We start from the raw sequence: 121896 nt of genomic DNA, 5'->3' as shown, positions 1-121896 counted from the left end.
ATCAAACCTTTCTTATGACTAAGAACTCATTTTATGATAGATTTTCCTTCACTGATCACCGATATCCACAATGTCATAAAAATGAAGAACATTACTTTAAATCCATTGCATAACGTGTATGATTTAGTTTTAATTTTCTAATTATCTTCCACAAAACACGCATGTTCTTATAAGCAACAAAAATTTAAAATCTCCTTAAGCCCGTTGGCGCACCGAAGAACAGAACGAGATCATGATATTCGGAAAGTAGAGGTAATTCTCCATAATGTAATATTTGACCGTTCCGAACTGTTTCGCTTAATTGTATACATTATTAAAAAATATTTTTGATCAAACCATCTTAGATACAACACGGTGCCACAGTGATTTTGTACTTTTCAAGTGACCAATTATAGGTTGTAGATCTCATCAAATGCAACCCAAAACAATGTATGAAAAATGTTATATACCCTCAAAATCTTGAAAATATTTTTCGGAACTTTCGGCATTAAAAAAAATTCTACTCGGTCATTTTTCAACCGATCTTAAATTTTGTTAATGTTCTTGAAAGAAGAAGAAATATTTTTTCCATCGGTATGCTATGCTATGTTCTTTTGTGAAAAATACTATGCGGTTTAGGGACAACAATATGAAAAGTACAATTATTTTGCGATTTTTCCATGAAAACTTTGAAAATTGAACAACATTCTTCTAAAAAAGCGCCTTTGTTTCAATAAAAATTTAGAGAGAACATTTAATTACGCATCCAACGACCTATTTATAATTAAAATCGGTTGAAGAATGGCAGTTATTATTTTTTTCCAGATTAGAAACTTGCTTGCACGAGCTCTTAAGGGGCTAGTGAAATATTGTCTCGCACTATAGGATTTTATAATTATGTCTTCGATTTTCCAACTTCAAGTTCAAAGTTCACACACATACATTTGAATGTATACGTAATCGAGTAAAAAATCTATTTTTGGAAAATTTTATGGTTTTCTATTTGGAAAAAAATAACTGCCATTTTTTGACCGATTTTGATTTCGTTGATGATGATGATGATTTTGATCCAATGACATGGGTGCAAAATTCTATGAATTTCTATTAAAACAAAGACGCTTCTTAATAAACATGTTGAGCAATTTTGATATTTTCAAACGCAAAAGAATGGATACGTTCATATTGTTTTCCCAAAACCGCATAGTACTTTTAACAAAAGAACATAACATAGCATACCTTTGGAAAGCTCAATTCTTCTAATTTCCAAAACACTTAGAGGAATTTTTTGCTATAAATCAAGATTTTGAGGATATATTAAATTGATCCAACGTGGTTTTGTGTTGTATTTGACCAAACCTACAACCTTTAAGAGATCACTCTAAAAGAACATTCAATTTTTTATTTTGTAGCATCGTGTAATCAATCGAAAAAGTCATAGTTGCACGCAAATTTAGCGAATACATTTCAATCGCATACCAGTTGTGCTAAAATCGAACCAAAATCAAAAGTGCAACATGCATTTGAAGTTAGCATAGAAACTGTGGTTTCAAATTATCAACAATTCCGGACATAGCTACGTTTAATTTGCTGTTAAAAAGTGTAGGAAAAATATAAAATATCAATATTTAAAACATAATTTGAGGTTTTTGATGTGTGGATAACCGTTTAACATAATTTAGTAGATACTTATTCCTTTTAAAGAATGCAAAGAAAAAAATCAAATCTTTGAAAATTTTGAATGAGAACCTCCCCTAACTTTCGAACTAACCCAGGTAGAGAAATGTGTCATGTAATTTGCCATTTTACATAATAGCGAAAGTCAATAGGTATACAAATAGAGATAACATACATAATGGCAGCCCTGCGTTTCGGTACACAAAGGATACATGCGAAGGATGCATAAATGCAACGGTGTGCGTCAGTATACATATACCTACAATGAATGAGCCGTTGAACAGAAGCAAGGGTCGATCGTTTTCCCGCCACTTCACCCCGGTATAAAAGTATCACACTTGGCCTTGATCTGCATCAGTTAGTGTCAGGACGTTCGGAAGGAAAACCATCACCAATCCTAATCTTACAAAAAATGGCTCGTACCAAGCAGACTGCTCGCAAGTCCACCGGAGGTAAAGCTCCTCGAAAGCAGTTGGCCACCAAGGCAGCTCGTAAGAGCGCCCCGTCGACTGGAGGAGTGAAGAAGCCTCATCGCTACCGGCCGGGAACGGTCGCTCTGCGTGAAATCCGTCGTTATCAAAAATCAACCGAGCTGCTGATCCGCAAGCTGCCATTCCAGCGTTTGGTGCGTGAAATCGCTCAGGACTTTAAAACGGATTTGCGCTTCCAGAGTGCCGCTGTTGCCGCCCTGCAGGAAGCCAGCGAGGCCTACCTAGTGGGACTGTTTGAGGATACCAATTTGTGTGCCATCCACGCCAAGCGCGTCACCATCATGCCGAAGGATATTCAGCTGGCCCGGCGCATCCGAGGAGAGCGTGCCTAAATTGAGTACGAAAAGCAACATTATATTTTTTCCGTTGTGCATACCAAAAGGTCCTTTTCAGGACCAGCCAATGTAATAAAGAGTTGATTGTTATTTTCCCCTTTATGTGAATGGAAAGTTTTATTTTCAATGTAGGTTGGCTGTGGTTGTCAAACGATATACATTTAATGCGTACACCTAACCCCTCTGCCCAACAGCTTAAACTGCGTGGTTTGGTTACTTCACCCCAAATAGAGAGTACAGAGTAAGCGTTTACACATGTCTCGTGTGCTATATATTGTTGTTTTATCGAGACAATCGAGTTAGAATCAAGTGATGTTGGTAACGAAGTAATTGCTGGACAGCGTTCCCTTGGGCCAACTATTATTACGCATTGCGACGAATCGCTTCTTCGAACGAATGTAATCTGTATTCTGAGTAACGACAGAAAAAAATCAAACGGAGGTCGGATACGATTGAACCACATTCGTTCGAAAAATCAATCTGTCGTAATGCTGATTAACACGGAAAGACGTTGAATGGAAATCCCAAGTATAAGAATAGTAATTATTCTCGTTTTGTAACGGAAAGTTTTTTTTTCGGTATTCATTCCACGCAAAATTTATTTCTAGTATTACAGAAGCGTCTTGAGATGTGTCTTTGTAAAATATCTAACAATTGTTGAGCTATGTCCCAGATTTATAGCTAAGAACTTCTAAAGGTGCGAGATGTTTTGGAACTCATATATCTATTGATTAATATGAATTGATGTGAGAGTGTCTTGACAATATTGATTCTAGGGCATTGAAATTGAAATGGAATTTTCCAATACACCAAGTTTCGTGTGTGCCTTTTATTTTCATGCTATTTTTCCTTAGTGTACCGTTTCATGGATTTTTAAGCGAAGAAAATAAAAATGTAGTAGGGTAACCAACCAATTTTGGACCTAGAGGAAGTAAAATTACGTTAACGTCAAAAAACATTTGCTTTCCTATGTTTTTTAATGCAATACATGCACGAGTCTGCTACAAAATTACTCTTCTAGAAAGAAAACTTTCAATGGATGTTTTATACATTGACATAAACTCGAAAATAACATTTCTTTACAGCATGAATTTTTCACATTTCCGACTATTCCACACTAATTTGGACAGTGTTCTAAGCATATTTTGGACACACTGAATGTGAATGAATATATTTTGGAAACAGTAAAGTTTATTCTACTAATCTGACCTACTGCTTCGTTCTCGTTGCAGTATATTTAATACATGGAAAAACAAGCAAATCAGTGACTGAAAATCAAAAATGGTACATTATTCTTTATATAAATATAAGGCTCACTGCATGAAGTATTTGTTTAGTTTAGTTAGTATATTTTTGGGAAAAAGAAAAACCTTCGATACAGTTTGGTTGCTGCAGATTTAACAAAGCAACTTTAAATGTTACATAATAGAGCTAACAATAATATATTTCATGTAACAATTCATCTGGGACAGTATTGTGGAGTAACCTTCTCAAGTGAATGATAAATCAAGGTTCAAAGTACGTCAGGAATCTTCTTGTACTAAATATTAATTTTGTCTACGAGGAGATTTCTTGTTATTCCTTCTAAGCTCAGATTTTCTTTGTTTCTCTTCCTGTACTTTCCGTTTTCTTCAGTTTTCGCCTTGTGGTATTCAAGTCTTCGGTGCAATGTTAAAACAGCAGGACTACGTCGCTTGAATCGTAATGTTCCTGTTCGTGTGAGTGATACAGGCGATTCTGGGAATTCAGCACGCAAGCACACTCTTTTTATCATTATTTAGCTGTGATGTATGTCGCTTAGATTTGTCAACATATAGCTCGTCGAATTCAACAAATTCGAACTGCAAATGTTCTTCAACATGGATTTCAGAGGTCTCCTCTTTGGTCATATTTTGGTCTTCAATGAAATGTTTCTCAATCGTTTGCTTTTCAACATCTATTGGTTTCAATATATTCAAATAATTTGACCAAAAAGAACAGGCGACCTAACGTTGCGAAATTTTTCACTTTTTGATTATTCTAACTCGATAAACATAGGGTAAAGTGCCTATTTTCACCATACTTGCCTCATTGATTCATTAATTTCTCGGCCTACAATCAATGGAATGCGTAAAAATTGACATCAACAGCTTTGCTTCGTTGTTAAGAACCCATATAATAACACAAATCGTCGCTGTTGTGCTATCTTATGACAAGCGCCATTTAGCACATTTCGAGAAAAACGATTTTTAAAGTTTGAGATTGAATATCTTGAAACTTATAAATGGTATAAACAATTCAAAGAAAACAAATGATGCTTCTATCTATTCTGCATCAATCTCTCAAATATTACGAAAATCGGTTAACTGCATTGCGAGTTTTCTTTAAAAATGTAAACAAAAGTCGGTCTCACACGTGTCATAGGTGTGTATTGATGACAAAATTTATATGGCGTGTCATAATCGTGCATGGAAAATTTTCGATAGAAAAAAATCATCAATTATTAACTTTTATTCATATCTTTATTTGGTCTATAAACAATCGGTGAGATGCATTTTGAAGGAAATGAGTCAGGGAATTTAGAAAAAATAGTTATTTTTGGTTACAGTGTTGCCAAATATGCTATATTTCCAGTTTAAAACTTAAATTGCATTTTTCTAAAAGTTCGTGTATTTTTGTTTTGAAAATGATTATGCCATTGTGTTTATCAGATAGTTTTACATATAAAAACATCTCATACATAAAGATAATTTGAGCGAATCCCCAGACACAGTCATTTGAAGCAAAAAATTAAAAATTTCTCAGCACGTTTCTCGCTATATCTCAGTAACCAAGCAGAATATCAAAATTCTGTAAACGCCACTTTGTAGAGATTTTTTGGACAGGTAATGTGGCATATCTAACTCAGTTTACCCCAAAATGGCGTTTGTCATAAGATAGCACAACAGCGACGAAATGCGCTGAAAACAGTGACATTCTCGTGTTTGAGCGCAACGAAAACTCGAATTGAGTGCCCCTATTGTTGCGCTACCATTTGACTCAATGCGTTGAACAAAGATGGCAGACACTGCTCTAACCAACGGCTTCAAATGGGTAGGGTTATAATAGAAACATGGCGAAATGGGCTCATCACCCTATAGCTGTCAGGAAAGAAAATATATTGATAGCATTTTTTAAGTCATATTGTGGACACCATTTATTTAAGATAAAACATTACGAAGGAACCTTTTCAAACAAGTAACATGCATAATAGCAAATCAGACAAACTAATTAAATCAATTTAAAATATTACAATTTTTTTTTCGAGAGTTGTCCTACTGGAGCTGTAGAGCTAGGTTCTCGGAAGGGCTCCCCGTCAGAATCACATACTACAATTTGCAGATGAGACAGGCAATGTCGCCCAATAAAACACTGCATTAGGCCAATTGTAGCGGGCCGTGATTCTGAATGTGATTCATTGTACGGTTCAGGTATGTGCGGGCGTAGGGACTCGCGATCGCGTGTATCATCGAAGGGCTCGAACATTTGTACGTTAACGTGCTCGATCGCGTGTGCGTTTGTATGTCGCGTGTGCGTTTGTATGTCGCGTGCGCGTTGGTATGTCGCGTGTGCTAACGTGTATGAACTTCGCGTGTATACATTCTATTTCATAACCGTGTGCCTTTCGCATATTCGCTTGTGTTCTAGAATGGTCGCGCGGACCGTGAATCTGATACTTAATTTTGATTTTTGGTGTACGGTTCAGATTCCAGAAGAAAGTGGGTTCTTACATATCTTATCATATCATTAGAATTCCCATTCATGTCGCCGTAGAACGCGTGGTCTAGTGGATATGAGCTTTATTTTTTTTTGATTGGTCCAACTGAATGTATGGACCTAAATTGCTAGAATGAAGGCTAAAGATTTCCGGACGTGACCGATTCATGATCGCGCGCGTTTGCGGGTTCGCGTTTGAGACCGCGTTTGTAACATCGTAAGTACTAAAACGTTCACACAATTGCCGGAGTGTTATCAAGTTTACGCGATCTCGGACATAGGTGTGCGTAGATGATCGCGAAGGGCTTAAGCGTTCGTATGTTGACGTGTTCGTCGCGTGTACTCGCGTGTATGTGACTTCGCGTGTATAAATTCGATTTTGAAACCCTGCGGCCATTCATATATTCGCGGACCGTCATTCTGATCTTTAGCTTTCGGTGTACGGATCACATTCTGACAGGGAGAGAGTTACCCCATATCACTAGAGTTTCCGGTCATGTCGCCATGGAACGTTTTGTCTAGTGGATATGGGAGTTATTTTTCAATTCTATTATTTTTTAATTAATTAACAAGGACTTAGATTGCTGGTACCGAGGATAGAGACTTCCGGACGATCCCGATTCATGATGGCGCGAGCGCGGGAGTTTGTAGGTAGACGCTTGAGATCGTGTTGCTAAGTTTATGAGTGCTGAGATTTTCATCTTATCACCGGGGTGTTATCGTGTTTGCGAGTTCGTGGGCGTAGGTTGCTTGGAAAATCGCGAGGGGTTCTAACGTTTGTGCGCTGACGTGATTTTGTAACGTGTGTTCTTGAATGGTCGCGCGAACCGTGAGTTTGATATTAAATTTTCAGTGCGCGGTTAGAATTCTGGCAGAGAGTGGGATCGTTTATATCGACAGGGTTCCCGGTCATGTCGCCATGAGACGTGTTGTCTAATAGGTATGGGCGTATTTTCTTAATTGGTCCAGCTGAAGGCATAGACCTAGTCTTCTAGGATCAAGGATAGACTTTCGGACGTGACCGATTCGTAATCACGTGCACGATGGCATTTTTGTAGGTTCCCGCTGAGACCGAGTGTTAAGACTTTCAGTATCACCATCTTTGTTGACCCAGCTGAAGGCGGGTGTATAATGGCAGTATAGGACTCGAAAAGAAGAAATAAAAGACAATATATGAGAGACGTAATAGATTAGATAGGTACAAGATACAGCTGAAGTTATGATCATCACATGAGACATACATTAGTACTTCAAACACTACTAATACTTTAATAGCCAATCACCACACATAGCACATCCTTTCTCAATTATCTATTTGTTAATGGTTGATTGTTGGTTATGAGCTGGTAAATAGAGGTATAGAACAGAAAAAAGGCTCATATCAGCCCTCCCGGCCTCCTCGACACACCACTATCGAGGCGTATTGTAATCAACATCTTGAAGCGGGCTTCTTATATAAATCAAATCCTCAGTAGTCATAATGTTTGGTGGATTATTAACATGAGAACTAATTAACCTCTAGTAGTAGAACTTGGTGCAAATACAAACTAAAAAGAGCGAAGGTCCTTATATTTAGATAACTCTATTGAATCTATTGTGGCTTGATGATGTTTACAATACCGTCAATCCCATCAACCTGCGAGAGGGAAATCAATTTAAAATATTAAAATTGTACTTAAATCCAATTTAAAAATGTATCACTTCCACCGGTTCCTCTTGGCTATCATTGAAATCTGAAACGTTTTCGATGATATTTTTTTTTAAACTGTGATTTCATTTACTTTTAAACAATTAGAAATTAACTAATGATATGACTAATGATAAACATAATAGACAACCCAAGGAATGTAATTTTTGCATCAAACCAAACAAATGCAGAGAAACATGGCAGTGCAGGAGGCAAATACATTAACTGGGTCCAAAATATTAAGGGATCAAGATTAGGTTGGTTACCCTACCAGCTGGTATTGAGAATTCAGAAAAAGGTGGAAGCAGCGTATCATTTTACAGGACTTATAAATTAATTAACAAAACCGTACCCTTCGCAGGACCGTTTGTTTAATAATTTCGAGCTGGCTTTGAAACTGTTATACGCCCGCTGTTATGTTTTTCGTTTTTACAATTAGGTCTTTAAATGAAGGATAACTTTCTTCTTTTATTACATGATTCGGTGGAGCTCAGTCCAATCTTATAAATGTAGTAATGTATGTGTACAATCCTTAAAACTTCAGAACGAATTTTAACTGATTTTCAAAGAAAATGTAAATACGTGCTTGTTTCGGCACAATGGTCTTTCTTGACAATGGTTAGCATGTTAAGGGTTTCAGCAAGAAAAAAAAAAAACACTATTTTTGTGATTTTTTTAGAACTTTGCGTCAAGCGAATTGATAAAAATTTATATGTATTATAATGTATCATTTCAATAACATTCGGTAATTTTTTCATGCAAATACATGGCCAAGCGACTCGGAGATGGAGCTTTTTGTAGAACGTCTCCGGAAAACACGATTTGCGGTGTTAACTGCCATTCAAAAACTACTTAAACGATTTATTTCAAATTTTGCATACACATTCTATGTAAGATATACCTAACCCCTACGTTGAGTTTTTGAGATATTTTTTCAGCTAAGGATGCCTAACCAGGCTAAGTTGTTTAGTTTTAGCAAAATCTCAAAATTCCTGCTAAATTTGAACTCTGGATCACTGTGCATTGATTCGTATCTCATGTAAGCAAAACATTTCAATTCAAGTTTCAATTTAATTTGAGCAAAAGCATTGATACACCGAGGAAAAATAATTATTGAAATCTATAAGAATCGCTTATGACTTTGCGCCACAAGTATCTCATATGAAAATTATAAGTTTGTCTTGTGGCTTAACGAGGAAAATGGCCATCAAATCACTTACGGATTTCATAAGAAATACTTATGAAGTTCCTTGGACATTCTTATGACCTTTATACGAATATGATTATATTAATCATCGCATTAAAATATAAATTTAAAAGAGAATTATTATGAGATTCGTGTATGTGATATATGCACCTGATAGGAAAAATAAATAGGAAAACATTTTTTATTCATTTCTACACATGTATTTTCTTAAATTAGATGAAAATAAACATAACCACACTTATATTTAGAAGGCTCCAGTTAAAAAAATCACCTGTTATGATGCTAGATGTTTCCTCGAAATTGGCTAAACTCCTACGGTTGAAACTTCTGCTATTTCACTACATTGAGATGCTGCAAAATAATAACATAAATAATTGAAGCAATAATCAATAAACAAAAAATAACTTACATTTATTTGCTACTAATTGGAAGCAGAGCACCAGACTAAAACTAAATCCAACAATGTTGTCAGTTGTCTGGCCTTATGGCATTTTCACAATAACACTTTTATAATAATCTTGAGACACGTGTATGAATTCTATAAGGCGCACTTATGAAATTCATATACATGCTTATGTAATGCATAAGCGTGTAATGGAATCAAAATTGTACAGGTTCATAAGTCGAGACTTATGAAATTCTTAAGTACTTTTTCTTCGGTGTAGGTTTTGAACTACAAGTACACAAAGTTCGGAAGGGATCGAATCGTAGCGATAAACAGAACACGATGAACAGATAGTCAACAAATCTGTGTCTGGCAAGCGTTCTGCGGATGTGGCCAAATGATTTAGATCTACTAAAACAAAATCCTTCCAACTTGTTTTTTTTGAGATCTCGCGATCAGCATTATATCGATTTATTTCAAGGGTGGTAAGATCCGGCCAGGTGATCTTGGAAGCCGTCTCTGCCCAGTTTCATAGCATCAGGGATGTTGGTGACCATTTATAATTAACGTAAAACTTTTCGGGAGGTACTACAAAATGTGACATGTCATATATACGGGGGAGGAGGAGTAAGCTAGAACGGGAGCGGGGAATACATAAATTTGTGACAATTTGTTACATGGTGAGAGGGAAGAGGGAGAGTCAACTTTGGACAATCAAAACATTCTAAACAAATGTAAACGAGAGGTGTAATATTGTAACTCTCGTGCGCCCTGCTTCATCTACCTCCTTGACAAAGGCACGCTTCATTCTCATACAACGTCGTGCAACTATGAAGGTCAGATTGCCATAAGTTAATTTTCTACAGAGGCGCGCGGTCGTGGGAGGGGGCTATAAAACTCTCTTAAGAAATGTTCCGAATTTTTTGAAAATATTATAATAAGTAATATTATAATTTTGAAGACATGTGTAATTCACGTTATATATATATATATATATATATATATATATATATATATATATATATATATATATATATATATATATATATATATATATATATATATATATATATATATATATATATATATATATATATATATATATATATATATATATATATATATATATATATATATATATATACATATATATATATATATATATATATATATATATATATATATATATATATATATATATATATATATATATATATATATATATATATATATATATATATATATATATATCGTTTTGCTTAAACTAGCCATGGAATCTTGGAATGAATCGATTAAATCAACAGAAGTCAGATACTTTAAAATACTACAAGTGAACAATTTAATTCCCTGTTTTTACTAAAAATTAAAATGTTTTATGACAAATGATTAATGCAGTAAGTAAAGGCATATATCGAACTGAAACTTGAACGAGGCTTCGATGTTTCGATATCAGCAGGTATTACATGGAAATAGTTAGTAAGAGAAGCGCAGTCTTCTATTCTTTTCACCTTCAACTTTCTTCTAAAACTATTCAACTTAACATAATATCTTGGAAAAATTTGTGGAATTTGATAGGCGTTGCTTATTTGGATAACATTTGATTTGACTTTATCGATAAAAAAAACTCTCAAGAGTGTAATCTGATAAATTGGCAATAAATCATGACGATACCTACTACCATAATTATTGGGTTATTTGTCCTAGCATATAAGCCATATTCTGAAGCTAAATGTTTCGTTTTTTGAGAAAAAAGAATGGCTTTTAAAACATCTGAGGAAATTCCGATGAATATTTAATAAAACTGAAAAATTTATATTAATAAATGCAGTTTAATATAAACGACAAACATTATATATTTAAATTTCTTATATCATGGAAAGTATGAGATACATAATTCTGCATTTAAGAATAATGATTTTGAAGAACGACCAACAACCAACCGATTTCCTGAACGCAACGTGGCAATAAATCGAAATAGTGAATTCCCGTATACCCAAAAATATTATTTAGTCAAAATTCGCTAAAAGGATGGGCGAAAAACTAGATAATTTATTAAGCTTTGAATCAAAAACTGTAAGGGAAGAGCTTGAACGGTTCTTGAGATATTCATGGTACCAATGACATGGTTTCGAGAAAAACGCTTGCAGATTGAAGTCGGTCCAGTTCAATGGTTTTATCCCCATCTATTATATTTCGTTTGAAATTTTCAGAGAATATTTTTGAAAAATTCCTCATTCATCAATATAGAACATTTGATATTTTCAAAATTTCTTCTTGGAGCTTCACTTTGAGTTCGACGATTCGATTTGCACGCTCAGTCCTATATGCCGCTTTGGAGCTTGATAACAACAGCTGTTAACCGAGATTGTTAAGATTTCTTGAGATGAAAAATCTATGGTCACGTATTCCTTCGTAAGGGAAGTGAAGCCGTTGGTCCCGGTCCATGCATTGGTGGGTCGATATCTATGGTCCAGATGGAGAAGTCACCTTTCTGACGTCGTTGATAGGCACTCAGTGCGAACACAGGTCGACGGAAAATAAAAATGGAAAAAGTAGCTAAAATAACTGTTTTGGTATCGAAATCTCTACCAAAAATCTAACTGATAATAAAGGCTTACCGAAACAAGTATTTGAGCTGCTAGACCGCTCCCCACCCACGGATGAAAAATGTATAATGTGTAATATGATATTATGCTTTATCATTTTATTTACTAGTATCGGGAACCTTAGGGTCCCCAGGATTTTGATTTTTTGGGAATCCTGTGCATGACAGAACTGCATGTCAATAAATTTTTGTGGCATGAAGAACCATACTACTATACATCTGTTTATACATGTTCAATGATGGGAGCAGAGTTGCAAATTTTCAATAGGTTATTTTGAACTTGAAGGAGGAACAAATATTAAATCAAGCCCTACTATGTGTAATTCGTATTTCTTCGTTTGCATCATTCATTTGATTTTCATTGACCCTGTGAATATCTCTCTGCTGAGGTAGGGGAACCGGGGGCAAGTCCGACACCATGGGTAAGCCCGACACCCCACGACTTTTCCCAGATATCAAAATCCAAATCATACAATAATAACAGGATATCATTAGCACGATTATTTTGAGCATTTCGAGACACATAGATGTCATATACATTCAATCAACGTCACAAAATAAACAAAACATGCGAAAGGAAAGTTGATGCGCACTTGGATGTTATTTTTAGTTGAAAAATTTTATAGTGCTAACAGCACAAAAGCTTTGGAAATCACCAGTATTTTTGCCGCACATTCTAATCTGCTCTCCATATCATTATTTATCTGCGTTGAGGATAAGTTTGAATACTCCGACACTGTTTATTGGGCATTTAACAAAAATGTGCACTGTTGGGGTAAGACCGACAGTTTTAGGAGGGGTAAGATCGACACGCTGTTTAGATGGTTGAGTTCATTTTTGATTCAATGCGAACGACCGGGAGTTGTTTATGGTATTCAATTACACTATCATAACATCATGTTAATATTTGAAATACACGGAAACTCTGGTATTTGCATTTATTCCTTGTCAGTATAGTCTAAAAAAAAATTAAAAATCTGATTGAGCGCGATTCATAGTTTTATTATAAAACAAAAAAAGGATAAGCTAATATGAGATTCTAAAATGATATTGAAGAACAATTTCCATCGACTGCCGATTGTTGATCAACAGAGTTCCGAAAAATCATAACATGAACCGGATAGCTTACTACAAAAGCGTATGTTACTTTTAAGTGAATGAATCCTAGTAACAGAGGATATATTCTTTTTGCAGAACGGATCTTACTCCTTAGAATGGCTTCATAAGCGACAATAAAGCTTGAAAAGATTAAGGAGGAAAATGTTTACCATAATACAAACCAAGTGTTGAACATTATTTATTCCCACCACACATTCGTATGCTCTTCCTCTTGCTACGCGTCGAAATTCCAGAAACCATGCATTTGCATCACACATACTCACATACACACAATTACACTTTATCACACATACACAACATATTTTTAATGAAAAAAATGGACAAAAAGAGAGCTAACAACGATGTCGCTCTTGCCACTTCGGGGTGTCGTTTTTAAAATTTAAAATGATATTTTTCTCGATTTTTTGGTAACCAATAATTTTAAATGAATCCAATTTTTTGAAACGCTGAAAAAATATATCTTGTTAAGAACCATCTAAACAAGGATTATGCACAGAATATACAATTTTTGGAGCTTTGTGGTATTTTAGACAAATGATTGCGCTTAAGGTGTCGGACTTGCCCCCGGTCCCCCTATTGACTAGGTTTTTCAAGCATAACTACTCTGAACATATTTATTACTGTTCATGTAAGCTTGAAAACGCAAAACATGTCAACATTTAACCTAAACTGGCCTCTACACAGCAGATGACATCTGTGGTCGGTGAATAAAAAAGCATCAATTTGAAATGAAAACGTACGGTTAAGTTATGAAAATTCCGCCAACTCGAAATTGAATGATTAAAGGAAGGCTTTAAATTTGAATCATGTTTGGGGTCAATTGAACTGAAAGCTGGCGTTTGAAAATGCAAAATTTGCATCACTGGATGGGAGCCCCTTAGTTCAATAGTACCCAGGGGCCCTGAGATGTCTTGGGACGGCCCTGGGTAAGCTGAAGCATTAAAAAGAATTGGTTTCGATTTCAATTCCCGAACACTCGCTCACTTTGGTGTCAAAAGAGGACAACATGCGATGCTTGATTTTGCGGTTAATCGTCATCGCGATTGCACCGTCTGATTCAAGTATTCTTTCAAATCGATAAATAAGTCCTCCTGATATTGATCAGAACAGATTGTGCTGACGATTGTAAGTAAATAGAAGCCTCGCTGCGGACAAACTCTTTGAAAAACATGTTTATAAGAGCATGTAGGGCAATGAGCCCATTTTTCACTGTTTCTATTATCACCCCACTCATTTGAAGTCTTTGGTTAGAGCAGCGTCTGCCATCTTTGCTCAACACATTGACTCAAATGGTAGTGCGATAATTGGAGCACTTGATTCGAATATTCGCTGCGCTCAAACAGAAATTTTTTACCATTTTAAGCCATTTTTGTTATTATTTTGGGCCTTAAGTATAAATCAATGAGTGGGGTGGGCGTAGCGTAGTTGGTAAATCGATTGCCTTGTATGCAGCGCACCTGGGTTCGAGTCCCCACCCCGCACATAGAGTTAGAAATTTTTCATAAGAGATTTTTCCAACCCGAAGAGGCGAATGACCTTAAGGTTTAAAACCTCTACAATCGAAATAAAAAAAAATAAAATAAAGCAATGACGCTGAATTAACAAAATTAATAATTAATGAAATAGTGTGGCGACCTCCCTAATAGGGTCAAAATAGGCACTGTACCTTATTGATTGTTACAAATGGATTGTGGTATTGATTAGATTGTTATGATTAGATATTGTTATTACAGTTAAGTTTCTGTACGATGAGGCGTTCATTTTCGACAAATTTGTTTTGTTATTTTTTGGTGTGTATGAATCATGGCGAAAGGGATCAAATCTCAACGAATTTGAAGGGATCAACCCATAGCATCTATTTCAGCAAACTTTAGCAAAAATATAGTTGAACAAGCTCAATCATAACGTGTTCATATACTTGACATTCTCCTGGGATACTGTATGTAAAAGTATAGTATGTTGTGGATGATTTTATCAATTTTATAAAAGTTTGTAAATTTAGAAAGTAAATCTTTGTCAGTTCTTGTGAGATTTTTATTTAAATTGGTAAAAATAGTTCAATTACGAAAATGAATCCAAAGTTCATCTTTATTCCTTTGACCTCCATGTGTAAACAAACACTGCATATTTAATAAATTGACTCTGTTTTAAAAACACAAAACTTACGCCCGTACAAATCCACAAATGCTCGATTGGCTTTAAATCGGGAGACTGGAAGGATGATATCGATTAAACATTTTACAGCAACCATTCTTTTGCAACCTTAGTAAGAATTCGAAAATCACAATTGTGACCTAAAACTTAAAACTGCCTGCCTCAAATAGTGAAATTGAGCATGTTTTTGACAAACAAAATATTAATGGTATCAACTGGTAATTTGACCCTCCGAAAGATACGAAGTGCACCACGATCAGTGATGCTAGCAAAATCGTCTTAGTTTCAGGCGGTCGCCTAATTGCAGATAATAACGCGTCATTCGGAGGGTTAAGCAGATGCTAATGATAGCAAACTATAAACACTCTGCTATATTTCTCCTTAGTGGAGTTGTGGTATTTTCGTTTAGACTTCATCTCATCAGAATCCGGTGCAGCGACAGAACGGAATCCGGAACTAGCTTAGTCCTGTCACTAAGTTATAAACAGAACAGAAAAACGAATTTGATCTGTTCTACATGTAAAGCACATCATCGATGGTGGATAGGATATGCTATTATAATCGTACCAGTTAAAAATCTGCAAATGTTCAGCTTAGGCGCATGAATATTCCAAAACAGCAAAACATTACCATGGTCTAAATTATTTATATATTTTGGCACAAAAATGTAAAACTGCACTAATTACACTTATAGTATGATTTTTTAATGAATTTCAAAACGTTTTTGTGTGGTGAAAATTAACACCGCTTCTCGCTATATTTTATCAAATATTCCAAAAAAAAGTTAAGTTTTGAGTTAGTCTCTATTGCATAAAACCGATGACGCGGGAAATGTTTTCCATGATTGTCAATGATTTGACTATTTCAGACAGAAGATCTGATGCACTTAACGTGCTAAGAAATATTGAATTGTAGACGCCTTTTTAGCATCGAATTGATTGTGGGCGTGGCTCAAGACTCTAAACAATTTAATCGACTAGCAGTGAGGTACCCTAAATCGTCGGCTCTGTTAGGGAATACTAGCAATTGCAATGCAAACGCGTAACCGAGCAGAATGTGCTACAGTGATTTTGACCATTTCAAGTGATCTAGTATAGGTTGTAGATCTCATCAAATGCTACATAAAATAATATTTGAGAACTATTATACATTTTAGCAATCTTGATTAGTAGCAAATAAAAGCATTTTCTTGGACCTTTGCCAAAAAAATTGCTACGTTACGTTCTCATTTTCAGTCGATTCGGTTTGATTTAGAGCCATGGTAGATAATTCCTACTTTAGAAAAAAATTTAATAGCTCTGCCATTTTTCGATCGATTTCGGTGATTATAATATCGTTGGACGCGAAAGTAAATGTTCTTTGTTAATAATGTCCCAAAATCGCACAATATATCTTACAAAACAGCATAATGTAGCATACCGTTGCAAAAGTTCTTTTGCAGAATTGTTAAAATCGGTTGAAAATTACGACGTGGCTATTTTTTTGTGCCGAAGATCCCAGAAAATGTTTTTTATCATTTAATATTTCGAGTTACTTCACTGCAATTGGAATCATGATTATCTAACATACATTGAATTTTTCTTTTACAGTTTGATGTTTTCGAACTTTCAACTTCACTACAATAGATCGCTTTTTCAAACAATGTGATTCGACCGAAACCGATTCTTATTTGATATTACTGTAATAAAGAATGCAAATCAGATTTGTATGAAACAAGTGGAGTCGAAGCGGAGCACTTTTCTCGTTACACAAGTTTTTTCTATTACTACAAGCAAATAGTCATCATTACTGCTGGTACTGTTACGATAATTTCATAACCGATGCGATTAACCCTCATATTGGAAACAATTTCAATTTTTTTCTTTATCAAAAATATCTGGTCGCCCTGAAAAGGGCGTTTTTGTACAAGAGCATTTCATTGGTGAGCGTTCGATTTATGCCTTCTTTTCGGTCTTCTTGGGCAACAGTACGGCTTGGATGTTCGGCAACACACCGCCCTGCGCAATGGTCACTCCGGAGAGCAGTTTGTTCAATTCCTCGTCGTTGCGAATGGCCAGCTGCAGATGACGTGGGATAATTCTGGTTTTCTTGTTGTCACGGGCAGCATTGCCTGCCAATTCCAACACTTCAGCAGCGAGGTATTCCATCACAGCTGCCAGATAGACGGGCGCTCCGGCTCCGACACGTTCAGCATAATTTCCTTTCCTCAGCAGACGGTGAATTCGACCCACGGGAAACTGCAGACCGGCGCGATTCGAGCGGGACTTTGCCTTTCCCTTAACTTTGCCTCCTTTACCACGTCCAGACATTTTCTGTGTTTGGTTTTCGATGTACGTAGCACTGAAATAAAGCGAATACTGATGCCATCTGCCCGGGAAGCCTTTCTTTATATACCCGCTTCGATGTGTATCGACCAACGAAGGGGTGGAGCCACGAAGAACACATATTGAGGAAAACGAAAAAAAGGACGAGCTTACATTGTGCTATAGTCAGGTATAAAAACTTAGCATGCTGTGGCTTACAATCAGTTCGTTTGTAGCATCCTAAAATCGTATACGTCAATCGATATGGCACCGAAAGCCAGTGGAAAGGCCGTTAAGAAATCTGGCAAGGCGCAGAAGAACATTGTGAAAGGTGACAAAAAGAAGCGGAAGCAACGCCGCAAGGAAAGTTATGCCATCTACATCTACAAGGTGCTAAAGCAGGTCCACCCGGACACCGGAGTTTCGTCGAAGGCCATGAGCATCATGAACAGTTTTGTTAATGACATTTTCGAACGCATTGCAAACGAGGCCTCCCGCCTGGCTCATTATAATAAGCGTTCGACGATAACGTCCCGTGAAATCCAAACCGCCGTCCGTTTGCTGCTGCCAGGAGAGTTGGCCAAACACGCCGTCTCGGAAGGCACAAAAGCCGTTACCAAGTACACCAGCTCCAAGTAAATTCTTCTGAACAAATCTGCCCAAATAAAAGGCCCTTTTCAGGGCCAATCAATTTATCGACAAAGAATTAAATTGAAGTTTTTTATTGCAAGCATCCGATATTGGCTTGCCATGAGCGTTGGATGGTAAGTGAGTCATTTTCACGTAGAATGGCAAAAAATATCATTTGTAGACAATGTAGTGTAGTGATTCAATTTACAATTGTTATAAGTTTGTTTGCCTTGATGATTTTTCTGTAATTTTGAATACGATATCTGGTCACACCTTTTATTAGAACGAGGAAATAATAAAAATTCTCAAAAGATAATCGGTGTTAAAGGTAGAACTCAAAATTTCTCAAAAATTCTGAAAGTAGCTTATCTTCAAAAGTGCAGTTCAGCCTTTTGTAATTACTAAATTATAATTAGTCAAGGTGTTTGCATTTCGACCTCGTCTCTTCAGAACCACGGCACTTAACCAATGTACCGGGGTGACGCGGAATGTACCGGTACACACTAAATGACTTCTATGTTACGATGCCCCGTAAGTGAAGTGGTTCTGATGAGACATTAAAATCGAACCTTATTTTCGGCTCGCAAGCGAATGCATAGCAAAATGCTACATTTCTCACCAGAAACAACGGTTTAACAACGTTTATATGCATGAAGGGTACAAAACCTAACCTAACCCGTTTGTATTTCGGGAAATTCCGATCGGTTGGCTCATGGCCTTGTTTGCAGCGAAAGCAGTTGACAGTTTTATTGCATTCTTCTAGGTTGTGTCCGTGACCAGAACAATTTTGATACCGAGAATCACTTTTGCTGCGAGCCTTTGTGTGTCCCTATAACAGGACGTGACAATCGGCTTCTTATTTGTCGCTTGAGGGCTCCGACCAGTGTTGCCGCTTTTATTATTGAAATGGTCATTCCGCGAAAATTCGAAATTGTTTGCGCATTTATTTTTTAAATCTGGAACACCGAGAATGGATAGCGATTTTTCAATATTTCATTATGTATGAAATGTGATATTATTCATGGTGCATGAATGAGTTTTTTTTGCGGCGCAGTGATGGAACAGTTTTGCAGAGCTGCGAGGTTGTCACTAGTAATTGAAGGAAATGCAGTCTAGAGAATATATTGATGTGGCATGTTGTTTATGTATATTTAAAAAAATCGTAGCGAATAGGACATTAAAATAATAAAGTCTGTAAAAATATTACGTAAGCGTACTTCTGCTATTGAATCTTTTCTGTCATTGTTTTCTATTCGCATCTGACTTCAGGCGGAATGCAACAAATCGCTTCACCAGGGTTTCCTTAAACCAAATACAAATTAAATACGCCAAGGTCTCATACAAAAGGGTAACCATTTTTGGCTCTCCGAAAACTAGATTTAATGAACCCTATGCATGGATTATGCTTGACAACCAACAAACACTGAAAAGTAATAAGAAATGGCAACACATTTGATAAATTCGATCAGAGCATGCCTTTCTTAAGTTTATTTTTTAATGACATTTGTTTATGTTTCTGTTCAGCAGTATGGTGCTAACAATGAAAAGTTTCAATTCTTAGTACCCAGTAGTGGTAAGTAAGGGTACGTTAGTCTTGAAGATGACAAGCAGCAGTATTTTCTCGTTTTGATGTCGCGAACTGACTTTTTGCGACTGCACAGAAATAATGAAAAAGCTTATCTCGCAAACGCATGAAGCGCTTCAAATGACTGTCATTCGAGCCAGCCCAAACACTGGAAACAGATGAAACACGAATGATCAACTACTGTTAGTTGAGATGATAATAATAAGCACCATCGTTTATTTTTTTGGGTGCAAATAATTCATATGGCGTTATGTCTATCCTTCGAATATCACAGACTGTTCATTCCAATACAGACATGAAGTCATTCGATCTTGAATCCACCATTTTTTAGATGATTGCCATTCGAAATCGTCAACATTGAGTTTTTATGTCGTTCAAATGACAAATCATATGCTATATCGCAACAATTTTCGTTCAGTGTAGGGTGGTTTCTTTAAATAATCTTTTCTCACTCAATATAATCTCTTCCGGTTAGATTACGATCCGATGTTGTCAGCCGAAACTTATGTGTATACTGAGATGGCAAGAGAAGCATAACCTACTCGTATTAATAAGGATGAAACGTAAATCAGTCGCCTGTTCGGCACTAAACAAAAAACCACCCAACGATGCCACAAGTGCAACACCGAAAGTATCAAAAATAATATCCTTCTAGTGTGCAATCTCCTCAACACCAAAAAACCGACACGTCGACGGAACATTTGCGTCAATTTCGAAAAATTATATATCCGTTGAAAAGACTACACTGGCCTGGTGTGAGAAGTGCAACAAGTTCACCTCCACTAATCAAAAGATCAGCCACACGATCTGCCGGAAATTCTATCGATTTACTGCGGCCTGAAGACGAACAAATAACTTGAGTATCTAAAGAACCCTCTGCCCAAGTGTCTAGCGATGGGGATTCGCAGAATGGTGCAAACGTAGGTAATGGGAGAATGTGTCGTTACGAGATGCACTGCTCTCCGGTAGATTGTCACTTTTTCCATCCGAGGTAAGATTCCTTGAACCTGAATATTGTCCCCACAAGTCCTACAATATTTTACGCTGTTATAGATTACCCCCACCGCCGTTCAACTCGAATGCGTCTAATTGAGGTCAGCAGAAATCATGGTTCCCGCTAGGCTTCTGAATGACGTTGGATGAGAAGCAGAATTTGGAAATTGGATAGTTGAAAACTGCTTCAGTATTTCCCTGGTGTCCGTGCAGGAAGCGGTTTGGTTTACACAGGATTGTAAGATTCCATGCGTTATGTTTTACACCAGTACCGCACTCAGGAACGAACAAGGAGAGAACAAGGAATGTTTGACTCAGTACGTAAATCCATTCGCAAATGATCTGTTACCGAACCAAACTCCAGTGAAATCCGAGGTGACAAATATTTTAAACCGTTGAGTAAAAGTTAAATCTTTCAGTCGACTTGGTGGCAATGGATGTTCAATTTGTTACTATGAATCGGGAGGAAAATGAAATCTGGTCCGATGGTAAAATGCCTACCGTAAAACCTCGTTACTTTAGTGTAAAGATGAAGGAGTATCCTTCGTCGATGATTATATCTCCACTCAGGAGCAGGTTGTCGATTAGCTGACAAAATTCTCCATAATTAAAACAATCGATCTGGATGCTAACTTTAGCAACAAGAGACTGACGACGCTGGAAAAGTCCTACCAAGAATACGCTATCTGGTGGAAAGTGGTGTCATGTTCGTCGGACATGGACTCAAGAACGATTTTCGCGTGATCAATTGTTCTGCAGGAGCAGATCGTTGACACGGTTTACCTGTTTCATGTCCCTTTCATCGCATGGTGTCGCTTCGCTTCTTGGCTTGGCAATTCCGATCAAGATCCAATCCCAGACACACGATTCCATTGAGGATGCCCGGACAGCGCTTTTGCTGTACAAGAATTATCTCAAACTGAATGCTAAGGATGAGTTTACTATGGCGCTGTCGAACCTGTACGAAACCGGCAAGAAGTTGCAGTGGAAACTGTCGGATTAACGACGGAGGACGATGTACCGTTCTGAGGAAAAGTGATATCAGTATTTTTCCTATCCTACAAGAGATTTGAATGTTTATTTGATGCTTGGGTTTGAGAAATAATGTAACAGGCAGAAAAAAGATTTGTAGGTTCAATAAAAAATTCAATTAAATTCAATAAATAAAATTATTGGTCGGGCGACAATAAATTTATTTTTTGAATTCAATAAAATTTGTTTCGATAAAAAAAATCGTTCCGCAAGGTCATAATTTGATGTTGGAACGGTCTATCCATGAGAATGATCATAGGAAGGGCAACCCTTTGATTTACACATGCACCCTTATTCTTGATAACGTCGTATTTGAAATTCGTTCGAAGGCATGTTTTCGAACGAGTTCGAAAATCCAATTATTAGTTTCGTTCGAGTCGCGCGATTCGATCGACTTGGCTCGAGAATGGTGTTACCAGATGAATCAAAACTCGAACATCGTAACTGACATACGTCAATACGAAAATGTTTTGGTGTGTGTTCAAATCGTTAAACTGTCATTTACAAAAGCAAAACAAACCGGAATTATAAGGATTTGCTCAAAGATTTTCGTATTAATTTATTTTGTATTATTGGTAACGATTGCATACTTCGGCCGTAAATTCATCAATTTTAATTCTTATTTGTAATTAGTGTGCCGTATTGTTTGTATCCGTAAGTACCGTAGGAATTAACGTCAGAATTTAACGTGTTATCTTGCTCCAGCTAGCGGAATAATTTTTATATGAAGTTGAAATTTGTCCTCCTGTACTCCTGTTAGTGATTCGGTCGATAAGTTCCGTGTACAGTTTCACTTGTCATAGCGGTTGTAGTTTTTATTCATTCAGTAAATAATTTGGTCAACAGTAATTCTAAAGCATATTTTATATTACAAATATCGTGTTCGTGGCAGAGATTTTACTACGAGATTGCATTGTATAATACGAGGTGGTGGTCCAATATTTATATCGCTTCCAGAGTCGCTTTGTGTCCGTGGCGGGAATCATATGTGAACCTTTGAGGTTTTTGCGAAAAGTGCAATTGAGCTGAACTTACTAATGCTAACTTCGTTTTTGGAACCAGAACAGTGCAACTGTTTTTTGTATGGATTTTACAATCATTGGAGAAAATTCAAAAACGAAATCTACAAAAGATTGCCAACTAGACATCGTGAATAACTTAGGTTAAAGAGAATTTAAATTCATCAACTTCGCCTTCTATTCAAAAGGACTTCCCGGTCAATTCAATAATGCGCAGGACAATTACTTGGTAAGTGATTCTATTGACACAAAGAATCCTTCCTGATCGGGACTTGCGCTTATGATGAGCAATCTCCAAATTGTAAAGTTAACATCAGTAAAAATGTCAACTTCGTACAATGTATTAAACTTTCTCGATTATTTGTTGGTATGATAATTCATATCATATTTCGTTCAATTTCTCTATAAGGAACAATTCATAAATTATGTAAAGCGTTTAGGGGGTGGGGGAGTAAGCTAGATCGTTACGTAACATGTTTTTACTGAACAAAAAAAAATTTTGAAGAATTTGTTACGTAATAGGGGAGGGGGATAGAGAAATTTGTGACAATTTGTTACATGGGGAGGGAGGAGTCAATTTTGGGCAATCTTCGCGTTACGTAATTTGTGAATGGTCCCTAAGTATGTTTGGCCGCACATAGTAATGTTTTTCAACAATAAGGGCTGATTTCTTCACCCTCGCTTTACTTTTAAACCAGGTTCACCAGTACGTTCAAACCTGGTTTAAGCGATAAGCGAGGGTGAAGAAATCGGCCCTAAATCCATCATAGTAAAGTTTACGCCGTTTAACATGTATACCATAAATTTATCTTATCAACAGTTTGCACAATTCGGGACAGCAGTTTAATCAAAGACAAATGAATTAATCGAGCCAAGTCAAGACTGATACTATCGTTTGAAAGAAACTAAAGAAGTAAAATGGAATCAGTGATGTTGGGATGTTTGGCCGAGGAAGAGGCGCCAATACGATTGATACGACGAAATTTAAGAAATAATTTGAAATTAATGGATCTTCCTGACCAGTTGTGAGTATACTGTAAACTTAAATACCAATAGCAATACAGTCATGGTTCGCTGGTTGAACCTATAGATTCTATGGGTTTTCTGTAACAACAAGCTTTTTAAATATTATCCATTAAATTTCTCAGCACGTAACTGATAATTTTCAATTTAATTTCAGATTTGTGAAGCATTTTCATTTATCTAAAAGCGCGTTTCAATACGTCCTTCGAGAAATTGAAAACGATTTCCCGTCTACTAGAAAAACTGGTCTCTCTCCAATGGAAAAATTAGCCGCAACTCTTCGGTTTTTAGCAGAGGGTAGCTATCAGCACGGAACTGGACAAGACTTCAACGTGGCTCTGTCGCAGTCAACATTCTCTAAAGTTCTTGCTGAAACGCTCTTAATAATGGAACGTAGACTCTGCCCAGCATGGATATCGCTTGAGATGACGGAAGAAGAGAAACGCCAAGCAAAAATATATTTCTATGAAAAATCTGAAATTCCAGGCATCATTATGTGCGTGGATGGAACACACGTAAAAATAATTCCCCCGGCGAAAGATAGAAACTTATATTACAATAGGAAAGGATATTATAGTTTAAACGCATTAGTCGTAAGTATGACGTAAAGTTGATAGAGAATTACAGTCGAGTGAGCAGCCAATATATGCAGAATTGTCCAATATTCTATTTAATTTTCTTTATGCATAGGGTCCCAGTTAAGCTCAGCCGGGAATGAACCGGAATTCCGGCTGGCTCCAGTTCGTGTTCCGACTACAGTGACACAACCGATTCTAGTCCAGATCGCTAATTGCAAACAGCAAGAAGACAACATTGAACTGATGCTAATTAAGCTATTTAAGTGTGTTTAAATAGTGATCCCCTTACGCACATAAGATTAGCTTTTCTAGGCAATACTCCCACGGTCGGCGGTGTAGAGTTCAAATTGCTTTTGAATAGACAACATAGAATATACTCGGTAGCCGGCTACCCCGAGTTTAAAAAGAACCAAAAACTAAACAAGATCTATTCTTTTTCGAGTGATCATGTACTCAAAGACTAGCTAAACAAATACCTAATAAACTATGCTTTACAGATCGCATCGCTAGCTTGGAGCGAATCCTAGACCTTACACCCATCCAAACTACCACTCCGCAACACCTATGGAAGAGCCTGATGAATCGTCTACCTTCCGTTAAGTAGGTAGATCCTCAACACTTTCCGTCTACCTTATCCTTTATCCTTGTCCATGAACGATGGAGATGAGGGCGGCCGGCAATGATGGCTATCATACTGTTGAGGTTTTAATATGGGTCGGATTGGTATGCATTCCTACATACCACTTCCAAAGCAACTCTTATTAGGAAATCAGCAGTCAAACATGATGAAGTTAGTGTGCAATCCGTCAAAATCATCATCACAACGCAACGCAACGCACGTGCTCTAGCGTCGACACGTTGCTCATCAAGTTCGTGTCTGAAACGCCATTGAATATAGGTGCAAGGTGTACTAAGAATGCAATAGACAATTCCACAATTTTATTGAACAAAACCTGCCATGGAATCATAGGTTGAAGAAACGAGAAAGGCACAATTGCATCACTAGGTGGATTAAAACTGTTTTTGTGAGAGAAATAACACAGTTATTAGAATACAACAAATCAACGCATGTATGTATATCAATACAAGCCCCACTCTTTTCCCAATTTCTCTCGACACTACTATTATGCTGTAGTAAAACATCATTAAAAAATTTGTGTTGACGTCGGTTTGAATATTGATTCTAATTCAAGAACAATCAACTTATTGTGGACCTTGTAATCATAATTTGTCACCCTATCTAATAAGATCAATAAGGAAACTTCAATATCTTATAAGAGAAACACCAAAACGATACATACAAATATTCTATTTGATTCCATCAAATTACACAAATAGGCCAAAACATCATTAAACAAATATTTATGTTCAAATACTCCTGCGCTGATATGCAATTTTCATTTTGCACTCTATTATCACAGTCATGTCACCTAGAGACTAGAAGAAAATTTCTTTTTAGTCACTAGGTGACGTGACCGTGAGAAAAGGGCCTCCTGATCTAATTAAAATTGCAGCATATGGCGACACCTTTCACATGAACGTAGATACATAATACTCTTCTACCAGCTAATGGCCTTTTCGGTTACACACAGCCATTCATATGGCCAACTGTAACGATTGGTTTACTGAAATAAGTTTCAGAGTATTTATACGTAACATTTCTAAACATCTAAGCAGCATCGATGAATTTTCGTTTCGTGGGTAATACAAAGTTGGAACACCTGAATGCTTAAGTATCATTAATGTAGGCCAATTGCATCTCAATGATTTGCTGTTTTAGTTGCAGCTTATCTTTTAATGATTTTTCAACAGCGGCATTGTGACGTCGTTGTTCTTCCAGTTCTGACTTTTTGAATTCATCGATGCTGCTTAAAGTTTTGTATATTCTTCTGACATTGTATCCGAAATCATCCATTCTGTTATTGATCGCTGTCAAAGTAGATACCACGGTTTGGTGGTGTTTTTTTTGTTCATTGATCTGTTCTTCGAGCAGATCGATCGCTGTTCTTTTGGATTTCTTGGGTTTTGGAAGACTCCGGATGACATCATCGTCCGAATCAGCGATGCGATTGTTCAAGTCGCTGATCACATCAAGTGTCTCGTTGCTCTGTCCAGATGCATCTATTGTGTGATCATCTTCCCGAAATTCGCATGACGGTGTACCAAACGAGATTGCATGCTGTACACCTTCAACAGTTGCTCGTAGTCCAGTCAAACAAACTGCTTGTTCTTCTAAGTCCGACAACTCAATCAGTTTGTTTGGTCCGCCGCCAGTAGCCCGCAACTCCTTGACATTGTGCGCGAGTTTTTTCTTAAGATTTGATTTGTAATCAAACCATACCTAAAATGTATAATTATGTAAAATAAATCGTTAGGTTAGGAAAAACCAATGATATTCTTAATTTGCATATAAAAATAGCAATCGATCCATCTTTCAGAAATTTTGTCAGGCGTTTAATTTTACATGTGCACTTATTTAGCAAAGTATCAAAAATGTGTACTGTTTTAATTATTGTTCCAGAAGAGAAGTATTTCGGTAGATTTAGGAATATCTGAACAATTTATGAGGTATCTCAGCGGAAGAAAGAATAGAAATATGAAAGCGATTATTTTGTTTCGAATGATGACAACATTTGAGAAACTGTCGCAAACATCGCACTTTTCCACAATAAACTTACCTTTTTCCAGCCTATTGAATCTTTAATAGGCGGTCCCATACTGTTTAACTCAGTCGCAAGAGTACTCCAGAAAGGAGCCACATTCCCTTTGGAGAATCCTTTTGCCACATCCGGCCTTGTCTCCAGAAGCGCTATCATTCGTGAGAACTGCCGTTTAGATGTGCTTTTCGTTTTTGCTGATTCCCTGTAAAATATAATACGATTAGTTCCTATATTAGATTTTTTTTATTTGTAAAAAACTACCCGAACGAAAATTTGTTACTTACATTTTAAATCCGCAACCAAACAATCTCGGATCCACATACGAGTGAAAACTCCGATCGAGCGTAATAGAAAATTACGTTGACGTTTGAATCGAGCGATGTTCGAAAAACGGATTCATTCGATCGAAACCGATAATGCAAATTGGTCGATTCGATCGTAATGATTCGAAACGTCGTAATCAAGAATAAGGGTGATGATGATTATACGCGCATGAATAATGAGTATTTACCAATAGCGTCTTTAATTAAAATAAACACAATTTGCTCGCATTTACTTTGAGGATAATGCGTCTCGTCCAGAACCAGCAGCGAGGCAAACCATCGATCTAACAGAGCATCCTCTGGCAGATGACCTCGAACTCCTTCTGTCACTTGTTGGAATTGATCAAGCCATTTTGTTGCGTATCAGGCATGGCAGCATGAATCATCGTTAGGTCTGTCAGGAATGTCCCCAGATAAAGGATAGATCCGTGGTTAATCAACATGTTTTGCTTCTGAAATACCTTCTGGAGATGCCGGTCGTTCTCGCCTACCGTGTCGGAAAACTTAGCAGTACCTTCCCGCATCAGCACTTCCCGTTATAATCCTCGGAAAATATCCGAGCCAATTCGGTGTATAGTCCAAGTTTTTCTCGAGGTAGCACGGCCCAGGTTTTCGACAGTCGATAGGCGGCATTCAATTGATGTCATGAGATGATTGCCTTTAAGGGGAAATTTTTCCAAGTCAATCCAAGTGGACATGAGAAGAGTTCGTTCCTAGTAAAAAATAGCTCGCTAGAATATAATTTCAGTTAAAATATAGTTAGTCCTCCTGCGATTTAAGCCGCAGTTCGATAAGCATATCACCCGGAAGGATTCCGCATTGAACCGGCTAACGATGACGAGTACTGATCTACACTGGTGCTTGTCCCTGTTAGCCGGATCACACGTATCAACCGCTTGAACAGTTCCATATCCATTTGGGTCTGCTGTTCGGTAAAGCACTTCACGGGAATATTGGAGTTCAGCAGATGCAAAGGTGGCCCCGGAAGGCAGGTTATAAACGTGCCAAATCTCCGGGGAATCCATCCAGCAATGGTAGAGCATATAGTTTGTTCCTGAAGCGGAGGTTTGAATTACTATTTTACACTCTGAGCTGTTCACTTTTGAACAAACAACCAAACTTGATAGAATCGATTACATCTTCCACCAGGAACAGAAGGCGTAACTCCGACAGCAGGGCGTTGGCATGCGCTACAGCAACCGTGGTCAGCTGCTGTACTTTCTCCTGCGATAGGGTCAAATCAAAGTCCAGGTATTCTTTGAACAGGTGTCCTTCGAAGGTCTTTTGTACGGCCTGAAGCACGTTCTTGTAGATTCGGAACGAAACGGTTCCGAACAGGACCAGCAGCAAAACGTACGAGAAAACGCTGATCAACGAAATTAGCGACATGACGAGCAGGGTTGTTGCCGAACACGATTGCGGATTCCTTAACATCACGTCAGTAGATCAGGGATTCCACTTTCGGGTGCAATTTCTCCGGCTTGAACCAAACATCCAAACGAAACTGCTTGAAAAAATTCTCCGCCTGTATACACTGCTAAGCAGGTTTACTGCAAGAAGCTTCTACCGGATTCGGTATTTCCTCCGATGGTTGTCTCACCGGGGTCACCGCTTTTGGAGTAACTGCTTTTGTTATGACAACCGGCGGCGGGGCCGCAACTGGTGCGGGATCGGGAGTAGCAACAGCCGCAGTCGCATCAGCAGCAACAGCAGAAGCAGCCACACCAGCTGATAGCGAGTCTTCGAACTGTGGCTCCACGAATTGGTCTTCTTTGTTGTGACTGGCGAAAGCACTGAATATATCTTCTTTTTCTACACTATCGGAAGTAGCAGCAGGAGCACCGGATAGCTCTTCAAGGTTTTGATTTTGTGTGGTTGTGCTTGAACGAACCAGGGCATACGAGTTCATGCTCATTTAAAAGTCATAAATTTTCAAACATAACAACAAACCAAAAGCTGTGTTGCTAGTTTGGCAATTTTTCATCAAAGTATGCTGTCATTCTGACAGTGTACCTTTATCGGTGTACCTGGGTTATAAAATGTGTCCTTGAAAAATCGTTAGAGCATTCCGTATTAACATATTTGTATTTGCTTAAACTGCACGCAATGAAAAATCTCACCGGCCAAAGTTTGCATTTCCTGCTCTAATTAGCTTTGTAAGTTTGACGATTCAGGAGTAATGCTCGATTTGAAACTGCGATACAAAATTTCCATAGCCTCAAAAAATTCAAACAGCTCATCGGTCACAAAATGATGATCTTAGTTGGTTGATTTGGCTTTTAGACTCAAGAAACGAGTATGATCTGATAGTAGAGAACTCATTTTTAAGCATCGATTCATGGAAATTTGACAAGTCGGACGCCTTCGAGCGGTTTTTCGGATAAGGTAGCCGGCGATGTGGTACAACGAATTTTGTTCCGCCAATTCCAAAGTTTGTTCCGCCTGCTCAATAACCAACTCGTAAGCGGATTCTATTATATCGTCATAATCTAGAGCGCATGCGTTGATTCGCGGGAACCAATTTCGATCCAGTTTTCTCTTTGGGATGACGTATCATCGACAATCATTTTCTCGCTATCGAGTCCAACTTCTGACCACATTTCACTTGGTTGACGCGATCTATTTCGATTGGTGAACTTCGCTCTTCGATTTGACATCAAATCCATCATCTCTAAAAGATATTCCTGATCATCGCTGACATACGAGGCATTAGGGATTGGTTGCATGAACTAGGATAGTGTAATAATTTTCAAATTTCTTGACAATTCAAGTGACGGAGGTCGTCGTTGTTTATATCGTAACCGTAACCAAAAAGAGACTTTCTAAACAGTCGTGTACAAAACGGGATGTAAGTATCACTGTGTGCCCACTACTAAAGAACTGATTGATTAACCTGATGATTGCTTTAGTGCACATCGCCATACCAGATTTCCACGGTTTCCATCGTCCTGCTTCTCCCACTTTGAGATCAGTTTCACCATGTGGTTCAAATGGTCAACAGTTTGTCGGCATTGTTCGTCACTATTCAAGCTTAGAACCTTCTCTTGTTTGCGGTTATTGATAATCTCAAACCATATCGCGAAATCTTCGATAAAACATGCTGTCGTGTATAATTCCGAACAGTTCGTTGTATCGGCTACCACTTTAAAGGTTGAAGATTTATTGCATTCTGGGCAGGTTGCAAAATTTTGTTGAATTACTCACCTTCATTCTGTCTACTGTTAATACATTTATTTTTATCGAAATTTACATCGTACACAGATAGCTTATGGCACATTCGAAGTTCATTTCCTTTTTCGTAGCCCACAAGTATCTTGAGGTAGTCACGATGTACAATATTAGATGTGAGCTTTTTTGGTTCACGTACCATTTCGGAACTATTAAAAACTCATTATTGATCTAGCCATTCACCGTATTTTTAAAAGCATGGACCGGATGTGGAATTATTTCAAGTTTGCGGGCAGCATCTATAGGGCGAGGAACTGATAGATTGGCCAGCAAATTCTCTTTGTTAAAGACCACGCCAAGATCTTTCTACATTCTCTGGTTTTCCGAACCGGAATCTGATGTGACAAAATGCACACGAAGACCTAGAGTCTCCGCTCTTGAATTAATTGAATATAATTGTTCGGGTAACGGAAGTTGCTCCGAAGCAAACAGGAGCAACAATTTTTGTTTTTTGCTCCGGTTTGCTACCCGAAGAAGAAAAAAGAGAAGAGCATGCAGGAACTAGATTCTAACTTCCATTTTTTCCTGGTACTGGAAAAAGCCTACTATATACTTCGTGTCTTTCGCTTCGGTGGTGGCAGCGAGTGTATCACCAATCGACAGTTTAATTGACTTATTTGATGTCTAGGACACCAACCTAGGGGCAGATCACACTAGAAATGTATAACAAATTTGCGTCAAATTAGAAAAAAATGCATTTAATTTCCATTTTTGTATCAACTTTGCACTCCCTCGCAGAAAAGACTATTTAACAATCATCCTACGCTGATTCACTTTGTTCGATGTTTTGTTGAATGTAGGGCTGTTTTTTGTAGGGTTTTGACGTCTTATACGCAATGCAAAATACATTGCACGCAACGCAAAATGCATTACGAATTTCTATTTTGATGGAAAGAAATGCATTTAATTTCGATGATTTTTAAAAATGCATCCCAAGTGATCTGCCCCTAGACAATAAAACAGTTGCGATAGACCACCCGATTTAACCTCAATCTCGCACTAACACAACCGGGCATGGATTAGTCAATGGACTTACCAACGGAAAAAAGGATGATTTTTTGGCAGCACTCCTGCGTTGGCAGGCTTGAAAGAAAGCACGATCACTTTTCCATACTTCCCCTCCGGATCCATCCATCGCGGACAGCCAGCACCGTAATCATCCAGCGGCCGAGGCATCTCGTACCCTGACGAAGAGACTGTCTGGACTAACGACTCGACTTGTTCACTGTAACCAGTCACACACAACGATGTGTAATTCTCTCGAGAAAGAACGAGCAGCAAAAACACAGTAACAATATTTTCATGCATGCACGATGGCGATTTTTCATTTTTTTCACTCACGTCGGCTCAATCCGAAAGCAGTGAAGGTTTTTTCACCTTTAAGCACTATTTACACCTATCCGATCCGATTTAGTGACGGTTCAGTACCGTGCACGAACACCAATATTCTTATTTCTTTTATACATTTAAATACGAGGATTCACACTTCGCCGCCACGACACCGTGTCGGACAAGTTTGAATGCTCTCATTTGATGTGTATAAAAGAATATTGATATCCATGCACGGTACTGAACCGTTACTGAATCGGATTGGATAGGTGTAAATTGGGATTTAGACTTTAAAAACACTTCCCTTTTGCACTCGAGCAGATTCGAATTTACATTTTCCCTCTTTGCCAAAGCACTTCGCGGGAAACGAATCGTGTTTTTTTCTACACAAAACACTTCCGTCACTCGAAAAAACAAAATGTCCGACCAAGACGATGCGCGGGCCTCAGCGTTGCCAAGTATTTAGAAATGAAATCTGACACTTTCTACAAAAAAAAATCTGGAAAAAATTGGCGCACGATAGCTTGCAATAAAACTAACTACAAACCAGGCTTGTTATTTGCTCACACAATGTGCCACAATGAGCGAAATACACCGATTAAAAATAGAGCAGCACAAAAACACTGCGATGTGCAGAACGACCGCACAAAGAGAAACTTGAAAACGAAAAAGAGAAAGATCTGTGCATCAAGAGCTGCACAATTTCGTTCAAAGAGTCACCTTAAAGAGCCACTTTTTTGTGCCTCCCCTCACTGGAAAGCAGGTAGGAAGGCGAGTCAAATTACAATTCAGATAAAATTTGATCGAAAGAACGTTTTTAAAATGTTTTTTGGTTGCCTTATCTGCTTCCGTGCGCGTGGGACCAAGATGCATACTAAAGAGCCTCTTTATTTCCACTCTTTGTGGTGTGCAGCCATAGAGTAGAATACACATATGGGAGCAACACATATCGGAGTGAAGAGGTTTATTGTGAAAGAGAAGAGCGGTGGTTCGCATGAAAAGTGCAGAGCGTTTTTTATTCTTCTCTTTATTTGCTCTGAGGTGCATTACATCCCTGCTACAAACTTAATTTTATTTGATATTGTTGGCGAGTTCGTCGAAGCGTTGAGTTTGAGAGATAGTAGTCTTCTCTGTAACATCAAAATAGTTAGGTATCTCTACCACTTTATCGAATCTTGTACCGGAAGCGAAACCTACGATTCGTTTATTTGCCACTGAAATTGGTAGATCTATGATATATAGAACAAAAAAATCGAAACAACTTAAATAATAGATCCTTTAACCTTGAATTTAGCTATTTTTGAATTGTTCTCGCACTCATTAATGTCGTCGAAAAACAGTAGATAGGTTTGAGTCTTTTTATGTGTATCAGTTTTTGTATCAAATTGGCAAATTGGAATTTCCTCACCAGTTCGTGTTTTAAAAGGTGTGTAATAATATTCAGTTTAAAAACCTTTTGGGTGGGCGTAGTGGTAAATCGGTTGCCTTCTACGCAGCGCACCTGGGTTCGAGTCCCGGCCTCGCACATAGGGTTAGACATTTTTCATAGCAGATTTTTCTAACCCGAAGAGGCGAATTACCTTAAAATTAAAACCTCTATAATCAAAATAAGAAAAAAAACTTTTCTGTTCTTTTATTCATTTCGATTACTTCACACTTCTTAATTGAAGTTTATACACGCTCAATTCAGCTTGGTAATTTTAGTCCACCCGGCAGTCGCACCAAGCGCGGGGAGAACTTGACAGCTCGGTCGGTAGGGTGGTGACGCAGATTATGCCCGACTTACAGCGGAAATGGCGTGATGAATAGCGTGCAACGGTTTCGGGAGAGCAACCATCACCGGGAAACTCTCCGCTGGAGTAGGCTAGTCTGCGACGGAGCACCGACCCATACTCAAGCCACGCCCCATCCGGAATCGCCGGACCGACAACGGCACCATACCGGTTGGACCGATAGAAATGCGAAGACCAAAGACGAATCGGTATCAGAAGAACTTCCTTTTCCGAAGAGCGCTCCGTCGGCGTAAAAGCTAGATTCACCACCGGGGACTAGATTGAGTAAACGAGACACCACCAGTCGGTCGCGGGTCGTCGGGGAACTAGCGAACAGGACGCCCTCCTCTATCGGAATCGTCGAACTGACTTCGGTACCTGGTTGGCTTGGTTTCGGGAGAACTCTCGCTGGGGGATTCTCCATCGGAGTCCATCGTTGGGGGCTAGACTGAGTAGTTAGCGATCAAGTCGGGAGCTCAACGAATAATTAGTGCTGAATAGTACAGAGGGGAGTTGCAGTGCTGAAATCCCCAAAGGGAGCCGAAAGGCTCGGTAAATTAGACAATCTAAAATTTACCGTCCAGATTGACTTTGCAGGGAAAGAGCACTAAGTCTCGACCCACAGCTAGCTTTCCGCCATACAGAAACTGCCCGCCTGTGTGGTGGTCGAGAACCGGTTAGCGTGTCGAGGAGTGGTACAGTAACTTTATTGAAGGAACAAACTACTAAGTAGTTGGATTAAAATGAATGCTATGCACATAAAAAATCCCTCCCCGAAGTAATGCCTTAAGGTAATGCCGGGGAGGAATCGGGTTCTGGGGAAGAGCAGTTGGTTTAGGGGGTTGGGTGGAAGCCCAAACCTATTCCGTGAGACGTTGGTTTTTGTACAGTTTCACCTTCTCAGGGCTTTTTTGAAAGTTCTTTCTGCTTCTTTAAAAACGCATACACATACAGAGACGTCTAAATTTGTCGAGCGGAGTCGATTGGTATATGAGATTCGGCCCTCCGGGCCTCGGAAAAACTTGTAAGAATGTAAAAAAAAACGAAAAATGAAGTATCCGCAATATGATTTCAGTTTTCCAAGTTTCTACATTTCTTTTTTCAAATTTCTTTCAAAGATTTTTCGAAAATCTTGCATTCACCGCATAATTATTTATTGAGATAACTTCTTAGGTTTTTTGTATGAATACAGACATTTTGCTTCCAACCTCCATCCATGTAGTTTTATTTGTAGGTAGAAATATAGGTCTCCAAAAACGATTTGGGCTCCTAGGTGGTTACCCCCGCTGACCAGCCCTCTCATTGAGACTGAGCTCACTAAAGGAATCACATTATCATTGAATTTATTTCCTGGAAAAAGAATGATGATTTTTCTGAAAAACTATCAACGCTGTCTGTAGTGAGTGCTGATTACACAGACAGCATTCAAATACAGAATATTAAAATAGTAACTTTACTTTTTGCGCTTGCCACGTCGTCCACCGCGGCGACCACGCATTTTGCGCTTCCTCTCCGCCACAGCACGCCAGGCACGCTGAAGTATCTTGGCTGCCCGTGTCTGCATGAAAGCATTCACTAGCTCCTGTTGAGCTCGAAGTTCATCCAGTCGCATTTCCTCGATGGCATCATAGTATCTAAAAAAATGACACTCTTATTCGCCCCATTCAAGTTTTGTATATAACTGCATACTTTTTCTCCTGAGGATCGAAAACGGTCCGCTTCCAGTGGTCAAATTGATCCTGATCCTCGCGCAATGTGGCCGCCAGCGCTTTCAGTTCCTTTGTTCGTTCGCCAGCATCCTTATCGTATCTGTTGAGCAGCAGTTTGAGTTGCTGAGTTAGCTTCGCTTTCTTCAGTCGATTCTCCTTCTCTTCACGCAAATCTTCCTCAAGAGTACTTTGGTATTGTAACGTTTTGCGATTAGCTTCTTGCATTAGATCCTCGTACCGCTTGTCACTGCTCTCGAAATAGTGAAACAGTTGCACATCGGAGTTGTTGCTTGAAAAAAATTAACGAAATTAAAATTTCTTTTTCGTTTGATAATACATGTATGCACTTCAATTTTCTTTCAACCTACATGTATGCGTTAATTTGCTTCCTGTTCCGCTCTTCCAACTGTTTGATTTCCGCTTTGTATTTCTCAATGATGGCGGTTTTCTCGTCGATTTCCAACTGAAAAGAACCTTTCTTCTCTTCCAGTACTCGTTCGATTCGAGCGATCTCCTTAATATTACGCTCGTTCGTTTGCCACATCCGGTGCAGGATTTTCTCCTTGGCCAAATCTTTCTGGGCAGTCATTTTCATTTTTGTAATAGTAAATTTGCGAAACTCACGCATGTTGGACAAAAATTTACGATATATCGTAGGAAGCTGCGGGGAATATCAAAACATCTATAGTCTTTGCCGGAAAGTGAACAATAGTCAACGAGTGATGTTTGATTTGGACGAAGACTAGCAATTCACAACGACGAAAAAGATTACAGTTTTTCGAAAATATTGTGGAATGCAAAATAGAATAAATCACATTGGATTTTCAGCACAATTAAAGCCATGTTTTGTAATCCATTATCGTAGGGATATAGTTGCAAAAATAGGCAACGCTGTGACATAATGACTAATACTTACATTTTTGACGTGACCAACGACAGCTTTGTGAAGGTCCTTATTGGAGACCATTTCTACCAACTCACTGAATTTGGTTGAATGAAAGTTAAAGTCATCCATCTAAAAACGAAATTTGAATGATGTGCTAGTGAAAACTTGTAGCATGATACACAATTTTCAGCTCACGTTCACAACGGTCGGCACAGCGCTACCGTCATCCTTCGAGCGATTATATTTACACAGCACCCGCAGAGTATCCTGCTCGCTAACGTTGAAGTATCTTTGCATCAGCTTCTGGTCTCTGCAGATCACCGGGAGGCAGAACAAAACTTCTAACGTTTCCGCCATTTCCTGCAAAATCAGTGTCACCCGGTTGATCTGGATGTTGAACTCTACCTTCTGCTGACTTTCCGGATCGTACGAATCGTACTCCTCTTCGCCGTATGCCATAATCTCGAGTTTAATTTTTTCGATCATGTTCTTAACCGTTTCGATGTCCTCTTCAGAATCGCCGGAAAACATCTCTTCAATGGCGTCGGTCATTTTTAGGGAAGTGGCAGAAAGTTCTCCACGGAACTGAACTATTCGTTTTTTGATGTATCAAAACAGTATCGATTTAATATTATCGTTACCATGTTCGCTTACGGACCAACCGTGGAACAACCGACGACGAGCACCACTGTTTCCGCAGTGACTGTTCATTGTTAGCGACACCAAACATGGAATAGAGTTCAGTATCCTGGATCAACGCTTATACTTATCAGTCTGATTGTACCGTAACCGAATACGCACGTGATTGCTATATTTCGTCGGTAACTTTTTGTGTAATAAATAAAAAAAATAAAAATGGGCAGGAAAAAAGGTGGTGCAAAAAATAAATTGGCTAAAATGTCCGAGGAAGAACGGGCACGGTACCTTCAGCATCGAGCAGACATGGAGGAGGAAGCTCGCCGTCGGAAGCAGCAGCTAATTGCCACGTTCATGAAGGTAATATTTACATAATCAAACATCGATAGCTCCGTGTAATGGGGGCGCAATCCAAAATGAGTAAATGCTCAGAATAAACGTTTGAAAATACAGATTCCAAAACATCGCCACGTTTTCATACCCCGAACCATATTTTGGTATTAAAACCTGTTTTAATTATGCTTTTCTCATTTATCCAAACTATAATTCCATGACTGGTTATGTTCAATTTAATTGTGAAAATATCTATTCTATTGTTGTTACACTTGGTAAGGTAGCTCACCCAATAGTTTTGATAGTGATGGAAATTTGTTGTTTTCGATCAATTAAATAACTTTATGGCAAGTATCAATTTATAAATTTAATATTTTTAGTATTGCTTAGAATACTGCATACATTTATGCAATAATAATAACATATGTCTGCTTTTTCTCTGCGGACTCCATAACTACGGTAGCGCGCTAACTATTTCGCTAGCAGGAGTAGTTTTTTGTGTCTATGTATATATAACTAAGAAAAAACAAAACCGATAAGAAGTTAAACTATACTTTCCAATATCAAACAGTATTGTTTTGGCTATTATTTTGCATAAAAACGTGTACACTGATAGAATATATTCGTGAATCGCTACGAATTATTTTCGTACAGACAATTTTCAGAAAATATACGAATTTTTATTACATATGATAAATCATTCTATTGAAATAGTTTTATTTGTGATTACGAGTTTTTCGTAAAAACCACGAAACAACTTTCGGTGGCTTATTACGAAACGGCTTCATTGGGCAAACAAGCTTCAATAGAGGTAGTATATGGTGTCCTTGTTGCTATAAGTCAGATAATTGCTGATCATCACGACGGTCTCGGTCTGACTAATTGGTAACCGTACCCGTGTCCACCGGTTTCAGGAAGATTTCGCTTCCAGTTGATCCAGAATCGGGAGCAGTACGGATTCTGTCGGATTTAGTTGAGCCATCGCGAACTGTTCGTTGGTTTTATATGAATAAGTTTGAGAAACCGAGCTCTTTCCATATTCTGCCGGAGCAATGTCAAAATAATATGCGAAAAAATATTTTTAATATTATGCAAAGTATGGTAAAATATATTATATCGAGTTAGATTGTGTCCTGTTTGGCTCCGGATCCGAGAGATGAAGCTTGTAGTCTGTAGAAAAATTGAAGGGAGCAACAAAATTAGTTTCCACATTGAATGGAGGGAATTCCGTTCAGAAGGTTTGACCGATTCAAGTATCCATCACAGGTTTCGGTGAAAAAGTGGGTAAGATTTAGTTTATCTTTCATGATTTACATCAAGAAGATAATCGGAGACAAAGTAAGTTCAAAAATCCATTCCAAATAAATTAAAAAATGTGTAAGAAAGTGTAGACAGTTCTGTACGCAATTCAATTGAAATTTTTAGCATCAAGAACAAAAAAGTAATTGTTTTTCGATTTTGGTTATATTCGTCGCTGTTGTGCTATCTTATGACAAACGCCATTTTGGGGTAAACTGAGTTAGATATGCCACATTACTTGTCCAAAAAATCTCTACAAAATGGCGTTTTCAGAATTTTGACATTTTGCTTGATTACTTAGATTTAGCGAAGAACATGTTGGAATTTTTTTATGTTTTGCTTCAAATGACTGTATCTAGGGATTGGTTCAAATTATCTTGATGTATAAGATGTTTTTATGTGTAAAACTGTCTGAGGAACACAATGACATAATCATATTCAAAACAAAAATACACGAATTGTGAGAAAAATGCAGTTTAAGTTTTAAAATGGAAATATAGCATATTTGGTAACACTGTAACCAAAAATAACTATTTTTTCTAGATTCTCTGACTCATTTCCTTCAAAATGCATCTAACCGATTGTTTATAGACCAAATGAAGCCAAAGATATGAATAAAAGTTAATAATTGATGATTTTTTTCTATGGAAAATTTTCCATGCACGATTATGACACGCCATAAAAATTTTATCATCAATGCACACCTATGACACAACCGATCTTCTAAATTTTTGATAGATTAATACAGAATAGATAGAAGCATCGATTGTCTTCTTTGAATTGTTTATACCATTTATAAGTTTCAAGATATTCATTCTCAAACTTTAAAAATCGTTTTTCTCGAAATATGCAAAATGACGCTTGTCATAATATAGCACAACAGCGACGATATATTGCTGCGTAAGGGAGAGTGAGGACACTTGATCCTTGGGGATATTTGATTCCCTGGCCATATCGCATAATCTATACGCATAAAGTTATCAAAATACGAAAAGCAAATGAAATATTTGCTCGTTTATGATGTTTAAAAAACAAATCTGATGCATTATATTTGGTTTGGAAAAGTTGTGTGAAATTTTGGAAAATATGTGTTTAAATCCATCTCGAAGATCTTCTTACAATTTTTTTAAACGGTTGTATGAGATCGTCGAACTAACTGTTTATAAATATTTTCAAGTACGATTACTTTCTAAAGGCTTTTCTCTAGAAAAACACATTTTTCGAATAAAAAGTTTCACAGTACATATAAAAAAATTTAAATTTTTTTACCCTAATCATAAACCTAATCATATGTTTGTCGAGAATTTTAAGAAAAAAGTGTAATGAGCGAGTAAAGGCGCTTTATCCTAGGCTTATTAGCCAGGGCAAGGTGTTACTACCTCTGTCCCATCCCAAAGGACCAAAGGAGTGACATTAACCTTTTTAGCAAAGTCACTCCCAACGATTTATCATATCCCCTTCAAACGGAAACGGTTGGTACGGTTGTACTCGTTTTTTCCTCGTTTGAGATTCGAAATGATTCGTTAATCAAATTATTCATTAATTGTATAATTTAATTGCCGTTTAATTTTGAAACATCTCTAAACCCAACTCTGCACAGTAGGCCTGGCCGTTTTAATATTTGCGACACATGAAAATATGCTTCAAATATTGCTATTGACAAGAAAAACACTATAGAATAACTGTAGTATTTTCCAGGATGCTTTTAAATACTGGCTGTGTAAGGGTTAGAATAGAATAGGAGCAATGCCAAAATAATATACTTAAAAATACGAAAACATTTCTAAGATAAACGAAATGAATTCATGCGAGGTGCAACCATCGAAATCGTTTGTAATATACACACACGTTTATAAAAATAAACAAACATTTCCTTTCGTTCACGAAAAATAATGTCGTTATCAACAATAATATTCGTGCAATGTACATTAAATATGCAAAATTTACGAAAACTTTCGTTCACCAAACGGCCATTCTTCAGTTCATGAAATGAAAGAAACCTACTATTTACAATGTACCAAAATACAGAAACGACGAACTAGTCTTGGCTATTTTTCGCATAAAAAAGTGAATTGCAACTATTGGGTCAATACAGTCTGCCATATCGGTATAATTGTAATAGTAGGACTTTCTAACTACATGACTACGTTTCTCTTTTTTCCATCTATTGGGGTCGTTTTGAAAATTATATTCAATGACAAATTAGTAGTAGTTACGCAGGTAGCCAGAGTTGTTGAATTGATTGATTCCTTGTTTATTATTGAGTCAAAATATCCGGAACGGGCCACCTAAAGTAGGTGAAATAACAATTACGATGTAAGATATAGTTTTCCGATAGTATTTGGCATAGCAAAATCAATTCTAGATGGGTTTTGCGAAAAAATGTTTAACCGTAATTTAAAGTTTTTAGCCCGTTTATTAAAAATACTACGGGTTACTTGTTTAACCGATTTTAATGAAATATTCGTCAATGAAATTGTCGTAAGACACAGATTTTTGCCGATTCGAAAAGTTATTATTTTGCTTTTATTTAAAACAGAATGGAATAAAAAGGTGTTCTGGATCTCTTTTTTGGTCGAAAAAAACCTACTTCGTGCGAAGCAAAGTTCAGTGTGGAATCTGTGTCTTACAAAAAATTTCATTGCCCGTTAGTTTGTTCAAATGGGTCAAACAGGGCCCCGTCGCATTTTTTTAAATAAGCGAGATTAAAACTTAAATTTTATCGCGGAACCTATCTGGAATTGATTTTGCAATGCCAAATACTACCGAAAAATTGTGTCTTCCATCGAAATTGCAATTTTGTCTATTTTTTTTTGGGTGATTCGCGTGAGCAATTTGGACTCTTACTCATAAGTTGTAAACCAAAAAACTGAAGATAAACTAATAAATCTTTGTTAACATGGTATGATAAAACTCATGTGGATGAGCAAAAACAGTACAATTATCGGAACATAGGTTTACAACTATAAAACACTACCACAACTATTGGGTGTTACGGAGCATTTGCATTTTTAAGCATTTGTGAAAAAATTAATGTTTAACTCATATGTACGGTTTTTTTTTTAGTTGTAGAATTGATCAGTCTTTCATAAAAATACATTTACAGGACATATATAAGCAAATTTGTGTTAGTTTACTTTTAAAATTGTTTGCATATTGATTAGGTTTTATCGAATTTCACGACCTTGAATTTCAAAATGACGTCAAAAATCAATTTCTGGCACCCACTCGTTAATACCATTCGGAAAATAACCTTATTGATTGGATTAAAGAGAAATCCGCTGAACCGGAAGTCGTCATGTTGGATTTGAAAATGATGCCAAAAATCAATTTCTTGTTCCCACTCGTCAAGACCATTCCGAAAATACCCATATTGATTAGGTTATAGAGACTTTTGCTAAACCGGAAGTCGCCATTTTGGATTTCAAGTTGGCGTCAAAAATCAATTTATGGTACCTACTCGTCAAAATCATTTCGAAAATATGATTGAGTTTTAGCGAATTTCACTAAACCAGAAGTTTCTATCGTAGATTTCAAAATGACGCCAAAAAGCAATTTCTGGTACCCACTCGTCAAGACCATTCCGAAAATACCCATATTGTTGAAGTGCGGGCCATAAGAATTTTTCCGTCTCTTCTATCTTTCCGAAAATCTTTTGCATTCAAAACAACCGTGTTAATTGCGAAATCCGTGCAAAAAATATTCTAAATCTTTTGCTATGGGTTTTTTACGTGGATTTTCAAATGAACGCGATTTTTGACGTAGTACGTATCCCCTACGTAAAAAACTGGATGTACCTCGCTATTTCTACGCAGCACTAATTTTTAAAAGTAGCAAAAAAATTTGGCATATGTAATTACCGTGGAATTGCCATTATATCTTGGATGCCTAAACTCTTTGAAGTAATCGTTAATGAAAACTGTTCTATCAAATCCAAAACAGAATTACTAACATGCAGCGTGGGTTCTTCAAATGACATTCCACTAATACAAATTTGATTGCAATGGAGGATGAAAACCATATTGAAGCACTCTACACAGCCTTTAGCAAGGTATTTGATCAGCTCTTCTCAAATAGTTCGAATCTTATTTAACTAACCGTCTACGAATAGCTAGATTCAAAGGGAAGAAATCGAGTCTTATTCAAATCACATCAGGTGTTATTCAAGGTTCCCATCTAGGCCCTCTTTTGTTCATTTTATTCGTGCAAGACATTTTCTTCATTCTCGAAAACATAAAAGTTCTTATCTATGCCGACGACATGAAACTTTTTTTAGAGCTTGAGCTTAAGCTTGCGCGACCACCCCTGGCTGCTACTCCGTTATTGTTCGGGACTAGCTGAAACTGCGCAGAGATTCACTAGCTGATAATGCCTGGGAGTAACAAACCATCATTCAATGTACAACTTCTGGCAATCCCAAGTTGTTTACTGATCAATACCAGCGCTGGCCAGACCCGAGCGTAGATCACAGCAGGAAAGAGAAGAAATGGTAGTCCGACACATGCTTTTGTTTAAGACCGTATATACATACTACTGAGTACTCCACGAGTGCCACGGGAGGAGAGAGATTGTTAGTAAAGATAGGATTTCGAAATTGTGCTGGAGTACGTACGTGACTCGAAATTTCAGTAGTCTCTGGGTGCCCGGTCATCAGGAAACTCATTAGGTGCTTAGAATCGAGGGTCTGCCCCAAAGGGAAAAAGAGCGTGCCCGGAGAGTGGCAGATTTGACAAACGCAAAACAGATTCAAGATAATCTGCATAAGGTGTATGCATGTGTGTACAATAATATTTTTGGTGACAAACGCTTTGAGAGACTGAAAGCACTAGTTTCTATATTCAAAACATTGTTTTAATTAATTTCGTTTTTATTAACCTCTTTTTTGGGAAGTGAATCAGTATTTACGCAATGTCGATCTTGCCAATCGTAAAACCAAAACTCTCGCTTTACGTATGCCTATACCTTATCTGGTACCATCTTGGGTTTTCACGTCATTTGCAGTTTGACAAGACCAAAATTTGACAAGATCATAATTTGATGTTGGAACGGTCTATCTCTGAGAATGATCATAGGAAGGGCAATCCTTCGCTTAGAATCGAGGGATTGCCCTTCCTATGATGATTCTCAGGGATAGACCGTTCCAACATCAAATTATGGTCTTATGAAAACCCAAGATGATACCAGATAAGGTATAGGCATACGTAAAGTGAGAGTTTTGGTTTTACAATTGGCAACATCTACATCGCGTAAATACTGCTTTACTTCCCGAAAAAAGAAGTTGTTAAAATCGAAATTAATTAAAACAATGTTTTGAATATAGAAACTAGTGCTTTCAGCCTTTTTGAGGTTCTCAAGGCGTTTGCCACCAATAATATTATTGTACACACTTGCATGCACCTTATGCAGATTATCTTGAATCTGTTTTGCGCTTGTCAAATCTGCCACTCTTCATATTCTTATCCGGACACGCTCTTCTTCCCATTGGGGCAGACCCTCGCTTAGAATACGATTTATCGTAGTAGCGAATAACGACAAAATGTTTTGAAGTATAATTAATTCAAATATTTTTTCTGCAGAAGACAATACTTGGTTTGTGAGAATCGGCTCAGTCATCACCGAATAACTGATGGGATTTTAATTCTAGAATAAACCCGAAACTTTCGGAAATGTCGATAGTGGACAATAAATTCAAAGATTCTTTGATAGGCCATCAGTGATCTAAATCTGTAACTCGAAGCAATTTAATGTTCATTTCAATAGTTGTTTAACCTCTGAGGCATTGCGAAATTTCTAGACTAAGAAGCATTATTGTTAAACAATAACAATGTTCATTTGTCTTCTTTAAAAAAAAATTAAAAATTACTGTCAATAGAATCCATACATGTTTTGCCAATTTGTGTTTCTTATTTTTTGTGTTTCTTATATAAAAACGCTATGTGAACCGAGGCAGTGATGGCATAAATTATTTGCATCATTTGACTCAGCTCAACGAGATCTATTACGAATCAACCTTATCATTTAATCAATTGGATTTGCAATCGGGAGTTAAAGTTTTCATTAATCCTGTATTTGCCAACATTATTCATAACAAAACTCACCACGAAATAATAAAACTGTATATGTCTTTGGAACGTAAAACTGCAAGTGGGACTGGAGCTTCCTATATACATATATACAAGATATGTATCGTTCTTTTGTGTGCTTTCGAATTAAGGCCACTATGATCAGTCAGCGGTACGAAATCTCAAACTCAGTTGTCTATTTATGCTATAATTTACCAAAACCAACATTCCGTTTAAACGCCTCCCTCACTTATTCACTTCCAAACTGATTGAAGCTTCATGCAGAATCGAATACTTGAGTGCAGAGGAAATATAAATTCATTCGCCAATCAAAACATTCATTTGTTATTATGTGGGCTGTTTTAAGATAAAAGTTGGCATCTTATACCTTTTCGAGCATAGGTGAACTGCATAATCTATATCTGGTGCATTTGTACTCGATAATCCTTCTGAGCTACACAGAAACAAAATTCAGTTTGCGTCTGAAACCGAACTTATCTGAATGAATGTTCTGTAGCGAAACAATACGAGAACGAGGACGAGGAAAAAAAAGAAACATTGTATTCAGCGCGGCGGACATGAGTTGAATTTCGTTTCTCGCTCTGACTATAAATGTGGAACCAAATCCATCAAAAATGGTTTAAGCTCGAAATCTAAATTTTCGGTTGCCGTAAATAGGTCAGCTCTGATTACGTCAACATTCCTTGGAGCTTACAGAGTCGTCAGGAGAACCCAACATGACCAAGATATCACTCCAAATAACAGAGTCCATGGATGGCCGTTGATCGCTGCCCTGCATACTGCTGAAATACGACAATTGCCGTGTAAGTTGTCTCCTCAGAAGAAGAAGTCCGAAGGATCGCAATAACACAGAAAGAGTGGTGTACAGAGTTGCAAGGACTCTCAACAAAACAATCAAACAAAGCAAGAAAGCTTGCCTTGAGGAATTTCCCCTGGAGGGTACCCGGAGAAGATGCTGGTCACCATTGAAGGCCTTCCGCCAGCAACCGAGTCATCGATTTGACCGAGTATGATGATCAGGAAGAAGGAGCCCGAATAACCAGCGAGAAGCTGATCGAGCTGGGAAAAGCCATGTAGATGAAAAAGTCCCTAGGAACAGACTGAATCCCAAACCTGGTTCTAAAAGCAGTGATACAGGAGAACTCGGATATATTCAGGACTACATTTTAGTAATGCATCGATGAAGGTAGCTTCCCCGATAACTGGAAGCGACAGAAGCCGTTGCCGAAGTCGGGAAAATCGTCCGAAGACTCTTCAGCGTATAGTTCAATACGTCTCTTGGGTACGGTTGGAAAACTGTTAGAGACAATAAGGTTTATCAAGCACACGGAGAGTGAGAATAGTCTATCCAACGTGTAGTTCGGTTTCCGAAAAGAATGTCATCCGAACTGTTGTGAAAGCAGCGGAGATAATATTAAAAAAAAATGTTTCGGCAGAAAAATTGTTTCGGCAGTAGGTAAAGTAAGAATGATGAAGCAATCTCTCATTGGCTGCACAACATGAGAGTTCCTCAGTACCCCTACAGGAATATCGTTCAAAACCGAAAACCGATCAACTAGACAGACAACGAAGAGAAGAATGACAATTATGGTAAAGCTGTGGAACGCAACGAACGAGTATTGAAAACGAACCTTGTGGCAGAGAATGTGTGGCTCAAAGTAGTCGTGGAATCACTAGAAGAAGTGGAGACTGGGAGAAGAAACTGACGATGACCCTTCATAAAACAGAGGTTTTGTTGATTAGCAACCAGAAAGCAGCGCAACAATCGAAAATCACTGTAGAAGAATATACTATAGACGCGAAGCGTGAGGTAAAGCAATTAAGCGTGGTTATCGACGACGGCGCGGTAACAAGAGCGAGAAGAGTCAGAATCATGCCGAACACTTCGGCGATAAGCAGTAGCAAGATGTGATTTCTGGCGACGTCAATACGCAATTCTCCGATACGGTTGCCAGGCCTAGTTCCCAACAATAAAGACGAAAAGAAACAAGTCGTGTTTTACCAGCACGATGAGGTTGTTGAGGATGGCTACGTCCCCAGAATGTATCGCGATAAAGATATATGGAACGCCGTTTATGGAGCGATTGTGTACAGCCGCAGCGAAAATGGTAAGATAATCAAGCGAATAAATCAATGAAAAAGCGAGTTATTGTCCCGTAGAGTAGGCTTCATCCAACGCCAGGGACTATCTCTAGTAGTTTTCGTCAATCCATCGGTTGCGGGTCATCAAGGTGCCAGTGTATTGGATGCCACTCGGTTTCGCCCGACCGACCTGGGACTAGATCGAGAAGGTCGTGTCCAAACGACAGCGGCGGGTTATCAGAGGCAGGCAAACCTCGACACCTACTGGGATTATCCAATTAGAACGTTACAACACTGGGAGATAAATGGCTCAGGAGAAGCTAAATAACTCGCGAACAGGGAATCTAATAGGCACGCTGAAACGGGATCTAAATGGTTTATGGAAGATTATCATCTGAGCTATACAATTAGATGTTCGGAGCTAAATGACTCAAGTACGCAGAGGATCTAAGCGATCTAATGTATGCAGAAACTGATGGAGTATAATAGGGAAGTCGGGAACTTTATAGCTCAAGGGACGATAAATTTAATGGATCAACTGAGACTCCTAGTTATCTGTGGAAATTTCGCGTGCAAAAGAAAAATGTGCGAAGGAGGACAATCAGCCTCCCCACAAAGTAATGCTTTGATGCAGTCCCATTGGAAAAGGTAAGAAGAAGAGTAAGGAGTGTTTTAGTGGTTGAGCACGAAAGTGAGTCCCACCCACTGGCAATAAACTACTGACCAGATTAAAGCTTTTTAAACTTTCAATTGAGTCGAATGGTATATGAAACTAGGGTATCTTTTAAAAATTTGGAACAAGCAACTTTATTATACATATTATGATTGCGGTCTTTACACGTCTACAAATTAGGAAGTGAAAAAATGTATAATGTATTCTATCAACTCTTTTACTAATCATTCCATTGCTTGCTGCTAAAATCTATACGTATTTTTTTACTTTCGCTCTTCTTAGAATAAACTAAAACGCGAGGATGCCTTCTCGCGGCTCAATCTGGCAAAGATCAACCAGGAATGGCGTACCATTCTGCGCAACATCAAGTGCAAGGAGCTGCGCAACGAGATCGAACTGGTGGAAAAAATGTGCAAAGAGTGCATCGAGAACAAGAACGGCATCATCCGGCGGTTGCTGTGCGATCTGGACGAATCGGAAGAAATTTATGCAACCATGCTGCACGCTCACATGGAAAAGATCGAAAAAATTACGAACATACACAACGATCGGTTGCAGTTTCTGACTAAGCTGTACGAGATCGAGAAGAAAGAGATTATAGGGAACTACGACCAGGAGATTGCAAACTACAAAAGTAAGAAGTTTGGTTTACAGAAGGAATTGGAATGTGTGTTCTACGGGTTAGCGGAGCGATCGAGACTTGAAAGAAAACAAGCAGAGGAGGAGCACATGCTGAAAAAGGACGAACTAAAAAATTCGGTAAGTATTATTTCGGGAGACATTGATTTTATTGCATACAACTTTGGTGCACCTACGAGAGACATTACATTGATTGCAGTGCTGATGAAGGTGCTTAGAAATTATTTTTTTAGAACATGATCGTTTCGTTTTCCCAATCGTTGCAGTTGGCTTGACCTCTATCAGCCAGGCAGGTAACAAACTTCAAAGCATAATCGCACTTATCCTTCAACTTGTTATCCATGCTAATCATGTGAAAACATTCCTGTATTGAATCGGTGTAAAAATCCCTTAACTCGGAGTCTCTTAAATCCTTGGTAACCACGTGAAGAACTTTGTGCTTGTCCGGAAATCCCTCATTGTTGGTCATTTTCATTTCTTGGAAAAAGCATTGCATCAGACAGGCACGATCACGCTCTAAACTGCCACTAGCATTATTCGACGAATTATTCCCATTGGAATTCATAAACCCGTTTCGTTCGCGGTTGTAGCGATCGGTTTGCTGATAATTGTTGCCATAACGACCCTGCGGATCATCGTCATAGTACTGTCTCTTGTATCGGCCTCTTTGATTCATTCCATCATTATTTCTTCTGCCCATACCATATCCGTAGTCCGAATCTCGACTTCTCCCACTTTGACCAGGACTACGATCAGCATTTCTGTTATCATCTCTATTTCTTCCGGCATTACGTCCTCCATCATCACCGTTTCTACCATTTCCATTTCCTTTCTGATTAGATCCGCTCTTTTGTTTACCATCGTCGCGTTTGCCGCCATCTTTCTGATCCTGTTCTCCGCTGTCCATTTCCGAAGAGGAAGAGTCGTAGTCCTCGTACTCATCACTGTTGGTAGTCTTATTTTCTGACTCGGTCGAAATGCGTTTCATACAGGTCCGTATAACTTTTCGAACCTCGTCGCTGGTCGGTCCATCTTCGGTACGGCATTTTAAAGCTGAAGTTTTCTGCAAAATACACAGCAGAACGACTAGGAACGAAACCGACACAAACCGAAGGGTTCTCATGGTTTTCGACGAGTTAGCGGTTATCCATCGTGAGGCGTCCAGTAAAGTCGACTACGGAAAGGTTCAGTGATCGTGTCATTTTTATAGCGACGTTCGATGATCATCCACTGGACTATATAACGTTGATGAACGTTTCCGTTGACCATTTGAAAAGAAACAGGTGTCAATCAAACAGATCGCATAAAACCTTGTCCGGAGCAGAAACTGCCGCATGTCATGTCATAGCATTATTATCTGGTTGCATAACATTAATGTCTGAATCTGTTTTACCACCGTAGATTACACAACATAGCTTTGTCTTTTGGAAATGACGTCGAAAATAACTTCTTTCTTATTCATTTAGATGATTCTCAAACTGGAGATAATTACCAAGGAACGGGAACGGCACATGGAAAAGCTATGGAAAGAGTTCCAAAAGGTGCTGAGCACGTATCTTCGCAACACCGAAGAGTACCGCAACGAGTACAGTAAGCTGCGCGATCAGGACGCCAATGATACGAAAAATATTCAGAACCACTACGCTGAGGTCGCTCGGCTAGGTGACCTGATAGCCAACCTGCGTCAGAAATTGGTCACCATCAAGGATGAGCATCAGTTTAATTTGAAGCAGCTGCACAAGTCGAAAGTAGAACTGCAAGATCGAGTTAGGAACATTAAACAGGAAATGGAAATTGGGTTGAAAATGGACGAGGATAGACTGAAACAACTAGCGGTTTGTAGCAACGGAATCATCAGATACCTGCAGAATTTGCTGAAGCGAGGCAATGCTATTCTGCAAACAGCAACTTTCTGTAAAAAGTTTGAAACCGAAAATGAAAGTTTGCTACCGTTTGTTCATAGTGCAGTTAAGCGGCAGATGTTTGAGGTAGATGAAGATGAGCTTAAGGAACCAACAACTGATTTTGAGGTGTTCAAAAAGGACACCTTTGGCATCGCGAAAAAGTTCGAAAACTTTTGGATGAGGTATAACAAAGCCAGAATAGATTGCGCTTGCTTGCAGGAGGAAAAACAGCAATTACAAGAGGAAAACGAACGACTAAAGAATCAGCTGAAGGAGTATTTGATTACAGTCAACATTAATAATGGTGGCTCATTGGAATCCAATGAAACATTGTTGGCTAAAAGACCTAGCTCAATGAAGGTCGAGAAGGTGATGCATATCGATTTGAAAAATAAAGCCGTTAGATACAATAAAAGCGGCCAACGTAGACCAGTCACTTGCATAGAGGGTAATTTGAGCAATGCCATACGAAATGATAGGCTGTTGGAAATCCGAAGCAAACCGATAGAGTTATACTCGCTGATTCATCAGTCAACGTAAATTACTAACCGCATCATCAATTCACTATGATTTATTCATTCTTGTTTTGGAGTGGTCATCTGCACTTATAATAGAGGATCTGATATTATCACCTTTTACTGAAACTGATTTCATATTGAGTGTTACGGAATGTGTTTATCATTAGAAGGCATAGCAGCATACTGCACCATCAGAATGAGTTAGAAACTATACCAAACAATAAAAAATTGAACTTCTTAAAAAAATAGAATAATTTAAAAACATACCTTAGCGGAAAGAATCTCCCTTTACATCCCTTTCAGCTTTCGCGCTTGAGGAACAGAGCCAAAATATAAGTTAAAACTATTCAGCAAGCTTACTGGCACTGTGTACGGTGGCCGAGTAGAACGTCAACGTGGAACAGCCATAGCAACGGGACGATCGGAAGCGACGAATGATTGAGTTCGACGAATCATAAAGTCTGGAGCTTTGCGGAACGTCGGAGCCATAGCCTGTACGAATGAAAAAAATATAATTTGGTGTAAATACAACTGACATTAAGGTGAGTCTTAGAAATCAATTATATTAAACATATTAACATGCGTGGACAGTATTTTGTTCTATAGAGTAAAATCAGCTAATTAAAACACCACATTACATTGTAGGTGAAAATTTGGCCAACTTAATCAATACACAAACCTGTAGTTTGGCTTCGACTATGCCCTTGTTATCTTCAGAAAGCTGAATCTTCTGCCGAGCTTGCTTCAACTCCCGGTCCAGCTTTTTGCGTTCTTCCTCCAACTGGCGCAGCTTTTGTTCCGCTTCCTTGAAACGTTTTTCATTTTCCTGCTGCCTTTGCTCGAACTCCATCCGCTTTTGCCGCTCCTGCTCCAGCAAAATCATCTGTTCCGCTTGGAGGCTCTCCAGTTCCTCTCGCTTGTCCCATTCCTCTGCCAGGACGCGAGCCTGCAATGCACGCACAATTTCTTCGTCTCGTTTAGCTTGAATCTCATCCTCGAGCATCTTCTCCAGACAGAGTTTAACATCCTCCAGCTCGGCAACCCGTCTAGAATCTTCCCGGGCGACTTCCTGGAACTGCCGAGCCTGTGTCTCGGCTGCCATGCGAGCAATTTTTTCCTGTTCCAGCTGAACATTCGTCTCCAATAGCTGTTTTAGATGAATACTACGTTGGTGTTCCTCCTCCTGTCGTTTCCTCAGATCTAGTTCTCGTTGCTGTTTCCTCCGATTGACCGTATCCCGTTGGAAACCTTCGCGTCCAGTTGAGTAGGTAATTGCCAACTGCAGGGCCGATATCCACTGCAGTCGCGTTCTGTGATCTTGTGCTCCCAGCTCATAAGTTCGATCACCGGAAACTAAGGTAAACTTTTGAACTCGCTCAGTCTTTCCTGATGAGGAAATACTCGGCTTCACCATAAACTTCGAGTCCAGTGCGATTGTTCCACATACCTCCTTATCCGTGTGATGTTTATAGTACGACAGTTCACATGGTTGTAGCACGAAAAAGTACTCCCGAAACGTGGGGAGAACATAACCCCTTCTGAACAAATAGCCTTTCTTTATCACATCCATGATCAGAGTTTGGTAGATATCTCGAATGGCCTCGCAAATAGAAGCCACGTAATCGTTCACCTTGTTGTAGTCTTTGAATCTCAAAATCTCCAGAAACTCTCCAAAGTTCAATCCGTTGTCAGATTTTTTCAAATAATCGTACTTCTCTTCGTTGTTGTAGTCTAACCCGAGTGAGTTCAGCAACTGTTTGACAACGATCAGTGCTTCCGACGGATGAATCTTCACCGTGAACTGATTGTCGTCTATGCCATCGCCGTACAGATCCGCCATAAGACAAAAAATCCTGAACAGCTGATAGACGGCATCTCCCTTGAAGTAGGCATCGCTTACATTAAAGTCCTTGTGGCAAACCAACCAGCAGACCTGGAAATAGAACGAATGTTTAGTGCAGGTGCACAGCTGCTAGCGGGAATAGTGCTAAACCTCATCGATTTTGGTCTCGTAATTTCGGAGCGCGGATAGCGGTAGCTCGTTGGAAACGGACGAAAACACCTCCTGGCCGAGATAGTATAGGTAGTGGTCGAAATTTAGCATCGGTGTGGACCTGTAGTGGTCCAACCCACGTTCGACCCCGTACAGGTCTAGCAGGGTGGCAATGTTCGCTGTGAGTACCTGAAATGTGAGAAGAGTTTTGAATTAGATGAGAAGTTGGAAGAAACTAGATAAATAACCCGCAAGAGCTTGGCTTGCAACGATAAACGCATCATTACTTTCGTAAATAAAATCTTATGTACCTAGCCGACAACTAAGAACTCGTAATTTATTCCAAGAAAAATCTTTTGGGACAAACTATGCTAAAAATAGCCCCATCAATAGAATGATGCGTCATTATAATTAAAATTGTGTAATAATTAACCTTTCCATGTCTAGAAAACATATCAAATCTGAACTAAACCGTAGAAATAATGTATAGTATATAAGTAAATATTGTAAAACCATTCTATATAGTTCTAAATTAAAAAAACAAGTTTTGACCTCATTAATTCTCATCAGCGTAATCAGAACACCAATCCACGTATAGTGTTTTTTGTGACTAACGTCAATCCGGCGCTAGCTCAGTCCTGTCACTAAGTTTGTATCGGATTCTGATGCGACGAAGTCGAAACGCAAATTTCATAACTATAATTCTTTCAATCGAATATCAACAGCATGTTAGTCGCTCACTATGATTACCAAATTGATGTCCATGTAAGTGTTCACGCGACGCAATGAAACGACAGAGATACATGAATAGGCAATTCCGAGGAGCGACTAAAATGTTGCGACTGGTTATATCTTTAAGATAATGTAGCAGCCTACTTATCCACACACATCTTTAAGTTATTCGCGTGAATGTGGCCTTAGAGAGCAAAGATACGTATCAATCATTGAAAACGACATTATCTTGCGTTCTTTATTGATGTTCGTTATGGAGAGTTCAGAAATCAGGAACAGAAATGTGGAATCAATAATGGGAGTCGACCATATTTTCCATACACTCAAAATAAGTGCTTTTGAAATTGTGCTCCGATTCTCACATTCCGGTTGAAATAAAATGACATTTTCGAAAGCACCTTAACCCAGCCTCAATTTTGAAATTATTGAACATTTAGAAAGTAACTATACTTCTCAATCTCAACTATACTTCTCAATAGTATCAAAAACTTAAATTGTTTTGAATCTGGATAGAAGAGAATACGTGTAGGATTGGTACGAAAAATTCCAAAGAAAAATCGCGTCGATTCACTCGAATACAAAGACAAAAATGTTCCAGAAACGCAATATTTAAATGTTTATGATTTCATTTTGTTGTTTGTGCCTCGCTTTTAAAAGTAACAACTAAAGTTGAACAATTTAAAAAAAAAGCTGCGAGGATGATGTGGCTACTCGATGGGATATGACAGCAAATTCAGCAACCAAAAGCAACTCAAAAGTTTTACACACACCGCACAGTGGCACCTCTCCATACGAAGTTGTGACAAAATTATAAAAATTGGTTTTATGTGGCTAAAAATTGGTTTTTACTAACTTTGGGTCGCTGAATCCATTTTTTCTAACAATTTTGAAATTCCGTCATTTTTTCGACTATTTTTATGTGAACCCATTTGAAGGGGTCGGTCGTTGAAGGGTTAATATACACGTTGAAAATAGTAGCCAATCGCATCGGAAAGCAGAAATGATTGGTAAAACTAGTAGAAATCGAGAATTTTTCAGTAATATGATGTTGCTTAGGTAACAACGATGGAGATGGGGGCGGCCGGCAATGATGGCTATCATGCTGTTGAGGTTTTAATATGGGTCGGATTGGTATGAATTCCTACTTACCACTTCCTAAGCAACTCTTATTAGATAATCAGCAGTCAAACATGATGAAGTCAGTGTGCAATCCGCCAAAATCATCGTCACAACGCAACGCAACGCAACGCAACGCAATATGATGTTGCTTAGGTAACCAATTTGTGAGAAGAATTGTAAGCTACAGGGTGTCTTTATATGGATATTTCCAAAAACAGAGATATAAAAACTTCAGCCCAAAAACGCACAAGATGTTGAAAATACACAAAATTTTAAGTCAGATTCATGATAAGTGACCCATGGGAGACCATCTCAAAAATTGTAAGACGTATGAAGATAAATGGCTGATATAACATTCAATTTCTCAATTGCATTTTTTGTTGCACAACAAACGTAAACGATTTCTGCACAAAAAGCTCACATCAATAGTTTTGCACAGTGATTCTCAAACTGGGGTGAGGTTTCAGGGGGTCTTCTAAGATCAGGGTGGTCAGACCTACCGATTTATCGGTAGTCCTACCAATTTTGGTCTTTCCTACCGATTCACAGACGACCAAGGGAAAACTACCGATATTTTCTTATCCCCACCGAAAACTACCGATTTTTATGGATTTTAGACACATCCTACATCAACATTTGGGGGTAATTTGGGGAGAGATTCCGCACATTTCTAAAACCAACCAGTAAACCATTCAACAGTTGATGAAATCATTTTTATCAATTGCGACAGGTTTCTAGAAAACTGTGAAATTATTTTTGCCATGAAAAAAAAATCATAAAATTTCCACGAGCATTTTACAAAAAAAAGGTCATTGCGGGAGAGATGCCGCATGTGCGGGTGAGACGCCGCACCGTAGTCACAAACTGAAAAATGGTGAACAAAAGTATTTTTAGTTCTCGTTGATGTTTTTGTGATTAAGTGTCTTCAGTTGAGTTTCATGAAGTTTGATTACCTATAAATCGGCTAGCACCTTCACTTTTCTTAAGGGGTTATTACCATTTCTGGAAACATTTGTTTATTTAATATTTTAAAAATATTTGTCTTTCGCAACCTTGCGTAACGATAACGTTGGAGTAATTTAATCAAGGGTACTATTTATCTATATGTTTGTACGAGCGATGCATATCTATGCGTTGGTAGCGGTTCCTTAAGGTTGGACAGAGAATGCGCAAAATTCGCAAACGAAAAAAGCATTTTTTTCCACACCGTATGCCAGATCTTCACAAAAATCAATCAGCGTATGTACAATATTGTTACAGTACTGCTGATTGATTTTTATGAAGATCTGACATACGGTGTGGAAAAAAACTGCTTTTTTCGTTTGCGAATTTTACTCTTTCTCTGTCCAACCTTAAAAGCAATGTTTGGTTGTTTCTCCCAACAAAGAATTTATATAACTTAGGTTTGTTCTTGAAAGATTCATTTTGAAAAAGCATCAATTCGTTGAAATTTTCGTTTTTATCCCAAGATTGACATCACTACAAATCAATGCGTTTACGGAAATTAGTGCCTGAAACTTTAAAGAATAAACCGAAGTAACTAATACTTAGATACATATCGGCCGTTTAAATATATAGATAAATAGACTCATAATCTTATATATCACTGTGTTAGGTCCCTTAGTTTGTGGATATACCTTATTAAGAACCTATACCTGACGCAAATGATCATTTAATGACATTCCGATGTGAAAAAATACATTTTAGTTACTTACTTTAGCATCCTCCTCCATCGATTGCGGCATCTCACCCGCAATTTTGATGCGGCATTTCTCCCAATATTAGGGGAGAGATGCTGCACGACGACATTTTCCTCTGAAATTATGGATGACCGTGCTCATGATCAGAATGCCTTCCAAAAGGTCCCAGCTATTCAACCGATACATGATTTACCAAAAAAAATCCAACAATTTAAAATAAACGAAATTCTAAGGAGGTGCTGAAAAATTGTCGACACTCCGCGATGCAACTGGACGCACATAATCATTAATAAAATTATCGTGATTTAATAAAAAAGATTATTTTACGTCTCCAGTGTTGAAATTCTTCGAAAGACAAACTCACAATACCATATTACCGTTTAAAAGTAACTCTTTATACGAGATATAGAGAGTGCGGCATCTCTCCCGAAATTACCCTACATACAGTTACACCACGTGAAAAACTGTGTATAGGTGACGTTTGAAAGTTTAGCCAATATAGAAAAGTTTATTGTGAAGAACAACATGCAACACGGTGTCGAATAAGACACTGCTACAACCAAGATTATGGATGACGATAAAATTGAAATGCGCCTTAACGACCTAACGCAGAGAATGAGACCAGAACACAGTAAAATATTTCTCGACGAACATACGATTAGGGCTCAAGAGCCAAATTTCGAATTTCATTCTGAGGAATAATTCTGGAGAATGCGTTATTACCAAAGCACGGCGCATAGCAGTCAACTTTTCTCCTTTGTATGCAATCAACGGCTGTGCTGGACGATGAACGGTTCGTTCGGAATTTCCCCCGAAAGTGCCCTAATCATATGTTTGTCGAGATTTATGTCAATATACGGAGAAGTGGAATCCGCTATAAACGATACTTGAGGAAAAAAGTCAGTGTCATTCCCAACGGCGTTCCTGTTGTTAACATGCGATTGTAAAATAACACTGTGTACACATCCTGGTCAGATTCCTACGTGCTAGTTTGGTACGGTGGACAACACAGCTAATGCATCACCGCCAAGAAAAAGGTGCTCAATACGAGCAGCAAACTGCATTCACAAGACCTTCCTGTCCGCTGTAACTTTGTGTTATTATTTTATTTTACATAATGCAAAAACTTAAAAACTCCACGGCGCATTTCTGCTAACGCAATGAGTCGTGTCAAATAAAACAGAAATAAATATATAAATCGGATTGATGCCGGGGCTAAATTCGAAGGGGTCCCTGATACGAAAAAGTCTGAGAACCGCTGTTAGCACATTCATTCTTTTTCCCCAAAGAACTCAACACTACTTCAAGCAGCCGTGTAGTTCTTCAGATACCGCCATTTGAAGTTCGAAGGTGCGAACAATTCTTATGAATTGAATTGAACAGATATCCTCGACATGACTTGCTTCAACGACATGTTAAAAATTCATTCTTTCGTTCGATTATCGTAAAATTTTGAGATAATTTTATTGAAACAGAGAGAAAGATTTTTGGGGTTTTGTTACTCGTCGTGCCACTGTGCACCTTAAGTGTATTGTGAAGTATTGGAAAAGTTGGATAGATTTCATCAATATAAAGACAGGAAAATCTGGAAGCGAGTCTCTATCGTAAATGAAAAGAAAGAGTCGAAATGATACAATTTGTTCTTTCCAATAAGTCAGAAGCGATGCTGACATGATTGTGCTCAACTATATTTATAGCTGCGTCTCACTTTAGGCGTTTAGGCGACCGTTGTGCACTCCATGGGACGAGTTTAGGAGGGTTAAACATTATTGAAACCATAAGACCTGGCTAAACAAACGGCCACACTCTTAAAATTGCACCATTCCCAATTATTTTCACGCACATAAATTCATCAACAGTTCTACATATTTGAGTAATTCCAAATTTTATCAGCTTTCTTTAATAATTTAAATAATTGAAATATATATTTTGCATTGTCCAAAATTAGAGTTCTAAAGTAAATTGTTGAAAAACTTGTAAAATTTATATGATTTTTTTAATCTGGGTATATTGAATTCTTCATCTCAGTGATAGGTATAAAAAGCATTAAATTTATAAAAAAAACCTGTTTTAATCCACCTAATGGTTCAATAGCGCCTATCTCATTTATCCAATAGCATGTTCTAATCAATATATTTGTGAAAATGTCTATTACATTCTTATTACACTTTGCACATATTTACAACGGCACGACTGTCGCGAACTTGATGAGCAACATGTTAACGATGACGTCCTTGGAACAAAAAATATAATATTTAAGTGGATAAATCAGCATGAATTAAATGTGTCTTCGTGCTAACATATTTTGGAATGCAGTAGGAAGGGAAAGGGATTGTAACTGTAAAAGAGGATGTGAGAGAGGCCTAGTTGGTGAAAATGGGTTCAGTCATCACCGAATCCGATGTGACTATAATTCTGGAATATGCCCGGTACCTTGGTTTCAAATTCCTATATAACCGTAGTAACTCCGGAATCAAACGGCAGATCTGAATGAAATTCAACAGCAGTCAATGGGTGTATTGTATTTATCATTTGAAACCAAGTTTGTAAAAATCAGTCAAGAATTTGCTGAGAAATAGATGTGACATTATCTTACGAACTTAGTTCCTCGAGAGTATCAAGGTGGCCAATGTTTGTTTTGATTTTTATTTTATTTATTTCGTCAATCGATGTAGACTACAGATTTCCTTAATTACTAATGTGTATATTTCGTGAATTTAGTATAAATGAAGCAATTTCGGCTTTTACAGAATCATCCTCTTACGCGTTAGAATTTCTTTTGTGTATAAAATATTGTTTTGTGTATAAAATAGTGATTATAAATAGACATCATTCGATTTATGGGGCTGTATTTAGCATAGTTAGTGCGAAAAGGAGTTATTGAAAATATACTTCGATTTCGTAGCTGTCGTGAAGGTGCATAAAAGTTCAATTTGGATAAAATTTCAGCTGAATCGATACGATGCGAAACGATATTATTAATGAATGAGAGCATTGCAAATTCGCGACGCTCCTTTAATGTTTGAATATTGATAAGCAAGCAGCGTGCTTCATAAGATGGCAAGGGAATGCTGTCCATCCTAATTTACGAAGGGCAAATAATAAAAACTGTTTTTGTGCCAATTCTATTCGTGCTTCATGTCTGCTTGAAAAAGGGCACCAAATAATACTGCAATATTCCAATATCGACCTAACATATGCAATATATAATGCTTTTATTGTATAAGGATCTTCAAAATGATAGCTAAAGCGTTTTAGAGGTTTTGACCTTAGGGTCATTCGCCTCTTTGTCGGGTTAGAGAAATCTCTTTAGAATTGAACCCAGGGAAGCTACGTACAAGGCAATCGATTTATTAACTAAGCTATCTCCACCCCCTAAGAGGTGGCCAATATGGCCAAAACTACATTGATTGGTCTTTAGTGATCTAGGCTCGCTAATCCATGTAATGTCCGTTTCAATTTGTATTGCATCATATGGACATCTTCATGGTGCAAGTTTATGTGGGAATTCGGTATGTGGCTGCAGTCTTTAACCCGTAATTCCGGAACCGGAAGTAGGATCACCAAAACATACAATAGCAGCTTATGGGAGCGTTGCAACCATTCATTTGAAACTAAGTTTGTGCAAATCGGTTCAGCCATCTCTGAGACACTGAGTGGCTTTATTTGACTCACACATGCACCCTCAGCATTTTGCGGTCTCGACGAATTGAATCGAATAGTATGTCACACTTGGCCCTCAGGGACTCGATTGACAGGTCCATTTTTGAAGTGGTTTCCTAATATGTATATGAGACAGCCAAAAACCATGTATATTTCCAAGCCAAACTAAATTCCTATCGGTATTGCAGAGTAGATTTTCTTCGTAATGACGTAGTTGATAGGTCGATTGATTTGAGATATCAGCTAATGAAAGTAGTACTGTTCGTGAAATCTTTGTTCTACTTGTAGCTTCGCCAAACGGTTGCCAGCTCATCATTTTTAGTTTAGCTGTGTAAATATTTGTTCGTATTAGATCTTCAAGAATATGGTAAGCATGTTTGGTTATATTCAAGATGATGCTGTTCGCATAATACTTTAACATTAATAGTATTATTTCAGCAACAATTATTAACTGACTATATATTTTCGAATCTGGACGGATCTGATTTTTCAGATTTGGACGAATCTGAAGCTGACAAGTCCATACAAGTAACAAATAGTGTTATAACTAGTGTATTAGGAAAAGTTTTTAATTTTCAAACTTATTCATTCCCTTTATAAATTGGCTGTCCAGAAATGGGCGAAAGCAAACAGAACAAAATCGGATATGATTTTTAATTATTCGAGTTGTTTGAAACACACAAAGAACATCAATTTGAAGGAACAATGTCATCAAATGGTGAGACTAGTTCGCTATGGACGAGTGTGATAAAGATCTATTTTGCGGAGAGTACAGTCGCAATGAGACAAGAAGGTATTTATGCAACATTGTTGTCATGTTTGTTACTATTTCAAGCAAGATACCTTCAATGCACATATCTACATTACAGTGAAGACCCGATTCTATCAGCCCCCAAGTTTTTCAGTTTTTTTACCCGATTTTGTCAGCCTCATATGAAAATTGATAGTTGGTAGTTTCACGGGCTCTAGCAGGCGAACTATGTTGAATACGAGTAAATTTCTTCTTGAGCATATTTTTCTTCTCTTAGAAATCCTAAATATGAAAAAATCCAAATTTTAATTTTAATTAAAACTTTGCGCTGTCTGACTCTATTAAGCGGTATTTAAACTAAATAATCAGGAAGGGTTATGAAGCTATATTTTAAGAGCTTCGGTTCGTTAAAAAGAAAGAAAAATTTATGTCCCGATATTGTCCCCGTGTAGAAAGAGATGGTGTGAGGGGAAGTTGAGAGGGGGTGGTGGACTATGCAACCCCGGGGCCTTAACAACCGTCATAGGTGGCCAATGTGGTCAAAGCTGCTTAGAATGATGATTAGTGATCTGGACCCGCAAATCCGAGTTATGTTGCACCCTTTTTAAAATGTATTACACCATTTGGACATCATGGTGTTACCATTTTATATGGGAATTTGCTGGGTGACCGCACTCTTCAACCCGTAACTCCGGAACCGGAAGTCCGATCGACAACAAACTCAATAGCAGTTTATGGGATCGTTATACCTTTCATTTGAAATCGAGTTGAGCGATTCGGTGCAGCCATCTCTGAGAAAAGTGAGTGAGTTTTGAAAACACACACACACATACAGACATTTGTCAATTTCGACGAACTGAGTCGAATGGTATGTGAGACTCGGCCTTCCAGGCCTCGGTTAAATAGCCGGTGATTCAGAGTGATTGCATATCCTTTCTATATGAGAAAGGCAAAACAATTTAAAAGGATGTTTAAATAACACGCTTGTCGATTTTTATCAAGCATGTACAAATTTTAACTTTAAGGATTAGTTCAATTAGTAGTTCTTATCAATGTATCTCAAATTTCTCACTTATCTGACAGAGCTGAATTATTTAAATCCGATTGTGATTTCATTGCACTGTATCGTCAGAAAAACTTGAAAATTTATTCAATCAAAACGCAGTGAATAAAACTTGTTAATAGCATGAACATTTCTTCATTTTGTATTATTTCCTTTTCAAACATTCCAGTAAAACCAGAAAAAAGTAAAAAAATGCTTTTTACATACCTTAAGCTTCGACTTTCCCACGAATCCGGATCCGTCCTGTTGGAGAGCCCGAAAGGCATGCCAGATACTGTTGGTGACGTTTTTCAGCAGCGTTGTCATTTTAGTTTGATCTTTTCAGAAATCTGCTTCACTTCAACTATTTGCAGCTCCAATGCGATCACACTGTAGAAATTCCACCTCTCATTATACTCTAGCTACGATAAGGGCTTAATATATCACTGTTTTTGTTTGGAATGTGGCACTTTCAAGTCTTATTAATTAGGTTGTCTTTTCCCTCTTAATGTTCTTACACCATCATCCTATTAATCAACACTGATTGCTAATTCAGTTCACTACACACTTCAGTAGATGTTCCCACCATTCAAATTACCCCATTCCCTAGAAACAAGGCATTTTTCTCGATATTGTTCGTTTGGACCTCACCTGGGCCACGAGCGCGAGTAAATCTCTGAATGGCAAAATCCACGCGCTTTTTCGCTGACCTCACTGATTCATTCATACAGGTTCTACCATCGGTGCGAGTTTCGTGAAAGCGTGTAGTTACTTACTAGATGGGGGCACATACAAAGTGGTGAGGGAACAAAGTTCTCATGGTTAGCAGTTCGTTGTGCTTGTTAGTACATACAATTATCCAAATTTACATGTTTCTACAGAGGTGTTTGTTTTTGAGAATTGCACGTTTCTTATGTCAGTTCTATGGGCTTAAGTACAAACAGAAATAAATATTATTCAGTCATATATGTATCTTCTCGGATAGAAAGTGAATCATCGTTAAGCGCTGTTCAATTAAAGGCACTGTCTATGTATATTTGTTAACCATCGCTGCAATGTTGTGACGTTAGTTGAGTAATCTGCACTGCATACATCAGCTCTTTTTTGAAGTGACGATACACGGCACTTCGTAATTATTGGTAACGCCGCACCGCTAATAATTTCAGATAGGGTGGCCTAAAATTGATTTTCTTCATTTTTGGTATGAGTAAATGCGGCATATTTAGTTCGTCTTTAGGTCATCCAGGGCCTTTCGGACGATTATCCTGAGTAGCCACTGAAATTAAACACGCTTAGGACCGATTCCCTCATCCGCACTTAACTTTTAAACCAGGTTTAACACACCGGTAAACATAATCCGTAGAGCTTTTTATTCTAACCATTTAGGCGGGATATAAACGACGACTTCTACGTTATTTCGTGACGTCTATGCTTTATATCTGGATCACATAAATGATGGGAAATAAGTTATAATCTAAAAAGAAAGCACATCAAACATTAGTTGTGGAGATTGCGTTTCGACCTCGTTTCATCAGAATCCGACACTAACTTAGTGACAGGACTACGCTAGTGCCCGATTTACGTCAGCTCCAACACACGAAAACACGTGTTTCTGAGTCCTGCGTGGTTTTCCACAAGGGAAGGAGTTCTGATTAAACTGATGATAATTAATGAAAGGTTTCTCTTTAGTAGAAAAAAATTGCCTAAATTTTTCTCCACTAAGGAGAAATATAGCATAGTACACACCAAAAATAATTTTGACTTCTCCATACAGCCTAAATCTAATTTCAGTATTCAAACCAATTCTCGTTAAATTAGTTAATACACAATTTTCAATCTAAACAAATTAAATTTAGGACAAAACCCATATATTGTTGAATATTGAGAACAATGTTGTGTATTCTTTGTCTGGAAAAAAACCAGCTAATGGATCGTATCATAGGCTTAATCAGTTACTATTGAAATAGAAAAATGTTGAATTAAAGTAACATTCATAGAGAAACATGTGACCACAAGGCTTACATGTCTTGTCAGTTATTTACTAGATGAAAGAACGTTCGAATGTTGCTATAATACCTAGAAATTCTATATACTGAACAATTAAACAAAACCTCTCCGCTTTGTCACATGCCACGAATCAAGCGGAGCGCCACTGCTAAACACTTGCGTGCAAAAAAGTGTGTCACATGTCACATCTAATTTATCGAATTTTACACACTTTCAATAATTACTCAATCCTCGAATCTCCGAGCGCCAGCGGCGTGAGTGATCGAGCTTTGCTCAATGTTTGCTCGACTATCGCTTTATGGGCAAACCAACTTTTCCCCTGATGGCAAATTGGCAAACTTCTGGGCGAACAGGTCAGGCGCAGGTGGTGGTGGTGGTGATGGTGACATGTTCCCACTGGCTGTGCCGTCGACACACGCACCTACTGACTGCCTTCCAATCAATTCAATCTCAATGAAATCACAATCTAAGCGTTGGCGTTTGGCGTTTCAAATGCCCCTAGCCATATTTGCGGGAAGGGAAAAGTGGTTCTCTAATTATTTAGAAACTGGCCAGGACATGGGGGTCTCCTCGTCGTAAAACGCTTAGCTGTATGTATTTGATTTCAATATTTTTATTCGCTGTGATTGAATGACAGACGTGTGTCTAAACTGAGAAACGGAGGAGTGCTGACCAGGTTTGATGAGTTTCGGATCATAACTTTTTATTATTTACGCCAGTTTCATTGAAGATTCGAGCGATCATTCACCATAGCTGTTAGCTCTTTTCAACCAGTTTCGCACAAGTGGCTATCAAGAGTCCCACACTGGATTTGACACGGTTATTTGTTGTAGATTTATTTTCATTTAATTTTTATTTGCGAATTTTACGGTGTGTAAAGTTGTCGCGCCGCAAATTTTTAATGGGAGTTGGACGCTTCCATATATGAATGTCTTAATCGCCGTTCAGCGCCGAAGAATTTGGTAACAATTAATTTTGGATGATGTTTGGTTTCTAGATAGGAAAACGTGTTACGCTTGCCATAGTTCACCAATGATCAATCTTTAATCCTAAATTTTAAATTCTTTATCTGACGCTGAATTTTCAATTTCAATTTCCATTCTTTAATCTTCAATATATAATCTTTATTTTTCTACCCTGCATGTTCAATCTTCATCCTTCAAACATCAATCCTCAATATTTAATCGGTACTGAACGGAATTACACCATGTTTGCACTTATCAGTCGGAAAATGTGCATCAATCTGATAACTTGACATAAATCATATATTGATTGTCAGAAAATCTTTCGAAAGCGACGTGGAAAAACGGACAGAGCCGTCAATATGGGGCACCTAAGAGACCTAATCGAACACGGGAAGTTATATATGCCTGTCCCGCATGTTCGTTTTCTATCATTCGTTGCTTGCGTTTTGAATGAGCAACGGCAAGAGTTAACATTTTTTGGATGCCATTGCTATGCCAATACCACATGCATTCGCTTTCTAGGTGTGCTAAGTATATTGACATTTTTCTGCAAAGCCCAACTACCTGCTGCAACATCTACAGATTAATAGCATAAATAAGATAAGGTGATAGTTTGTGTGTTTTTCACATCTACGCTAAGTGATTTGATATAATTCTGTGATGTTTTTCCTTAAATACGCATTAATCATGGGAGAAGAAAATCATTTAAAAGTTAATGAAAATAGATTTTAGTAGAAACACCCAAGTTAAAGAAATATTCGAAAATTTTTATGCTGTACAGCTAGGTCCAAATTAAGAAAATCATCAAAACGTAACAGATATAAGAATTATCTCTCATTTCAGGCACACGCAACTTTCTCCGATGTGGTTTAATATCGTTTCCGATAGAAAAATTCAAAAATATTCCACAGTATTCTCTCTTTTGCAGAAGAAGTCTATTGCCAACTGGAAATAAATGAGTTTCTTCCACTTTACTTTCATTTCTTGATATAGATATGTTCAATTTTCTTTAAAAATTCAAAAATTACATAAACTTTTGAATTTTTTTACCAATTTGACAAAATATCCACCTCGAGCATGTAGCGTCCCCTGTATATATTTTCTACGTAAAGGTGCCAATCGGGCGATCTGCTGTGCGAGGTTAAACTGTGCACACACGAACGAGTGGGGTTATTTTGGCAGGTTAGTTATATAAGTACCACGTGTTCGTTTTCTATTATTCGTAGCTTGGGTATTGAACGAGCAACACATGGAATAGACCGTACAGACGGCAAAGAAAAATAATTTCGACAGTGTTGGTATAAGCCTGTACACATTTTCCGGATGTCAATTGCCAGTAACACAAGCTCTCGTTTCCTAGTTGTGGGAATTGTTTATCGGGTGCTCTTCACTCTGCTGTGGGGGAGGTTGCACTTTGCATACACAATCAAGTGTGTGCAAATTAGATGGATTCGAGTGATGCTTATTGAATGGGATGTAGCGACGTTGATTTGCGCGATGTTCATACTCGGTTGATTTGGGTTTGGATTGAACTCAACTTCTCACTTGTCGTTCGTGTCCAAGTCCACCATTCATAAAGCTGGCTTAATGCTCGTAATTAAGTATTCTTCCTTGCCTCTTGCACTTGTGGGTTCGTCTTTGGTAAGTCTTTGGTTTCTTCGCTGATGGGACTGGTTGTTGAATTGGAGGTGCTGAAAGCTGCTTATGCAGCTCCCGAAAAAAATATTTTGGGATCAAACACCACACAACTTCAGAAAAAGACCGTAAATATGACCTGTGCCATATTTTGCAGCCACCAGAATACCACAAAAAGGTCTCAAAGAACTGCTGAACCATGGTGATGGAATTGAAGACCGTATTTTGAATTTGTGTTCCGTAGAAGAGAGGTGCGCTGTCTGATTACAGTACAGGAATCACTCCTGTTGGTTGTGTAATTTTAGTTCCAACTGTTCTGAATTTTGAAGTTAGGTAGGAAGGAGTAGGTCTATCGACTAGAATCGTCACCACAAAAATAAACGTTGTTAGAAATAACTGACAAAAATGTTCTCCCAGTATCAGATACTTGTTCATAACTCCGTGTTGTGGCATGTATTTTTGAATGAATATTAGGCAAGTATGGGTGGCAGATCATGTAGTAGTACATCTATTCTATCATCTTCTGTATATACGATAATTCTAATTCCAATGCTGTCACTTTCAGCCACGTGTTTTGCAAAACGAAACTTTCTTCTTAGGAGAATGTACTGAATGATATCATGGCGCACGTGATGGGATTGGATAAAACCGACACGAATATTCGGTCATATAGCAGAAATTGGCAAAATTCAAGGGTAAACATTTCAAAATGTTCTTAAATCAGAAAACAGTGTTGGTTTATTTCTATCAAGCAATCGGAGAATTTCGTTTCATAATGCGGCGTGTTGATAAAATTGTAAATTCCTTTAAAAAAAATCGTGCCGCTTATTCTACAAGTTCGCACTAGCGAAAAGTTGTCTTGGCAGTTTTTGTTGATTTGAAACGCGCATTTGAAACAATTGATCGCCGTAGACTGATTTGCGTTTTGGAAAAAATGGTGTAAGAGGAAATGCTTTTGAGTGGTTTCGCAGTTACTTAGAGAGACGTACGCAAGTTACAAGGGACAACCGCGCTACATCATCAGAAGCCGAAATTAATCTTGGTGTACCACAGGGTAGTGTACTAGGACCACTTTTGTTTATCCTATACATGAACATGAGAAATATTTTGGAAAATGCGGAAATATGCCTGTTTGCCGATGACATCGATGTTTATCATCGATAATAGTTTCGATGAGTGCATCAGGCTAATGATTTTTGCGCTGACGAAGTTTAGTGATTGGTTGTAACTACGCGGCAGGTGAATGAAAGTACTGCAACAGTTGAAATAGATGGAGATATAGTTGAACGAGTTGCAACTATCAAATATCACAATGGACGAAAAACTATGTTTTAAAGAGCACGTGAACTATACAATCCGGAAAGCTGCCAGGAAGTTTGGTGTTCTTTGTAGGATTAAGAGGTTTCTCACATTTGACTCAAAGATAACTGTTTACAAGACCATCAGGAATCAGAATTATTTTGGCTTAGATGGCACGTTCCCCGTATGTAGTCGGGGATTTGTACCTTTTACAAGACCATAATAGCTCCCCATTTTGATTATTGTGCTGTATTCTGTTCTTAGCATCCAAGAAACAGCGTATACAAATGCAGATCTTACAAAACAAGGTATTTCGACTGTTACTACGATGTGACAGACTCACTCCGCGACATTTGATCAATGGTTTACAATAGATGTCTGTTCAGGCAGGTATTGAATATAACACACTTGTTTTCATCTTCAGAGTAATAAATGAAATGACGCCGTAGTACCTGTGTAGCACTGTTGTGAACGGAAGAGATGTGCACCGGTATGAAAGCAGACAAATCGGCAATCAGAGATTTTGCGCTAAGAAGTCTTGTTCGAAGGAATCCTTATTTTATAAGGGCTACAATTTGTTCAACGCATTACCAGAATACGCAAAGCGGACTAATAACCTAAGAGAATTTAAGCAGACCTGCAAGGTATTTGTGAAGCAGATGCCTTTGAAATTATAAGAGAAAAGGATGGGTATACACGGAAGTGAAGTAAGATTGAAGGAATCTCTCATGAGTGAAAACTATTATCGAAAGATATCTGCTCGTAAACCTTCCACACTACAAAAGATGTGTAAGGGGTGTTTGCAGAAGAATTCCAAGATATTTTCTTAAATTAAATGCTTTTGACAGGTCTCGTGCTCAATTGGAATGACACTGTAAATAAGTAGTAAACAAACGATAGAGATAGTGAGTCTTTATCAAGAGGGATTAACCGTCTTTAGAGAAAAAATGCACTGCTGAAACTATTATTTTAAGAGTCATTCTCAATGCTTTTGAGAAAAAGACTGCCAAGCAAACGGAGACTTGACTGCAGCAAGGGAATTACAGTAAAAACGGAGCTCAATCTCAAAAAAGATCTACATATAACCAGTGATGCCAAAAGTACCCATTTTTGAAGCATTTTTGGTACAGATTCTGAACGGTACAGATTACAGATTTTTGTAAAAAAGTGCAGATTGGTACAGATTTTTTTACATTTAACCCTCCGATGCATCCCAGTAAACAGCAGGTAAACGTTGTGTTTGACAGCAGTGACGGCAAGAATCTGAAGTGGAACTGGTACTGATAGAACTTTAACTGAAGCTGACATTAGAATGCGATATGCGAGAAACCTGCTTCCAGCAAATCAAAGGGATGATGTCTAAGTGAAAGCCGAGCGAATCTTCTCGGAGTGCATACGTTTATTCTGACCTGCTTTATTTCAATTCCTGTAAGCAGGTTTCTTGAATCCTATTGATATTACCAGCCCCATCTCAGCTTCTCGCCGCCACTTTGTTGGCCACCTTCGGTTGCAAACAAAGTGGCAGCGAGAATTTGAGCTGGAGTTGATATTGACATTAGCCAGTCAGACTCATCCAGAATTCTAACCGGTTTCTTGCGAAATTCCAGCTCAAATAAAACAGCCGATTCAGAATATCTGGTTTGATTTCCCCGAATGAAAAATATGCATAAGAAAAATGATTTTTTTAAAAATAACCTTGTTATTGTTTGGATACAGAGTCCGGCTCAGATTGTTCTATAGAAGAGTACAGATAGAAAAGATTTTTCTACAGATTTAATTGTGGCAATACTGCATACAACGTTCAGAAGTTTTGTCCACACTTCATTGCGAAAAAATTAAACAATAAAACCAAAATTCCCGTGTATATGCATAATGATAAGGTGGATGCTCGTGCGTAGCACAGGTCATTAAACCAGAATGTATTGAACAAATTATGTCAACATACGGAGAAGTTGAATCCAAATTACCGGGCCTTTCGTTTGACACATTCCATCAAGTTTTTTTGGTGAACGCTTCAAGTTTCCTTGAAATGCATCTAACTGACAACTGTCTTTTGCGTCTTCTTGAGGTTCCGCTTGACGATTGCTTAATATTTATCTTTTGGACGGAGCTCAGGCGCGTTGGGAGGGTCCATGCCCTTGAGTACCACCAGAACGTTGTTCGCGACCCACCACTTCATAGCCTTTTTCCGCAAATGCCAAATCCAGCAAAACCAGAACGGTGTGTTTCTTGAGGAAAGACAACAGTCGTTTTTTCCTGGTACCCCTGCACCCAAATGGCCAGGTTCTTGGAACGGGTTGCGATGTAAATGCCGCTCTTAAAGCCACAGGCATAGAGGGCCTGCCATACGATATATTTCTTTGCGAACTTCGAACTTCATTGAAATTTTTGCATACACTATTTTTGAAGATAGAATTATCGGTTAACAATGATCGTTCTACTATCGTTCTATTAGCTTTAGATAGTCTGTCTCCCTTGAAAATTCCCAGATGGCCGAACATCTTATTGAAGTATTTCACTGGAAGACGTGTAAGTTTCAATAAATTTGCTTGAATTTCACAGGGAATTACCACTTGACACTCGAAAAAAAACCTATAGTTTTTATGACTACCCAAGAATCTATTGGACATTCTTGAAATTTCCAAGTCTTCTCAGAAATTGACAGATTTCTTTCAACTCGTAGGAGTTTGGTAGATATGGTTGTTCGTGGACACTCTGTTGTTCATATGCATTTTCAAGTTGATAGATGTTCTCTGAAATATGAGAAGTTTCCATGAGTTCCGTGCGATTGTTTGTTTAATTTCTATGAAGTTCGGAAGTTTTCTCCGAAGTTCATAGAGATTTTCTAATGTCGTTTTCGTTTTTGACAGTGCACCACACCGGTGTAGTCCATGCTACACTTATGGCATATTCGTTTTTGACAGTGCACTACACCGGTGTAGTCGGTGCTACACTCATTCAAACTTGGGTGTAATCAGTCTATCTCTTTCTTTGCACTACACCGGTGTAGCATCAAGAAAAAACGAAAACGCCATTAATCAAACTTTGGTGTAATCAGTCTGTCTTTTTTGCACTAAACCGGTGTAGCACCAGGTAAAATCGAAAATGCTATAAGGTTCAACAACAAAAATTTTAAAATTTGTTAGACTTCTCTAAAATTACAGCTTCGTACAAATTGTCTAAAGACTAAGGATCCTCCTAAAATTTAAAAAAAACCACTGCAATTTGTAGGACTTTCCAGGAATTTGCAAGACGATCATATACCATCTATAATTCACTTGTTACTTGATAGTTTTAAATGATGCACGTATGGTGTACTTCAAGATAGAAATAATTACGTTACATAGAACTTTTGTAAAGCAGTAGCTGGTAAGTTCGCGAACGAACGGACCTACCGTGTTTCTTATCCTAATCACGACATTGTTTTCAACTCCCTAAAACGGAAAACGAAACAATCAAATTCTCCTACAAATACTGTTCATGAAACTGAGGGCAACTCCACAGAGCAGAAAAATAAACGGCGGCAACGTCAATTAGCTATTGCCAAATATAAACCACGAATTTCCAAATAATTTGACATTTTTGAACGCCGTCTCCATTCTGGGTTTTCAATGAATGGGCAGCTTAACTGATGCCTGCTTTGATCGCATCTTTCGGTACTCTGGACAGTCCGAACAAGCAAATGTTTTTTTTATTACTAACTCCAAATCTATCCGTACAGACAACGATCGCGATCACGAGGTTGTACCCAACCTAAAGTTGAATGAAAAATTAAAAACACCGATCCGCGTCGGCTAATGAATGACATAGGGAGAAATGTGCGAGGGTGTATGCTTAGGAGTCCCGCCATCTCACATACGACATCGAAGGTGCTGATTGGGATCGGTCAAACTGGCGATCCAAATATGGAGCGCCCTGTTCGATGAGTTTCCACATGACAGTAAGGTTCGAAGTAACCGGCTTATTTTGGCCAACGACCGCTCGTTCGTTGATACCGATCCGATCACGATCGTGAGTCATTTGATACGTTTGCTTCTTATTAACATTAGCACATCCGAGTTGGCTGCCCTTACGTGGAAGTACACGACTTGAGGAAGAGGTGCTGCTTGCCAGCAACGACCTTGACCGTCGCTGAGTAGTTTATTCAGCCGTATAGCTGTTGATGGCGCCTGCCGGCACATAACGGCCACGACGCAAAACAGCAAAGTGAAAAATAACATTATGCCCATATATGCAAGTTGGGACAATATCATCGCGCTAAAGTTCCCGCCGGAAGCATGGCGAGCTGGGTACACGTACCGTACGGCAATGTCATGGGTAGATTTCGTTGTTTGGCTCCGTTTCAGTTCAGTTTAGTATGACAGACAAATTACTCTGTCACGACTGCGGTTTATTGTTCAGCTGCTTATTTATAGTAATTGTGTAATGGATTATATATAATACACGGAGTTGGATGAATGGTAAGAACGATTAGTAATAATCCGTTGCAAACTAGATAGGCTCATTCGTTCGTATTTCAAACAAATTTTGATGTTCTGTTCCCATCACATTGTGAAAAGATGATATTTGAATACAATTTACACAATACGAAACATTTCCTTCCACGGATTGAATGGTCTTGAAGTAGAAAAATCATCGCAGAAAATATGTTTGTCAATAAAACCGGATTGAAAAGGTAAGGTTTAATCTAAAGTCTCAGTTCCTGAATAGAACACTCAAAAGACCACCCATATATGGAAAGTAGTTTTTTTTCGTTTATTCACAAAGCAGACAGTTGGTACCTGCCAGCTTATTTTATGCTATAGATTGATATAAACAACTACCTGTGGATATGGGCATACGATTTATTGTCCCATTATCGGCAAGTCTGCACTATGTGAGCTATACCTGGACATGTTGAAGTTTTTAGTTAATCTGAACCCTTCGCTTTTTGGGACCCAACATCGTTTTGCACTAAAGGCTTATTCGGATTGCGGGTAGCCCTACTGACCATTACCTGCCTCATATATTTATTTATTCTTGCATGTTCGATCCCTGACCAGGCAGGATTCTTAGGACCGTTAACTATAGATTAAGTCCACCCGTTTGTGTCAGTCCATGGCTCCAATAAGAAAATTATTTATACGAGTAATTGTAGACTCATTCTTTGCAGAATTTATTTGAAATTATAAATTATACATAGTGAATACAATTTATGTTGAATCCACAATTCGCCCAGAGTCAATTACACTAGTTTACAAAATAAAAATAAAAATCTGAACTTCAATACATGATCTCCATTTTCGATGTATTGATATGTGCTGAATCCGAAAGCGATGTCCAAAAAATTTACGGTAGAACAGTTTTCGAGTTAGAGTGAATTTCTTCTGAAGTACGTTTAGTAATATCCATGTATCTTCGGTTATAGCGCATCAAGATGAAATGTAACTATGTTAATCTAAAGGTAAATACATGTACTTTCTGTCGTCCGAAATTTTCGTTTTAGTGCGACTAATGGTTCTGACGTTATTTACGAGTTTGTTAAATTTTTTCTTAATTTTTCCTCATTTTTGAAATAAAATTGAGCGTGTGGTGATGATTTTGGGCAAATTAAAGCAGTTTTAAAAATTATATTTTTAGTGAAACTTATAGTCTACTAAAACCAATGAAAATAAGCCCCTGATAGTTTAAATCGGATGAGAATTATGAAATTTATTCAATTTTTTGTAGAATAGAAATTTTTGACATTCTCTGACTTCACTTATTGAACATTCTTAAACCCATTTTTTCTAGGACTTTCATAAAATGTTAGGGATTACCTGTTAAAACTCTGCTGAACAAATAAAATGAAGAATTTGAGAAAATTTGGTCTGGGGCAATTTTCGATCTCGTTTATCCAAATGATTCCAGTCTTCTGATAATAGTAATTTCAGGCTCAGTGAAAGTATAAATCATCGAATGATTAGTATGCAATACTGCGTGTTATATATACATTAGGGTGGCACAAATTTTGGAATTCAGTAGAACCGATATAATACTACTCGCTATACGATCTCAATGAACCATGCAAAATGTTGATTTGATAGGTTGCACTATATTTTAGCACAAATGGTTTAAAGTTTGTATGTGATTTAACATGAATAAACGATCCACATTATTTTATATTTCATAGACACGCTCCTATGTACTCCAAAAATATTTTCTATGCTAATTTCGGTAGATACGAGTACCGTGTACAACTTCCCCGAAGAGTGTAACAGGCTGCGACTTCTGGTTAAAAAGTTATTCTTTATACAATACGTAAGTGTCTACATCGTTGGTGAAAATTGAATTTATCGGGATACTCTGGCTGATACCTCAATCGAGTTAACCGTGATATGCTAGTCATAAACCGAATTAGGCAGCTATCAACATAGGCGGTTTTATAGTTCAGATGCGAGCGTCATAAATAGACAATCTGAAGGACATCAGTTCGGTTCTAAATTCTTTATTTATTTTTTTTGCTGCATGTAAAGCGGGAACGTTATTATGTAGAACACGACTTATTTTGGATTTACAACCTCGAAGTCTGAACTTTTGAATGAATGGAAAAACGTAGAATATTTTGCAATTACATTTAGATATCTTACAAATGTATTCTAGTATATTGAAGTTTTGTGGGCCAGGACAGTAAAATCAGTACGTCGTTGAAGCCTACGCCTACGTTCAATATAATTTCAAAATACAAACTTCTAGACGAATTAACTACGTATAATGAATTGTTAGTAGGAAACGTGACGAAAAAGGGGGATTTGTGAAACTATTGAGAGCATTTAACATTTTGCACCGTCATATGTTTACGATATGTATATCAGGGCATTGTGGAGAGTGTAGTTTACACCGAATTTTGTACATGTACGATTCTGTATGACACATGTAAATATTATGTGTATTATTTAATACCAATACTGAGCTTTGTATATAACCCCTTAAACTTTTTAAGTAATGAAATATATGATTTTTTGTTTTAGCTTCTATCTTTTGAATTCCTTGAAATTGTGTTTGATCAAAATAAAATATTGTTGAGGAGTTCAAGAGAGCCTTCTGGGTTGGTGTTTGAAATGGAAAAGGAATTCAAACAAAGAAATAATGTCGAAATGCAATGCTATAGCTGCACTAAATTTTTAGGAAGTTTTGAAAGAAAATTAATATTGCATGTTAAATTTTTCTCGAATGCAGTCTTCATTGAATCACCGGAATAAGTTCAGGATTCAGCAAAATAGTAAAAGTTTTCCACAAAATCTTTAAAGTCTGTTCGCAATTTTACTTCTAATTTTTAAAGTGTGATTATTTTCTCCAAATTTGACAATTGTGTAAGGATTGCTATTCAATTCAACGGAGATATGCTAGAAACAGCCATATGCCCGTCTCACTCTCCTTACATCTACAGTAGTATAAGGTTCGGAGGTCATTCTGCTGAACGCAAATAAAACGTGACTTCATTGCGTCCAGCGTCTGTCATTCCAGTTCTCCTTGTCATAATACTTCTATACATTGGATATACATATCAGAAACACACGATCGCTCCTATGCGCATGGCAATGTGAGTAATCGATCATACCACATTGCTAAGCGAAACAATCTGTACAAACTTAATAACCGGACCGTCCAAGAATCCAGACAAAAAGTTCCGTAAAGCAAAAACAAAAAGTTGCCTAATGATAAATGTACTCAATCGTGGCACGCAAGTTCTGTCAGCGCATTTTTTTGTCTACCAACAAGCAGAAGCCGTCAATGTTGTGATTGCAACCGATTGCCAACGATCACGCCCGGCTCGCGAAAGGTACAAAAAAGAGCAATATCGCCCGCGTGTCGATGACCAAAAAGGAAGTTGGCACCGTACGAGAGGGAATCGACTTGCTGGCGACTGGCGGTATTCATCACATCCGATCCCCAGCATCAGAGGCGGCAAAATGCAACAAAATAAACGGTCCTCTGCGCGATCGTACACACTGAACGAACGACCGCGGAGACGTTGAACGGAGAGTTCAACGGAACGGTTTGAGGTTGCGCGAATCGCAGTCGCGAGGGTCCTTGAAATTCTCGACACTCTCGGTAGCTGAAGTTCAGTCGAACGTCATCGAACGCAGAGAAGCGATTGACCTCTTCCGTTGCTTTTGCTGGGGTTTAAGCAATTTGGATCTGACCGTTGAAGTTTGTTTCGGTTAAAGGATGGTGTGAATCATGGCCAGTACTTTTCGGGATAGAAAACCAAAACTATTGGCTCAATTTTCAATTCAGTTTTAATCATATGAACATTATATATAGAAAGCTAGCCGACACCTTCTTAGTTTAGCTTCAGAAAAAACAAAAGGAGAAAGGTGATCAATTGACGAAAATTTTAATTATTTGAAATTTTCTTGATTATAACAGAAATAATATGTTGACATGTTGATAACAAGAGACAACTTTGCGATTACTCTTTTCTACAACTGTGTACAAGAAAGCAATTATTATATCGCAGGCTTTGTTCAATGTCTTCTTCCCGCGAATATTTGGACGTCACCGTGATAAGATAAAGAGTGTATTTCCTATCAATCTCCGTCATGGTTTATGTAAGCACCGACAGCGATTTTTCTTTTTAGACAGCTACTACCTCAATACTCCGAAGGATAACAACGCTTCCGGGCGATCCTCCGTCTGATTCCAGTTGCTATTTGCAAACCAGTTCAGCCAACACGTCGAACGGTGATCACTTTTCCGACCACTCATTTGTTTGTACATAATTAGTCATCGAATAAGTAAGCGCCGTAGCATTAGACGGAAATAGAAAAAAAAATCTCGAGCGCAGGTGCGTGTGTTAACGTTACATTCTTCTAAAGGCCGCGGCAACTGCAATTAATTGTACTAATAACCTGATGAATTGTGCGGTTAACACCAACTTTATAAGCTATAAACACGCTTCCACGACCGCACCGATAGATTAGAACTATGCCTATGCTATTTGTAGCACATTATGTTTTTCACACGATCAAACACATAAGGTCACTCGGATCCGATCCAGCATTCTAGATCTACCGCACGAACCAAGCACTTATTATGACTTATTAGCGGACACCCACTTAAAACCCTCGACTTAGCTTCACCTTGTTAACAGTAAAAATAAAACGCTGGCGTACGCGACCGAGCTTAAAATGATACTAAATCCAAACTACGAACGGCAAACTTTTGAGTCATCCAAACTCACTCGCCGTGCGTCGACCGATTATAGCAGAGAGGCAACAACGAGAGCGACCACGTCGATTACGACCGGCGGCGCGGTTTGTGTGCCCGACAAAGACCTTATCGAGCAGCAACCTGCTAGAGGTGCTTGAAAATGAATGGATTGGATGTATCCAAGGCGCGATACAAGCTTTTCATAGGAATGTACATTGATTTTAAATATTCAATATTTCAGCTCACGTTTAGCTTCTAATGATTTAGGATATCATCGCTGTTGTGCTATCTTATGACAAGCACCATTTAGCACATTTCGTTAAAAAACGATTTTTAAAGTTTGAGATTGAATATCTTGAAACTTATACATGATATAAACAATTCAAAGAAGACAATTGATGCTTCTATCTATTCTTTTTTTTCGAGAGTTGTCCTACTGGGGCTGTAGAGCTAGGTTCTCGGAAGGGCTCTCCGTCAGAATCACATACTACAATTTGCAGACGAGACAGGCAATGGCGCCCACTAAAACACTGCATTAGGCCAATTGTAGCGGGTCGTGATTCTGAATGTGATATTCATTGTACGGTACAGGTATGTGCGGGCGTAGGGACTCGCGATCGCGTGTATCATCGCGAAGAGCTCGTGCATTTGTACGTTAACGTGTTCGATCGCGTGTGCGTTTGTATGTCGCGTGTGCTAACGTGTACGTAACTTTGCGTGTATGAATTCTATTTTATAACTTGTGCTTTTCGCATATTCGCGTGTGTTCTTGGATAATTCGCGCGCGGACCGTGAATCTAGTACTTTATTTTTTGCTGTACTGCTAAGATGCTAAAAGAGTGTGAGATATTCCATATCACTAGAGTGCCCGGTGATGTCGCCATGGAACGTGTTGTCTAGTGGATATGTGCTTTATTTTTTCATTGGTCTTACTAAATGTATGACCCTAAGTTATTAGGATAGAGAGTAATGGTTTCCGGAGGTGACCGATTCATGAGCGCGCGAAAACGGACGTTTGTAGGTTCGCGTTTGAGACAGCGTTTGAAACTTTGTGAGTGCTAAAAGGTTCTCCTTATTACCGGGGTGTTATTAAGTTTGCGCGATCGCGAACGTAGGTGTGCGTTGTTAATCGCGAAGGGCTTAAGCGTTCGTACGTTAACGTGTTTGTCACGTGTGCACGCGTTCATGTGACTTCGCGTGTACAAGACTGGATTTTGTAACCGTGTAACCATTTCCTATATACGCGTGCGTTCTTGGATGGTCACGCGGACCTTCATTCTGATAGTTTTTAGTGTACAATTCACATTCTGACAGGTAGTAAGTTACCCCATATCACTAGAGTCCTCACTCATGTCGCCATGTAATGTGGTGTACAGTGGATATGAGAGCTTTCTTTTTTTTAATTGATCCAATTGAAGGCACGGACCTAGTCTGCTGATATCAAGGATAAAAACATCCGGAAGTGACCGATTCATGTTCGTGCGCAGGAGTTTTTAGGTTCACGATTGAGACCGCGTTTGAAAATTTATAGGAGCTGAGAAATTCACTTTATCACCGGGATGTTATCATGTTTACGAGATCGCGGGTGTAGGTGCCGGGGATGGTCGCGAAGGGCTCAAGCATTTGTCACGCGTATGTGACTTCGCGTGTATAATTTTGATTCTATAATGATGCAGCCTGTATTCTTGTCTGATCGCTCGCGGACCGTGAATCTGATGCTTAATTTTTAGTGTATGGTACAGATGGTAGTCCGTTTCCCCATATCACTTGAGTTCCAGGTCATGTCACCATGGAACGTGTTGTTTAGTGAATATGAGCGTCACTTTTTTGATTGGTTCAGCTGAAGGCATTAGTCCAGACTGGTAAAACTTTCGGACGTGACCATTTCATGATCGCGCGAGTGGTGGGTTAATGATTGAGACCGCGTTTGGAAGTTTAAAGATGCCACGTTTACTTAACTACGGGAAAATATTCTTTTGCATATAAAATATTTAAAATAATCCATAAAGAATTGTAAAAAGATCCATAAAAAAGTTGTCCATGTTCCATAAAACAAAACTGAAAATCAATAAAACAGTGTGCATGATCCATAAAAAAGGGTGATTTGATCCATAGATTATGTAAAATTGAACCATAAAATGGTCGCAAAAGAGCACTAAAACAGTAATAAAAGAGCAATTAAAATCAACCAATGCCCCATAAAAATATTGGAAATGTTCCATAAAATGATACATTTTGCGCCATAAATTAACTGACATTGATCCATAGAATATTAACAATGTACATTAAAACACGTCGATATGTTCCATAATATCGACAAAAATGTTCCACGGTATTACAAAATGGAGCAATAAAATGTTAGAAAAACTTGATGAAAATGTTTGCTAAATAATTTTTCTTGGTCCATAGAAGATGTAAAAATGAACATTAGAAATGATTCATATATCGAACGTTAAATTATGGTTCATGGATATTTACAAAACAATCCATAAGAAAAGAAAATGTAAAACGATCCATTAATATGTGCTTATGCGCTAGAAAAATTAAATTTAATGAATTCATGCGAAATTTTATAGTAAACTGGAAAAATAAGTTGTGCTTAATAATACTCATAACAGTGACAGTGTTTTAACAAGTGAGCTTATACTGGGAGCTAGTGTGATGCGGCTTGGGCGCATATCCGAGGCCAAGGATCCGAAGCGGCGCAAAGTCGCTGAGGATCCGTTGGACGAGGCATTGATTAACCCGTAGCTGGAATTGCAAGCGAACCTGTGGTCCTCTCGTTTGCCCGGTTTACTTAAACATATGGGCTGTAGCTAGTTAAAAGCCGACTGAGCGACAGCGAAGTCGGACAGTGCACTAGAAAGCGATGTGGCATAGTCACATTAGTCAGTGTTCGTGTAAAAAGTGTCCGTTTTCGCTTCAGATAGTTGGTATTTGCGACTCATGCCAACCTGTGGATCAATGTCAGTTAATTTATGGCGCAAAATGTATCATTTTATGGAACATTTCCAATATTTTTATGGGGCATTGGTTGATTTTAATTGCTCTTTTATTACTATTTTAGTGCTCTTTTGCGACCATTTTATGGTTCAATTTTACATAATCTATGGATCAAATCACCCTTTTTTATGGATCATGCACACTGTTTTATGGATTTTCAGTTTTGTTTTAGGGAACATGGACAACTTTTTTATGGATCGTTTTTCAATTTTGTATGGATCATTTTTGTTGTTTTAGCGGCACAAACTTAGGGCTGCCCTTAACTACGGGGTGTTCTCATGCAGGCGAAATCGCGGGCGTAAGTATATGTGGATTATTGCAATTGCATGGTCGCGTTTCTGGCCAGGTTTGTGTTATCGCGAAGGCCACGAGCGTTTGTACCTATATGAGTATATATAGCGTATAGTAGATATATACTAATAAAAGAAATCATAGCATGCCGAATAAAGAAAAAAAAGATGCAAAGAGTTTGACTAGAAGTGTATAAATTGAACAATACTATTTTGGCATACATAAATAATGGAAAAGCAAACTAATAGATGTACAAAAGAAATAGACTAATGAAGTAGAATAGAAAAACACATGTAACATGCAATACTAAGCGTGTTTTTGCGCAACGAAAACTCGAATCGAGTTCCCCCAATTGTTGCGCTACCGGCAGACACCGCTCTAACCAACGGCTTCAAATGGGTAGGGTGATAATAGAAACATGGCGCAAATGGGCTCATCACCCTATTTATCATTAACGACAATTGCATGCTGTTACACTTTCATCATGCTATGCTGGCCGGGAATGGATGACTCACGTGCGTCGGTAAATTTATTTTACCCTAATTTATCCAACCCGACTTTCCCGAATGAATAGAACCAAATGCTCAGATTGATCACCAGAAGTATTAGCTACTATTCTATCATATACGTCAGTTCTGCATCCATTCCCTGACCCAACTGTCACAAATACTCAGACGAATGCATACATAGACAGACATACGACTAGCACATAACAGTTGTACACTAGTACGAAAAGCTACGATTATCACAAAGCTACAACTAATAGGTTTCTACTTATTCTACTTTATTATATTAATTTAATTATTAAAATAATTTAATTAGTATATGCACGATGACGAAGTTGACCGATAAATGGACACACAATGACTCGCTCTGTGAGCCCCGTCCACGAATATCACCAATAGAACAATATTTGCAAACACGGCACACAGCAAAAGTCAATCTACGTCGATCCGCCAGTCGGCCACGCCACCGCGCATAGACCAGTGGTTTAGCGTTGGTATGCGCAGGTGCAGAGTATGAAGAAACATAGAACATAAAAAAGGCTAAGCCCTCTCGGTCTCTTCGATGCACCACTATCGAGGAGTTATGCAATACCCATCTTAAAGCATTTATCTGTCAGAGGTTCTGTAGGACTGATGCACGCAATATGCTTGATGATGTTTGCAATACCGGCAAACCCCTAAACCTTGGGGAGGGACAATTGATGCTTATATCTATTCTGTATTAATATCTCAAATATTACGAAGATCGGTTGACTATGTTGCGAGTTTTTACTATAAATGTAAACAAAAGTCGCACTCACACGTGATTTAGGATATATTATATCACTTACAAAATTTAAAAGTCGACAACATTTTCTCGATCCATCAAGATGCGAATTTTAACAACCATAATTTAAAAACTTTCAATCGAGCCAATTTATTCTCATCTTATGTTATTTTAGTCAGCTTCCTCTGCACTGCCCGAAGGTTATTCTCTGATTCTAAATTCAATATGAGCAGACCAGATGAGTTTGGAGTTTAATAATCCGATAACTGAAAATTTTGGCAGCGATTAGTATTTAGACATCATCGTGACATGTACTTAAGTCTCCAGTCTGTTTTTCTCGATCGCACTCTACCAGAGAGTGTACGATCTGTTTGGAAGTCCTCCAAGTTCTCTTCTGAACATAAGTAAGCATATTTCTCTTTCGGCATTCGACATTCGCAGAATTTTTCTCTCCAACACATCGAACACTCCACAGTTTGTCTCCATTAACGATCGCGACTCTTGACCATGCATAACAACAGAGAGTATCAGCGATTTGTATAGAGTAAAGTTTGTGTACTGACTGTACAAACCATTCAGCCTCCATTTTAATCCTTCCGAAGCCGCACTTATGGCCCACTGAACGTGCAGCCGCTGGTGTCCTAACATGATTTCGAAAGATTTTCAGAGCATCGTGCACTCGGTGCACTAGCGCGACTGCCGGAAGGTTTAAAGGAAGAAACGTCTCTTCCACCACTCTGTAATCAACTCCAATATCGTTACTGTTATCAGCGAAACCAAGGAGCATGTTAGGTCTCGAATGATAGTTCCGTATTTTTACACACCAGCCCTTCCTTCGTGTCCCAACTTCAAGCGCTATGTTTTTTTGTGGGGAGTGGTCCTACTGGATCTGTAGAGTTAGCGTCGCGGCAGGTCTCCTCGTAAGAGTCACTCACTACAATTACAGACGAGAGGGAAAACGTCATCCACTAAAACACTGCTTAAAGAGGAGCGTCTGGCGTAGAGCGTAACAAAAATCGACTTTTTTTATCCACCCAATTGTTAGTATTGAACCACTAGAATAGTCTCTCGCTATCTCGGTGGCTCCACTGAATTTCTTTTGTTTAAACACGCAGATTTCAATCTAACGGCAATTTCAATAGTGTTTTTCTCTAAACTGCATTTTTCAAATTGGCGGTGTAGCCAGTCGATGAACAATGAATTTTTCTCTTCCCATTATTTTGAAGAAAAATGAGTGAATTTTACTTTAAAATGTGAAATTTCTCCGTTTTTTTTATGCAATTTTCCAAAATTTAATCTTTTTTTACTTTTTTTTGGTACATTGATTCAACTACAAGTCTAAACTTTATAAATCTTTCTGAATTTCCTGATCCCGACAATTTTGTCAAGAGTTATCATGCCCGCCGTGGCGCTCTTCGACGTGGAAATGGTTGAACGTTTACTTTTGGAACGCCCGTATGTGTGGCTCAGCGTAACTGAAAAATGCTATTATTTTGTACATAATGAATGTACAAATAAATTTTTACATTACACAAGAGGTCCATTGCTGTCTTACCTTCAAACCAAAACTACTTTCGGCTTGATAACTTTAAACCAGGCGCCCCTTGAGGCTAATTACAGCGGGCCGGGATTCTGAATGTGATATTCATGGTACGATGCAGATATGTACGGTCCTAGGGACATCAGATCGCGTGTTTCAGCGTGAAGGGCTCGAGCGTTTATGCATTAATATGTTCGATCGCGTGGGCGTTTGCAACTTCGCATGTATGCATTCGATTTTATAACCGTGTGTTTTTGGACGATCGCGCGCGGACCGTGAATCTGATACTTAAATTTCGGTGTACGGTTCAGATGCTAGTAGAAAGTGAGTTCTTCCATATCACTAGAGTACCCGGTCATGTCGCCATGGAACGTGTTGTCTAGTGGATATGTGCGTCATTTTTTATTGGTCCCACTGAAGGTATGGACCTATACCGCTTGCGCCAAGAGTAGGGACTTCCGGACGTAACCGATTCATGATCGCGCAAACACGGGCGTTTGTAGGTTCACGTTTGAGACCGCGTTTGTAAATTTATAAGTGCTAAAACGATCACTTAGTCACCGGGGGGTTTTCCTGTTTGCGAGATCGCGGGTATAGTTGTGCGCAGATGGTCACGAAGGGTTCGAGTGTTTGTATGTTAACGTGGTTGTCGTTTTCGCTAGCGTATACGTAACTTCGCATGCATAAATTCGATTTTATAAGGCATATTCGCGTGTATTTTTGAATGTTCGCGCGCGGACCGTGAATCTGATGCCTAATTTTTAATGTATGGTACATATGCTAGAAGAGAGTAAGTTTTCCCATATCACTAGAGTTCCCGGTCATGTCGCCATATGTTGTCTAGTGAATACGAGTGTCGTTTTGATTGTTCCAACTGAAGACATGGACCTAGGCTGCTAAAACCGAAGGAAGAGATTTCCCGATGAGAACGATGCATTATCGCGCGTACATGGGCGTTTGTAGGTTCTCGCTTGAGACCGCATTTATACGTTTATTATGCTAAAACATTCACTTGACCACCATGGCGTTTTCATGTTTGCGAGACCGCGGGCTTTGGTGTGCGTGGATGATCGCGGAGGTCTTAAGCATTTGTATGTTAACGCGCTAAGTGCTAGAAAAAAGAGAGTCTTCCCATATGACTAAAGTTCCTGGTCATGTCGCCATGGCACGTGTTGTTTATCGGATATTGGCGTCATTGATTCGATTAGTCCAACTGAAGGCATGGGGTCAGGAACTTTCGGACGTGACCGATTTATGATTGCGCGTGATTGTAGGTCCGCACTTTAGACCGCGTTTAGGAGTTTATAACTACTGAAACATTCACTCAATCTGCGGGCGTAGTTGTGCGTGGACGAAGCGCAAGCGTTTATATGTTAAATAGTTTTTCGCGTCTGCTAGCATATATATATATATATATATATATATATATATATATATATATATATATATATATATATATATATATATATATATATATATATATATATATATATATATATATATATATATATATATATATATATATATATATATATATATATATATATATATATATATATATATATATATATATATATATATATATAAAACTTCGCGTGGATAAATTCGATTTTATAACCGTATGGCCATTCGCATATTCGCGTGTGTTCTTGAATGATCGCGCGCGGATCGTGAATCTGATGTTTAATTTTCAGTGTACGAAGAAGAGAGTTCCCCCATATTACTAGAATTCCCGGTCATGTCGCCAAGAAATGTGTCTACACTGCTAGGAATGAGGGTAGAGACTTCTGGTTGTGACCGATTCATGATCGCGCGAACGATAGATTAATGCTTGAGACCGCGTTCGTAAATTTATAGGTGCTAAAACGGGGGTGTTTTCATTATGGCGAGATCGCGGGCATAAGTATGTGTGGATGATTGAAATTGCATGTTCGCGTTTGTGACCAACTTTGTGTTATCGCAAAGGCCTCGAGCGTTTGTACGCTTGGAATGGAAGACTAACATTACTATGAGTACACGGGCTCCTACTAAACCGTTGTAAAAACATTGTTTGTTCGCTTTTAAATTAATTTTAATTAGCAATTTAAGACATGTAAAAATTTGTTCCTACCCTTTGAAGACAAAGAAAAGTGTTAAATGTTGCCAGAGCTACAAATTTTCAACAGGTTGTTTTGAATTTTAAGGAGGAACAAATCTCAAATCAGGCCCTACTATGCTCAATTCGCCTTTGTTCGTTTGCATAATTCATTCAAACAGCCGAGCTGCTCAATCATTTTCCATTCATTTTTAATTTCATTGACCATGTGAATATCTCTCTACTGGGGTATTGACTAGGTTTTTCAAGCAAAACTACTCTGAACATACTTCTCACTCTTCATGTAAGCTTGAAAACGCAAAACATGTGAACATTTAACCTAAACTGGCCTCTACAGATCAGATGACAACTTTGATTGGTGAATGAGAAAGCATCAATTTGAAATGAAGACGTACGGTTTAGTTATGAAAATCCCGCCAAATTGAAAGTGAATGATTAAGGTAGGCTTTGAATTTGAATCATGGTTGAGCATTTGAAAATGAAAATTTGCACCACTGAATGTTGCCGAGTGCATGTCGATCAACGTGTGTTTTGAGATTCATAAGGAGTGGGAGGACAGTCCTTTCGGACCCTAAAGCCGGTTACGTCCTTGAAGGCTGGTGTTCATACTTTCTACAATTCCGCGACATGAAATTTGACAGACTTCGTCGATTTTTTTTAATTCGATCTAATAGGGTGAAGTGCCTATTTTGGCCCTTTTAGGGAGGGTGTTTCACTATTTCATTAATTACTCGGTCTACAATCATACAGGTATTTCGCAAAAAGTGACATCAGCAGCGTTGCTTCGGTCTCATGAACAAATATAATTCAACATATGGTCTGAAAACGGTGAAATGCTCGTGTTTGAGTGAAACGAAAACTCTAATCGAGTGCCCTAATGATCGGCTTACCATTTGAGCCAATGCGTGAATGAAGATGGCAGACATTGTTCCAGCTACCAACGTTGCAACGGTTTCCGATGGGTTGGACGATAATATAAACAGGGCGACAATAGGCTCATTATTCCTACATTATATCAAGAGACTTCCGTACACAGCCAGATTTTTCCTCCAAGCTCATGTCTTCCATGCGAAACTTTACAGAGCATTGAAGACGCTGTCGTGAATAAGTTTTTTTTAAATAAAAACAATTACACTTTGAATTTGAGAACTTCCATCCATTTAGAAATGAATTGCAAGCAAGACACTAAACCTAGAATTTTTTATTGAGTTTATACTGTTATCTACTGGAGGAAATATCAGGGTTTTTCATATTTTATCGACTTTCAAAATATCACAGTGAACTAATGAAATTAAACTCTGTATAACCTGATAACATATTTCTCTTATTCGTTGACCGTTAGTTTTTTTTACTTTTGACCACCCCTAACATGGTATCCACGCAATGCACTGCTGAATCATAACCGAGTTTATGCGTCATTCACCCGGCTGCATACGACCGACGCGAGACCGGCAGGTATATTAGACATTTTTTTGTCTCGAAGATAAGTAGGATGTAGGATATAGCAATGCACCGGTTTCGGGTCGATATCGGGTCACATAGTCGCAGGTACATATTATGAACTGTCTGTGAAACTTGATTGAATTGCGTGGTTAGCTGATAATACTGGACATTGTAACAATTAAGATTAAAATGAGAACACGGCTCTTGGATCACACGTAGTGGAATAGATTACCGAAAGATACTGTTAAGAGCAAAATTACTCATATATCTATCTGGCAACAAAAGCCACCAATTTAGAAAGTTTCTCGAAGAGGAACTATCGAACCGATCCAGCACCGCTTGTCCCAGCTCCCAGTCGGGACTAAAAGGTAAAGTTCTTGGTAAAAAATCAAGTTTCAACCAATCCCCAATAAAGATAAAAAGCTGGATGCATTTGTTAGGAGGAATAAGAAATTTTAATTAGAGAATGGTCAAGAAAATAGATCACTGCTGAGACACAAAGTGCACCTCTAAGAATATGCTATCTGGAGAGACTTTTCCGGGTTCTCGTCGTCCATGTGTTATACATAGTGTATGTTGGGTTGATGACCCTATAGGCGCCCTAACTATTGAGGAACCCTAAAACTGGCAAAAGGGCAATTCAGTATTTTGTTAGAAAAAGTCAGTCAAAAACATGCGTAAAATTACACATTGAATTCAGCGAGGCAATTTTTGCACAGTCGTGGAGTAAATTGGTTTAGAATAACTATTTGCAGAGGTGTGATTTTTGTTCATGATTTCAGGATCGTGATATTTTATTCTTGAGCATGCTATCGACTTTGACACGCGGAGTAATGTGCATATCAGCAGTTTTATCAAGATATTCGTAATTTCTCTTCGCCGTACAGTCATATGTTATTTTTTGGTTACCATCGGATTTTTTATTCGGAATAAAGGGACAATATGAATTGGATCATAAAAGTTGGACTAATTTGCGGTAGCATGTTTTGTGAACTATATCACGAATACCATGTGTGGCTCTATAATGTATTTTTGATGCTCAGGATCAAGGATAGTTTTCGTTCTCTGTCCGGACATCACACTGAACCATATCAAATGAATAACGATGTTCGAGGTGTTAATAGTTTTTTTGTATCGACCGCTCGTAGCTATTACTGGTCGCGAACAGCGATATTTCATTAAAAAGTTCATGGAACAAAAACGGTTCCAAAATTTTATCAAATAGTTTACGTGAAAATTTCATGACCATGTGCAGAGTTGCATCAAATTGAAAATGATTTTCTAAATATGACAAGTGCGTAAGATAGATCCTGAATATTATACTAGGAATCATAAATTAGCTCACGAATCCATGAATAATGATTTTGTGAACTATTTCACGAGCACGAATGGTCAATGGTGACTATTATACTAGGAGTCATGAACCAGTTCACGTATCTATGAATAATATTTCATGATTTTGTGAACTATTTTATGGAATCATGCACCAGTTTACGAATGTATGATTATTTATATATTTTATATTTTACGAGCACGAATAGTGAGTCGTGATTATTATACTACGAATTATAAGCCAGTTCACGTATACATGAATGTTTTATGATTTTGTGAGCTATTACACGAGCACAGATATCGTGACTAATATATCAGGAATCATGAATTAGATCACGAGGATTGGAAGGATTAATATTCTGAGTTTTGTGAAATAATTCACGAGAAAATATCAAGACTGTTTTAATTTTGTGAACTAACTCACAACCACGAAAACCAGATAATAATCAATATGTAATAAATCAGGAATCAGTTCGTGCAGTCGGACTCTGAATAATGTTCTTACGTCCATGAATGAAAGCACAAATCAACCTTTGGTTTATAAATAATGTTCATAGAGTTGTGAACTAGTTCACATACAGAAAATCGCTTTGGTAACCAACATATGAAGACATTTTTTCAATAGGTCCAATCTACAAATGAGAGCCTCTCTTTGTTTACTTTCTCTTCTGCAAATTACTCGGTCACCTTTCTGATTTCCCTTGAACTGTTTGCATAATAATCTAATAAAAACTTTGGTCTTTCTAAACATACTGATAAATGTTTAAAAAGTTTTATGGTTTTGCAGTAATAAACGAAAGAGGAAGCGAATAAAGAGGGCTCTTATTTGCAGATTGGACTTAATGAAAAAAAGTCTTCATGCACATGTCTTACGGCACATCAAATTTCATCAGCTTTTTTTTTTAATCTAATGATTTATTTGAAACGGCTCAATGCGTTAACACAACTGAGCCGTGGGTCTTTTATTTTTTACAATAAGTAAAAATTAAAAAAATCTAAGAATGTCGGTCTGCCAGATCTTGTTGACGCAGTTTGCTGCTGCGCACAGTGTCGCCTAGCCGGACAAAACCTCAAAATTTTATTTTACATTTTTCGTGATTTAACATTTTTCTCTGTTTCTTAGTAGGTTGAATAGAATTTTCTCAAAATATTAAGTCCCGAAGACGAGAGTTCAATTTTTTTACAGAACTTCAAAGGTGAAATAGATGAATTCTGAGGAAAACTATTTTTAAACCTAAGTTATTCAAATGAATATATCCTTTTAGTTAAGATTCCGATTGGGGTCAAACTGATTTCATTTGAAAAGTTATTCGCTGGACTTATAGCTGCCATTCGATTTAGTCGATACACGCCTTTCTTCTCGCTCAGACATGAAAAACATATAATATATCGAGAAATAGTTCAAAGTTATAATGTTCAAAGTGGCTGTACTTTTTTTTAAACGGTTCGGAAAGATACTTGAAAATTAGTGTACTTTCCGAAAATGAATATCTTGTTTTGCCCCTTTCTGCCCCGAGGTATGAAAAAAGGTGATTTTTCATGATACGTCTGAGGACGACGCATGGTAGCCTTTGACTACCCAGGGTTCGCAATATAATTTATAGATGTATCTTATCATTATCAACGATTGAAAAAAATGTGTATTCTGCAAAAAAAATCACCGAACTCAATTGAAAATTGAAAATGAATCTTCGGAAATAGTGCACTTTATATTCGAAAATGTTGAATTTTCGAACCACCCTAAGTGCCAAAATTTTGAGGATTTAAAAAACAAAAAATAAACATCAAATATGAATTCAGCGTCACAAAATTACCCTAATGTGAAGTTTTCATCAAATTCGGGCCACTTTTGAGGTTTTGTCCCACTTTTGTATGGAAGGTGATCACTGTGCTGCGTGTAGAGATCCCTTTCTTCGGCGGTGAAGCCGCTTGGGGGTCATTCAGACTGCCTTCTCTCGCGTTATCGTTCCCGTCCATATCATCATCGGTACTGCTTTCTTGCTGTTCACGATCAGAGGTTCTTATTTGTTTCTTGTTCTTACGGGTCGCTGTTGTAAATCCGTCTTCATCGGTATTTGCTTCTTTATTGGCGATGCTAGTTGTTGGTTTGGGAGCGTTTGTCGTGGTCGCTGTACCTGTATTATTGGTTAATTGGATCGTTGTTTTTTTGGTTTATTTGAATGTGGCTGCTTGTTAGAGTTAGCTGTAGTAGATGAGTTTTGATTAGATGCTTCGGCGCATGTTTATCCGTAGTGGGCTTTATGGTTACAGAATTGGCATGTTGGGGTCTGCCCGGGATATGTGATTAGCGTTGTTTGCGTATAGGTCATGCCTTCCTTCGGCGATTTGCATTCGATAGTTATGTAAGAAGGTATTGGGTTAGTCACTCGCATCCTCACAATACGAACGCCGTTGGGAATGCCGGGGAAAAATTTTCTCCAGTGTCATTCGTAATAGATTCTACTTCTCCATATTGCGACATGATTCGTTTGATGTAATCATCCCTAGTGCGCGGGGCTAAATCATGGATACGCACGTCCACCATGTCGTTTTCCATATGCACGGAGATCTTGAATCTGGTGTTATTAAATTCGACCTCATGTTGCACGTTGTTTTTTGCAATGAGCTTCTAGTGTAGATGAATGTACGTAAGTTCAACGAGATTAAGCTCCATTTTAACCTTAACTAACTGTTCCACTTCCTTCCACTATTCTTGACCAAAAATGATTTATTGATGATATGTTATATTAAATGAAAACAGTGTATTTATAGCCCAAGATAAGTAGATAGAAATAGCCTATGGAGGAAAAATCTAAAGTAGATTTGAAACTAGTGTAACCAAAAGCTTTTATTTTCAAGAATCTGTAAATATCTGTAACCAAACTAAAAAATCTGCAAATATCAGCGACATCGAAAAAATCTGCAGCTAAAATTCAAAGTCTGCGAATTTGCAGACATGTCTGCAAATTTGGCATCTCTAGATGATAGACTGAAATTACATCAGCTTGACGATCTATGAACAATGAAATAACGTCTTAAATTATCTGGACGCACGGGAACACTTTACGACCGGTGTCGGATATTCCGGAATCCGGTTCATCGATCCAAACGTTTTTGGTGAATATAGCTATCATGCGACACACCAAGTTACATCAGTTTGATGATCTAGGAGCAGTGCAATCATGGTTTAGGTCATATGGACACACGGGAAAACTCTACGACCGGTTCCGGATGTTCCGGAATACGGTTCTTCGGAGCAAACATTGTTGATGAATGTAGGGGGGATAAGTTTTATCGGAGGTATTCTCACAACACCAACGCCGCTACTAAGTCCTGTACAATTCCAGCATTAGTCCGTGGTGCCTAGAACTTTAACTTTGCTTAAATAGTGTCGTCGTCTATATATTCTGGGATGCTGTATCAAATGTCATTATATTCGACGACGTATTTCAAGATGTGTTCTGTGAACCAAATGATTATTCTAGGCTAATGCTTTTGAGTATAATCAGTGCCGCATGACGTAGTTAAATGGTGAAATTGCACAGCCATAACTTCTGCATTGTTAAGCTTCATGTTCACCTTCAGCAATTGCTTCACTTCACGAATCGATGGTCTCACCGGACATTTCGAAAAGTCAACAGTAACACAGTTTAATAGCATCGGGGAAAAAACTAGCTTTGTATTTTCCCTTTGCTGCTAACACAATACCTTTCCCGTGATGCTCGTGAAATATACAGAGGTAGTCTCTGTTTCTATCAACAGCGAGTGTCCAACTAACATTCCTTTCCTTCCCCGGTAGAACAGCATTGGTCGTGGCCGGCGTCGTTATTGACCATTTTATGAAAATTTTGAGTCAGTGGAACATGCACACTGAGAATTATCTGCTCCTCCCAAGCATCATTGTTTTGATTGACTGTGCATTGCTACTGATTCGGCCAATCACGAAGTACAACTACAGACAGTTTACTAAATAAGTTAATCTAAGCTATTTACATTGGATATGTCATTCAAACAGTGACCTAGAAATACTCCTTTCAATGCTCTCTTAAATAGGTTGTCTGTCTTGAAATCATAAGAATAAAAATTTATATCTTCTCAGAAGGGGTTTTGTTAAAAATGTTTCTTACCATCCAATCCATCAACTGTAACTCGACATACTCCTTTTAAGCTTAAGCTTATGCAACCACCCCTGGCTGCTACTCCGTTATCGATCTTGACTAGCTGAAATTGCACAGGGAATAAGTAGATAATTATATGCTTGGGAGTAGCGAAACATCTTTCAATGTACAACTCCTGGTAATCCTAAAGCGTTTATTGATCAATACCGGCGCCGGCCAGGCCCAAACGTAGATCGCAGAAGGAAAGGGAAGGAATGGTTAGTCCGATACTTGCTTTTGCTAGAGGCCGTATATACTACTGCGCACTTCATAAGTATCACGGGAGGAGGAATATTTGTTAGTAAGTATAAAAGTTGGATTCTACTTCTTCTTTACCGACGCCAGAGAGTTGAATCCTCCCCAAGTAGCCATAAGCATTAAGCCATTGCACTATATTGGCTATACATTTGCACTAATGTTGCATTGAAACTCCATTACAGCATGACAATGAAATAAAGCTGTATATTAGCATCAATAATGCATAGCTGCACAGCCGACAAATAGCATTATCGCTTGCTCTATATGCGTATATACAGCTGATATAACGCGTACATGGTTCAAGGATATTTAAAGCATGTAAGCTTTACAAGTGCATTTAGTGTCATTATAGAGCAAAAAAAAGCCGATATAATGCTATTGTAATGCTGTGGGTTTATTTGTTATGCAACTCTTCTTGAACATTATATTCGGCATATTTCATTTCAATAGAACATATGCAATATAGTCCAGGGAGCAAACGCAGCGCACTTACCGTGGAGGACGAGGCAAGGTACCTCAGTTCGAGACTTACTAAAGGTAATTTTCGTAAAACATTCATATCATGTGAGAACGAAAACCCATTAAGGATATTCATTACAATGAATTAGAACACGAAGAGAATCAATTAAGGTTTTAAACAGAACATTTTATTTTAAAATTTTTCCTTTTTGCTCATCATACCGAAAGGAAACATAAAAAATGGTTTTGAAACCATGGCGGACAATGACAGCCATCTGAAACTTTTTAATAGCATTAGTAGTGCTAATATAAGGCTTTCAAATTTGATATTTGTGCGCTGGTGCTATATAATAGCATTGGTACTGCAGAAACGAGGTGTCAATCTCTGCACAGTAATAGCACTATATTTCACCTTTTCTGGCATAATACCAGCATTATATCAGCATTTAGGGCTTCAAGTCTCCATAAGACTGCTTTATACGTGGATCTAAAGCAGGTATTAGGCTACGTTATAATGCTGATTGGTTACTTCCTTACTTCCCTTTCGAAGGAAGACGTGACCACAGATTTTTTCACCTCAGTAAAATCTCAACGACCTCGGCTGGAATTGAACCCAGACCCAGACTTGAATGAGTGCCGGTCACGCTTACCACTCAACCACCGGCGCCGTCATGTAACTCGACATACTCCTCTCCGAATACAAATCCCATGTGGGACTTTCGCGTCCTGAAGGAACGCTGAAAAGGAAATCCCCCGACGGGAAAATGTACTTAGTGGGAAAAGGCGCACCGCTAGATTTTCGCTAGAAATCGGAGGCATCGCAACTCTTGAGCCACGCGAAATCACCAATGAGCTGGAACGGTATTTTTACTCCCTCTCTGCGACCGCCGCACTGCCACCCGAGTTCCAGACCAGCAAAAGTCTACTCGAAGCCGCTCCCGTGACGTTCTCCCGCGACTCATCGCCCGGGTGGAACCAGCCCTTCTCCGGACAGGAACTGACAGACACCCTCATCCAGGGACGCAAGGAAAGGCCACCGGAATCGACCACGTCGGATATACACTTCTAAGGAACCTCCCACCGGTGGGTAAAAGAACCCTACAACCTGCTACAACCGGATCTGGGAGGGTTGGCTCCTAACACAGTCGTGACAAAAGGTTCTCGTCGTTCCGATACCCGAAAGAGTTCAGGGGACCCAGAGGGCTAAAGACTTTCGGCCTATTAGCCTACTCCTGTGCACCGGACAGAACTTCGAACGGATGGTCAATAGAAGGCTAATCACAACGCTACCTACTGGACCAACGGCAACGCGCCTTTCGGAAAGACAAGGACACAGGGTCCAACATTGCATCCCTGGGGGAAGCTCTAGACCAGGCAGAGCGGAACGGCTTACACACCGATATCGTCGCACTACACATATACAAGGCATATAACACCGTGTGGCGGGAGGGTGTGCTCAGGCAGTTCGACCGCCGGGGGAATCTGTGGAAACCTCGGCCATTGCATACGTTTCCTCGGAAACCGCCAATACCGGGTCGGAGTCGACAGCAGCGAATCCGGAGAATTCTCAGAGGAAAACGGAGTACTCCAGGAATCTGTCCTGGCGGTCATCTTTTTCCTTATTAGCATGGAGACGATATATACCACCCTCCCCCAAGAGAATCCTCATAGTACCCGCAAGTTGCAAACTGCAGTTAACGCCGTATGCATGTGGGCTACCTCCGTAGGTTTCCGAATATCTAACTCCAAGAGCTACTACACCCACATGTGCTCATCCCGCCATCGAGCCACCAACCGGCCGATCCGGATAGCGAACACCCCAATGTTTTACAAAAAGGAACTGAAGAAATTCGGGGTCACAATGGATAGAAAAGCTTCATTCGCTCCCCACTTCCGAAAGCTGTAGGCCGACTACGCCAATTGGAAAAGGGTGGTGCAGACGATATGCGCCCGGCACCCGATGTGTAATCGGAATATGGCACTCACCATCAGTTAAGCGCTAATTCATGGCCGGATTTATTATGGCATCGAGATGACCGGATGGAATATCGCAGGAATCAACAGCATATTGGCCCCTTGAGTCCATCCGGACTGCATCGAAACTAGCACACCAACCGAAAGCGCCTCCGTCGAGCTCGCGTCCTTCCATTTCGGTGGAAGATCGCCTCGGTAGCCCTTCAGCGGGCACTAGGGGTCCTCGAGCGCACGTCAGGAAATGACTCGGCAACGATGAGAATTAGAGAGGTGTACATCGACACCCCTAGCCTGACTGCACCAGGTATGGCCTCGTCCATGGAACGCCAAATCCCCCCAAATCGACACAAACCTGTCCCAGACGATCCGGGCCGGATGAGCCTCTCAAATCGCCCGTTCAGCCTACAAACAACTAGTGGAGCAACGATTCTCGAATCATGCTCGGATCTACACCAACGAATCCAGGAAGGATGGCGAGGTTGGAGTCGAAATTCGCTACGGCGGGAGAGGCACATCCCTCCGCCTCCCGACAGAGTGTTTGGTCTTTTCCGCCGAAGCTGCAGCCATCGCCCTGGCCCAGTCTCGAAAGACAGAAGACATAGCATTCACGATCTTTACCGACTCCCTCTCGGTACTCCGCGCAATTGAAAGCGGACAAACCCGACACCGTTTTGTCCAGGCCATTGAGATGAATGCCGATTCTCGAACCATACTATGCTGGATTCCCGGGTACTGCAGCATACAGGGTAACATCGAAGCATACCACCTGGCAGCTATTTAAGGAAGTGCCAGCCGTGGACATCTATTCGGCACTTCGCCGAAGTCCTTAACAATAACTTCATCGACCACTGACAGGCGTCCCAGGGACATCTGCAGAAGGGGGAAAGGGGAGATACTCGTAAAATGGGACGACCACCCAGACTGGAAGGAACAGAACGTCCTATCCGGACTGCGGACCGAACACGCCAAAACCACGCACGCCCATGTAACCTCGAACGTGCCATCCCCTATCTGTACCACATGCAGGACCAGGACAACAGTGAAACACGTCCTCTCCAACTGCCTCAAACTCCAGGACCTCCGGGAAAGACACGAACTCCAGGACCTCATAGAAAGACACGACAATTCGCAACGCCCTGGCCAATGACCCAGTAAGGGAAGAAATCGTTCTTAACTTCCGTAAAGACGCCGGTTTCTTTGACAACATCTAAGCAGGAACCCCCCACGACCACACTAGCCATTGGTCCTCTTACCCACCCCTCCACGGTGTTGCAGAGGTCGCCATGGCCGAACAAAACCAAACAGGAGGAACCGCAGTCCAAGACCAAAACGCGGCTCACGCTCACCCTTCTTTCGGGATGGGGAAGTTGCCCGTACTAGCAATGGGCCCTCTGCCGCTCCCTTTCGGTACCGGAGAGGTTGCTCATGGCTGAACACAAGCACCAGACAGCGAGAACTTCAACCAAGATACGGCATGGGTAGACCACCCCTCCCTCCTCCTATTCCCACAGTATGTAGAGGTTGCCCGGAGCCAACCTACTTTTCATCAGCACCTTATAAACACCAGCAACGGGACCCGATGGAATCCCACGCGGGAGCCTCCGCTACATCACTTCGAGCTGCGAGGAGGCTCCCCGCGGCCCATGGTCCAATCCGCAACCTAACCAACCATAGCAACAACATAAAGTAGAATTAAGACAACTTAAATCATACGCTTTCAAGTCGAAAATCATCGCTATTATTGAAGAAGATCGACGTTGTTGGAAGAAACCTCATCTCATTACCGATAAATTATATTTATATTAAATAAATAAATAAATGTCCATGTTGGGCCGCGGATTTTACGATGCGTGTTCTGATCTTCCGACTTTTATTTTCCGTCGCTCAATATAATATGTATTAGAAATTATCCCCGTATCCAAGTAAAATTTCGGAATGTTTTATTACGAGTAAAGAAAACTCAACACACCTATATTATTCCACATACGGTTTTATCAATGGCATGCGACATATTATATTTGCTGTAGTAGTACTTGTCTGTTTTAATTTCATTGAAATTACATTGAAATCGTAATTTTACACAACTATTTTAATGTTGAGATTTTGCTGTAATCATTTATGGGACTCGGTGTGGACTAGGTTTACTTGCTATATTTTTGTTGAGTTACATCATATATGGATGCAAAAAAAAGACTGATAAAAAGATGCTTTGTAATTGCTCATACAATGTAAGTCTTAATTTTGTCTCTACATTCAATGGGTTGTTTTCATTAGTATGGTAGAAAATTTAATTGGTTTTTGGCACGCTCTATAAGCGTAATGCAATTTTATATTCGTTTCTTTTTTGATTATTAAACTAAAACACCAACCACGTTGACGAATGATTACTGCTTTGTTTATGTAGTGTCATGCATTGTGCATCAGTGGGAGAGTATTTATAACACAATCACACGTTTATGTGCGGCATTCTAAGTAACGAGTCAGGAATGTAATTGATTCTAGCTGGTGACACAGTTTTATCCTGTACAATACTAATGTCAATCGTTATCAGTTCAAACCACGGTGGAAACATTCGGTCTTATTAAGTATTACCCCGCTTCGATGAATTAGAATATCATTTAATGTTGGTTAAAAACTTATGATAACTATGATTATAATTAATCACGAGTAGAACACAACAACCTAAAGACACTACTCACTTTGGGAAAAAAAACTTATTTGTTGACTTAATTTAACATCACATGTCTTGCCCTGCAATACTGGACAGCAGCACATTGCTAGCTGGTGCATCGACGGTCCATCAGTTTGGGAACAGGCTTCAATTCGATTGTATCCGTAATTGTTGTTTGGCTTTCGTCAATTTTAGATGTGCCTTGTGCAGTGGAATTAAATTTAATTTGAAATCAAACGGTACGCACAACCTCTTCGTTGGTGGGTTGAAAAATCTTATTAGCGTAGAGTACCCTAGTGAGAACACGTCTGAACGATGTCACAAGAATATGCGTATTCTGATATTGTTAGAAAGATAACTCGAAAAATTTGAAACGCGCCGTACGACAACAATCCGACATAACAAACTTAATGGCAAATTATGGTTACGAGATTTCGAGAAAAGAAAGAACATTAGTGGATTGTGTAAAAATTCACAATAAAATATCGATCCGAATTTTGATGCAGCGTCAGTGGCGAAACTATCTGATTGTGTCAATAGAATAAGTAAGTAGATCGCGCACGCCATCAGGTCAAAAACCGTTGGATCCAATCATTCCGATTCTGCCAAACTATTTTCCCTCGGCTACAATCTCATCATCTGCAGATCACGTTAAAATACTATAGTAACTACACTCCGCAATACGTTATAACTGATCACAATGTACTTCACTCGTATTAGTTTTGCAACATAAAGTGGCATCTCTACAAAACATAACCATCGACAAACAGAAGAACATCTTATGCTTAACTAAACTCGCTAAAATCCCTAGCGCTGCCACTCGCAGCTCCATTACCGTTTTGGCCATCACTGCAATGATTGGCACACTCGGACACGTTAGGGGAGCTATTGGTGACGGAGATGATATTCTAATCAGTCGGGTAGGTTTGAGTCGATCAATGATACCGAAATCGGTAGCGGCTGTCGTATTACAGCGATTCCTGCTGGCGACTATGGTCGCAGTACATTTAAAACAACTATTATGGCTACTAAGGATATCATCACTGCTATGCATTATAGTAGTACTAATATTATCGATAGATGAAGTATTAAAATCGTCGCGACGATTATGTAAGGACCCCACCAGAGGGTCCAACGATAGTGCAAGTGCGAGCTTACCTTGAGCCGAATGTTATATTAGCAGCAGTTGTCTTCGGGTTGAAGGTTCATCCAGCAGTTGCTGGGCATGTTGATTTCGGTCACGATAAAGATTATCATTCCCGAAAATGTTATCATAATGGTTGTAGCATGGGAGCCTTTGATGTAACTCACTGATATTTGAATTGAGCTGCATCCTGGCCGCGCCTTCCGATTCCGGGGGCAACAATTGTCACCTAGCGCCGGATCCACAAGGACTGTTTAAGTTATTTTGAGCGGCAGCAGCACTGGAACCACCTGTAGTAGCCGTACCCCTGTGGTGATGCCCACCACTACCGCCATGATGATGGTGGTGGTTGCTGCGGCGATGGCGATGTCCGCCACGATGATGATGATACGAATGGGGTGGTGGTAGCGGAGATTCAACGACGCCTGCGTCGCCAGTAATGTTGACTCCAACAGTTGCAGACCCATTCCGCGTCCGAACTGAACGATTATTGTGGTTGTGGTTATGTCGATTCCCTCCGGATCCTGGTCCGGAGTGACGCGAACTGTTTCCACGTTCGTGATGGTGAGAGCCTCCCGAAAAAACGCCCTGTTGCTTTGGTAACTGTGGCACTGATAACACAGTTGCACCCTCAAGTGTAGTACTAGCATGAACAACATTGTGAGTGTTTTTGGAGGACTGAAAAAACAACATTAATAACAGTGAATCAGCAGGATATGTTCATGTGTTTTTTGCACCATATAGCAGTATTAAATTTGATTTTACCTAATTTGGAAATAATTTATAAGTAACACCACAAAAACTCCTCCACTCACCTCATTATTAACATTTTCGGTTTCAATAGCAATTACATTTCCTTCCTCGGCATCCAAATCGATTATCCCGCCGCGGCTCTTCTGATGCAAATACAGCCGGGTCATTTGCGCTTGCAACGACTTCAGCTCGTCTGTTAGACGAAAGCGGGGTGCATTAACCAACTCAACCGGTGGCTGACATTTTACCAGTGGTTCTACCTCCACGTCGATCGGTTCCCTGCAAACGGGACAGAGCGCCTGGTACGGTTTAGCCTCCTTCTGTTTCCAAGTGGGCATTTTGGCTAGCTCTTCCTCATAGTTTCGCTTGGAAGCTTTCAAATGGCACGCCAAACAGTGACTGTGCAAATAATGATAGCAAGCGGTTTTGGTGAACTCATCGCCCTCCTGAAAACCGTACAAACAGATCACGCACTGCCCCGAAGGGACGTTGCTCTCGGTCAACTGTTCCCGAATGATGTCGATCAGATCAAACACAACCGGTTGACCCAAACATTCGTCCAGCTTTTGGTGGACAGCCGTCTCAATGCTGTTGATGATGTGGTCGTCCAGACCACGCGGATTCTTCAATTTTATAGTCGGCTTCACATCCGGGTAACCGGGAACTGGTAGTACTTGCAGCGTAATGCACACGTACTGGCTGTCCAGTTCCCCACCTACCGTGGGGAACACCGTTGTCTCGATCAGTTCCGGGAAACCGCTGTAACGAAAAGAAATACAGAGTTTCGTGTAAGTTTAATTAGACAATGAATGCAACGTCATAGTCAGGTCATTGGAGTCATTCAAGATTTGAGGCTATATTCGGATTATGAATGAAGTTATGAGAGATGTAGAAGTCAGATTTATAGTTCCCTGAAACCCTCTTTGTTCTAGATATATCGATACCAAAGAATGAAAAAAGAGTTGCGACTTCGATGTGGGGACTAGCAGGGGAAACACAACACTAGGACCTAATGGGTTAGGCAAGTTAAAGGTAATGATTTTTTTTACTTTTTTGTCTCAGATTTTCAAGCTGTGTGGTCGATCACCAAAGACCCTACCTTTTTTCGGAAGATTCTGATTCTTGTGTTCACTAACTGATATCACTGCTTATATATCCGTTCTCTGTGCTGATTTAATCAAAACGACTTAACAGATCCGTCAAAGTTTGTAGTGGAGGTGTGAATCCTGCTTAAATCAGATCCTACTTACAGTGCGATCTCTAAGGTTATCAGAATAGAGATCACACCCTAGAAGATTTGAATACGGAAGACGCTAGACGAAATTCGGATACGCAATTGCATTCCCGTGATATGTCCTAATACAGTGAGGTTGACAAAGTTTCAAGCACAAAAAAAAAATAATTTTCGATAAACGTTCAGGCCTATTGCAATGGTTAACTATGTTTTACATTTCTTATAAAAGAAATGTATAGAATTCGCTCAAACTTTCAAGAATTTTTCCGAGGCCCGGAGGGCCGAGCCTTATATACCAATCGACTCAGCTCGACGATTTGGGACAATGTCTGTGTGTGTGTGTGTGTCTGTGTGTGTGTGTGTATGTAACGGACAAATTCTCATTCGTGTTTCTCAGCAATGGCTGAACCGATCTTATCCAAACCAATTTTAAATGAAAGAACTAAAAAACAGTATGAACGCTATTAATTTGTTTTTGATTCTTATGTTTAGTTTCCAAGATATGAATGTTTGAATGTGCAAAAATGGCGTTTTTTGCAGTTTTTTTAAATTATCTGCCGAAATTGACAACATAGATTAACAATTTATATGTTTTTAGATAGCTTTAACGAATACCTTTCGAACAAGCTATAGATTATTGAAATCGGACTATTATCAAAAGAGATATTTAACATTAAATGCGGACGACAGATTTTTATCATTTTCCATTGCCAGAAATATGACCAAAAACATGTAATCTATTATTAACTCCAAAACGGCTTATTTTAGGTCAATAGTATTTTCGAAGAATTTAATGGAGGTAATATGCCCTTTCTTTTGGTATTGTGCTTTTGCTGATTAATCCCCCTATGAGTGAGATATTTTCACAAATTTTCTTGGAAGTGATTATATCGAAATGATGTCTTCAGCAAATTTATAGCTCTTACTTTTGCGAATAACTTTACTGAAGACTTCAAATATCTATTTTGAATACTTTAAAAGTTATGGCTTGTTGTTTGTTGATTACTCTTTGTCGCCTATTTATTGTTCAATATAGTAATAATCCATTGAAAAATGCCAAACATTATTTCGATAAATCGAATTTTATATTTCATTTTTCTATCTACAACCGCTAGAAATAAACACCGAACACTTCCAAGTTGTCTGGAAGGAACTTGATAACTTATCAGTACAAAAATGTTCATTTGTGCGAACCTTCTGACTGCAATTTTTCTAACTTATAACCATCGGTTCGATCTGAAACATATCGGAAAATGAAAAGCGAAATAATTAACTCCAAGCAACGGCGTAGCCAAGAGAAGGTTTTAGGGTATAACACCATACAACCCAAAAAAAAATTGGATTGAAGTTGAAAATTTATTGGTGCTGACTGATTTAATTCAATATTACAATAACAATTATCTGATCCGTAGATTGATAACCTGATGTTGTAAACATCATGAGAAATTTTGATAAATTGACGGAAAGGGGTCCTGATATGTAACTGATCTATTGGTCTTGATTTCACAGTTGTCTAATTGCATCAATATCAAATTCCTGCCTGAAAACATTCCAATAGAAAATTCCAGAGTTCTGTAATCAATCATAATCCTCAGATTTCTTTTCAAATTAAGCTCGCTTTTGTAGAGATGTACTGTAATAAGGGTCTTTATTTAATAGGAAGCGAAGTTAAAATTGATTTAATGTCTATGAAACATAGAACTGCTCACCAAGAAAAATGCATAACTTTCAACATTTGCTAAAAATGTTTTTGCCTTTCTCATTCACTCTAAAATTCGTCAATCTAATCCCGACCCGGAGGGCCGAGTGTCATATGCCAATCGGCTGAGTTCGTCGAGATCGAAAAATGTCTGTGTGTGTATGTATGTGTGTATGTAGAAAAAAATGTGACCTCTGTTTCTCAGAGATGGCTGGACCGATTTGCACAAAGTTAGTCTCAAATGAAAGGTACAACCTTCCCATCGGCTACTATTGATTTTTTATTGATTGGACTTCCGGTTCCGGAGTTACGAGTTGAAGAGTGCAATCACACAGAAAATTCCCATATAAACTGAAATGAAAAATTTTCAAAATCAAATTTGTATTTTTGATGTCAAATGACTTTAAAATGCATGAAACATTGAGATGTTTGACAAAAATCGACTTCTTTGGACTTTGGTACATTTTTGCCTTTCTCATATAGAAAGGTTATGCATTCACTCTAAAAATCGTCAATCATACCGGCCTGGAGGGAGTATGCAGTGAGGGGTTGCTACTTTAAAATTAAAACTAGTTTAAAATTCCTTAACAAGTTGAAAATTTTCGACAGGACCTGGACCTCCCGGATCTTTCTCTATGTTCCGCCGCTGGTTTCAAGCGATGTTTCAGTATCACATAGCATTTCAAGATCGTGGCTGTCGATTCATTGTATGTATGTGCTAATCGTACTGAACATGTAATATTCATTTCCACCATTGTATTGAACATAACCAGGAATCGTAGTCTGGACAAATGAGACAAGCACAATTGCACCACTAGGTGGATTAAAACAGGTTTTTATTTTGGGAATGCGTCGAGTTGAGACGAAAACGTAATATGATTAATAACGAGGATAACACTTTCCGAATGTAGAGAGAAATTTATGAAAAATGACGCATTTCATTCGACTCTAGCAGGTTCTGATCGATTTTGATGAGTATTTGATTTTTGTTATATGACCAATTATATGTATAGGTCAAATGTTCAAAAACAGTAATTTAAGGTCAAGATAGCATCATTTTGAAACCGCCAATTTCGGAGGTTTAGTATCTTCGATGAGTTTTACAAACGTTAAACAGCGCGTCATTTGATCAAATAATTTTGACGGTATATCGTCCAAGAAGTATTTATGGTGAATTTTCTCAGGTTAATATTCATGACTACAATAAAGTCTCAACAAATTCGCTAAAGACACGAACTCTGTTACTATTTTCTGAAAAATTAATTCTGCATAATTTTAAAACTTCAAACATTACGGTTTCGGAATTATGCCATTTGGACAGTATGATCGATTTTCACCAACCGAATTTCTGGCTACGCCGTTGATTTCAAGTAAGTAGACACAAAGTCGTTCTACACTCGTTCAAAAGAAACTTCTTCGAATGCTGAATATCTAATATAACACATTGAAACCCCGATTTTATCAGCCAAATATGAATATATGTTTGATGGGCTCTAGCAGACGAACAAGACTGAATTCGAGTAAATCCTTTCTTGAGCATGTTTTCCTTATCATGAAGATATGCGAAATATGCGAAAATAAAAAGTTCATCATAATCAGAAATAGTTATCAGACTACATCAAGGGACGAGAATAATATTTTAACAGCTCCAGTTTAATTAATTGGTATACTTAAGGGTTTATATGTTGCAGATAGAGAAAATGCTGAAATTTTCAGCTTTTTTCCTCCACAATATTACGAAAGCTTATTAAACAATTTTTCCTAATAAGTTTGTGAAAATTATAAATTATTTGAAATTTTTTAATAGTTTTATTTTTTATTTAACCGTGATTTTTTAATAAATAGTGACCATCGCTTCACAACGTAGTCTATTTTTCATGGCTTGCGGTGAACACGATCTCTCGAATTGGTGAACTGAAAATTATGGAATAGAAATTATTTTTTAGTATTCTTTACAGACCCGCTGGTGCCCTAAGACGATTTCGCTAGATTTTCAGAGCACTGTGCATCCATTGCATTAACGCAAGTGACGGAAGGTTATCGAAAAGTTTCGTGAAAATGAAAATTCCAGTAATGATGATCATTTTCCCAAACGGTTCGTTTTCGTTGGGTTTTTATTTGTTCTTTGGCATTAGGATTAGCGATAATAATTCAAATCAAGGATACTACTGGAAAGTCACCTTTAGAAAAAGTCGATTTTTTCGCTTTCCCATTGATTTGGTTTGAGATTTCTAGCACTGATGTTGTCCTATGTTGATTTGAGCGATTCTCTGAGTCCTGCCACTATCCCATGTAGTATGTGTTATCAAAAACATCGCGAAGCGTCAAGTTCTAAATATTCTCAAACGATATAATATCCGAAGAGAGTGATAAGAGTTATAAGAAATGTCTCATCACACTGTTAGGTGGATTAAAAACGTTTTTTTTCTGATTTTACCTCGCTTAGGGTTAAATATATCCAACAATTATTCTCCATGTCACTCGGTCCATGGTCGCGTTTCTCTAACTTCTCAGACAAGCAATACTCAATTCTCCCCATTTGGTCCAGCCACCGTAAACGCTGTGCTCCTCTTGGTCTCGTACATTCTGGATTAGATGTGAAAGCCTACTTGGAGGGGTTGTCCGACTTTCTTACAACATATACCGCCCATCGGCCACTTCAAGCTAATCTGGATGCTTAGTACACCATAGAGTTTTTCAAGTTCGTGGTTCGTCTTTCTTCTCCGTGCGCCGTTCTCATATACACCGCCGATGATCGTTCTCAGTACTCTTCTGTCGAATACCTCGAGTGCTTACCGGTCCTCTTCGAGCATTGTCCACGTTTCCTATCCGTATAAAACCACTAGTCTAATCAGCGATTTGTGAATGGCGCATTTCGTGCGGTTGTGAACCTTCCTGGATGTCAACGTTTTATGGAGCCCATAGTAAGCACAACATCCGGAGATATTGCGCCGGTGTTATTGTCCGCAGTTACCAATGAGCAAGTAAATGAACTCATCAACCACATCAAATTCGTTATTGTCGATCGTAATACTGCTGCCCAAACGTTCTCTACTGCTTTCAGTTCTGTCAGCTAACATGTACGTTATCTTAGACACATTTATCTTCAGTCCTACTCGTGCTGCTTCGCGTTTCAGTCGGGTATACAAATCTACTTCCGTCTCCATGTTACTGCCTATTATATCGACGTCGGCAGCAATGCACACGAACTGCCCGGATCTCGAAAAAATCGTGCCTAGCATATTGAACCTCGCTCTTCGCATTGCACCCTATCATATTAAATAGCAGGCAGCATAGTCCATCATCTTGTCTTAGTTCCCTACGTGCTTCGAACAGGTCCAAGAAAACGCTCGAAATCTTGACACACCATCCATCGTAGACATAATCAGTCTTGTTAACTTCCCAGGGAGGCCGTTCTCGTCTTTAATTTTCCATAGGTTTACACGGTCCACCGTGCCATATACGACTTTGAAGTCGATGAACAAGTGGGGTATCGGGACCTGCTATTTACGACATTTTTGAAGGATTTATCGTATAGTGAAGATTTGGTCAGTTGTTTACTCTGCCGTTGATGAAGCCGGCTTGATAACCGCCAACAAATCTGCTTACCAGTGGCGATAGGCATCGAAATTGGATCTGAAATAGCACTTTGTGGTCGACACCGGTCTTTCTCAGTCAGTCCAGATTATACCGTTGCGGGCTCCAGTATATTGTTCACTACGGATAGTTATAGCCGCAGCTTAACCATCACTAGGTAGTAGTCCGCGTCGATGTTAGCGCTTCGATACGATCTTACGTCGATAATATTGGAAAAGGGTCGCCCATCAGTCAGAACGGGGTCGATTTGAATCTCTGTTTGCTGAAGTGATCAACAGGTTTATCTATGCAGGAAGAAGATGCTGTTTATGGCCATGTTCTTGGAAGTGACGAGATAAATCAGACTTAGACGATTCTCGTTCGTTTGTCGGTGGACACCGTAACCCGTCAGGGTAGCAATTTAGCCCTGGGTGGAAATATACCTATTTGTGCGTACTCGCTCCGTAGAGTGTATTGTTATTGCAACATAACTCACCGCTGTTCATTATACTCGTTCATGTTATGATGTAAATTTCGTTTAAATAATAGTCCATAAACGTTGTCATTAGTCCAGATAGGTGTAGTAATTTTTGTTGTGTATTTGTAAATAAATAGCATAGGGTTTAGTTAGGTTACCGCTCTCCTTTCGCTGCAAAAGTGGTCTGACTATGCTCTGCTACAGCGATGACAGCTATGCGGCGGTGCGTTTTTTTGGTGTTTGTTTTGGGTCGAGTGAGGAAGGCGGCCATTGAGTTTTGAGATAGTGACAGACCACGGCATCGATCAGACGCCCGATCAGTTTTTGTTTTGTTTTCGGGACAGTTTCCCGCCACTAGGAGATTATCTCAGTGCGCGCGTGCGACGACAAGCTAAAACCGTCAAAAGTGCCGGCCCGTGGTTCGGGCATTAGTGAAGTGTACGGTGTCGGTTCGCCAATAGGGGTAAGCTAAGTGTTATAAACAATAAAGAACCACGACATCGGCCTTTCTCGCTATAGAGGATAAGTCAAACGAGCCAAGCTCTCCTCTATAGCTAATTGTCAAGGAGAACGAAGCAGGGCGGACAAAGGTTCCCCCTGGGAAGAGCACTGCGGTGACTTCCGGGATCGTTTGCGGCGAGTAGACGATCCGGCGATTTGTCGCCAACGTCGCTAGGCAGGTTCCGACAAAGGAGCCAAGCTCACCTCCCTAGCTAAACGCCAACGACCGCTGCCGGAACAGCCAACGACATTCCAGGAGAACTCTGCCGTTGCAGTCCCGGCCGGTCGGAAGAGACAATCCGTCTTTCCGCCCAGAACCGTAGCAGCAGCAGCAGCGTGAGGATTTTGGAGAATAAACGGTAAAGTTAGAATTTATTTGTTTTTTTCTCTTTTTGTTTGTTATTATACGAAAATCCGAAATTCCGGTAGGAGCACCTAGGCCGCCCTGAAAAGAAGGGTACGCCGGACAAACAAGAACCCGAGTAGTGGGTAAACCCCTACTTACAACACTGAACCTTCCAGTAACCGGTCTGAATTTTACCTCCTGGCCAACCTGAGTATTAAAGTCACCGATGAAGATCTTGATCTATGGTGTGGTTCCCGTGAAAGATTCGCACCGTAGACACCTTCCAACACACCTCCTGCAATGCTATGGTGTCGAGCTTACGGTCTCATACTACATCATTCCCGCTTAGCTCATGCGCTTTTACTTATTTTGGAGTAGGAACGAGTTAGTCGAACATGAGTACATTTTACTAATTTCTGAAAAAAACCGTACCTTGTCAAAAATGAGTAAAGGTAGGTAAGGCAAGTCGGAATGATGTACCGATGACGAACGAATATAGCCGAGTTCGATCACACATTGAACTAATAAAGAAATTACTCATTTATGAGAAAAAGAGTCTTTGTTGCAATGAGTGGCCGAGGATAAGCGCGTGCACTGGTGAATTTTTACTACCTGAACAGGCGGTCCGTATTGTAATTTTTAGGTAATTGAAACAACCGCTGCCGGCACTACACGATTTAGCTAGGATGCTTGGAAAAAGCTGACTTTGAGGATCAGCTTTCGTAGACGACCGAGCAATAACACAAAGTCGAAAAAATGGGATATCGTTTTTTTTCGAAAGTTTCCTACTAGGGGAGCTAGGGTCTGGGAAGGGCTCCCCGTCAGGATCACTCACTTCAATTGTAGACGAGACTGGAAATGTCACCCACTAAAACACTGTTTAAGGCCAATTGCAGTGTGATTCTGAATGTGATATTCATTGCACGGGTCAACTATGTGCGGGAGTAGGGACTTCACGATCGCGTGTACCATCGCGAAGGGCTCGAGCGTTTGTACGTTAACGTTTCCGACAGTGTGGGCGCTTGTATATCGCGTATGATAGTGTGTATGTAAATTCGCGTTTATAAACTCTATTTTATGACCGTTTATCCTTTCGCATATTCGCGTGTGTTCTTTGATGATCGCGCGCGGAGGCGGAGTGAATCTGATACTTAGTTTTCGGTGTATGGTTCAGATACTAGAAGAAAGTGAGTTCTTCCATATCACTAAATTCCCGGTCATGCCCACATGGAACGCGTTGTCTAGTGGGTATGAAAGTCATTTTTTTATTGGTCCAACTGAATGTATGGACCCAAGTTGCCAAAACGGAGCATATATTTCCGGACGTAACCGATTCATTATCGCTCGACCACGGGCTTTTGTAGGTTCGCGTTTGAGACGGCGTTTGAAACTGAACTAATGAACGTTTTGATATTACTTATTACCGGGGTGTTACAAAGTTGGCGTGATTGCGGGCGTAGGTGAGCGCGGATGATCGAGAAGGGCTTAAGCGTTCGTATGTTAACGTGTTTTTGACGCGAGAATAAATTCGATTTTGTAACCGTGCGGCCATTCACATATTCGCGTGTGTTCTTGGAGGGTCATGCGGACCGTCATTCTGACAGGGAGTGAATGACCCAATATCGCTAGAGTTCCTGGTCAGGTCGCCATAGAGCGTGTTGTCTAGTGGATACGAGCGTCCTTTTTATTGGCCCAACTGAAGGCCTAGGCTGCCAGGGCCGCAAATAAGGACTTTCGGACGTAACCGATCTATGAGCGCGCGAACACGGGCATTTCTAGGTTCTTTTGAGACCGCGTTTGTAAATTTATAACCACTAAAACGTTCAGTTAGTTGCCAGGGTCTCATCCTGCGAGATTGCGAGCGTAGGTGTGCGTGGATGATCGCGAAAGGCTCGAGTGTTTGCATGTTAACGTGCCTTATGCTAGAAGAGCGTGAGGTTCCCCACTTCACCAAAGCTCCCGGCCATGGGACGTGTTGTTTAGTGGGTTTGAGCGTCATTTTTTTGAATGGTCCAACTGATGGTATGATCCTATGCTACTAGAACCGAGGGTAAGGAACTTTCGGAAATGACCGATTTATGATCGTGCGAAGACCTATATTCCGCGCTTGAGACCGCGTTTACAAGTTTATAGAGGGCTAAAACGTTCAGTCAATCACCAAGGTGTTTTCATGTTTGTGAGATCAAGGGCATAGTTGTGCGTGGACGGAACGCAAGCATTTGTATGTCAACGTGTATGAAACTTCGCGTTGATAAATTCGATTCTATAACCGTCGTGCCATTCGCATGTGTTCTTGAATGATTGCGTAGACGATTCAGATACTGGAAGAGAGTTCCCCCATATCACTAGAGTTCCCAGTTATGTCGCCATGGAACGTGTTGTTTAGTGAATTTGAGCGTAATTTTTCATTGCTAGGACCGAGGGTAGAGACTTCCGGACGTGACCGATTCATGATCACGCGAGCGGTGGGTTAATGCTTGAGATCGTGTTTGTAAATGTATAAGTGCTAAAATATCAACTTGATTACCGGGGTGTTTTAATGTTGGCGAGATCGCGGGCGTAAGTATGCGTGGATGATTGCAGTTCGCAGAGCAGTCACTGTTAGTGACCAGGGGGAGGGGGTACGTGAAGTTGTGACATGTTGTGACATATGGGGGAGGGGGAGTAAGCTAGATCGTTACGTAACATGTTTTTACTGAACAAAAAAAAAATTCGAAGAATTTGTTACGTAATAACGGAGGGGGGATAGAGAAATTTGCGACAATTTGTTACATGGGGGAGAAGGTGTCAATCTTGGACAATTTTCGCGTTACGTAATTTATGAATGGTCCCTTATCTGCAAGAAGATCGAACACAAAAACTCCTATTTCGTAGCGTAGACTGCTTGATAAGAGCACATCGATGCTCATACGGTGGTAATGGAAATCGATTCCACCAGGGGAGCTGCCGAAGAACATACCAGACGAAGCTCTTTTGCACCCGTTCTATACGATTAATGTGCACGGAGTGATAGGTGGTCCAAACGATAGCTCCATATTCTAGAATACTGCGTACCAGACTGGTGTACAGTGCCTTCAGACAATAGATGTCGTTGAAATCTCGGGTGTTTCGTTTGATGTGTCCTAGTACTGCATAGGATTTATCGGTAACTGCGTTGAAGTCTTCGATGGGACGTAGCTTACGGTCAAGTATAAGGTCCTTGATGAATGTAACTCGTTCTACTGGAACAGCCCGCAGTGCATACTCAAACGTAATCGGCGAGAGTACTCGTGTGAATGCTGTATTTCTGAACATTTATAATCATTTCGTTTCTATCACACCAACTCATGATGCTATCGATGTCCATCTGAAGTGTACAACAATCTACCAGAGTTGTTGTGATGCGATAAATTTTCAGATCATCTGCGTACATCACACTACACGATGTCAATTCCTTGCAAACGTCATTCACGAAGAGTCCGAAGAGGAGAGGGGTTCCTTGAGGTGCACCCGATGTGATGTCAAAAGGATTTGAAAGTGCAGTTCCAAGTTTCACAGATGCTGTGTGGTGTGTAAAGTATGAAACGATCCAATTGGTCAACCAGTCGGAAATCCAATTGGTCGGTGTTAAGTCAGACCGGACTAAGTGACAAAATATTGATTTCGAGAAAAACGAGTTTAAAGTTTGAATCGCAGCATCCTTTACATTATAAATGGAAATAAATTTTGGCCATAATTCTTGCTTATTGTTACATATTTCAAATCTGGCAAAAGTCGAATGTAGCTGACGTAATTCTTTATCCATTGCTCTCATTATCTCATTTTTTTATGTTTTGCGACTTAGTCCGGTCTGACTTAACACCGACCAATTCGTCTCAGCTTTTCAACAGCGAGGACGGTCTACTACGGTCAATTTTCCCAAACGTGTTCAGCGATCAGTTATGGTTGTGCAGTATAACTAAAGTGAAGTTGGAGCTGAAAAAAGTGTTCGACGCGTCTTCTGCCAGAAGCGCCCGGTTGTGTAGGCGATGTATGGTGCCATTGACCAGGAACTCGACCGACTGGAAAAGTCGAAAATTATCACCCCGGTCGTATATTCGGAGTGAGCTTCTCCGATCGTCGATCTCCGCAAAGTCAATGGGGCTGAACGCTGCGCTCCAACCAAATCAGCATCCACATCCCCTACCGGACGATATCTTCACTAAGCTGGCCAACTGTAAGGTGTTTAGCCAGATCGATTGGTCCAACTCTTTCTTGCAGATGGAAGTCAACGAACAGTAACGTAAGTTGCTTACGATCAATACGCATTGTGACCTCTACTCCTACAACCGCCTCCCGCCGGGTTTGAACATCGCACCTGGTGCGTTCCAGCAGCTCATCGATACAATGCTAGTCGGCCTGCAGTGCAGCTGTGGCTACCTCGATGACGTCATCGTCGGCATAAAAAAAAATGGAGGAAGACCACGATCGCAATTTACGGGCTGTTCTAAAGATTTCGGGTTCACCATTCGAATCGAGAAGGGCACCTTCCGCAAGTGCAGTACGTGGATCATAAAGGGCGAACACGAAATTATTGCGACACCAAAAATGTCATGCCAATTTTCTTATAATGCTTAAAATCAAACCAAAATTTTAGGGTAGTTTTATACATATATTTACTTCAAAAATCAAAAGAAAAGGTAATCGATGGAGCCTTGAGTGTAAAATTGAACGCATTTTCGCTTGATGCCCTCCATCAGTCTTTTTTTTTATTTCAGTTATAGAGGTTTTAACCTTAAGGTCATTCGCCTCTTCGGGTTAGAAAAATCTCTTAGGAAAAAATTCTAACCCTATGTGCGGGGTCGGGACTCGAACCCAGGTGCGCTGCGTACAAGGCAATCGATTTACCAATACGCTACGCCCACTCCCCTCCATCAAAGTCTTTACAGTGTCATCCGGTACCTGTTTCTCAGTTTTTTTCCATTTTCTTAACATGTCCTTCTCGTCTTTGACTGTCTTCTTGCTCTTCCAAAGTTCCCGCTTCATCATTGCCCAGTACTGCTCCACCGGGCGCAGCTCCGGACAGTTTGGCGGATTCATGTCCTTTGGAACAAAATAGACAGAATTGGCCTCATACCACTCCAGGAAACTTTTAGAATAGTAGCATGATGCCATATCTGGCCAAAATAGCGGAGCTTCGTCGTGCTGCTGCAAGAACGGCAAAAGGCGCTTCTCGGGGCACTCAGATTTGTAGATCTCGCCATTTACTGTGCCCTTTGTCACGAAAGGCTCACTCCTCAGCCCGCAAGAGCAGATGGCCTGCCAAATGAGATATTTGGAGGCGAACTTCGACATTTTCTTCTTCTTAAATTTGTCGTACACATAGAATTTGCTCTTACCGGTGAAAAACTCCAACCCCGGAATTTGCTTAAAATCGGCTTTTATATACGTTTCGTCGTCCATCACACAGCAGCCATATTTTGTCAGCATCTTCTCGTAGAGCTTCCGTGCCCGAGTTTTAGCCGTCGATTGTTGCCGCTCATCGCGGAAGTTCTGTACCTTGTATGTATGTAGTTCATCTCTCTTCTTTGCATTCTGGACGTAGCTCTGCGACATGCCGATCTTTTTAGCCAAATCACGGCTTGAGACGTTGGGATTTGCTGTAATCATCCGCTCCACCTTTCCCTCCGTCTTTTTGTTCTACAGTCCCGGTTTTCTTCCAGCTCCTTTGCCGTGGTCCAACGTCAACCGCTCCTGGAACCGCTTCAACACTCTGGAGACGGTGTTTGGAAAGAATTTGTTCACTCGAATCGCGTTGGTCCACCTCCATTTTCGTTGAATCGAAAAACACGACTTCGAGTTTGACAGCATGTAAACAATACACATCAATGAGAAAGTGTGCAAAATTTGGTTGATTTTTACCCAATGGTAAAAAAGTTATGCCCTGTTGAATGTGTCGCAATAATTGCGTGTTCGCTCTTTATTGTCGACAGTCGCCTATTACGTCCAGATCCGGCCAAAATCGAAGTGATATCTAAGCTTCCGCATCCAACCGATGTATCCGGAGTGTGATCATTTTTGGGGGCCATCAACTACTATGGCAAGTTTGTTTCCAATATGCGCAAGCTACGATATTCGCTCGACAATGTTATCTAGTCAGATCGTGAAGGGTTAGCTATCGTTTACCCCGTCACGAAGTTTCACAAAAATGCTCTTCGGACGGCACTTTCGTTTGAAAGCCGAGGAGCTCAGGTCGGTAGCATTTCATACAGTAAAAGGCCTCCCTCTCAATTTCAGAGCCGTCGCGGAGTGCACCCAAGCAGACCCACTGCCCGAAAAGTCTACCATCACATTCAGCATGGTGGGCCGCAATCTAAACTTTCGGAATACGACATCCAGCGATTCCAAGCCAGACATGAATCACTTTTCGTGGTAGATGGGGTGCATCATGTTTGCCGAACGGTTCGTCATCCCGTCGCTGCACTGCAAACGATGGCTGGAACAGCTCTTTCATCCCAGTTGCAGCGTATGAAGGCCCGCGCTCAAAGCTACACGTACTGGTCGTTTGGATGCTGACATCGTCAGCTTCGTCAAGGCATGCCGACACTGTGGCCGTATCCAGGTCACCACCTCACTCTTCACCGGTGCCGTAACACAAGCAGACAGCTTCGTGGCAGCGCGCCCACGTGGATTATGCCGGTCCAATCGAAGGCGAATATTGCCTGATCGCTGTCGATTCCTTCTCCAAGTGACCAGAAATCATCCAAACGTCCCGTATAACCTCAGAGATAACCATCAATATTCTCGGTGGGTTGTTTACTCGGCTGGGTATGTCTGTTACATTAGTCAGCGACAACGGAACCCAATTCACGTGTGCCGGATTCGCAACTCACGTGTGTCGGATTCGACTCCCTTCCATCCCCAATCAAATGGCCAAGCAGAACGATTTGTTGACACGTCGATACAGCAATCGCTAGACATATTTCTGTTAACGTGCCGAAGTACACCCATTCGGGCGCTGCCAGACCAAAAGTCGCCATCCTAGGTCATGTTTGGTCGCACAATACGCACCTGTCTCGAGGTTCTGCGTCCCCCAACGGTACGAAGTCCAGTGTCACCGTCAGACGTCCACACACAACCGAAGTTCTTCAGGCGGAACGATTCCGTTTACGCTAAGCTTTATGGTCGTAACAGTTGGAAATGGGCTCCCGGTACAATTATCCAGGAAATCGGAGAAGTAATGTACAACGTGTAGGTCGATGATCGCCGAATGCTGCGGTCCCATAGCAACCGAATCCGGAGTCGCCTACCTGCTAACTCGATACCGAAGAAACCAAGCAATCCAGTTCTTCACGAACCCGAAGACTGCCGAACAGGTTTGATCCGTACCACAACTATTAAGAGGGGAGATGTTGAGGACAACCCTATCGCGGTGTATTAGTTAGTACTCCGTTCGGCGCTATGCTCTATGAATAGGAGGGGAGCACGTCGTTTGGCATATGTTCGTTTGGCATAATGTTCATTTGGCATAACAGTAGGCTGTCAAAAAACATGTATTTCAAGTGATGGTACTTTCATAGACATACCAGTCGAACTAACCGGTCTATGAGAAGAATTTAATGGAAGAATGGTAAGTGCGCAGTGCGGTTAGAATCCAGTTTTTAGTGCCACCAGCAATATCTCATATCCAACAGGATTACTGGCGACTTTCAGCATTACAGCACATTTGACTATTTCTCAGTTGATCTTACCATAAGCGATTGAACGATGGGAACGTGACCCCTAAAAATCACTATTTTTCATTTGTCATTTCATACATTGATTTATGGTAAATACTTTGTTCGAGACACTTAGAAATTTAAAAGGCGCACATTTTTTTCTGAAGTAACAGTCATTATCTCGTCTATTTGAAAACTTATGAACGATTTTTCTTAAAAAATGTACCATTTTTGAATACTATCTAATTTTTAAAGAAATAGCGCTCTCGCAGTTTTTTCGCTAACTAACAAAGATTCGATTTTTCAAATGAAATTGGATTGTAAATCTATTTGCAATCCTCGAAAAAATATTTTGTTTTGAAAACCGCTTGTAACTGTGCAAACAAAAGAGATAGAAACTTCAATGCTTCGACAAGCGAGAAATGAACACATAAAAGCAGTTAAAAGAAGACCAATTTTTAAAGAACCGCTCTGCCTTACATATTTTAAAAATCATAACATATGAACCATTGGAGATAATAATATAGTTTATTCAGCAAAGTTGTTTTAAATTAAATTAAAACTTTTAATTTAATTGTTTCATACCTTTGTAAAACATTATGTAGCTAAATTTGACATATCTAAAAAATTGATACTTTGAACGCCTTAACCATAAGGGCAACCCTAATTTAACTGATATCGAAAAATCTGCACTAAAAAAGATTGCCGAAGACACTATATATCTAAAACCATCAGTTCGGGCACATACGGCTTTGGGTCTTCCTAAATACGGCTTTGGGATCATAGTGCACTAGGTGCATCAGCCGAGACATTTAAGCATCTACCTCGACGAAATTACCATCGCACCAACTAGGTGTATCAACTATTCGTTGACCAGTATATCAACGTTGATCTACCACTTGATTCCATGATGGAAATCGACGCTTCAGTCTTCGAAATATTTACCAGAGACAAAAACCGGATACCCGGATTTTCCCGGCGACAATTCTGGACTACTCGGGGCACCCTACTCGAGTATTTACCACCACTGATTGGCACCACTATATAACACATGTACCAGTAGTTTCTAATTGATAATTTTGGTTTCTATAGTGACAAGCTCCACTAGAGATGTAAGTAATACGAGAAAGTTTATGGCATATTCGTTTTTGACAGTGCACAACACCGGTGTAGTCGGTGCTACACTCATTCAAACTTGGTTGTAATCGGTGTAGCGCCAAGAAAAAAACGAAAACGCCATTAGATTACTCTTATTTTTAAGCAAATTCAATCCAAAGCATTTATAGTGAAACGACTGATCACCTAATATCTACTAAGAAACAACATTAAATGAAATTTTCATTGTGGTTTACATCAATTTTTCAAATAAAGTTAAACCCACTAGGTACTGCAACTATTGGTACTTCCTGACTATTGGAGCACATACCCTGTATAGGTGCAACCAAAAACATCATTCATTGTATTTCAGATTTATAATTATCTGGTTCCACAAATAAAAGAAACCAAACACTATTTTAGAGTTCTTCCATTATTACGCAATTAAAATTAATTAGCATCAAAAGAAAAACATTTCCCATCTCTCGTCTGCACTTGCAGTTGTGCAATCGATTTTTTTCGGAACCAAAACAGACAAAACAATATACTACCAAGGACTCACCTGTCGTTTCTGGTGATAGCGACGTCTTCCATCAGGATCGCTTCAAGCGATTCCACCTCATCAATTAATCTGCAGCCCAGAGAAACAGGAAGCCGTTGTTAGAATTAGTATTATCATTATCAGAAACACTTTCAAAACCATTACACACGCACCAACCAGACATTTTCCACTTGGGTGGAAAATCCAACACCCTTATTCTTCAACATCGGAAAATATGGAAAATACTTACGCATCCATTTGCTTTTTTCCTCCGCTGCTAGCTCGAGAAATAAGCTACCGAATCGGTTACAAAAGCGACAGTTAATCAGTAATGATGTTGACGACAAAATCTGCTTTCCTGGCACGAGGAAAAATCAATTTTCCACACCTAGCGTTTTCCACTGCACGATGCCGACGAAGAACTTTGGCTTGAATGAGATGAAAACACGTCTTCTTGTTCATAGGAAGGGAAGATCTGGCGGTAGCAACTGTACGGATCGATGGCCGGGGAAGCATCAAAGCGCATAAACAGGAAAAAACAACAATAATGTTATGCTTTATATGCTCTTTGAAGTATATGTCAAAAAACTATGTTGCTCAGTGGCGCCGGCGCAAAAAAGGGGGAATTCCTAAACGGTTGAATTTGTATACACTGGATGCAAGACTGGAGGTCATACTCATTCCCGAACCGGTTCGAAATTCTGAATGGATTCCAGCCTAGGATGATGCATTTTTAAAATCAACAAAATTCAATGCATTTTCTTGCCATCAGAATAACAATTTAGAATGTATTTTGCGTTGCGTTTAAGAAGTCAAAGCCCTGTAAGAAACCATAGCTCTACATCCAACAAAACATCGAACGAATTGGATTGGCGTAAGTAGAAAAACTCTAGAAAGAGAACTGCCGAGAGAAAAACAGTATTTTTGGCATTTATTAAGTGTAGCGTCTACTGTTGAATTGTCTCAACATGCTAAGTGAAAATTGGGGCGTACGAGTCGAATTTTTGTTCTGTTCAAACAGCAATGTTCAATCGATATCGATACCCTTCAATTTTAAATGGTTGCTTCTCTTTGTTTATTCATTTTAATACTTATTTTTTGTTTCTATCACAAAGTACAGCGACAGGAACTTTTAGAACAAAACGGATTATGGACTAGGGGCAGATTACGGACACTTTATAAATACACAGAATAGCGAAGTGTCAAAAATTTCAGCCGAACGGATAGTCAAGAAATGCTGCCAAACAAGCATGACGGTTTTATGAGGGGTATAGTATAAGAGGACCATGATGCCCGTTTACATTTTATTTCCGCAAGTCGGTGCATAAAGTGTCTGTAGGGCAGATCACTCTAAGAATTGTTACTTAATTGTTTAATTGCGGACTAACACTTTTGCTACATCTCAAGGTACACTTCACAAAACGAGAGAATTTGGGTCATTTTATTGCGGTCTCCAGGAGAATTTCACTTACGGGCGGACTGTCAACCCTAAATACGTGGTCTCTAGGCAAATTTACCAAAAATAAACAATATAGCAAACTAAATAAACCACAAGGACATCACAAAATTATATGAAACAGCTTAATTAAACAAGACCTTGCATTTATTGAAACAAAAATACATGCGCACAGTGGATTCCCTTCACTTCGTTGCGGCCGGGACGAACATTGGTCGACATACAGCTTTGATGGGTTTCCGGGACGGCGATGACGAACAGGAAAAGCTGGTAACGTATTCAGACCGGGTACATCCGTCGGTCAAGATCCTGTTGCTGCGGCGACTCGGGCGTGTAACGGTGGCCTACGTTTCCGTAAAAGGGTCCGGGAGTGGTACCGTGCACACTAGAGTGCCCAGAAAAGTTATGAATTTTTGAAAACTCAATCGGCCCACCCCTGAGTCGATTCCTAGTCCCACCAGGAGTACTTGCTCCAAATTTGAAGCAAATCGGACAAGTCTAGCTACCGGACCAACGTGCCTGAAGTTTGTATGGAATTTTTCGACAATATACATGGAGAAAACCCACTAAGTCGCATTTTCGTCGCTAGGTGGCACTATATGCATCGTATTATCACTGTAAGTGAAAATAAGAAAGATAATATAATTGCCTACAAGTTTGTTGAAGACTACTAGTCAATCGAGCTTTGGTAAAAGAAGTTATTAAACTTTTAACGAAGTGATGTCTGAGTCAGTTTTGCATGGGGCCTAGCAGTACATGGACTAGGAATCGACTCAGGCATGGGCCGATAGGGGTCATTTTTTCCTGCCACTCTAGTGCACACGCGCGACTTCGCACTACCGAGTTTTACAGCTGGTTTAATCTAAACTTCGCACCAGTCCTTAAGACGTCTCTCGTCATGGCGTCATTTGGCCACAATCTGGCACTCGCACTTGGTGAAAAGTTTTTCCCACGCCTTTGCCAGCAGAACACTTCGCTTCGACCCCACTCAAATGATCCGGCCAGGAATAAATCTAGAGCGTTTTTTCATTACATCATATCTAACAGAAATGTCAAACGGAGAAAATCGCGTGTAAAAATTTCCTTACAACTTTCAAATTTATTTAACAATTAAAGCACACAGAAGGCTATTAATTCTACTATCACCTCTGCATTTACTCATTACAGGATCATATAAGCATATTACATGTTTTTCGCGAAGATAATAGAGAGATAATTGATAACTATTCTTTTATTACATTTTGCCGATCACTTTTGCTATTATGCTCTTTTACATATGTGGTCTTGGCAACTCCGTTTGTAGATGGCACATATTACTGTGACGTTTAGAGAGACGGTCTTGTAGTTGTGATATATTTCATGAGCTGTATTGCAACCGAGAGTGTAAATATGAGGTTTGGCTTTGGAAAAAACATACTAACTACAGTCGACTTGGAGAAACATCACAACGCAAAACATCACATCTACAAAATATTAGCAAAGCATTTTGACTTACGATTAAATTAACATATAAAGAGTTATCGTTTTTCTCTATTATTTGTGGACGATAAAGAGTCAATGCTTAGCTTTTATTTGGCATCATAAACTCAGTTTGTTTACATTTGTTAGATATTACGTTTTGAATAAACCGTGTAGTGATTCTGGCGGATCGTGCTTCGGATTTTTTAGATCCCACTTAAACTTTTTGAGGAAACGAGTGAAACGAACTGTCCCAGTATAGTGAAGGGACGACGCTGCCGCGGGTGATCACTCCTCGGTCCGAATTTTACTAATTGATCTCCTTTTCGGTGCGGGAAAGCCCTTTTATCTCCCCGTATCCCCGGAAACCATCCCCACTCTCGATCGATGATTTCTCGTAGCATATGGTGTAGCAGGCGAAAACGTTGTTAACCAACATGTATGAGTTGGTATCCCGAAAAGTGTAGCTGGTTTTTAGATCACATTGGTTGCATGTGTAACCTATATATTGTATAATATTACTTTTCATCAAATAAACAAAAATGTAAATAAACTAATATAAACAATAAGTAAATAATTAAATAAGTAATGTAAATAAATAAATATCGAATAAATAAATAATAAGGAACAAATAAATAAATAACCAGCAAATAAACAAATAAATAACAAGCAAATAAATATATAAATAAACCAATAAATAAATACTGACGGGCACCAACCCAGGGCTACTAAACATGGAATAAACATCCTTCAAACATGTAAACACGGAAGCTATAACATTTATTCCACATTTAGACATTTACTGACAATATTTACAAATATTATAAAATTTTAAGAGGGTCCATATTAAGCTGGCCCAGTGACCACGGCTTTATTGTGACCAACGAAACACGGGTCACAAAATGTATAATAAATTTTCAGCAAATTGAAAAAATGCATTTCATTTCAATTTTTGCACTCTCTCAAAGAAAAATCTGTTCCACAATCATCTTACGCTGATCCCCTTCGTTCTACGTTCCGTTGGATGTAGAGCTAGTTTTTTCGTACACGCAGAAGGATCAGGCCTTTTTGAATCAACAAAACGTTTAGTTGAATCTAAAACGTGGCGAATGACTGTTTCAAACTGAAATGGGCGTTTTTCGAAAGCATGTATTTGGTTTAGTTCAACAAATACTTTTGTTTACATTTTAAATAGAAACATTGTTGAATCAAAATAAAACTTGTTAGATGTAACTGATCCCTTTGTTAAAAACCAACAGAATCTTTGTTTAATTTCAACTAAATTTGAGTTGTTCCCTCCTTTGGTTGATACAAAAGATTTGTTTTTGTTCCTTCAAACTTGTTTGTTCGGTTAAACTTATCATGATTTTGTTGTTTCAAACGAAATATTTTTTGAAACTATTGAAAAGCCAACAAATGAATTAGTTGGTAATTTCAACCAACGGTATTGATTGAATCAAACCTGAATCTTGTTTGTCACTATATCAAACGGGAAAATTGTTATTCAAGAGTGCTGATTCAAATGGTCCTTAGTGACAAATGTAAACAAACTGAGTTATGTGCAGCACAGCATGTGATTACAACATAGCTAACGAATACCGAAAACCAGGATTCATTATACCCAGTATTTATCAAAATAACAAGCATTATATAAAAAGTCGCAAAGTTTTCATGATCATATTTTAAAATTTTGCACTTGAGACCTTTTAAAATGAAAGGACTTATGCGCGAAATATTTCAAAACCTCTGCAACTGTTCATAGGCGCCATGCAAAAACGACGCAAGATTCATTTCATTCTATGTTTTCCCCACTGCACATAGGTATTTTCGAAGTTGAATTTAGAAAGTATAATAAATTAAATGATAATTGGAAAGCTTAGTTATTCTAAAGTAACATGCCATTCGTTGGTTTTAACCACTTCCAATCAATGATTTGTTAATATAAACTAAAGTTTCCCGTAATTTTTTTCTGCAAGAATTCTGTTAAATCCAGTGCAACTCTTTACCATAGTAATGAAGAACATTCGTATTCTGGTGCTCATTTTGTCGAAAACTTTGAAGCAATTCAATATTCGTCGTAAGAGCTACCTTTGCTGAAAAAAGCTACCTTTGCTGCAGCGTCGTATGATTCTTGGGCCCTAAAAAAAGACCTATGTGAAAGGTCCTATAATTTTCAAAAGGACGCATCATTCTAAAGCGCTTAAAAACTACATTAGCACTAAACATTTCATGTTTTTAGTATTATTTACCTAAAGAGCATAGTCCTTAGACTATATTGCCATAATTGTTCCATCAAAACGCATATTTGTTCTCTAATAGGGATTTGTTTTAGGTCCATGAAACTTCAGCCTCGTTTTTCTCAGTTCGAGCTCAATGTCACTTAGGACCTTTTGAATAAGTACTCTTGATTTAAAACCAAAATTTCGATCGTGAACCGACAAATGGGCCTATATAACAAATGTACACAAACGGAGATTTGAGTAATATCTTAAAGCGGAGTAAAAATACTTCATAATAAATATAAAAACTCATTTATAAAAGATTCACACTTCATGAAAATCAATAAAAAACAAAACGGCGAAACCGACTTTCAACTGTAAACAAGCCGCCATGCGGATTACGCCTCTGCATTTCTAAGGTAGTGTGTACGGGCGAAATTGACAGCATCATTGATTACAAAGCCCGTAAACAGAGTCGCCCTAAACAAAAACCAACTGCTTGATACGCCCGGGAAGAATAACAAATTTTTCCCTCCG

General features: G+C 39.1%; 10 protein-coding genes across 19 annotated transcripts; 3 read left to right on the top strand and 7 right to left on the bottom strand.

Moving 5' to 3' along the window:
• The first annotated feature begins 2026 nt into the window (after positions 1-2026).
• On the top strand, positions 2027-2489 carry LOC131689781 (histone H3.3A-like). Its single transcript, XM_058975074.1, has one exon. It carries the CDS (start codon positions 2066-2068, stop codon positions 2474-2476), a length of 411 nt encoding a protein of 136 aa, XP_058831057.1. The 5' UTR covers positions 2027-2065; the 3' UTR covers positions 2477-2489.
• Positions 2490-16053: 13564 nt separating this feature from the next.
• On the bottom strand, positions 16054-17716 carry LOC131691659 (histone H2A). Its single transcript, XM_058978222.1, has one exon. It carries the CDS (start codon positions 17678-17680, stop codon positions 17306-17308), a length of 375 nt encoding a protein of 124 aa, XP_058834205.1. The 5' UTR covers positions 17681-17716; the 3' UTR covers positions 16054-17305.
• Positions 17717-17913: 197 nt separating this feature from the next.
• Positions 17914-18343, top strand: LOC131690921 (histone H2B-like). Its single transcript, XM_058976997.1, has one exon. It carries the CDS (start codon positions 17939-17941, stop codon positions 18311-18313), a length of 375 nt encoding a protein of 124 aa, XP_058832980.1. The 5' UTR covers positions 17914-17938; the 3' UTR covers positions 18314-18343.
• Positions 18344-22437: 4094 nt separating this feature from the next.
• Positions 22438-50677, top strand: LOC131689428 (dynein regulatory complex subunit 2). Of its 3 annotated transcripts, none has more exons than XR_009305396.1 (3): positions 22438-22568; positions 23754-23958; positions 24114-24642. XR_009305396.1 is itself a non-coding variant. In XM_058974515.1 (3 exons), exons 2-3 carry the CDS (start codon positions 47956-47958, stop codon positions 50628-50630), a joined length of 1329 nt encoding a protein of 442 aa, XP_058830498.1. In that variant the 5' UTR covers positions 22438-22568; positions 47830-47955; the 3' UTR covers positions 50631-50677. The 3 variants fall into 3 exon arrangements, 2 of the variants coding, with proteins under 2 accessions (XP_058830498.1, XP_058830497.1); XM_058974515.1 differs by lacking the exons at positions 23754-23958; positions 24114-24642 and adding exons at positions 47830-48306; positions 49653-50677; XM_058974514.1 differs by lacking the exons at positions 22438-22568; positions 23754-23958; positions 24114-24642 and adding exons at positions 37231-37437; positions 47830-48306; positions 49653-50677.
• On the bottom strand, positions 26264-27420 carry LOC131687022 (uncharacterized). The gene is made up of 2 exons (XM_058971056.1): positions 27213-27420; positions 26264-26875 (listed from the first exon to the last, which is right to left on the bottom strand). Exons 1-2 carry the CDS (start codon positions 27348-27350, stop codon positions 26264-26266), a joined length of 750 nt encoding a protein of 249 aa, XP_058827039.1. The 5' UTR covers positions 27351-27420.
• Positions 27721-29424, bottom strand: LOC131689432 (uncharacterized). 2 transcript variants are annotated; one of them, XR_009305397.1, is made up of 3 exons: positions 28633-29423; positions 27979-28571; positions 27721-27911 (listed from the first exon to the last, which is right to left on the bottom strand). XR_009305397.1 is itself a non-coding variant. In XM_058974520.1 (3 exons), exons 1-3 carry the CDS (start codon positions 28949-28951, stop codon positions 28231-28233), a joined length of 588 nt encoding a protein of 195 aa, XP_058830503.1. In that variant the 5' UTR covers positions 28952-29424; the 3' UTR covers positions 27721-28230. The 2 variants fall into 2 exon arrangements, 1 of the variants encoding a protein (XP_058830503.1); XM_058974520.1 differs by having other exon boundaries at positions 27721-28248; positions 28321-28571; positions 28633-29424.
• LOC131689430 (myosin-4) lies at positions 35053-37130 on the bottom strand. 2 transcript variants are annotated; one of them, XM_058974516.1, is made up of 6 exons: positions 36637-37130; positions 36472-36570; positions 35924-36216; positions 35536-35844; positions 35304-35480; positions 35053-35196 (listed from the first exon to the last, which is right to left on the bottom strand). In XM_058974516.1, the coding sequence occupies exons 1-6, from the start codon at positions 36991-36993 to the stop codon at positions 35190-35192; spliced, it is 1242 nt and encodes a 413-aa protein (XP_058830499.1). In that variant the 5' UTR covers positions 36994-37130; the 3' UTR covers positions 35053-35189. The 2 variants fall into 2 exon arrangements, with proteins under 2 accessions (XP_058830499.1, XP_058830500.1); XM_058974517.1 differs by lacking the exon at positions 35053-35196 and having other exon boundaries at positions 35300-35480.
• On the bottom strand, positions 48312-49350 carry LOC131689431 (general odorant-binding protein 71). The gene has a single exon (XM_058974518.1). The coding sequence runs from the start codon at positions 49307-49309 to the stop codon at positions 48416-48418; it is 894 nt and encodes a 297-aa protein (XP_058830501.1). The 5' UTR covers positions 49310-49350; the 3' UTR covers positions 48312-48415.
• A 73-nt stretch (positions 50678-50750) lies between the features above and the next one.
• LOC131689427 (differentially expressed in FDCP 6-like) lies at positions 50751-76672 on the bottom strand. 6 transcript variants are annotated; one of them, XR_009305395.1, is made up of 5 exons: positions 61837-62248; positions 52602-52790; positions 51282-52541; positions 50876-51100; positions 50751-50816 (listed from the first exon to the last, which is right to left on the bottom strand). XR_009305395.1 is itself a non-coding variant. In XM_058974509.1 (5 exons), the coding sequence occupies exons 2-5, from the start codon at positions 61933-61935 to the stop codon at positions 50999-51001; spliced, it is 1650 nt and encodes a 549-aa protein (XP_058830492.1). In that variant the 5' UTR covers positions 61936-62214; positions 76619-76672; the 3' UTR covers positions 50821-50998. The 6 variants fall into 6 exon arrangements, 5 of the variants coding, with proteins under 5 accessions (XP_058830492.1, XP_058830495.1, XP_058830493.1 ...); XM_058974509.1 differs by lacking the exon at positions 50751-50816 and adding an exon at positions 76619-76672 and having other exon boundaries at positions 50821-51100; positions 61837-62214; XM_058974512.1 differs by lacking the exon at positions 50751-50816 and adding an exon at positions 76619-76668 and having other exon boundaries at positions 50821-51100; positions 61837-62135.
• A 19812-nt stretch (positions 76673-96484) lies between these two features.
• Positions 96485-116737, bottom strand: LOC131689790 (E3 ubiquitin-protein ligase RNF25). The gene is made up of 4 exons (XM_058975088.1): positions 116477-116737; positions 116248-116316; positions 99143-99839; positions 96485-99005 (listed from the first exon to the last, which is right to left on the bottom strand). Exons 1-4 carry the CDS (start codon positions 116482-116484, stop codon positions 98553-98555), a joined length of 1227 nt encoding a protein of 408 aa, XP_058831071.1. The 5' UTR covers positions 116485-116737; the 3' UTR covers positions 96485-98552.
• Positions 116738-121896: the final 5159 nt, after the last annotated feature.

This window comes from Topomyia yanbarensis, chromosome 3 (assembly GCF_030247195.1).
Source record: "Topomyia yanbarensis strain Yona2022 chromosome 3, ASM3024719v1, whole genome shotgun sequence".
Taxonomy (NCBI): domain Eukaryota; kingdom Metazoa; phylum Arthropoda; class Insecta; order Diptera; family Culicidae; genus Topomyia; species Topomyia yanbarensis.
This window is presented reverse-complemented; position numbering and strand designations above follow the sequence as displayed.

Coding starts and splice junctions, on each gene's coding strand:
- LOC131689781 (XM_058975074.1), top strand. CDS start 2,066: ATGGCTCGTACCAAGCAGACTGCTCGCAAGTCCACCGGAGGTAAAGCT.
- LOC131691659 (XM_058978222.1), bottom strand. CDS start 17,680: ATGTCTGGACGTGGTAAAGGAGGCAAAGTTAAGGGAAAGGCAAAGTCC.
- LOC131690921 (XM_058976997.1), top strand. CDS start 17,939: ATGGCACCGAAAGCCAGTGGAAAGGCCGTTAAGAAATCTGGCAAGGCG.
- LOC131687022 (XM_058971056.1), bottom strand. CDS start 27,350: ATGATAGCGCTTCTGGAGACAAGGCCGGATGTGGCAAAAGGATTCTCC. Junction 26,876..27,212: donor ATTCAATAGGCTGGAAAAAG/GTAAGTTTATTG, acceptor TATACATTTTAG/GTATGGTTTGATTACAAATC.
- LOC131689432 (XM_058974520.1), bottom strand. CDS start 28,951: ATGTTAAGGAATCCGCAATCGTGTTCGGCAACAACCCTGCTCGTCATG. Junction 28,572..28,632: donor AATCGATTCTATCAAGTTTG/GTTGTTTGTTCA, acceptor CCTCCGCTTCAG/GAACAAACTATATGCTCTAC.
- LOC131689430 (XM_058974516.1), bottom strand. CDS start 36,993: ATGACCGACGCCATTGAAGAGATGTTTTCCGGCGATTCTGAAGAGGAC. Junction 36,571..36,636: donor CTGTGCCGACCGTTGTGAAC/GTGAGCTGAAAA, acceptor TTTCGTTTTTAG/ATGGATGACTTTAACTTTCA. Junction 36,217..36,471: donor TCGTTGGTCACGTCAAAAAT/GTAAGTATTAGT, acceptor TATTCCCCGCAG/CTTCCTACGATATATCGTAA.
- LOC131689428 (XM_058974514.1), top strand. CDS start 37,297: ATGGGCAGGAAAAAAGGTGGTGCAAAAAATAAATTGGCTAAAATGTCC. Junction 37,438..47,829: donor TAATTGCCACGTTCATGAAG/GTAATATTTACA, acceptor CGCTCTTCTTAG/AATAAACTAAAACGCGAGGA. Junction 48,307..49,652: donor AGGACGAACTAAAAAATTCG/GTAAGTATTATT, acceptor TTATTCATTTAG/ATGATTCTCAAACTGGAGAT.
- LOC131689431 (XM_058974518.1), bottom strand. CDS start 49,309: ATGAGAACCCTTCGGTTTGTGTCGGTTTCGTTCCTAGTCGTTCTGCTG.
- LOC131689427 (XM_058974509.1), bottom strand. CDS start 61,935: ATGACAACGCTGCTGAAAAACGTCACCAACAGTATCTGGCATGCCTTT. Junction 52,791..61,836: donor TGGGAAAGTCGAAGCTTAAG/GTATGTAAAAAG, acceptor CTCACATTTCAG/GTACTCACAGCGAACATTGC. Junction 51,101..51,281: donor AAGCCAAACTACAGGTTTGT/GTATTGATTAAG, acceptor TCATTCGTACAG/GCTATGGCTCCGACGTTCCG.
- LOC131689790 (XM_058975088.1), bottom strand. Junction 99,840..116,247: donor GCTATCACCAGAAACGACAG/GTGAGTCCTTGG, acceptor TTTTCGTTACAG/CGGTTTCCCGGAACTGATCG. Junction 99,006..99,142: donor CCGAAAATGTTAATAATGAG/GTGAGTGGAGGA, acceptor TTGTTTTTTCAG/TCCTCCAAAAACACTCACAA.